This window comes from Miscanthus floridulus, chromosome 10, assembly GCF_019320115.1.
Source record: "Miscanthus floridulus cultivar M001 chromosome 10, ASM1932011v1, whole genome shotgun sequence".
In the NCBI taxonomy this organism is placed as follows: domain Eukaryota; kingdom Viridiplantae; phylum Streptophyta; class Magnoliopsida; order Poales; family Poaceae; genus Miscanthus; species Miscanthus floridulus.
The window spans coordinates 125893211-126014717 of NC_089589.1; the positions used below are offsets into that span (position 1 = coordinate 125893211).

The following is a 121507-nucleotide window of genomic DNA, read 5'->3' on the forward strand; positions in this document are numbered from 1 at the left end:
CAAAAAAGACAAATGGCTAAGGTACCGGATAACCTAAATAAAACACAGAAAATAGAAAAAAAGGAAAAGAATAAAAATCTCCAATAAACTCGATCTGGGGGGCGACGTCCCACGGGTATTTTATTAAGAAGAAGATCTTTTCACACAAATCAAAAAAAAATTCAGAACTCTAGCCCCACCCATATACAGTGGCACCACATCCCCGTGAGACAGGACGACCATAAACCTGTACTTAGCGTGGGACCGATGAGGGGATTTTTTTTACCCATAGGCCTGAAATTCGTCCTCGAGGGGGTTCGAACTCACCGGCCTAAAATTCGCCCCGGGTTCGAATTCATGACCTGAGGGGTGCCGCGGGAAGCGACAACCAACTTATCTAGCTTCCATCGGCAAAAAAAAAAAAAAAAAAAAAAAAAAAAAAAAAAAAAAAACTCCAATAAACAACTCATGTATTCATCTCGCGACCTTCCTTCCGGTTGGTTACATACAAACTTTGATTTGGTTCCAAAAGAACCTGAACCTACTAAATAAAGATTAAAAAAACATATATCTCTTCAACTGATTGATGGAGCTCTGGCCACTAAACCAAAGAACACACTGCCTCGTCAGTCTTCACCCACCAAAAAGCCAAGTGAGAAAAGAACAAGAATTATTGTATTTTATTTTTTTGGACAGAGATCGTGCAAGCGAGAACTGCGAGCTGACGAGTGGACGCGGGACGTCAGCAGCCACGCCCGCAACACCAAAGCATGACTGTTGACCGACCCCAGGTCTTTCTTGTTTTCAATTTTTTCCCCGAATATATAAGTGCTTATAATATATATACAGTACCATGCTTCGTAGCTAAGTTTCGATAGTTCCCGTGCTTTTTTAATCGATCGAAATCGAATCAATTGTTGGCCTGCTGACGTCACCGAGGGGGCATCAAAAATCAAATCCCTATATTATTACCATTTTATTATTCAATAATTTGATAAAAAGCGGCTTTTAGAAATGTCCGTCCGGTTAATTAGGACACGGGATGGCAATCGACCGTGGCTACTGCCTAGGATTAGTCCAAAGCGCTCGCCAAGAATCCACTGCGCTGGCCTAGTGCAGCCCGGGGCGGCGGCGGCGGCGTGGCATGGCATCAGGCGGCGGCGGCGGTGTCGTTGTGTGCAACAAGAGATACCGACGATCGGACGGCGACGAAGGCGAGACGAGCGGCCGCAACAAGAGATGCGGCGTCGGCCCAAGCTCTGGGGCCAACGCCGACGGCGAGAGCGGTTCTTACATGGACGACGGGGCCAAAACGGCTGACGACGCCGCCGCCGCCGGCGAGGACTACACGTACGGGTACCATGACTTCTACGACGACGACAAGGAAGCCGATGAGCAATCAGAGGGCGACGCCGCCGCCTTGGCACGCGACACGGAGGAGAGGTACGTGGTGCTCACCGAGTCCGACCTCCGCGCGCGGCAGGAGGCGGACACGGCGAAGGTCGCGGAGGTCCTCTCCATCCCGGCGGGCTTCGCGGCGGTCCTGCTGCGCCACTTCAAGTGGCGCGTGGGGCGGGTACAGGAGGAGTGGTTCACGGACGAGCGGCGCGTCCGCGGCGCCGTCGGCCTGCCGGCACCGGACGACGGCGGCGGCGGCGAGGTGATCCTAGTCCCCTGTGCGCGCAGCCCGCGGGCGCTGGTCTGCAGCATCTGCTTCGATCCGTACCCCGCCTGGCGGACGCGGTCGGCGGGGTGCGGACACTACTACTGCGACGGCTGCTGGGGCGGGTACGTCGCCGCGGCGGTGGCCGACGGCGCGCGGTGCCTGTCGCTGCGGTGCCCGGACCCGTCCTGCTCGGCGCCCGTCGTCCGGGAGCTCGTCGACGCGGTGGCGGCGGGCGCCAAGGACAGGGCCCGGTACGCGGGGGTTCTGGCTCCGGTCGTACGTGGAGGAGAGCGGCGGGCGGATCAAGTGGTGCGGCGGCGCCGGGTGCACCCGCTCCGTGGAGTTCCTGGACGACGCCGCCGGCGACGCGGCGGCGACGGACGTGTTCTGCGGCTCTGGGTGTAGGCACGGCTTCTGCTGGGGCTGCGGCGAGGAGGCGCACCGGCCGGTGTCGTGTGGCACGGTACGCGCGTGGCTGGCCAAGAACGCCTCCGACTCGGAGACGGCCAAATGGGTGGTGGCGCACACCAAGCGCTGCCCCAAGTGCGCGCGGCCCATCGAGAAGAACCACGGCTGCAACCACATGACGTGCGGCGCGCCCTGCCGCCACCAGTTCTGCTGGCTCTGCTTCGACCCCTGGGACAACCACCGAGGCTGCACGCGCTACGACTCCCGCCGCCAGCGGCAGGAGGTGGAGGCCGCCGCCGCCGCTGCCGCGGACGAGGAGGAGGAGGCGCGGCGGAGGCACGCCAAGGCGTCGCTCGACAGGTACCTCTACCACTACGAGCGGTGGGAGGGCAACGGCAAGTCTCTGCAGAAGGCGCTCGCGGACGCGGACGAGCTGGAGCGCTCGGAGCTCGAGAGGATGGCTAGGATGGTGGACGTTCCGGCGATGGAGCTCGGGTTCGTGACGGAGGCGTACCGACAGATCGCCGACGGCCGGCGCGTGCTGCGGTGGGCGCACGCCTACGCCTACTTCCTGTTCCTGGACCCGGAGCGCGACGCGGCCAAGCGCGACCTGTTCGACGACCTGCAGAGCCAGGCCAACCGCTGGCTCGAGTGCCTGCACAGCTGCGCCGAGCTGGAGAGGAAGGAGCTCTTCGGTGGTGGTGCCGACGGTGGTGACGGCGAGTCCACCACCGTCGCCGTCGAGGCGTTCAGGGCATACAAGGAGAAGGTCGCGAACCTCACCGGAGTGACGCGGAAATTCATGGGGAACCTTGTGAAAGCGTTCAAGACCAACCTGCCGGAAGTCGTGGTGACGCCGGCATGCGATTTCGATCACATAGGTAAATGCAATGGATTGCTCTTGTGCATATGAAATTCTTGCTGAGTGGTTTGCATCATTTGTTCCATGGAACAAACAACAGAGTTTTGTTACAGTAGTATATTCTAAAGTTGCTGCCTACCTTGACATTGACATGCTGATTCCTGACAAATTCCACACTCGAATGTTCCAGTGAATGGACCAACGATGGGCAGCCAAACAGCTGGTGTTGGAGGCACTATTTCTAGTGTAACTCGTATACTCAACTGGTATACCCAAGCACATATTGCAAATGCTAGTGTGCAAGAACACAGCCCTATAAGAAACCCTGTTCAGCATCCAGTTCGTCCTGGTGGTCATGGCGGCCTCCTCAGCAATCCGTCACAGTTTCCACCAATGAACTCATCTTTTCTCGGAGAAGCTACAACCTCGATGGGACCACCAAATATAGGGCCAATAACACCATTACAGGTCCACATGTCAAACATTGTATCAAGTGGCACGACATCGACACCCTCTGTCACCTTCTCTATGTCTGGATCTGGACAACCAATTGGTACTGAACTGATGATGGTACAGAGCACAGCTCTTGGCTCCTTTGGCTCAAACACTTCTACTGCATGGGACAATTCAGACATTGCTGAATCATCCTCTCAGCCTAACAGCATGGGCATGAATCGACAATCAGGAATCAATCCCCTCAGTTCGGCCATGAATGTGCCTTTTGGGCTGCATCACAATGCCCAACAACCGCCACCAAAATATGTCAAAATTTGGGAGGTAAAGAGTTCTCTGTATTTAGCATTTACATGTACATCCCAAACTCTCCAGTGACACGGAAATGTTAAGTGCAGTGCAGAGCACTTCACTCACATATAGGAGCCTTATTAGGCCCTGCTGTGCCCATATGTTTCTGTGCAGTACAAAATTTGGCCCTCTTCTGGTTTATTGGAAGGACACATAACTTTGTTCAGTACAGCAGCCTGTACTTGTGTTAATATCAGACAAGCATAGGATCTATGATAATAGTTAATTCTGCTAGTTTTTATGATATATTTCAGTATACCATATTGCTATCTTAAATGTTGTATGCGCTGTATCAGTTGTCATGCATTTCATTCCATATCAGTCAATACATTGTAGCATATATCAACACTGCATAAACTCTCCTTGGCCTCCAGATTCCACTGTCAGTTTTTGTAAAACTGACCCATTATGTAAATTCTGATTTATATTGCACATATTATCTTGTATGCTTGCCAAGTTGCCATAGAGGTTTCAACAACTGATGTTTGCCGTCTATTTATATTACAGGGAACCTTATCCGGGCAAAGACAAGGACAGCCTGTATTTATTTGTAAACTCGAAGTATGTCTCTATTTGCATTATTTTACTTCCGAACATTATGTGTTATTTTCTTAAAAAACAATAAAGATTTCAGTATCTTTTTGAATTTGTAGTATTACTAGCTGAATGATTGCTTCCTGAGACATGGTGACACTTTTATGCTCTTTGTAGGTCTGTATGAAATCTAAAGGAAAAATATCTTTTTTTCCATGAAAAGCTTGTTCAAATGAATCTTGTGTTATCTTTGACCAACTTTCTTGCTAAAACTAGTTTGGAATAAATTCCTGAATGTATTATTCTGATTGCTTATGCTTCTAGTAAATTTAAGCCCCTTAAAAATGGACTGATTAGTAGCTGTCAAGCTCATTTTCAGCCACAGGTTGTGTTCACCTTCAATCCTGGGATCTTTAGCCCATCTGCTTTTAGGGTCTTGCAATCTTGCTATGTTTTTCTTTTACTATTTATTTATATAGTATCATACATTTATTCGTGCAACTCATAATTCTCACTCACTAATTTCTGACAGAGTTGGAGTGGAACAGTGTCCAAAACGTAAGTGTTCATTTTCTTGCAGCTCTATGCCATTAGTGTTTTATGTTTATTACAGTGGTTGAGAACAATACTCCTAGTTAGTTGATGTTATTGTTGCCCTTGTCTTATCAGGAATGAGTTTGCATTAGAATTGTTCATTTTTCTTAGTAGTATGTACGTGCTGATGCTTATGTAACACACAGTGTCATGCCCGGTGTGCATAATGCAAAGAGAAATCCCCCCACCCGCTTGAGTGGAACCATTTTCTGCTATTTTTTGTTTTGCTTCCAGACTAAGTATAGGAAACTGAAACCACTGTTTTCCATATGCAGAGTTGCAGCGGACTGGCCAGAAACTGTGCAGATTGTTCGCCTCATAGCGCAGGAGCATATGAACAACAAGTTTGTTTCTCAACTCATTCTCATTCTTTTCAATGTCAGACTTATTGCATTATCACATTTTCTTATAATGTGTTGGTGATATCTTTCCTTGGATATTCTGAACCCTGAAGACAATATGTTGGAAAGGCAGACGTTCTAATATTTCGGACTTTAAATCAGCATGGGTTTCTTAGACAACTACAAGAGAAGAAGCTGGTTAGTGCCTGATTCTAGTCTTTTAGTACCTTCAATATTCGAGTGTGGTTCATCTATAGTCTTCTCATACACTTAACTTTTTAGAAATCATTTCATATGGTTCTAATCTTTGACTACCATCAATTCAGTGTGCTGTGATACAATTACCATCACAAACTCTACTACTTTCAATGTCTGACAAAGCAGACCGTATGATTGGCATGCTCTTCCCTAAGGTAATCTTAATTGTAATCAAATGTATACAAACTTATATGCATTTACTGAAATATTGCTATTTTCCCTAGAACATGGTGATGTTCAAACCAGAGGTCTTAACTCAGCCATCACCGGTGCAGCAGGAAAAGCTACAGCAACAACAAGAACTTCTACACCACCAACAGCAACAGCTACATCTTCAACAACAGCAGCAAAACTTACAGCGTCTTCGACAACAAATCCTACAGCAGCAACAGATGCAACAAATGCAGCATCAGCAGCAATATATGCAGGTAATCTTAATTATAGTCAATAAGTATATACTTATACATGCTCGTTTCCATTTGTTGAAATATTGCCCTTTTTACTTGGAACTTGATGGTGTTCAAATCACAAGTCTCAACTCAAAATCTGCCAATGCAGCAACAGAAGCTACGCCAGCAACAACTTCAACACCAAGAACCGCTACTTTTATTTACGCCAGAAGAACAACGACAGCTGTTGCAACAAATACAACAACAACAACCTCGATATCAGCAACAACTACAGCAACAAATGCAACATCAACAACAACCGAGGCAACAAATACAACCTCAGAAGAATCAGCAGCAACATATGCAGCCCCAGCAACAACCGCTGCCTCAGATGGTCGGTACAGAATTAGGCAGTGATGATGATGCAAGGGAAGATTGGGTCACAGGGGCTGGGCAGCATGCCTAGAGAAGTAGGGAGGGCTAATGAGGGCATACACTGACCTGATGATTAGGACGTTTCCTAAATCATTAATTTGATAATTTTAAAGAATGGTCATTTGTATAGTGTTACGGGATGGATTTAGAGTTTAAATAACCACACTATGTTATCTAGTAGTCAATATATTGTATTGAGTTTGGAGCTACAAATGTTTTCAAATTCCCCAAGTTTCTTCACCAAAATCTTTAATCGCCCATCAAAGATTTGGAATCTAGTTCTATGTAGAAGCACTAGCTGAGTTGCTAGTTCAGGACACGCTTAACGCACACCACCTTCTTGGAAGTTGCAGATGAGCTACGAAAATGTGCAGGTTGTTGGTGTTGGCCCCACTTCTCTTTTTATAACTTTATATTTCCTTTTTCCCTATTCTATAGAAAATTAATTCTTATAACAATATTCTAGAAAGTTATTAATAGAACGTTCTTAAGAAAAAAGTAAATAAAGAAAGCATATGAGCACGAGTAAAGGCGACATTAAACTGCATCAAGGAGATCCAATTTCAACTCGGCTTAATTGTCCATCACTCCAATTGCACCTCCACCCACTACTTTGCATCTCCGCAAGCTCAATGCAAAGGTGTGTGGTGTGTCAGGCCGAGGAGGCACGAGGAGCTTGCCGGGCCTAGGAGCGGTCAAACAGTAGCCAAGGTGTAGAGAGGTGGTCGGCCTAGGTGTGGAGAGACAGCGGCCTAGGCGCCAGGTGACAATAGCCGGGACGCGGAGAGGCATCAGACATACTCACACAAGCACGACTGCCGACCACACTGGAGTTGAGTCAGACATTCATGTTAATTATAAGAAATAAACATGAGCTAATTATAAAACTAATTACATAAATGAAGACTAATTTGCGAGATAAATTTATTAAGCCTAATTAATCCATCATTAGCATTAGGCTTAATACATTCGTCTCACAAATTAGTCTCTATCTCAGTAATTAGTTTTGTAATTATTAGTCTATTTTAATACTTTAAATTAGTGTCAAACATCCTATGTCATAGGGACTGTTTAAGAAGGGGTATCCAAACATCCCCTGAGTTGAGCCCTCTCCCTCCCTCAATCTCTCCTAGGTTCTCCCCTCTCAATCTCCCTCACAACCTCTCCCTCACAGATCTTCATGGGGCAAATCCAGGGTGTGGCACGGTCCAGTGAGGGTCGCACGAGCAGCAGAGACGACACGTTGATGGGCTCAACGGGCCTTGTCGACGGGCTTTTTGTTTTTATTTATTTATTAACAGAGATGGGTATATTGGATCGCCTCTTAAATTTTGATTAACACTGACCCCGAACTAGAGACAGGGTTTTATATTTGTCTGTCTCTGTTGATACTTTTTAACCGACTGAAAATGATTATTACAGTAGCGTTAATTTCTTAAGGATGCGAATACCGTTCTGTCGTTTCTTATAACAAGATAATAATAGCATTTGAATGCTAGTATCACTCGGATATCTGCTATTTCTGCTGTGGTAACCCGTAATCCCCACTACACAGTGATAAACGTGCCATGCCATCGAGACAGAATCGACGTCGAGCTGACATCTCGCTACCAAACCAAACAATCGTCACGCTCGTGAACTAATTCAGCACTGACAACTGACAAGCTAGTACAAAGTACTACGGAGTACGGAGTACATACATGATCCACATGATGAAACCGCCCGATCAACGTCGATCTCTCACTTGCTCCTCTCATCTCAGCAGTTTGCCTATGCAATGCCATACTGCTCTGCACAAACACTCCATGTCGTTTCTGTGAGAGAGAAATAAAAAAGGGCCCGCCACCTTTCGTCCTCCCCGCTCCCGCTCCATCCTTCTCAGCGAACTTGACCAGCCACCTAGCATAGAGAAGCCCACCGAGGCACCCCTGCTGATCGTCCTTGGTCATCGCTTTGCTAATGCCGCCGACTAGCGAGAAGCCCACGCCTAAGGTTGCCGCCGCTGCCGCTGCCGCTGCTGCGGCCAAGTCCACCACCACCGGCACTGCAGCGGCAACCAAGGTCAGCCCGTCATCGTCCGCGCGCGTCGCCGTGCCTCTTCTCGCTGCGAGACGGCAAGCTCACCGTCAGCAGCGACGGCAAGGCCCACAGCGCTCCTGACGGGCGTGCCGCGCTCACCCCGTTCGCTGAGGCCTTGGAGCCTACCAAGGAGTCGGACGCGTCGGGAGCTAGCCACGCAGGCCGCGTCGAACGCTCGCCGCGGCGCGTTCCTAGGCTTCACGTTGGCCGCGGTTCGCCACGCTGCGTGCGGCGGCGGCGGTTCCTCTTCCTGCTCCGGTTCAAGGACGTGCTGGACCACGGCGCGCGTGGGACCTGCGGATGGAGAGGCAGATGCAGTGGGTGAAAGCTACCCCGATTATCACCGTCGGATCTTAGGCAGAGCTGACGGTAAAAAACACTTTTCACCACCCGTCCAATTGGCCACTATGCGATACCGGCTCTGGAAGTGACGATAAAAAAACGTTCTTTGCCAGTAATGTAAAATCTAGCCACGATAGAAGTGCATAGGTAATGGGTTGATCATTATACTGTAATAGTGAGCATGATATTTCTAACTTAATATGCAGATAAAAAATTATAGCATGTAATAAAATCAAAGTACGAATAAAAATCTATTCGTGATATCACTAGACATGGCCGGTAGCAATAGCTAGTATAAATGTATAATTTAAGCTAAAGTTTTGACTTCGAGATTAAAAAAAGCTTCATTATTCATAGAGGATGTGAATAATAGATCTGGACAAAAAACCTGTAACTCGCTAGATCGCTCGACTTGCTCGTCAGTGGCTCGACTCGAGCTCGGCTCGTTTGAATTTTTAATTAACGAGCCAGCTCGTGCTAGATCGGTTAATTAACAAGTTAGCTCGAGCCAGCTCGTGAACCGCTCGCGAGTCAAAACGAGTCAACGTAATTCAATTGATAACAACCGCAATTAGCTCATATATCCCTCGGTCCAACCCAATACAACTTTAAGTAGTCTATATATCCCTTCGTCTATGGCCCAACGCGATTAAACACTAAAACCCTAGACCAATAGACCCCATGACCACACCCAGTCACCCTATCGACGTACCCCACAACATCATGTTCACGTGAGACAAGTTCAAAATCCATATATATTTAGTTTATTTCATTTTAAATATGTATATGATGTGTTTATTGTTAACTTACGGTTATAGTCTCTATGTAACCATAAACGAGCCGAGCTATAACAAGCCGAGCTGGCTTCGATATCCGGCGTCTGTCTGAAAGACACAACGAGTACGTGGTATAGCTAAGGTACTCCATGGCACTATGAGCTGGCGTCACGTCACGACCAGCGACATGCCACAGGCCCACAAACGCTGATAACAGGTGTTAGAAACGATAGGCAATATAAACGACAAATAACAGTAGATCAAGCATAGGGGACACGAGATTTTAACGTGAAAAACCCTTCCAAGGTGGAAGGGAAAAAACCACGGGCACCAGCCAGCAAATCTTCACTATATCGGGTGAGGTTACAAACGTCGGAGATTTACAACTTGGGGATACCCTAACCTGGGGGCCTTCCCGTATAGAAGTCTATGATACATCTTTTTCATGAGAGAGGTGGTCCGTATATATAGGTAGAAAAAACCTCACACCCTCATCTATTAGCAATATGGAACTAATAGATGGTGTAGTCCCTCTTAACGCTAATAGGCCGTTTCGCTTTGGCCCAAGCTTGAATTTGGATCATAGCTCAACAAACTCCACCTTGAGACAAATTCCTTCTTATAGCATAAAATGAACCTTCACCCTAAAACAACAAAGAAATATTTCCGGTGCCAAATAGCCTCTTGGGTTAAACAGTTATACCAACTAAGCTTGACCAAAGCTCAAACTTAGCAACAGGAACTGGCTTTGTCAACATATCAGTAGGATTATCATGTGTGCTTATCTTGCATACCTTCAGCTTATCTTGCACGACCACATCGCGAACATAATGGTATTTGACATCAATGTGCTTCGTTCTCTCATGGAACATCTGATCTTTAGTGAGACATATAGCACTTTGACTGTCACAAAATAAATCAATGCAAGAATCATCTCCACAAAGCTCAGTAAACAAACCTTTCAACCAAACTGATTCTTTACATGCTTCAGCAATAGCCATGTATTCTGCTTCAGTGGTAGACAGGGCAACAATGGGCTGCAATGTTGCCCTCCAACTCACAGCAGAACCACCAATAGTGAACACATAACCTGTGAGAGATCTCCTCTTATCCAAATCAGCAGCAAAATCTGAATCCACGTAGCCAGTGAGTCCCTTATCAGTCATGTCAAACTTCAAACAAGCAGTTGTTGTGTCATGAAGGTACCTGAAAATCCACTGAACAACCTTCCCATGTTCTTTACCAGGATTAGCCATGTATCTACTAACCAAACTCATAGCATATGATAAATCAGGACGAGAGCAAACGATGACATACATCAAAGAACCAACAACACTAGAATATGGAACTCTGACATGTACTCAAAATCCTCATCCGTACTAGCACATTGTAAAGCTGATAATTTGAAATGAGAAGCAATAGGAGTACTAACAGACTTTGCATCATGCATGTTGAAACGATGAAGAACTTTCTTAATGTAACTTTGCTGACTAAGAAATAACAAACCAGAATTTCTGTCTTTTGTAATTTTCATACCTAGAATCTTCTTAGCAGCACCAAGATCCTTCATCTCAATCTCACTACTCAACAATTTCTTCAATGTAGTGATTTCTTTCTTGCTCTTGACAGCAATCAACATATCATCAACATATAACAGCAAATATATAGGTGATCCATCAACAAATTTAATGTACACACAGCTATCAAATTCAGACCTCTTAAAACCATGTGACATCATAAAAGAATCAAACATTTTATACCATTGTTGAGGAGACTGTTTCAAACCATATAAGGACCTCTTTAATTTGCAAACATAATCCTCCTTACAAGGTACTATGAACCCTTCTGGCTGGTCCATGTATATCTCCTCCTCGAGCTCTCCATGTAGAAACACAGTCTTTACATCTAACTGCTCAAGCTCAAAATCTTGCATAGCAACAATACCAAAAAATATACGAATTGAACTATGCTTTACAATTGGAGAGAACACATCATTATAATCAACGCTAGGAATCTGACTGAAACCTTTTTCTACTAACCCTGCCTTAAATCTTGGAGGCTCACTAGGAGACAAACCCTCCTTTCTTTTGAAGATCTATTTGCAACGAACGACCTTCTTTTGTTTAGGCAAGCACACATCCCATGTGCCATTTTTCTCGAGTGACTGAATCTCCTCTTGCATAGCAGAAATCCACTTTTCGCGGTCACTAGAAACAACAGCTTCAATGTACGTAGCCAACTCATGAATGTTCTCCACCTGTTCAGCATAACTAAAGGCATAATGAATAATATCACATTCCTCAATTAAACATGGATGAGGTCCACAACTCCTCTTTGTTCTGCGATTTGCAATAGACTGATTTTGAGGCTGCAAAACAGGAGGTGAGTGCTGAACAATATCATGAACATTGTTATCAACAATTTCAGTTTCCTAATCATCTACATGCTCCACCTGCACGCTAACATGTTCCTGCTCCTCATCAGAACCAACTGGTGAAACATCTGTGGACAAGCTGTCATTAAACATAACAGATTCATTGAAAACAACGTTCCTGCTTATGAATGTCTTTTTAGTTTCAGGATTCCATAACTTATATCCTTTAACTCCAGAACCATAACCAAGAAACAAACACTTAATGGCTCTAGGTTCTAGCTTTCCATTATCAACATGAGTATAAGCAGTGCAACCGAAAACTCTCAACTGTGAATAATCAGCTGGCATACCAGACCATACCTCAATGGGAGTTTTCTTATTAAGTGGGATAGAAGGTGACCGGTTGATCAAGTAACAGGTGGTGTTAGCAGCCTCAGCCCAAAAACGCCTGTTCATACGAGCATTGGACAGCATGCAACGAGCCCTCGAGATGATGGTTCGGTTCATGTGCTCGGCCACACCATTCTGCTGAGAAGTATACGGGATGGTGTGGTGCCTAACAATGCCTTCTTCCCTGCAGTAATCATTAAAAGCATCCGAACAGAATTCACCGCCATTGTCAGTACGAAGCAATTTTACCTTCTTTTCAGTTTGCCTTTCTATCATAACTTTGCACTCTTTAAAAGCAGCAAAAGTATCGTCTTTATTTTTTAGAAAGTAAGGCCACACTTTTCTAGAGTAATCATCAATAATGGTAAGCATGTAACGAGCACCACCATAAGAGGGCTTACCAGACGGCCCCCATAAATCAGCATGTACATAATCAAGTGTACCTTTGGTGGTATGAACAGATGCATTGAATTTTACCCTCTTGTGCTTACCGAAAACACAGTGCTCACATAACTTCATCTTACCCACAGTGCAGCCACCCAGCAGGTCTCTCTTGATCAATTCTGTCATACCAAGTTCACTCATATGCCCAAGACGCATATGCCAGAGATTAGTTTTACTTGGTTCATCATTAGAAATAGTAGCAGCAGTGACGGAACCATGTAAAGTACTTCCTCTAAGAACATATAACTTTACAGAATTCATATCACCTATCATATGAATGAGAGAGCCTTTTGATACCTTACACACTCCACCTGAACCGGAGTGTCTGTACCCCTCGGCATCAAGTGTGCTGAGGGAGATGAGCCTTTTGATACCTTACAGAAATCTCATCTTTTAACGTGGAAAACCCTCCCAAAGTGGAAGGAAAAAAACCACGGACACCAACCAGCAAATCTTCACTATATCGCGTGAGGTTACAAACGTCGGAGATTTATAACTTGGGGATACCCTAACATGGGGGGCCTTCCCATATAGAAGTCTATGCTACATCTTTTCCATGAGGGAGGTGGTCCGTATATATAGGTAGAAAAAATTCCACACCCTCGTCTATTAGCAATACAGAACTAATAGATTGTGTAGTCCATCTTAACGCTAATGGTCCGCTTCGCTTTGGCCCAGTCTTAAATTTGGATCATAGCTCAACAACAGGGAGTCACGTACGGCTTTTGGCACCAGGGAACGCACTATTGAATATTGATGGCCTGAAACATCGCCTGAACGGATAAGAAAAAACAGACGACCGAGTTATAAACGTGCCACGTCATCAAGACATAATCGACGTCGAGAGCGTGACAATAATCACACCAATAAACCAATGCAACATACCAAACAAATCCATATATGACGTGTAGGTTCTGCATTCTCTAAACTCCTCTGACACTGCTCACCAATCTGGAAACGACGGGCCTGTTCGCTTGAACTTATTAGCCGGTTTATCAGTTAGAATCTATAGTATTTTTCTCTCACAATAAAATAGTCGTAGCCAGCTTATCAACCGGCTTTAATACCAGCCAAACAGGAGGATGCTGTCCTTGCAACAGGACGCTACAAAGCAATCATCACACTAATAAACCAATGCAACAGTGACAAGCTAGTACCATGCCGCTGATGAGCCGAACCATGCCGGATGAAAAACTACTCGTAGCTACTGCAGCATGTGGATATGTACAACCGCTTCTCAGCCAAGCTAAGCCAGATACTTAGAGAGAGAAACGACTTATTCCTTGTTTTTCTTCCTGCTCTAGTGGAGTGGTGGGGCCTATAAATCGAACGCCACGATGTGTGCACCGCATCTTCTGCCACTACAGTAAAAATTGCAGTGCAACATCGATTTTCACACTGGAGCTGCCCTTACCGTTACCATCCAATGAGCCTGCCCTGCATAGAGCGATCAACACGGGTCGATCTCTCATTTGCTCATCTCATCCGAGGTTTGCTCATCTCATCCGAGGCCCTGCATAGTGTACAACCAGTAGTGCCTGATTTTTTTTTGATACACGTAGACTCACTGGAACTGGCATTATCAAGCCACAGTGTGCGAGCATCACTCATGGGTCCACAAACAAAATAAAGCATCCATATAAAATACTACGAGCGTGTTCGGCTGGCTTGTTTTTCCTCTCACAGAATCACTGTTCACGTCCTGCCAGAACAGTATTTTTCTCTCACAACAATCAGCTAGAACAGTATTTTTCAGTCCTGCCGAACAGGCCCTACATCACTGGAATTGGCATCATCCTGCTTTGATTATTTTATTCACAAGGCAGAAGCAGACATACGTGCTCCGCTCCAGAAATTTGAGGCATCAGCATCGGTTGCTGCAGTGTACATAGTGGTGCTCACATCTCCTCTCTCTTCTTTTGGCACCACTTAGGCCTTCTCTGAAAGCTCAGATCCCCCTGGATATTTCAGCCCTTTCCTCGGGTGGGAAGCCCCGCGTGGAATTGCGCCAGAGGCCAGAATCCCATGCATTTGGAAGCCCACATGGAGGGGGAGCTCGACCCGAACCCTGGCTTTTCCCCGGGGCGGCTCCTCCCACATGCTCGGGTCCGCGTTTCCCTGAGCGAGGCGACGCGCGAGACGAAGAAAGCACCCCACTGTCGCCGTCGACATGTGACCTTCGTCATTGCCATCTCAGCTTCAAGATCTACTCCAGGGGAGATCCAAGATCCTGTGCAAGTTCCTCTCCTAGATCCACTGATTCTTACCTGAGGCTATGGATTAATGTCCTCTGTGCAAATATGTATCACAAAAGCGTAGCTTAGTTACTCTACCTGTTCTTCAGATCATCAAAATGGCTGTGTTGTTCCAAATTCCAGTCAAGAGGCTGGATTACTGGAAAGTGAAGTAGGAGTACACGAACACCAGAGCATTGCAGGCTGCAGCAGCTAGCGTTTATCTTATGGTTGGGACGTCATTGGGCACTAGTAGTACAAGTTGTACTAGCGAGTGAGAGGATGATGCCAGCTAGCAGGAGTACTAGAAATAAGTACTAATCTGTAGTAGTTCTTGTTTATTAATGCGATTCTTTGACAGGAAGAAATGGAATAGTTTGTTTAATGATCTATCAGCTGATGATTGGGTTGGGTAGGCATAGGCTTAATGAGGTCGAGTGTTTTTTTAGCGGTGCATCAATGGTCGAGTATTTTTTAGCGGAGCAATAATGTGTACCTCCTAATGATCGATTCGATCATCATGATTCAAGAGGCTTGAGTTCAGTTACTATCTTAGTATTACTAATTGGAGACCTCAACGAAGCCTTCACGTTAATTCTCACCAGACGCGCTATAAAAAAAGATAATTGCTAGAAATTCTCACATTAATCAGAAACTTCTAGGCATTGAATCTACAGGCTCTCACGATCTGAAACCATTAGATCTATTTTATTTTCAAAAAAATTACCCATCTCTGCCATTATTATAGATAAAAAAGGAATAAAAAGATAATTCATTATTTTAAAATCTACGTCAATCTGGTGTTTGTCGTTTGTTTTGTGAGAACCCATCTAATATAATCTAGGCCATCGCTTTGAGCAAATTTCTCCCGTTCCTCTCCCTGGCGCGTTCCCTCCTACCAGCGTCCAGCGGCGCATGACATGCATACCATTCAAAGATGGCTTCGTGATTATATAGCTGCAAGCTACGTTGCGGATGGTGAAGCTGTTCTGATAGCTAGGACGACAAGGTGGACGTTGTACGTGCGGGCAAGATTGTCGATCGGTGGCTCTGTGCATCAGAATCCTGCCAGAGTTTGAGGATCGATGTGGAAACACAAGCAGGATCGGATGGGGGCACCAAACACTAACCTGTATGTGACACCTCTAACTAAAGTTCAAAGTGCGAGAAGCAGCCGGTTGGCACCGGCGAGTTTGCGATGCCTGCGGCCGCCATGGTCTATCGTCTCTATCTGTGCGCAGTGAGGCCTGACCGGCATCGTCATCCGCAATTCCACATGAGGCTGGCCATTGCAATTAACAGGCGCAAAGATACGATCTGTCCTGTGTGCCTGCGCTGGGAGGCCACACACCGCCATGGACTCATCATAGTCCGCCAGAAGAAATCTATCTCATGGGTGGTGGCAAGGTCCCCCAACTGCAAGGTGCAGGAGAAAGCAGATCCTAATTGGGTACATGTGTGTACATCTCTGCATGGTGGCATGCGGTGGCTCCTGGATGAATCATTTTCCATGCATTGCCTCCTCGCGGTTGATCGTTACTGCAGAAACTAAGATGCTGAAGATTGCAACCCTGGCTATGTATCGACCTGACGTCTGACGACCTCCAAGATCAGCAAGATGTACCACACTACTAGAAAACAGACCTTTTATTTCGCCTCTATTTTTGCCTTTAGTCCTGGTATTTTTGTGTTCGGGACTAAAGGGACTATTAGTCCCAGTTGTATCCTCAAACAAGGATAAAAAGTTCCTGCTCCAAGTGTGTGGCGACGACAGACAACAATTAGTCCCGGTTATAGCCTAGAGCCGGGACTAAAAGTTATCCTTTAGTCCCGGCTGGACCTTCCAACCGGGAATAAATCTTTACTCCCGGCTTGAGGCTTCAGCCGGGACTAAAGGATGATCTTTAGTCCTGGCTCTGGGCTATAACCGGGATAAAATCTTTCTTGATAAAATAATATAGTCGCGCTGGACAAAAAAATGGGGCAGCCAGGCATTGAACCCATGACCTCATAGCCAAGGTCCAAACCGCAACGCACTAGCTAGCCATCTGAACTAAGTCACTTTCTCAACAAGAAAGCACCCAAACATTTATTTAATAAGAGAAAAGACCATTTAATTGATTATATTCTTTTGTTAACTATACTTTGAATTTTCTGGTCCATGTGCTTTCTAGTGCCTGATTGATCTCATAATTTTTATCAAGGTTTCAAATGCCCAGTGTGAAGCCACCACCAAGTTCGAGATTTTTCTGAATTGGTTTGGTAATTTTTTCACTTTAATTGAATTTCCACACGATTTCACCGATTAATTATACGTTGAACTGAGTCCACCCCCGAAAAGATCCAGAATGGTGCCAAACTTTGCCAAATGGTCTCTTGTGCCCTAGGAGACAAATATTTATGGAGGTTGATGCAAAATTATATTGTTTTGAATATGTAATTCGCCGTATTTCGTCTCACACGGCACAAAGAAAAATGTAATAATAAAAATAATTATCAGAAAAACCTAAGATCTTGTGTGGGGCCATATTTTGGGTGTAAATGACTGCCAAAAAAATTTTAAGTCATTTCGACATATGCGGAGTCGACGTGCTTCACAGAGGTATATAGAACCTTTCGTCGAACCCTATCTATACACCTAGGTCCTCTGAGATTCTGAGGTCCATGTGCTTTCTAGTGCCGGATTGGGCTGAAACTTTTTCTCAAGACTTCAAATGCTTTATGTGTAGCTGCCACCAAGTTTGAGATTTTTCTGAGGTGGTTTGGTACTTTTTTCACTTTAATTGAATTTTCGAGCGAATTCACCGATTAATTATACATTGAACTGGGTCCACCCCCTAAATGATCCGGAATGGTGCCAAGCTTTACCAAATGGTCTATTGTGCCCTAGGAGACAAATATTTGTGGAGGTTGATGCAAAATTATATTGTTTTCAATATGTAATTCACCGTATTTCGTCTCACGCGGCACAAAGAAAAATGTAATAATAAAAATAATTATCAGAAAAATCTAAGATCTTGTGTGGGGCCATATTTTGGGTGTAAATGACTGCATAAAAAATTTCAAGCCATTTGGACATAGGCGAAGTCGACGTGCTTCACAGAGGTATATAGAACCTTTTGTCGAACCCTATCTATACACCTAGGTTCTCTGGGACTCTGAAGTCCATTTGCTTTCCAGTGCCAGATTGGTCTCAAACTTTTTCTCAAGACTACAAATGCCCTGTGTGTAGCCACCATCAAGTTTGAGATTTTTCTGAGGTGGTTTGGTACTTTTTTAACTTTAATTGAATTTCCGCCCGAACTCACCGATTAATTATACAATGATTAATGAAGAACCTAAAGATTTACGTTACAATTACGTGAAAACTAATTTCCTATCGAAAACCAATAAATTTAATAATTTTAATTAAAGTCTACATTTTTGCATTAACGAAAATAGTGAGTATTAGTTGCATTATGTTCAACATTTATAATAAAAAACATAATAGTTTAGATCACATATTTTTTTTGTGCAGTAAATGAAAATAAAGTTTATTACTTTTTCTAAAAAAATTTATGCCTAGTATTGAATTTACTGCGCAAATAATAAGACTTAAACATTTAAATACAAAACATATATAAAATAAACTGATCTGCTTAAAAGTTGGCGGGAAATGAAAATGTAGCCCACCTTTAGTCCCGACTCCTGCCACCAGCTAGGACTAAAGGTGGGCTGCATTTGGCGGCCCGCCAAAAAATCCTTTAGTCCCGGCTCCTTCCAACAGTCGGGACTAAAGGTCCCTCTTTAGTCTTGGCTGGTGGCAGGAGCCGGGACTAAAGGTGCTTTAGTCCCGGGCGGTGGATGGAGCCGGGACTAAAGGTCCCTCTCCTATATATCGCCGCCTCCCTTCTCTCTTTCTCCTCATCGATCGTCTTCGTCTTCAGCGCGTCCCCAGAGCTCCGCCGCCGCCGATTCGCCTCCCCAGCCACCCCCGACGCCGCCTTCCTCACCAGAGGGCACCCCGAGGCTTGCCCACCTCGCCGGAGTAGCCCCGACGCTGCGCCCCTCACCGAGGAGCCCCCGGCCGCCCCCAACGCCGCGCGCGCGCCACGCCGCCGCCGATTTCGCCTTCCCGGCCACCCCCGACGCCGCCTTCCTCACAGGAGGGCACCCCGACGCCCGCCCTCCTCGCCGGAGTAGCCCCGACGCCGTGCCTCTCAAGGAGGAGCCCCTGGCTGCCCCCGACGCTACGCGCGCCACGCCGCCGCCAATTTCGCTTTCCTGGGCCACTCCGGCCCGACGCCGTGCCTTCTTCCTCACCGAAGGGCATCCCGACGCCCACCCACACCTCGCCGGAGTAGCCCCAACGACGCCGCGCCCGGCCAGGAGCCCCCGTGCCTCGATCCAGAGCCGCTGTCCACCACCGCCCGTCGCCAACACTCCATTAATTCTAAACCGCCGGTATATATATATATATTATATATTATATTTATTATATTTTTGAATTGTATTGATGAAATGTGTATTAGTTTATATATGTATGAAATTATATATGTATGAAATGTGTGTATATATATATATCAATTAATGTATATATGTATGAAATTAATGTGTGTGTGTGTGTGTGTGTGTGTGTGTGTGTATATATATATATATATATATATATATATATATATATATATATATATATATATATATATATATATATATATATATATATATATATATATATATATATCCACCGGAACTCTCTCGATAAGACTCTCATCAGCTGCTATTGTCTGTAAGTAATTCTTTCTACTAATTAATAATAAGTCGCTACGTACGTACATGTCTGTGTTTATTATCCTCACTCTATATATATGATGCAGGTTTGAGATGGGAGAGTGCAAAAAGAGAGGGTGTACTGATATTGGTTTCATTGATCCACATATCGTATTCAAAAACTCTAAACCCCAACCAACATGGAAAGCAGAAACGGATGCCAATATCAAGATGTTCTTAGAGAAGCAACGTGACAAGAAATGTATACTATTCCCCTACAACTTCAGGTAAGTGTTTATAATGTCGACGATCGTGTATCCATATATATATATGTTCACTGTACTTGTTAGCTAATTAATGAGTGTTAATGGACATGGCAGTGAACACTGGATATTGATGGAACTCGATCTGGAGAAAGGTCTTCTAGGCATCTGGGACTCGATGAGAAAAGAGCAAAAAGAGTTCCAAGAGATGATAAATATTATTCAGAGGTAATTGCAGTCTCACTAGCAAAACTATTCCAGTCTCTCTGCATGCAAATTAATGGTCCAAATATTTTTTATGTTATTTGGTAGTTATTGGGAAAAGGTCTGTCAGGAACACCATATGAAACGCAAAGTGCCACTGAAAGTAGTACTATACAAAGTAAGTACTATATACCTACCTTAGTTCAATTTCCCTATGCTCGGATGATGACGAATCTTTTTCTCGTAAAGTGGGTTCTGCTGCAGCCCCATGGGACCAATCTCTGTGGATACTATGTTTACGAGTTCATGAGAGTGTGCTAAAAAAGAACTAGTCTAGAGCAAAAAAGGGTAAGTGCACACATATATATTCTTCATACATATATTTATATATATATATATATATATTCGTGATAGATACAATTTATTTATCATTATTCTTGATACATACATACATACATACATACATACATACATACATATATATATATATATATATATATATATATATATATATATATATATATATATATATACTAAAATACTTTTTCTTTATCTCATATCTCAAATTGAAGACTCGTTGGTTGAAGGAAAAAACCCTGGACACACACCATCTCAAAGCAATCCAAGAGACAATAGGTGGATTTCTGAATGATCAGGTCTTAACTCCCGGCGGCGAGTTTTACTATGACCCAAATATGTGATGATGAAAGCCAAATTTCATATTGATCCAAAGAACATGTGATGATGAAATGTACAATTAATGCAAACTTTACATGTGACGATGAAATGTAATATTATGTTTTAGTTTACTTTTACTTGTGTTGCTTGCGTGCATTGATCGAGCGAAAACTTTACAGTATGCGCGCGTATACGTATATTACTTTGCAGCGAATAATGCGTATTCGAAAACCAAATTAAAACAAAAAAGAATCATCAATTGAAATAAGCAGGAAAAGAAAAAAAGACCCTTTAGTCCCGATTGATAATACCAACCGGGAATAAAGGGGTCATCCCAGGCGCTGGCGTGGCTACCTTTTTAGTCCCGGTTGGTATCACCAACCGGGACTAAAGGTCCACTTCTATTTCCGACTACTAACCCTTTATTTCTGAACTCCTATTTCTGGCTGCGTAACCGGGAATAAAGGGGGTTGGCAGCCAGAAATAGAAGCCCTTTTTTTACTAGTGCCAATAGCACATTGCGACCAAGGTTAGACTGAGACATGAGTGTACAACTACAAGGCGCCTGTCATCAAGCAGGTACGTAATAATGCATCCATGCATCTCTATGTCAACAATGTAAGTATTCAATTTCCTACTTATTTAGTTTTGGGGAAAAGAAAAAGGCCATACCTATAAGTTATCCGTAAAGTTAATATATAATCACTTACAATTAGGCCACCTAGGAAGAAAGTGCTTTCTGATTCGCCGGCGAACCAGTAGTCCAAGCCAGTCGTAGAACCAAGAGAGTAGGTAGGCCATCTCCAAGAGTTTTCTATACCTAAAATCAAAACTTAGTCCAAGCCAGTCCTGGAACCAAGAGAGCAGGTAAGGCATCTCCAAGAGTTTCCTATCGAACCTAAAGTCAAAATTAAGGTCTATGTCATTGAAAACACACTGATCTCCAACCGTTCCTCTATCTAACATCCTATATTTAGTGGTAAACTAATCCTCCCCCTCCCCTAAATTTAGGGTGACATTGTCCATACACATAATAATCTAAAAAAAGTAAGTCTCCCATAGATTATAGGATTATTGTAATATGGTATGTCCATCCATAAACTAGCTATTTGGATCACAATTGATTCTTTTAGCTAGTTACTGTTATCACAATGGATCCAAACCGACCTTATCCTATTTTATTAATGGCTTCAAATTACAACAACATGAATGAACTAAATCACTTTATGAAATTCACAAAGCATATATTCCCTCTGTTCCAGATTTTATGTCGTTCTGACTTTTTTAGATACATAGTTTGTACTATGACATAATGTATATCTAGGTAAGCTATGTACCTAGAAAAGTCAGAATGACTTATATTTTGCAATGGAGGGAGTAGTTATTATTGTGTTATTTTGTCTCCGAGATTATGAATGGACATGGTATAACATGGGCCACTACATGTTTTTTTTTTAAATTGTAACAAATGATATGTTACAAAATTACTTTTTAAAAAAATCAGAACAAGTCCAGTACTACTATATGCATATGATTAACCGTCCAATTATTTGGCCATATATATATTGTAGTTAAAGTTACAAACCTTTGGTTGCTCGCTTACTTGAGTGTCTATATATTTATGACTCTATGAGCGTGCTTATACTACTACAATGAAAATCTGGCCATCTCAAGCGTGATTAAAAATGTTTCTACTGCAGACGTTCATGCTTGAGCAAATTCATTGTGATGTGACATCAACATTATTTTTCCCAACCCCTATCCCATCAAAGTCAGGGCTTCCAGCTGGTGACGGGAAGCCTGAGGGGACTGTGCCCTGGTGGGTAACAAAAATAGCGCCTTGAGTTGGGCGAAATTTAAGAATTTGGTCACGGTAGCACTTTCGTTTTTATTTGACAATTAGTATTTAATTATGGACTAATTAGCCTCAAAACATTTGTCTCATGATTTCCAACCAAACTGTACAATTAGTTTTTTTCGTCTACATTTAATGCTCTATACACGTATCCCAAGATTCGATGTGATGGCTACTGTAGCACTTTTTTAGAAAACTTTTTGGAACTAAACAAGGCCAATCTCTATCAAATACCAAACCAGGTGACAATTTCTATCAAGCACGTGAGTTTATGCATGGAACAAGACAGCATCCGGCCATGCACCGAGGGGACGGAAGGACGGGCATGTGCCATCATCACGAGGCTGAAAGGACAGGCATGAGCAGGTGTTTGTTAAAGTCGCGGCCATCTACTTCATCCACATCCAGAGGAGAATCAGCATCTTCGGCTGGTGCTAATATGATCGTATATGATCGTGGATTATTATTACTGATTGATTTGGTGGAAGAGAAAAATATTGTTCTAGCTAAAAATTTACGATCGTTTACGATCAAGCGAACATGCTGAATTGCGGGAGGCCAACTCAACACGGTGCCGGTGGCTCATCACGTCAAGCAAGGAAAAGAGACTGGTAGCATGGAAACACGCAGGGCGCCGGTGCCACGACGTCTAGCGTCCACGTCATCTACATCAACACTAGCAACATCATCTACATCAACGCTAGCACCGGACACCCCAGCAGACTAATTAAAGGTGTGACCATGCATCTTGCTAGATCCAATAATTACAATTTGATTTGTCTCCTCCGTGCTTCTTTTTTATACTGTTTTGGTGTTGTTAGTAATACTTTAGGTGAGATTAGACTAGGAAAAGAATTGTGAAAAAAATCAAAGCAAGAGTCACTAGAGTATGCGAACAAATAATTAATGAATATGATATGATCCTTATTGACCATTAGGTATAATTTTCATTTTAATTTTAATGCCCTGGATTACTTCAAACAAATAAGTCTTCATTTAATCCTTATTGACCATTAGGTATATTTTTTTGTTCACTTTAATAATAATGTCATTAGATTACTTCGAGTTTACATGTTAATGATGCTGAGAAATTAGGAGACCATGATCCATGGAGTTATCAATAAAGCCTATATGGAAAAACTCAAACCTCCACAATTACAAAATATAATTAAACTGATCCCATAATGCTTTTTTTTATAAATTATCCACCTCTATCACTACGAAAGATAATGCTTTGAGCCCCATGATTGCATTCAAATTACCCATACCTGGCATTATGAAATATAATGTAATGTAATGTATACCAATATAATTTGTACCTAAATTATCCATCTCAACCGTTATAAAATTTAACAAAAAATATATCAAATCTACATGTAAATGCTAATATAAGCTATTATGAAAAATAATTCAACATTCATAAGTACAATATATCCACAAAGCTATTTGAAATAAACACTTCAGCTAATATTCAGTTAAAACTATGCACAAAGCTATCTTCCACTGCATAGACTATACATTAGGATAAATATTTATTTTATAAGCTTATCGAGTGTGGAAAATATCCTTAGCAAACCACAAAGTAATGACACTTACAGTTCACTTTAAGTTATATTAATACTCATGATAATAAACTTTGTAAGTCATTATCTTGAAAAAGTTTAAACAATTTGATTGAAACATTATATCTTATGAATATTAATAATTTAATTTCAAGCATTACTATTTGATAATACAATATAATAAATTCAAAATCTTGATTGCCGTGGTGCATGCTCAAACAACTATTTATTCCATTGTAAGAACTAAGATGGTAGCCTAGGACCTAGAATATTCTTTTCAAAAAAATAAAAATGGAAATTTTGAATAAACGATACAATAAGCATAAGAATTTCAAATTAACACGTGAATAAGATATTATTACAACAACTAGATCAAAAGCCAAAAGTTAAATATAGAATTTTGTGATATCACAATATGGGACAAAATAAGAGTTTATATACTTTAATTTTATGTTTCAACGAAATACATATCCTGCTAAAAAAGATTAATCCTGCAAATTATGACTCATGAAACCGCTAGAAATAAAAAAGATAGTTCCTAAAATTCTTACAAAAATCTAAACATTTTGCCATCAAATTGGTAGACCATAATCACCATTGCGAATAATAGTTGTTGTATCAATTAATAAGCTCAAAATTTGGGAAAATAGTCGAAATTTAGGTGCTATGTAAAGCAAAAAAAACGATAGATAGATGATAAATACACTAAAATTAATAATTAATAGATTATCACAACTGATATAGACTATAGAGTACCTATTGTGGCTATTATTTTAAAATATTAGTAAAGAGGAAAAATATAATATATTAGTAATTTTTATTAGTTGGTGTCTCCTAAGATTCTAACCCGTGTGAGAGCACGGGTTGGTGAACTAGTATTTCTAATGACAGTTCTAGGACAAGTGTGCATAATATTTGATGCCTTCGATTTAAGTTCAGTTTGGCAAACAATCTAATATCTAAAAAAATAATGGGCCCAATGAGGCGAAATGCAGATCATGATGATCATTACTGGCACGCTTATGCAAGGGTCCAAATTTTCCTTTATGATTTATCTCATTTTTAATTTGTTCTTATGAATGGGGCCAAAATTTCCTTGTAGTTTAAGTTTGGCTTGTGCACTTTGGGCCTGCATGGAGTTGGTGTCTTGTGAAACTATAAAGCACCCACACTTTTCTTGTAGTATTTGCTTGCCTTTCCTTTACAATTTCTCTCTCATCCTTACTTGGTTTAGGTGGTGGACACACGGGAACTGTTGTGTCCTGAAGAAGAGTAATTATTTTCCTAAATCATATAGTTTCTAAACTTTCAGAAGAAAATTGCATTTTGCATGAAAAGCTGGAGCTTTTTGTGTGGTATTAGGCATGCATGGCAAAGTTTCATAAAGAATTTGGTCCCCTCTAGCAGCCGATCTAGCAATTCGTTCGCCAAATCCAAATTTGATAGCACAAGGAGGACATTTACTAAGTGATAATTCTGCTTTTTTAACCTACTGACAACCTGCTATGTTTGAATTGGGCAGTTTGGGGATAGATAGAAAGCATGCTGAAGTTGTCTTGTACACCATCCGGAACCTGTGGAAAGAGCATCATAGAAGAGTTTTCGACAACAAAGAGTAAATCCCCGCACAGATAACAAGTTTATCCAGCAAGACATCCTCTATGAAACGGCGCATGGGAAATATCATGTAAATAACTAGCATGTATATACAGGATTGGCCATGGCTGCAATCACCTGCAGCTAACACGGCCACTAGTTTCCCTAACTTTTTCATTTCCATATGATTCTTAGCCAACTTGTAAAGCAGTACTGTTTTTTTTTTCCATCTCTACTTCATTAATCATTCTAGCTTATGCATGGTGTTTATGCAGTAGCACATGCATATAATACTAGATTCATGTTCAGTCTTGTGATACATCCAACTTAGCATCATTATATGAAGCTAATGCTTTCTTCTCGCTTCTTTTTTAAAATCTGATATATATATATATATATATATATATATATATATATATATATATATATATATATATATATATATATATATATATATATATATATATATATATATATATATAGGTTGATGTTAGCTTCTTTCAAGTCAGGACTGCTTTATTTCTTGCTAGCTCCCTTGTGCAGTAAGTAGGTTTGGCATTTGATTAGTGCTTCATGCTTACATGATTATTTATGTGTGAGAGTGTAAGAGCAAGTATAATAGCAGGTTGTAAGCAGGCTAAATGCTGACGTGGAGAAGAGAAGACAGGAGAGAGAGGAGAAACGGGTTGTAAGCTTACAACTAGCTTAGACATGAAATGACCTAGGATGCAGACTAGAGGAGGGGTGAATAGGCGTTTCTAAAAATTAACACCTCTAAATGCGGAAACAATTAGAAAAGGGAGTTTCCAAAATATAAACTCCAACTTCAGAGTGATACCACCCCTCACAAGTTAGCCACAGAGTAAACAAGGTATAAATAATATATCTAGAAGCTACAACCCTGCAACACAAAGTTAGAACAGAGAATAAATATTTTTAGTACTGAGCTTTAATACCGGACGTGTCCGGTATACACGATTTCTGCAGATCAGCCCCGAACTTGCTCCTTTCAATTTCTATCTTCCAACCAAACTGCAGGCACCTACTAGAGATGACAATATACACAGAGAGCCTGCACAAAAGCTGGAGCGACACAAATATCAAATAAAATGTGAATTAAGACACGATATTTGTTTTACCGAAGTTCGGACTCGTTCGAGTCCTACTCTCCGTTGAGGGGGCTGCGGGCGACCCAGCGAAGGTCAGCCCTAGAGGGTACCACGAAGGTCACTCTAGTCGGGGTCTTTTTTCAACTCCTTTTTCTCCTTCCACTAGTTGATTCCGAGGCGGCGGAATCGACCGTTACAAACTTTTTGAGGTACACCACAATCTCTCGGGTGCTCTCCGACGACGCCTAGCCGTCTAGGACCGAAGAGTCCAAGAGTAACAAATGTGAATCATGAAATAGGCAATATGCACAAGTGCTCAAGTGGTGACTATCTCTCTTTTTCAAATTCTCTCTTAACCCATAAATGGATTTTGCTATTTGGATCACACACTCATTAAGAGAGTGTTTGGAAGAGTTAGCAAGGCTAAAAAATATGTACAGAAACCAGCAGAATCAGCAGCCTCCAAAGGTGAAGGCTTGGGGGTATTTATAGCCCCCTTGGAAAAACTAGCCGTTTTATAGTCGTTGCCATACCGGACACGTGCATACCGGACACGTCCGGTATGACTTATACTGCACCAACGGTAACTAAGTTACAGTGACAATGTGAGACGTCGGAACTCCCGATGAATGCCAGAACTCCCGACCGTCGGAACTCCTGACTTACGTTAGAAATCCTGACTCTCAAGGCATTTGAAAACTAGCCGTTGGTCTCTGATCGTCCATACCGGACATGTCCGATGTGACCACCACAGTGAACTCTCCAAGTCAGTTAAAGCGCGGGACGTCGGAACTCCCGACTATTGCCGGAACTCCCGACGAACCAACCCGAGAACAACAATTTTACCATTGCTGTGCAAATACCGGACACGTCCGGTATTGCCAGACCAGCAAAAAATTAGTTAGCTCTTTTATCTCTCAAATACTCAAAACTCACATGGGTTGGCTTAAGCACTTATAAAACATTATCTATCAACATGATGCATCCCTCTTAATAGTACATCATACCTATTAAACTCAAGATTAAAGGAAAATGAATTTATACCGCTTGAGTTGACCTCTTTTGAATTAATGCCGTCTCTTTCAATCTTCATCAAGTAAGGGTGCCAACATGTTGATATTGGCCCTGTTCGGCTTACCCCATATTCGGCTTGTTCGACTTCTTTTTTCAGCCGAAACAGTATTTTTCTCTCACAACAATTCAGTCGGAACAATGTTTTTTAGCCAGTTTCAGCCAAGTTTCAGACCAGCGAACGGGGCCATTGATCTTGTCACTTGAGCATAGCTATCTTGAGCACATGACTTGATTCCATTCATCAAATATGAATAACTCCAAATGCATCAAGACACTTCAAACACTTTGTCCAATATAGATTTGATCCTCCACATCAATATGACCATCGTAGCTTGATTAGTACCTCAACTAAATGCAAGTACTTCCTTTTTCACCCTAGCTAGGTTCTTCGGCCGCTAAGCCGTCGCTTGCTCTTCACCCTTGCTTAGTACCTCGAAGCCTTTCCTTGCTATCTTCACCATCTCAAGCCATCACGTCACATCTTGTGTTGAATCAACCATTCATTTGTATTGTTATCTTTTTCATTTCAATTTAGCAAGCTTCAAATATGAGACCATTCCATATGCAATCCCTCATGTCTCATTAATTAATTCTTACGAGCTTGCTTTCACACAGTACATGGAAATCTCATAATAAATAAGCATTTGCATGAATTCCATTTGCATTGTTGTCTTGTGCTTGAACTAGATTATTTATACAATAACACATCATTTTGGCTTTCATTAAGTACCTGTGAGATAACCTATTACCTGTCCATACTTAGCAAATGGGTTAGACCTTTAATCATGTTGTCATTTAATCATCCAAAACCCACTCAAGGGCAAGATGCACTTTCAATCTCCTCTTTTTTGGTGATTGATGACAACTTGATTAAAACTTACAAAAGAATATAAACATTTAATCTTTTGGGTTCAAAGATTTATGAGAGGCTTCCCTTAATATGTGCTTATGATTAGAATTCACAAAATGATCTCAAATGTCAATTGCACATACTAAAACATATAGGAGACTCCCCCTAAATCATTGCATCCGTGGGGTGCATGTGTGTGTGATAAGTAAAACCGTGATGCATATGACAAGATATATCACACAAGAATAAATATAAAGGCATCACATCAAATATTTTCATTCTAGCATGCATGGTCCTTATAAAAATAAATACAACACATGTATGTCACACATAGCACTCATTTCACATTTTCTCAAGTTCACAAGCCACTAATATATAAATAAAGATTATGTCTCAAGAGATACATAGATAAAGCATAAGTAAGTCTTATCTCTCACATGATACAATCTATCTCAAACTCCAGATACATCAATAAAGCTCAAAAACTAAAATGAAGCTCAAGAAACTACAACCTACAGTACATGTCTTTAGGTACAAAGATAAGCAAATGAAACAAGTATCCCTGAAGCTTTAATTAGTCTCTCTCCCCCTTTGTCATCTATCACCACAAAGGTCCAACAATGACATACTAAGGACAAAGGGGTTGCAAGCTGTCTCTGACAGCTGTGATCACTCATCATCTTCATCTCTACCAACATCCTCATCATCTGAGCGTGTAGCACCGACTGGACGAGAACCACCTGCACCAGACGGGTCATAGAAACTACCCGTGAGGTCACTCTACCAGTCTGAAGCATGCTCGTCTGCTACATTGGGACATGGCTGAGAGTGAGTAGGCACACGAGCCTGTAGTGGTAAAGTGTTAGGGTGCTCTGGTGCCTACTGCTGCTGTCGCTGAAGGAACTCAGCAAACTCTACGTCATACCTGCCCTGCTGCTGCACCTCAGTCTCAGGCTCACTAGCTACCTCATCTAATAGTGGAGACCTAGGAGGATCAAGCTCAAGTCTAGAAGTAATCTGCTTCAAAGTCTGAGTATCCTTCCTCCTAGCCTCCCTCTCCTTCTGCTGATAGGTCCGTATGTCCTTGCACATCCCAAAGATAGCACTAAACATCTTGTGAATAGGAGAAGGAGGACTGCGGTGATGTGGAGAAGAACATGAAGGAGCATGTGGTAGAGGAGAAGCTCGTCTTGCTGCACCACCACCTACAGGAGCATCTACCTCTAGTGCTGCTGCTGCTCCTCCTGGTCCTACTAGAGGTACCCCAACCTCAGTCAAATCTGCAACAATCTTTAGGGCCTTATGTACCTTGTCATACTCAAAGGTATGCCCTATGACCTGCTCAATCATGTGCATGATGTAGGGAGCAAAACCATAGCCCTTGAGGGGCCTCTCACTGACACTCCTGATCTTGCACCATATAAAATCAAAGACGCTAAAAGGTCGTGCATCAGGTGCCATCCTGTGGAGCAGGTTCCTAGAGTAATCTGCAATGTTTCCCTTATCTCCACCCTTGCAATCAATGGTCTTCCTGAACATCCTGTCCTGGTATCTATAAGTAGGGTGAAGACCTAGAGCCTTCCCCACTGCTCCTCTCTCACCCCCTGGTGGGTACATGTAGGCAAGCTACTCTAGAGGCAACACCTGCTCTGTGTGGATCCTATCTTTCTGAAGATCATCATCTGAGCAGCCAAGTAGAGCTGCAAAAGCATCATAATCAACATTATACCACTGGCCCTCAAGCATCCAGTGCATATGCCTCTCATCCTCCTCAACATACAGGGTGGCGTAGAACTAAGCTACCACCTCTGTGCTCCAGTTATGCTGGAACTCCATAATCTCATAAACCCCTGTATGCTCACAAATGGCAATAGCATGATCAATGGAGTCCTTCTACAAATCTCTAACGTACTGCCAATCAATCCATTGAGATCGGGCAATCACTGGGTTCCTAGCGAGGATCACACTAGTGTAGAAGTCCATATGAAATGCTGTCTAAAATCGATGATCAAACTAAATCCTCGACAAGCCCCTTGGATCAATTCTTCTTTCATCTCTGGCCCTTCTGGTCATGTATTTTCCTCGATAGTCAACTCTAGAAACATAAGAGGGTACACTAGGTGGATGTGGCTCAAGTAAACCATAGTACATACCCTGACCTGGCTGGTGCTGAGCTAGAGGTACTGCCTGCTCCTCCTCAATCTCTTGCTCATCATCTGAGCTGCCACCATCTGAACCTCTGTCAGTGCTCTTCCTTTTTCTTGTACTAGGCTCCACTCTATATTCCTCTATATCTGTGTTAAAGGAAGAACTGATGTCTCCCTCTTTGTATTGTGGAGCACCTCTAGTAGCCCTGGAGAGTCCTCTGCTGCTCCCCTGCTCCTGCTAACTATATCTAGGATGCATTTCCTGTCTTGTCTTCTTGTATTTCTCCAAAGCTGGATCATGCCTATGCTTGGACATAGGCTCCTGCCTTCCACTCATAGTTGTTGTCCTGTATCCAAATATTTGTAAGGAATTTTAGATACATGCCAAAACGATAGCTTATTTTAATTGATATATAGAAATAAGAATAATTGTCCCATGCTTTGTAATCACCTCAACCAAACTAGGTCAAAAGGTCCACAAAACACAATAGATAATTAAACTTAGTCCTAAGAATCAACCACTGAGAAGATTGAAACAAGGGAGCAAAATTTGCTCTATTGTCCCATACCGGGCACGTCCGGTATGAGCGGACAGCAACCCTAACCGGGGTCCTTGGCTCAATCTTCAATCAATCCAATTTAAACTCTGGGCATTGCTTCTAGACAGGTAATGTAGCATCTCTACCGAAGGGATTTCAAAATCATGCCCTAATCGCTTAGATCAGATGAGGTCTGGGATTAGGGTACCTTGAGAGAGTGAATGAAGATACGTTTGGAAATCCAAGTCCCGGAGCCTTCGATCTTGATGCAAATCTCCTTCGATCCAATCTCCCTCTCTTCCTTTTCACGGTGAAAACTTGAAATCACCAATGAAGGTCGAGGCGAGGCGGTTGGGTTGGCTGGAAGATGAAAAACCTAACTTGGCCGAAGGGGCACCGGCTGTTTTTATAATCCCGCTTGCATACCGGACACGTCCGGTATTTGCGGGATGGCTGTTCTTTTTCCAAATTTTATTCACTTAATTCCAATCCCCTTCTCTATGATTTCTTGATCCAAAAACATGTATGTCCTTGATCCAAATAAGGTGTAAATAGTTTTCTTATCCAAATGCCATGAGTATCACTTCTCTTTTCCAAATATTTGGCATATATAGATTTTGATTACTTGAGACAGATATTGTGAGACATAGTAGATTGTGGACTTAAGAAAGCCATGTCATGTGTAATTAGCCAATCAAACAATCAAGGAGAGCTATAATTATCACATGACAAGGCTAAGTCACAAAGACCAAGATTCAAATAGTTTTTCAAATTCACACCACCTACACAGACTAGTAATGAGTTTTGAAAAATATCTCTCCTATGTCACACAAATGCACATTCTAATATATAAAGGGCTTTAGATGCACTTACAATGCATGTATGTAAAGACATACATTTGCCTTGAGCACACAAGAATACCACTAAGAAGATACATAGCATAATAATCTTGATGTTGACCTTAATTGCCAAATAATCATGCTAGATACATTTTCATTCAAAGGACTACAAAGAATGCTAGATAAATTTGTTAGTCTACAAAGGTGCAAAATAGAAATTGAGCTCCCCCTAAATAAGTGCTTTAAGTAATTTGAATGACTTTCAACTAGCACTTTATTCTATTAAGAATATGGGAGTCAATTTTCTATTTTGAACCATAACCAAATAATTTGTCATATTTAAATTTGAGTTCAAGAGATGCTCATAATCCACTTAGATTTGATAAACCACAAGCTTCTGAGTAAATTGAGGATATATGAAAATATATGGATCAAAGACTCAGTTGTAATCCTATTAGTGTTCTGGTTCCTGTAATACCGGATACGTCCGGTAGGTATACCGAACACGTCCAGAATACGCAAAATAGAAACACTTGTGTTTCTATCCCTGTCCATACCAGACATGTCCGATAGTAATACCGGACACGTCCGATAGGTGCAGGACAAAAGCAAATAACCCGCTGCTTGTGATTCTTCATTTTAGCGATAATATTTATTTTATGTCCTGCATCTCAACAAATAAATTGCTCCACTAGAGAGCCATTAAAAGCATCATATGGCAAAATAAAATACTTTTCAATTAGCCACTTTCAATGTTTAATAAATATGCCTATTTGTGAACTATTGAACACAAAACGAACAAGGTGGCTATCCTATAAGGTTTAGGTACTTGTTACCAATGGTGAGGATGAAATATATGATATATTCATTGAATTATCTTTGGGTCAACCATATAAGAGATTATGATAAGAATTAGTTGATAGATTGAGTGAATATTATCAAATTGCTTGCTCAACCACCCCGAAGCCTTCATCTCATCACCAAGTACCTACATCATTAACCTAAGCATACTTTGGTACCCAACTCTTGTTGGGTCCTTTTGAGTTAGTCAACAAGTGCTTAGGCACCCAAATGGCTTTAGCACTAGTTTATGGTGAACACATCACCTTGCTAGTGCTAACTCCATTTGTGGTCTTCCTAAGCTTATCATTATAAACAAATGTGTTCGGCTTAGGAGCGTTACCATTTGGGCATTCATAGCTTAGATGCCCCTTTCTTCTACAAGCATAGCATATGCGACCTTTGTTTGCTCTATGCTTACTTTGCTTGTATGGACATCTATCAACCTTGTGACCAATCTCATTGCATCCATAGCATCTTCTTGTTGTAACTTGGGATTCCTTTCTTGCCTCTTTGTACATTGGACATTTTTTGGTAGGATGTCCCAATTTCTTGCTCATGAGACAAGTGCTTTGAACATCACTTTTCTTTTGGTTGACCAACTTGTTTGAGGCCTTTTGTTCGGCCACTTCACACTTGTCGGCCCAACTCTTATGTGGACACATGGCCCACTCATGTCCATATAATCCACAACCGTAGCATAACCTTTTTCCATGTTTCTTGCTCTTGGTTGTGTTGGCCTTACTTGAAATGTGATTCTTTTGTTGGGTTTTGGAGGAAGCAAGATTTGAACCCTTCTCAAGCCTCTTCACCATGTTATCACGGTTATCTTGAGAAGGTTGTGCTTTCTCCTTACCCTTCAACCGAATCACATCTTTCTTTAATCTTTTCACCTCTTCTTTGAGCTCTATGTTTTCTATGAGATTTAGCTCAATCGAAGATTGGCTTGCTTGAGGAGCACACTCATTAGTACAAGAAATATTTAATTGAGATGGTGTACTAGTGAGTGAATGTGTAAGAGGCTGAGAAAATTTTACCGATGTCATCACAACCTCTTGAGCTACCTCAAGCATGATGCTTGATTCTACTACTTCCTCATGAGAGCACTTTAGATGAATATAGTTTGCTTATAGCACATTATACTTGCTTAATAGTTCATCTAGCCTTGCCTTGAGCTCAAAGTTTTTCTTCTCTAGTTGTGAAACACTAGAAGAGGAGTTAGTAACTAAAGAATGCTCAATTGATAATTTTTCATAACTTTTACTTAGAGCCTTTAGTTCTTCCATCTTAGAGATGAGAAACAATTCTTGCTTTTGAAGTGATTGCTCTTGCTTCTCAATCTCTTCTTCAAGCTCATCATTCTTTTTAACTATCTTCATGATGATGAACTTGTCTTTGCGGTTGAGATGATCAAGGTTGTAGTTGTCTTCAACTTCAACATCACTCTCATCTTGATCATCTACTTGTGCTTTCTCCTTTTCTTGATCTTTCTTATTACTCCTTTTCTTGCTTTTCTTGGCCATGAGACACAAGTGATGAGTATCATGAGATACTAAGGTTGACTCATCACTTGGTCACCACCGGGCTTGAGCATCGTTGCAAACAACTGCTTGCTGTTCTGCTGCCTCAACCATACCGGACATGTCCAGTAGGCATACCGGACATGTCCGATATGTGCAGGCAGATGGCAAGTCATGTGTTGCTTGCACTTCTTGCTCTGGCTCGGTGCTCTTGAGGTCTTGTGAGGCTTCTTCGCTGCATGAAGACACAATGGACATGCTTTTCATTGACTCAATCTCAAGTGCATCATCACATTTGGATTTTCCGTATAAATCAAAAAGTCTAGTCCAAATGAGATGAGCACTCTTCGGAGGTGGTTGTTCATTGAATATTGCCTCATCTTGAACCTCTACACTTAATGTACTCAAAATGACATTAATAGCTTGAGCATTGAGTTGCACACATATCTCTTCCTCTTTTGACAAATTTTTGTAGTTGCTCCAATCAACTATAGAAAGAGTTATGCTTGCATCCACAATATGCTCAACAAGAGGACTAATATCCCTAAAAGCATTGAGTACATGAATTGACCAAGGTAGAAAGTTTAAACCATCATTTTGGAGAAGCACCGGCTCCAACTCGATAGGCATCGACATCATTTTCTCATAGCGGTGAAGCTTTAGGTGAGAACCCTGCTCTGATACTAATTGAAAGGACCTAGGATGCCGACTAGAGGGGGGTGAATAGGCGTTTCTAAAAATTAACACCTTTAAATGCGGAAACAATTAGAAAAGGGAGTTTTCAAAATGGAAACTCCAAATTAAGAGTAATATCACCCCTCACAAGTTAACCACAGAGTAAACAAGGTATAAATAATATATCTAGAGGTTATAACCCTGCAACACAAAGTTAGAACAGAGAATAAATATTTTCAGTACAGAGCTTTAATACTGGACGTGTTCGGTATACACGATTTCTGTAGATCAGCCCCCAAATTTGCTCCTTTCAATTTATATCTTCAAACCAAACTGCAGGCACCTACTAGAGATGACAATATACACAGAGAGCCTGCACAAGAGCTGGAGCAACACAAATATCAAATGAAATGCGAATTAAGACACAATATCACAGTTCGGACTCATTCGAGTCCTACTCTCCGTTGAGGGGACTGCGGGCGACCCAGCGAAGGTTAGCCCTAGAGGGTACCACGAAGGTCACTCTAGCTGGAGTCTTTTCCAACTCCTTTTCCTCCTTCCACTAGTTGATTTCAAGGCGGCGGAATTGACCGTTACAAACTTTCCGAGGCACACCATAATCTCTCGGGTGCTCTCCGGCGACGCCTAGCCATCTAGGACCGAAGAGTCCAAGAGTAACAAATGCGAATCACGAAATAGATAATATGCACAAGTGCTCAAGTGGTGGCTATCTCTCTTTTTCAAATTCTCTCTTAACCCATAAATAGATTTTGCTATTTGGATCACACACTCACTAAGAGAGGGTTTGGGAGAGTTGGCAAGGCTAAAAAATGTGTATAGAAACCAGTAGAATCAGCAGCCTCCAAAGGTGGAGGCTTGGGGGTATTTATAGCACCCTTGGAAAAACTAGCCGTTTTATAGCCGTTGCCATACCGGACACGTTCGGTATGACTTATACTGCCCCAACGGTAACCTAGTTACAATAACAATGTGAGGCGTCGGAACTCCTGATGAATGCCGGAACTCCCGACTCTCAAGGCATTTGAAAACTAGCCGTTGGCCTCTGGTCGTCCATACCGGATACGTCCGGTATGACCACCACAGTGAACTCTCCAAGACAGTTAAAGCACGAGATGTCGGAACTCCCGACCATTGCCGAAACTCCCGACTTATGTTGAAACTCCCGACGAACCAACCCGAGAACAATAATTTTACCATTGCTGGGCAAATACCGGACACGTCCGGTATTGCTAGACCAGCAAGAAATCAGTTAGCTCTTTTGTCTCTCAAATACTCAAAACTCACATGGGTTGGCTTAAGCACTTATGAAACATTATCTATCAATATGATGCATCCCTCTTAATAGTACGGCATACCTATTAAACTCAAGATTAAAGGAAAAACGAATTTATACCACTTGAGTTGACCTCTTTTGAATTAATGTCGTCTCTTTCAATCTTTGGCAAGTAAGGGTGCCAACATGTTGATATTGATCTTGTCACTTGAGCATAGCCATCTTGAGCACATGACTTGATTCCATTCATCAAATATGAATAACTCCAAATGCATCAAGTTACTTTAAACACTTTGTCCAATATAGATTTGATCCTCCACATCAATATGACCATCGTAGCTTGATTAGTACCTCAACTAAATGCAAGTACTTCCTTCTTCACCCTAGCTAGGTTCTTCGGCCGCCAAGCCGTTGCTTGCCCTTCACCCTTGCTTAGTACCTCGAAGCCTTTTCTTGCTATCATCACCATCTCAAGCCATCAAGTCACATCTTGTGTTGAATCAACTATTCATTTGTATTGTTATCTTTTTTATTTCAATTTAGCAAGCTTCAAATATGAGACCATTCCATATGTAATCCCTCATGTCTCATTAATTAATTCTTACGAGCTTGCTTTCATACAGTACATGGAAATCCCACAATAAATAAGTCTTTGCATGAATTCCATTTGCATTGTTGTCTTGTGCTTGAACTAGATTGTTTATACAACAACACATCATTTTGGCTTTCGTTAAGTACCTGTGAGATAACTTATTACTTGTCCACACTTAGCAAACGGGTTAGACCTTTAATCACGTTGTTATTCAATCATTCAAAACCCACTCAAAGGCTAGATGCACTTTCAAGACAGAAGAACTGAAAAACTATGTAAAAGAAACATGTGGGCCATGTATTAATACTGAAAAGATAAGCTACTATATGGGTGGGCTGAGAGATAGGCTGTAAGGATCCTTGCAGCCAGCAGCCGGCTGTATTATTAACCTTGCTCTGAAGATGGAGAGAGGCTTATGTATTAGTGCCATAGAGTAACTTGGATGTATGATACCTTGTACCTTGTACTTTTTGCATGATTTGACTTGTTTAATTTCAAGTATATATTTGTCTGTAGAGATAATGAATTTGTTCCTTTGTCTTTCATCTTCCTGGGCAAAAAGAGATAAGTTTCCTCGCAATAATGATGTGATATAGAATATGTTCCTGGCTTTACTGTGATACTTAGTTTTCCATAATCTGCACTAACAAATTTACTATTTTATTGTTCTTCCTAAATTTCGGTTGATTTTTCCTCAATTTTTCCTTTTTTCTAATTTCTGAGTTTGCTTTCATTGCTGCCGTGAACATCTCTTTCTTTTGTTTATTTGAACTCGAAAGCATAGTGTTCTTATATTAAAACCCAACGTTCAAGTTCAGAAAATTCAGGCATCTCATGATTGCATTTCAGCAGACAGCAGCCAAACACCCTGGGATAATCTGGCCCTTCCTCCAAACAGCAACGGGGGAGGGGGAACGCCACCCTGGGAATCGATCCTCCACAAAAATCCCCCTCGGGGCTGCTGTCCCGTGGGCTGGGCTGCCCCTTCCTCCCAAAGGAAGCCTTCCTGACGTCTTCCAGATGCAATGCCAAAATGCTCTGCAAACACTGTCGCCTACCAGCTACCGAACGTACACGACGACGCACAAATCAAAGAACCACCGTCGTCCGCATCTACTCATCCACGACGCTACAGCGGCCCGCCGGCCGCGCCTATAATGGCACCTGCCCGCGGCTAGCATAGAGAACAGCCAGCCATACACCGCCCGAGCGACCCTATTATCGTCCTTGGTCGTCGTCGCTTTGCCAATGGCGCCGCCTAACGAGCCGAAGCCCACGCCCAACACGGCATCGTCATCGGCGTCGCCGTGCCTCTTCTCGCTGCGGGACGGCGAGCTCACCGTCGGCGGCGGTGGCAACGACGGCAGCAAGGCCGCCGCCGCGCTCCTCACGGGCATGCCGGGGAACGTCACGCTCACCCCGTTCGACGAGGCCTTCGAACCGACCACCAAGGAGGCGTCGGACGCGCCGGAGGAGCTGGCAAGGCAGGCCGCGTCGAGCGCGCACCGCGGCGCGTTCCTGGGCTTCGCGCTGCCCGCGGCGGCGAGCCGCGCTCCGTGCCGCGTGGGGCGCCTGCCCGGCCCGCGGCGGTTCCTCAGCGTGTTCCGGTTCAAGACGTGCTGGAGCACGGCGTTGGCGGGGCGGCGCGGCCGGGACAGCCAGATGGAGACGCAGTGAGTGCTCCTCGAGGTGCAAGAGCTCGCCAGCGCCGCCGGCGCGGGGTACGTGTTCGTTCTCCCACTCGTGCAGGGGAGCTTCCGGTCGGCCATCTTCCCTGAGGAGGACGACGGCGTCGTCATCTGCGCCGAGAGCGGGTCTGCCTCCGTGACAGCCACGGACTTCCGCCGCATCGCCTACGTGCACGCCGGCGACGACCCCTACAGGGTCATGCAGGAAGCCTACCTCGCGGCCAGGGTGCACCTCGGCCCGTTCAGGTTGCTACGTGCTAGTACAAAATTTCGGGCCCTTGATTTCACGATCGGACGGTTGCGATTAACTCTGGATCTGGAACGCGCGCCACACCGCACCGCAGGTTAATCCAGGAGAAGGCGTTGCCGCCGATGGCCGACCGGTTCAGGTGGTGCACGTGGGACGCCTTCTACCTCACCGTCGACCCGGCGGGAGTCTGGCAGGGCCTGTCAGAGTTCGCCGACGCCGGCGTGCCCCCGCGGTTCCTCGTCATCGACGACGGATGGCAGAGCCTGAACCGCGACGACGACCCGCCGCACCAGGACGCGCCGGGACTCGTGCTCGGCGGCGAACAGATGACCGCGCGCCTGTACCGCTTCGACGAGTGCCCGCGCTTCCGCGGGTACAGGGAGGGCGCCCTGATCCGCCGCCCGCCGGAACTGTTCTACGACGCGAGCATGCCCAAGGCCATCGTGCGTAAGGCCAGGGAGATCGAACGCCGGGAAGGCGAAGAAGAAGGCGGCGCAGGGTGGAGCCACCGATCTCTCCAGCTTTGACGCCAAGATCGCGCAGCTGCCTTCGAGCTCGATCAGCTGCTCGTGCAAAAGGACGCTGTCATCGCGAAGCTCTGCGACGACGACGGCAGCGCCTGCGACGGCCACGGCGAGTTGGGGTTGAAGGCGTTCCTGAATGACATGAGGCGCAGGTTCCCCGGGCTGGACGACGTGTACATGTGGCAGGCGCTGTGCGGCGCGTGGGGCGGGGTGCGCCCCGCCGCGACGCACCTGGACGCGCGAGTCGTGCCGGCGCGGCCGTCGCCGGGGCTGGCAGGCACCATGGACGACCTCGCCGTGGACCGCATCCTCGAGGGCGGGATCGGGCTGGTGCGCCCGGACCAGGCCGGCGACCTCTACGAGTCAATGCACTCGTACCTCGCCAGCGCGGGCGTCACCGGCGTCAAAGTCGACGTCGTGCAGATGCTGGAGTACGTCTGCGAGGAGCACAGCGGGCGCGTTGAGGTCGCCAAAGCCTACTACGACGACCTGTCCAGGTCCGTCGCCAAGAACTTCGCCGGCACGGGCATCATCGCCAGCATGCAGCATTGCAACGACTTCTTCTTCCTCGGCACGCGGCAGGTGTCCATGGCCCTCGCCGGCGACGACTTCTGGTTCGAGGACCCCAACGGTGACCGCATGGGCATGTTCTGGCTGCAGGGCGCGCACATGGTGAACTGTGCCTACAACAGCCTGTAGATGGGGCAGTTCATCCGCCCGGACTGGGACATGTTCCAGTCCGACCACGCCTGCGCCGCCTTCCACGCCGCGTCCAGGGCCATCTGCGGCGGCCCCGTCTACGTCAGCGACTTCCTCAGCAGCCACGACTTCGCCTTGCTCAGGCGGCTCGTCTTCCCCGACCGCACCGTGCCCAGGTGCCTGCACTATGCTCTCCCCACCAGAGACTGCCTCTTCAAAAATCCGCTCTTTGATCAGCAGGCTGTCCTCAAGATTTGGAACCTGAACAAGGTCAGCTTTTCTTAATGTACCATACCATTTCTTACTGTATGCTGCCACCTCAAATTGACTTAAGTAAGATATTTGATTAATTTTATAAAACTTAAATATCTCCTGCAGCCCTTGAATTGTTGCTCTTGACAAGTAGGATTCCAAGTGGCATGTAGTGCCCAGAGTTCTGAAACTGTCCAAATTTTGCAGTTTGGAGGGGTCATTGGGGCATTCAACTGCCAGGGAGCAGGGTGGGACCCGGTGGAGCACCGTGTCCGAGGCTACTCACACTGCTACAAGCCAGTCTCCGGCAATGTCCAGCCTGCCGACGTTGAGTGGGGCCAGAGGGAAGACACGTCGGCCATGGTAAAAGCTGCATCATACGCAGTCTACCGATGCCAAACCGAGGAGTTCCTCCTGATGACACCAGGTTCAGAAGCCATCCAGATCACCCTCCAGCCATCGTCCTTTGAGCTCTTCACGTTTGCTCCGGTCACAACCATCGTCGGTGGTGCCGCCAAAGCATGCTTTGCGCCGATCGGGCTGGTTGACTTGCTAAACTGTGGAGGCGCCATCATTGATGTTGAGCACAGCAGTGGAAGCGAGGTGAGGATGAAGGTGAAGGGGGGAGGACGGCTGCTGGTGTACTCTGATGTGGAACCAAAGAAGAGCCTGGTGGATGGCTGTGAGGCTGAATTTGAATGGGAAAATGGCGGGAAGCTGTTGGTCGATGTGACGTGGAAGCAGGAGAAGTAGGATGAAAACGGATCGGATACGGACGGATATCACCGATATTACATTTGTTTTCATATTTCTGTTCGAATACGGATAGTGTCAACTATGTCGGATAGGATACGATTGGATATCGACATCATAAATATGCGATTTGAGTATTCGGATATGGATACGGTATCGGATGTTGGATATCCGGACTCGGATACGGACAGATCTCAACCCCTCTAAACGGATTCAGTTTCGAATACGGTTGGAAAATATCCGTACCGTTTTCATCCCTGGAGAAGGATGGTGTCTCTGATGTAGTCTTCTGTTTCTAGAAGAAGAGAGATGCCATGCTGTTATGCTCATGGAGACATGGAAGCAACAATACTTTGAAAGTTGCAGCTGTTAATTCTCCCAGCGCCCCTTTTCTGTTTTCTACTTATGAGTTATGATACATATATGGTGTGACAAACTTATTACTTTACTATTTGTGTTGTGTGGAATTTGTATTGTTCCAAAATCAGGGGAAGGATGGTGTCTGATGTGCTCTTCTGTTTCTAGGAGGAGAGATGTGCGCTGCTATGCTCATAAGAGCAACAATGGTTGCAACTATTAATTCTTTTCACCCTTTTTTATTCTGATACATATGGTGTGACAAATGTATTTGTTTTTTTTTTGTATTGTGTGAAATTTGTATTGTTTCAAAAGAAGTGAGTTTAATTTGAAAATTTTTTGTAGTGCCTTGTTTTTCAGTAGAAAAAACCAAGCAAATTCTATCCGGCTTTTGTAATTAGCTGTTGTAGAGGATAGCCTAATACTTTGGATAGCTCTCATAATGGTAGTGGTCAAAGAAATCAAGCAGATAACCGTGGTTTGTAATTTTAGTTTGTTATTGTTTGGTTTCATTTACTAGTAAAGAAATTTTGCTCTAAAATCATTAATGGAAGATAACTGTAATACAGGGCACATTAGGAGGTTGTAGTAGTTGTGTAGTTTGCCCATATAGCTCAAGTGTGGTTTTAGTTGTAGTTAGATTTATTATGACAATGGAAGTTTAGGAAGGTGAGACAGTGAGAGCTAGAATGTAATCCTTGTCATCGTAAACAAAGCAACTCTAGGTTAATATTTTTTGACAAAGTGAGGACTGAAATACAAGTGATGTGTTATACGTATAAGGGTTCATTCCTCGTAAGGACCTGAGCTGTAACTATACTTTGCACACATGGTCTCATTGAACCCTTAGCTACACATGTAAGAATCCTATAGCACCTTAAGGCAGGTGAAAGTAAAAACCTATGCCCATGTGTGGTATAGTTGGCTTGTTGGTTTAGTACCATCCGAAAAAATTATCCTGGCGTTCGGCTGGTATGTTTTTGGCTGATTTCGGATGATTTCGGATGATTCAATAGTATTCTGTGAGAGAAAATAAGCTGAAACAAGCTGAAACAAGCGGAGAACCTACCAGCCGAATATATGGCTCACTACGGGAAACAGTATATACGCCGAGTGTCAGCTGGTTTACCGAGTGCATTCCTTCGGGCACTCGGCAAACAATATCTTTACCGAGTGCCTACAGATAAACACTCGGCAAAATAATTGCACTGGGCAAAAAACTTATTTGCCAAGTGCAGGAAATAAAACACTCAACAAATAACAAGACACTCGGCAAAGAATAGACACTCGGTAAAAGACCGCCACGTGTGCCGGCCGTCAACCAGGATGCCGGCCGTTAGAACTTTGCCGAGTGTTTTTATCTGGCACTCGGCAAATAGGTTTGTTTGCCGAGTGTTTTATTTTGGCACTCGGCAAATTAAAAAGTTTTTTCCTCCCCTAACCTTGAAACTTTTTCTACTCTCCACATACAACATGTGGTACTCCATGTTAAGATTTGGTATATTTCTGGATCCGTTTGCTATATTTAATTAATTTATTGCCTTTAAAGAAATTGTTTGGTATAAGTCAAATTTGAACTGCAAGTGATTCAAATAATATAATAAAATGAGTAGAAAAATTATATTCATGTTATTGAGTCCCATGTGAGGCCTTATTCGGGAAATGAAAGGAAATTTTAAACATCTTGTTCACGAAACCCGACAACGAACGTGTGGCCGAATGGTTTTTAAATTCTTAAAAAACAAACAAAGTCTGAAAATCATGAGATTTGTCAAGATCTTGTGATATCATATGTGGAGGCCATGGTAAAAATTGAGAAGGTTTCACACAATCTGTCATGTACGATGTTTACAAACCGAAGTATCTCAGAAGAAGAATCGTAGCGTTGAGAAGGATTCGGTAAGATTTGGAGTCCAAGTGACGGTTGAATTGGGGTTTGACTTCAAAACTTTTTGTATAGGCAATAGAGAACATAGATTGATTCATGTGTAATTTTGGTAAATTTTTTGATCCGTTTGATAATTTTAATTTATTAAGTGCAATTATAGAATTTTCATTGATATACATTGAATTTGAGCTACAACTGGATGGGATAATAAGTTTTTTTCCTCCCCTGACCTTGAAACTTTTTCTACTCTCCACATACAACATGTGGTACTCTATGTTAAGATTTGGTATATTTCTGGATCCATTTGCTATATTTTATTAATTTATTGCCTTTAAAGGAATTTTTTGGTATAAGTCAAATTTGAACTGCAAGTGATTTAAATAATATAATAAAATGAGTAGAAAAATGATATTCATGTTATTGAGTCCCGTGTGAGGCCTTATTCGGGGAATGAAAGGAAATTTTGAACATCTTGTTCACGAAACCCGACCACGAACGTGTGGCCGAATGATTTTTAAATTCTTAAATAAACAAACAAAGTCTGAAAATCATGAGATTTGTCAAGATCTCGTGATATCATTCATGAAGGCCATGATATCTAGCACTTGGCAAACAGCTTCATGGACCCCACACACGTGCAGTAGTTTAGGATCTAGAAATGGGAAAAATAAAACGGGTTTGCCGAGTGCCCGCGATCTAGCATAGTTTGTCGAGTGTTAGAACTAGGACACTTGGCAAACAGCTTTACAGGCCCCACACACGTGCAGTAGTTTAGGATTTGTAAATGAAAAAAAAATAAAATGTGTTTGCCGAGTGCCAGCGATATACCACTCGGCAAACCTGTAGTTTGCCGAGTGTTAGAACTGGGACACTGAAAGCTCTAGTTTGGTTTTGGTGAATTGATGAAACCCTAAGTGCTAACCTAGTTTATCAAGTGATCATGACATAGGTAGCACACTTCAAGTAGAAGAAGCTAATGAAGATCATAGCATGATAATGATGATGGCATGGCGATGATCAAGGGCTTAAACTTGAAATGAAGAAAGAGAAAAACAAAAAGCTCAAGGCAAAGGTATAAATCATAGGAGCTATTTTGTTTTGGTGATCAAGACACTTAGAGAGTGTGATCACATTTAGGTTTGATAGCCGTACTATTAAGAGGGGTGAAACTCGTATCGGAATGCGGTTATCAAAGTGCCACTAGATGCTCTAACTCATTGCATATGCATTTAGGATCTAGTGGAGTGCTAACACCCTTAAAAATATTTGTGAAAATATGCTAACACATGTGCACAAGGTGTTTGCAGGGTTGGAATGTCTATTTTCTATTGCGCCGGATGCAAAATTCTTGGTGATTGGCACATTTGAGTAAGGGTGAAGAAGTTAGAGTTGAAATGGAGTTGGTCGAAATGATGCTGGCGTCGGTCTACTGACCGGACGCTGGGTCACTCAGCGACCGGACGCTGAAAGGCTGCGTCCGGTCAAGCTGTCAGACGGCACAGTAGGCTAGGGTTGAGCACCGGACGCTGGCTGCGTCCGGTCAAGGTGGACCGGACGCGTCCGGTCGAAAAAACATGCCTCGGGGAGCTTACTGGAAACGACCGGACGCTGGGGCTTCAGCGTCCGGTCAGTTTTACCGGAGCGTCCGGTCAGCTTCGTAGCCATTTGAATCTGACGAACAGCGTTTGAAGGCGATGACACGTGGCGTCCATCGGGCGACCGGACGCTGAGGGCCAGCGTCCGGTCAGTATGACCGGAGCGTCCGGTCAGAGCGTGTTTTGCCCAGTGAAGGGGTATAACGGCTCTATTTGATTGGGGCTCTATTTATAGCCCCATGGTCGGCTATGGCTCACATCTTTGGCCATTTTCATTGACATAGCAACCTTGTGAGCTAAGCCAAAGCCCTCCCACTCATCTATATCATTGATTCATCATCATAGTGAGATTGGGAGTGCTCCAAGTGCATTGCTTGAGTGATTGCATCTAGAGGCACTTAGTGATCGTGTTTCGCTGCGGATTTCGCTTGTTACTCTTGGTGGTTGCCGCCACCTAGACGGCTTAGAGCAGCGAGGATCATCGAGCGGAGGTGGTGATTGTCTCCGGCTCCGATCGTGGTGATTGTGAGGGGTTCTTGACCTTTCCCCGGCGGAGCGCCAAAAGATACTCTAGTGGATTGCTCGTGGCTTGTGTGATCCTCATCTTGTGTTGGTTGTGCGGCACCCTATTGAGGGTTTGGCGTGTGAAGCCAATTAGCGCGTGAACCTCCAAGTGAGTGAATCGCCACAACGAGGACTAGCTTGCCGGCAAGCAAGTGAACCTCGGTAAAAATCATTGTCTTCATCATTGATTCCGAGGTGATTGGTCATCATTGTTATTCATCTTCATGATTGATTGGTTCATTCATCTACACGGCGGTATAACCCTCTTGATCACTCTCTTTACTTTACCGCAAACTAGTTGATAAGCTCTTTAGTGTAGCTAGTTGTGAGAGCTTGCATGCTTGGTTGGTGTGGCTCTTTAGTTAGCCTTTGAGAGCACACTAACATAGGGTAGTGTCATTGCTCTTGTGTGAATTGACACTATCTAAACTAGAATTGTGGTAGGTGGCTTGCATTTTGAGTAGGCTAGCGCAACACTCGCTTCGCCTCATAATTGTCTAACCATTTGGTTAAGTGTTGTTGTAGAAATTTTTATTAGGCTATTCACCCCCCCCTCTAGCCATTAGGACCTTTTAGACACTCAGCAAACAACTTTATGGGCCCCACACACGCGCAGTCGTTTAGGTTTTGAAAATGAAAAAAAAATAAAACGGGGTTTGCCGAGTGATAGATCATGGGCACTCGACAAACCTCCCTCGTAACCACCCTAAGTCCCACACCCGGCCTCACACACTAAAACACTTTGCCGCGCCTAAACTAGACCCCGCCGCCGGTCCCGCACCTGCGCCCACCCACACTAGCCCCCGACACTCGGTGTCCCGCACCCGGCGCCCGCCCCCGTGCACCGACGATGTAGGCTCCCGGCGCCCCGCGCCCGACCCCCATCGCCCACCCCCGTGCGCCGACGACGTAGGCTCCCGGCGCCGCGCGCCCGGCCCCCGACCCTTTGCGCTGACGACACTAGCACCGGCGCCCGGCCTCCCGTGCCGTCCCTGGCCCCCGTGCGTCGCACGGGCGAGCTCAACCCCGCCTACCACAAGCCGCACAGGTGATCTCCGCCCCTGCCTCCGCCTGGTGATTCTTGCTAGCTTTGCCTTGCGAGTCGGCTCAATAGCTTGTGTGTTAATCTAGTAGAACTGCTCGGTCATCAAGCTGTTAGCTCTGGTTTGATGCTACTTCACTCAAGGCTATGGTGAAAATGATTTGCGAAAACCATGAAGCTGTTTGATCTTGCATGATCTGTTCTTAGTAATTTTGCCTACTAGATGTCATTCTAAAGTAGTAGATGCAATAAGAGAATACAGGGAGTTCATTAGAAACTTCCTAACTCCTATGAGTGTGCTCTTCTGCAGTTCTACTTGCCTAAGATGTTTCAAATTTGGATTTGTGAGCTCCAGAATTCCTTTGGATGAGTAAATTCAAATGGCAGCTTTGCCATATAAAAGTTGCTTATGTTACCTGTCGATGTCAACCAGGTTTTTACACCTTTTACCAAATGAACAGTTGCCTGATTAATCTAGCTACTTCTAGATTGAAAACAGTTGCCTGATTAATCTAGATAATTTAGCAACATTTGTGGGGAGTAAGATGCCATCTAGTCTGGGGCTTATGAAACTCCAGCTTTGTGGAACAGAGAGTGAAAGTGAAATACTCATGTGCTACTTAATTTAAGTATGTAGCTAGATTGGTGAATGCATATTAGCTGGAAAATTTATGGTTCAAGTATCGTGTCTATTTCACTTCTTTCCAAATCGGATATAATTCCTTGTGCTGCTACTTGGGTAACCATATATAGTACTTGATTGGTTTGCATAGTGTCTAAATTTGCTTTATGTCAACATTGCCAGTAACACGGGATGTCAAAATATGTCTAATCTAGTAGAACTGCTCGGTCATCAAGTCTATGGTAATGATGAAATGGGAGCAATGCAATGCACCTTATTTTTTAGGTTTGAGTCATGATTAGTTCCAAGGCTCTGGGATGCTCGCACTTTCATGTAAACTCTGTTAGCTCTGCAACAAGTTGTTTCAGCATTATTTCATGGACTCTATATGTGGTTGTCGGCTATCGTGCCGTTAGTTTGTTGCATGTTTTGGTTACCTCACCGTGCAGGGGAGGTGCTACCAAAATTTACAATTGACACTATTATATTTGTTTGTTGCAGGAGAGGCTATTGCAAGGATCATTCCCCACCGTCCTTGACTCGTCACTTTGCATGACAGCAAGGTGAGGCATCCTACACCCCTCTTTCCATATCATGTTCGTATATCATGTAACCTAGCTAGGCGTCTCCCGTTCGAAAGAGATACGGTTGGAAATATGCATATCTATAACCGTATCTGTTTCGAATTATCCACGTTTTTTGGACAGCCCGAGGATGTGTAGATGGAGTTAGTTTCCATGCTCTACTCAGATTCGAGACAGAGTTTCAGCAGCATCTTCCTGTTGTTCTCCGGATACACAATCTCCCAGCCAGGACGTGTATTTGGAGAACAACAGAGAGGTGTTGTCAAAATTCTATCTCGGATAGGAGTAGAGCATGGAAACTAACCCCATCTATACATCCTCGGGTGGGATTAGGACCTATCTTCACCTATTAGACAATATAGGAACCTATAGATGCAATTGATTTTTATATTACTTGCTGATATGTTAGAGGATGGATGACTATGAGTGGATGTACATGGGACGCTCTAGTCATGGTTCATTGACCGATGAATGGATTGAGAAGACCGATGCTTTCTTGGAACTAGCATTTGCAAGGGTTAAAGGAGCGCGTGCCACTTGGTGTCCCTGCAGCATTTGTGAAAACACGCATCTACAAACAAAGGTGGTCATGGGTAAACATCTTTGCAAGAATGGATTTACGACGAACTATACCCGGTGGATCTACCATGGTGAATCCAATCGTGTGAGAGAAGAGGTCGTGAGACAACGCATCGAGGATTATGATGCTGATGTCGGGGTAGGAGACATGTTAAATGACTATCATGAAGCGCACTTCGATGAAGGACGTAGGGAGGAGGAGCCAGAGCCAACCACAAAGGTGTATTACGATATGTTGTCTGTGGCACAGCAACCCCTTCACGGGCATGCCAAGGTTTCTCAACTGGATGCCATTGTACGCCTAATGGCCGTAAAGTCCCAATTTAGCTTGAGTCGAGAAGCCTTCGATGTTCATGCTGATAGTTGTTGGTAGCCTGCTCCTGGATGGTCACATCCTGCCAAAGAGCATGTATGAGGCACAAAAACTCCTTTGTGCACTTAAGATGCCATATGAGCAGATACATGCTTGTCCGAAGGGATGCATCTTATTTAGGAAAGAACATGCGGAAGCAAAGTACTGTGTGAAGTGTAAATCATCTAGGTTCCTAGAGGTACACTCTGATGATGGTCAGAAGAGGCAGCTTGTCGTCCCCGTGAAGATCCTACGATACCTTCCATTCATACCAAGGATCCAACGGCTTTATATGACTGAGGAATCCACAAAATAGATGACATGGCACAAATATGGACGTTGATACAATCCTAAGAAGCTAGTGCATCCATCTGATGGTGAAGCATGGACAAAGTTTGATATGATTCATCATGAGAAAGCTCTAGAGGCTCGTAATGTACATGAGATGGGTTCAATCCTTATGGAATGGTGGCTGCCTCATACACTTGTTGGCCCATGTTTGTTATCCCTCTCAATCTCCCCCCTGGCATACTCTTTCAACGACAAAACATATTCTTGTCGTTGATAATTCCTAAACACCTGGGGAATAATATGAGTGTGTACATGGAGTCTCTGATTGATTATTTGATCCATGCTTAGAGGAAGGGGTATGGACATATGACCAAGCTATAAAGACAAACTTCAAAATGCATGTTTGGTACCAGTACTCCCTGTATGACTTTTCGGCGTATGGGATATTCTGTGGCTGGTGTGTTCACAGGAAGTTCTCATACCCAGTATGCAAGGCATCTCTGATGTTCATTTGGTTGACGAAGGGTGGCAAGTATTCTTCGTTCGACAAACATCAACAATTCCTCCCTCTTGACCATCCATTCAGACGAGACATCAAGAACTTTACGAAAGATGTAGTAGTTGAAGGCCCTGCACCCTAGATGATGATTGGTGCAACAGTTCGTGCTTAGTTAGATGCTCTCGAGGTCAATGACCAAGGAGATCATTTTCTGGGATATGGTGAGCAACATGCATGGACTCACAAGTCGTGTTTGTGGAACCTCCCCTATTTTGATGACCTTCTACTTCCACATAACATTGATGTAATGCACACTAAAAAATGTCATCGAGGCAATTTTTGGTACAATCATGGATATTCTTGATAAGACAAAGGATAATGTTAAGGCTAGAGTTAGGGATGAAAATGGATCGGATATGGATGGATATCACCGATATTATATTTGTTTTCATATTTCTATCCGGATTCGGATTTGAATACGGATAGTGTCAACTATGTCGGATAGGATACGATTGGATATCGACATCATAAATATGCGATTTGAGTATTCGGATATGGATACGGTATCGGATGTTGGATATCCAGACTCAGATACGGATAGATCTCAACCCCTCTAAACGGATTCGGTTTCGAATACGATCAAAAAATATCCGTACCATTTTCATCCCTAGCTAGAGTGGATCAAGCGAGGTTATGCAATAGACCAAAGCTAGATATGGCACCTCCCGGAGGCAGGAAGTCATAGAGAAAGCTTAAGGCCGCTTTTGTTCTGACGAGGGCCTAAAGGAGGGAAGTATTAGAATGGTTCCAAACGTTAATGTTCCCTGATAGGTATGCAACGAATCTAAAGAGGGGAGTGAACTTAGCTACTTTGCGAATCAACGGGCTCAAGAGTCATGACTACCACATATGGCTTGAGCGGCTACTGCCAGTGATGGTTCAAGACTATGTCCCTGAGCATGTCTGGATAGTGCTGGCAGAGTTGAGCAATTTCTTCCGCCAGCTTTGTGCTAAGGAGTTATCTCGTGCTGTGGTTGCAGACATGGAAAGAATGGTGCATGTGTTGCTCTGCGGGTTGGAGAAGATCTTTCCACCTGGCTTCTTCAATCCGATGTAGCATTTGATTTTGCACCTCCCGTATGAGGCACGAATCGGGGCCTGTGCAGGGCCATTGGTGCTATTCAATTAAGAGATTTCAAAAGGTTCTTCGAACTAAATGTAAAAATAAATGCAAAATTGAAGCATCCATAGAGAGGCATATATTCTGGAGGAGGTGTCAAACTTCACAATAAAATACTATGCTGACAACCTTCCTAGCGAATCCACCCCCTCGTTACAATGCTGGCGAAGATGAATCGAACCTTAGCATTTTCTGAGGGCAACTAGGAAGTGCAAGTGGTGCGACTAACAAGACCTTGAAACAAGAAGAGTGGCGCACTATTATGCTATATGTGTTGACCAACCTATCCAAAGTGGAGCCGTACATGCTATAAATTCTCAACAAACTTTTTCTCAAGTAGTCACAATTCTATGTCCAACTCCCTTGTTTCTTGTTGGTACAGGGAATTTCATGAACAATTCTGGCGTGAATCAAGGGAACCTACCTCGTAGGAAACTTGAACCCTTCTTAGAGAGGGTACGGGAAATGGAATGTCTGATTTCATTTATTGGTTCAAACAGAAGGTACTGTCCAATTTGGCTCGTACTTAGTTTGACATTACAAGTTGCTCGTACGTGCGACTAATATAACGAACTACCTTGCTTGAACTTGTAGGGACAAACCGATGTGTCTATGAGTGCCGAGTTGAGATAGGTTACCGATGGTTGTGCCTATAGGGTTAGGTCATTTACCGGTTGTGACGTGAATGGATATCACTTTCACACAACAAGCTATGAGTAGAGTCGGCCCAATCGAAGAACCACAAATACTGGAGTTTTTATGCAAGGCTTAGATGGGGTTGAGTATTACGGAAGAATTGAAGAAATATACGAACTCATGTTTCATGGTTGCAAACCTCTTTATCCTGTTATACTCAAATGACATTGGTCTGATCCTAAAGTAATGAGGCGGACCCCTAATCTTGGGCTAGTCGAAATTTGACAATCATCCGTCTTACCAGGAGACAATGTCTACATTATGGCTCAATAGGCCACGCAAGTTTATTATCTCTCGTACCCATGCCAAACTATAGACCGTCTTAAGGGTTGGGATGTTGTGTACAAGGTATCGCCACACGGTAAACTACCTGTCCCAAACAATCAAGATTACAACACAGACCCCAACACATATGACGAAGAGTTCTTTCAAGAAGATGGGCTCGAAGGGAGTTTTGAGATAGACTTAACCGAAGCTCTAGGTATGGAAGTAGACAATGAAAGTGGTGCTGACGAGGACGCTAGAGACGAGGTTCAGAATGTGAAGGACTTAGAATTACTTCAGCGATTACATCTAAGCAATGACGGTGATGATGACATTCCTCCTTTAGAGTACGAGGATGATTATATCGACATGCGTGATAGTGATGATGAGACTTATGATCTAGCTAATCCCGATGATGATTATTATTTCTAATACATGTATGATCCGTGCTAATTGATTTATTATTTGTCATATCATGTTATTTTCTAAGTATGTTTTATTTATTTTGCATCTATTTTGATGTATTATCTGTGCTAATCGGTTTACTCTTTTTAATTGTAGGTGTTTGAACAATGGTGGGCGGTATGAGGAGGATAACGTCGCTTTACTCAAAAGTGATAGCTACGTGTAAAGGGTCTGATGCAGCTGAGGGGTCTGAGAAGAGACCTCAGGGTAGACCCAAGGGTCGAGCGAAGGGTGGAGGCAAGACGAGGCCACCATCACCTATACCTTCGCCGCCGTCTGAGCTACCTTCCGCTCACTCATCCTCTAAGGAGGAGGAGGTATAGGTGGAGGAGGAGGTACAGGTGGAGGAGGAGGTAGGGGTGGAGGAGGAGGAGGCAGGGGTGGAGGAGGAGGAGGCAGGGGTGGAGGAGGAGGTAGGGATGGAGGAGGAGATAGGGGTACCTCTTCCTCTACTTCATCGCATGTGTGGTTGCGAGGTCCCTTGACCCTCCCGAGGCGACCGATACCTCTTGAGAGACGCCCGCTGATTCGACCCGATGGAGACAAGTAAGTAACTTTAGATGTTATCACTAATTTTTCGTTTGATATATTCAAAATTACAATAGAAACTAATAATTTATCTTAATCACTTGGGCAGGGGTTGGAGGAAGGTCAGTGGGGGTGATCATGCACGCCATGTGAACGGAATCCTTGGTCTTTTAATCAAGGAAAAGTTCCATGGCCTGGTGCAGTTCAACGGAACTATCGAGCCAGCCTACACGTGGGCCCACTATGTCGCTGTCCCCGACACCCCTGATTGGGATGGCAAGGTATTCGCCGACAAGGCACGGCGTGTCAAGGCCAAGCTTTGGGTAAGTCTTTCTCGCACTACATTGCTCAATACATCGCATTGATTGGACATTCTTGAAATAATGATTGGATACATCGCGTCTATATGTAGGATTTCTTTATATGCGATGAGGGGTACGAGGCTAAGGTGGATGTTGTGGTTGACAAAGCCACCAAGAAACTCGTCAAGGACATGCACTATGAGGCACGCATCTAGGCCATGATCCAATACCACGTGGAAATTCTTAGAGAGAGGATCCCTAAAAGGGCGGCAAGAACCATGAGCCTGACCCAGGAACAATACCTGAAGGTAAATATAGAACATTAATACTTATTTTTTCTGAGATTAATTACGCTTAATTTCATCTTCTTATATGTCATATACTTGATGACGTAGGTGCCTCCATGGTGGTGCGCCTACGATCTGCAATGCTGGGCCTGGATGGTGGATAGGCTGCAATGCTGGGCCCGGATGGTGGACAGGTGGTGTGACCCCACATGGGAGGAGAATCACAACGCTTATCGAGAGCGACGTTTGCTGATGCTGGGTGCACCACACCATCAAAGCAACCTCAACCTCTCAGAATACGTGGCTAGATGGGTACATGAATTCATTTATTTATTCTAACACTCAACTCTGCATAATTTCTAATCATATTGTTTTTTTGTAGTCGGAGGCACATGGCGGCGAGCCTTGCTCCTAGTTCATGGCATATGCTTTGGCCCACAAGGGCAAGGCGACGTCCGACGTCGCCTACAACCCGGAGGACCCGCCCTCGGCATACAGCAACGAGCCCATCCATAGCGGCCTCGATGGATACACATTGATGGCAAGGGTGGTCCATGGCCCAGAGTACAATCTGAGCACCCATGACCTTGATGGAGAAGTGGTCATGAGGGCGGGAGGAGGCAAGAAGCACAGTCGGTTCTAGATTGGCGACGGCAAAATCAACACGGCCAGTACTCCCACTCTCTCCTAGATTCGAGCATGGAGCACCGGTTCTAGTCCGGCGATACACCCACGGCCGGACTCTACATAGTTCTAGATGAACGCACTCTAGGTTATTTCTATTTTATCCATCGTTCATTGATTTTAACATACTTTTGCATTGCATTATAACATTAGGATAAAATATTGTAAGCTCAGCTAGAACAAGAAACGAGGCACCGGGAGGAGCTAGAGGCGAGGATCACTACACCACGACACACATTTGCCTACACTTATCTGTTGGCAAATGATTGGTTTTGCCAACACACTATGTGTTGGTAATTGTACAACCTTTTTAAAGTCACGTAAACTGTCGGCAATGATGTTGTATGGCTATAGGTTAACTGTCGGCATTTCTCTTAGGACAATAAAACTGTCGACAAATATTTTTAGACAGAATAAGTGTCGCTGTTTCCTAAACAAGCCAACTATGTAAGTGTCGGCGAAAGGATATCCGATTTTAGATCTTTTCACCTCTAATGCATGCGCGGAGTCCTTTTGGGACAGAGTCTATAGCCCACGCGAAACCCAATCCAACCCTGCTCTCTCTCTTGCCCCTCGCATGTGCCGCCGCCTCCCACGCCAGCGTCCGCTGCCACCTCCCACGTCAGTGCCAGCGCCCGTGGCCGCCGCTTCCCATGCCAGTGCACGCCGCCCTACACAGCATCGCCACCCGCCGAAACCCTAACCACGCCAGCCCCTACCGGCTACCCCCACGCCAACCCCTTCTGCACTGGTGAAGAAAGCTGCATTCGTGGCCACCCACCGAGGAGGGGCGCATGGATCCGCCAACTACTACTGCATCTCTAGGGAGGGGCGCATAGATTCAGCCTCCCGGTCCTTGACGGCTTTGGCGCGGGCGGGCCCAACATGGGTCGCGGGCGACGGTGCCTCCCTCCCCCACGACTGGCGCACAACGGAGCAGCAACTCCAGTGTAGGCACCATGCTTTCCCCCCTCCCCCGTCTGCAGCGCACGCAGCTGCGGTGCGACGCTCCTGCCGACCTCGCTTGCCTCCCATAGGGCCACGCTGTCGCCCTAGGCCGCTACAGCCGCGAGCCACCCGTCGTGCCCTAGGCCCCATCCCCGATGGTGCCTGCTCTACTGAGTCACCTTTTGCCCCAGTACGGGCGACACCGGCCGACCCATCGGCCCTGCATGGTCGCCTCTTCATCTGCCCTATCTGCGGTTCCGCTTGGCACCTCGCCCTGCCCGTGGCACGTCGCCTCTTCCTCTCTGTTGTGGCCAGATCTGGTGAGACCTCACCCTCTACTCCTCTATTCCATGACTGCTCCCCCAGGTCCTGCATCCCTCCGTGTTCTCCTTCATGCAGGTGACTGGCTGATGCGGCAGAGTGCGCTACCTCGCCCTCTACAGGTAATAACCCTGCTTTTTGTTACTTAGCTAACGATGACCGTGTAATGGCATAGCTATTTTGAGATTAAGATGCATATTTTACTAAATCAAGAAGGTAGATCGCTCCATCTAAGGTATATACACTGACTATAGTACATTGCATTTCTTTTTTTGTTTCTTAAAGAGAATTATTCCAGTTATTTTTTTTCTTAAAGTGCTTTCAAACTGATTAGGGCAATCACATTTAAGCCATAAACTATTCTTGAAGTGATTTCAAACTGATTAGGATCCTTCCATCTACATTCTCAGCACTACGTGTAATGGCTATATTCCTTGCAGAAAACCTTTTTCTTTGTTAGTACATGTACATAAAGTTTTCTTCCATTTATGGCCTTTTTCTTTGTTAGAGGCCATAAAGAAGTTGTTTGGGATATAAGCAGCCAGATTCTGTACCATGTATGGAATACGTGGACCATCCCGGAGGTCTAGACATACTAATGTACTCAAATGAGTCTTATGATTTTGCTGAGCAACCTTTTTCATGATGTTTTTAGTGGCATGGACTTAATCTTTGAGTGTTTATGTTCTAGGGCACAAGTTGTTGGATGGCCGCCAGTTAGGAGTTACCGAAAGAATACACTAGCTGCAAGTGCCACAAAGACAAAGGGGGGAGATGAAGGTAGGAGTGAGGCGGGATGCTGTTATGTTAAGGTCAGCATGGATGGAGCCCCATACCTAAGGAAGGTGGACCTCAAGACCTATTCAAGCTATGAGGATCTCTCGCTTGGTCTGGAGAAAATGTTCAGCTGCTTCATCACTGGTAAGTTTTCTGTTAGTTTTTTCTGCCACAATTACCAATTTACTTGTTCCCCATCTGGTTATTTACTCCTGTTATTATGATGTAATGAGTTATTGTGTCACCAGTACATGTACAATTAGGTATAATGTTTTCTGCATAAAGTCTTGAGGAGTCAACTGACAATTACAATGCATAGTTAATATATAATTAGTTACACTAGTTGAACAATGGCCTCTGCACTATTTTGATTATCAATCTCGGTCAACAATTTAAATTTGTTTACAGGAACTAGGTAGAATGTCCTTTCAAAAGAAAAAGAGGTGTCATTGCTTGATTGCTAACTAAGGTTCTAAAAACCTTCTTCCCTGCATATATATAGCAGAGAGAGAGAGAGGGAGGGAAGGTGGGAGAGACTAGTAGTTTGAACTAGCTGAAAATCAGTGCCCATTCTATTTTGACTAGTCAACAACATTGCATCATCAAATAAGTATTTTCCAGCATTATATGGAATGTCCTCTTTAAAAGAATAATGATATAAATCGAACTTGCAACTAAAGGTCTTATCCTCCTACTCTTCATAGCAAACTAATGGAAAATGACAGTAAACATTATTGTCAATCAATACCTTTAAGGAGGAGAGCAAAAAGAAATGATGTATGCTTACCTGTGTTTCATAATTCTCTGGATCTGTTACTCTGAAATTTAAGAAGTATTGTCCATTGTGTCTGTAAAGGTATATTTGTCTACATGAAACATTTCTAGCTCCTCTTTTTGTGGGAATATTTCTGTTTGTACTTTAGGACCAAGGCCTTCCTTTGTTCTGTAAATATAGATGTTTTTCAAATAAATACACATGTCTAAACTAGTGATGTTTGCAGGCCAAAGCAGTTCACGCAAGACATCAAGAAGGGAGAGGCTTACTGATGGTTCTAGAGCTGATGCCCTTCAGGACCAAGAATATGTCCTTACTTACGAAGATAAAGATGTTGATTGGATGCTCGTTGGTGATCTGCCCTGGGAGTGAGTTCCTAACTTACCGTGGTTTGCAATATTTATCCATATGACAGTGTTCCTTTTCTGTTTATATGCAAATGATAGAGTTCTTTTTCTTGAAACTAATGGAAGTCGATATGGTTTTGGTTGAGCAGTCTAGAGCCTAGAGTCGAGAGTAGGTGCAATTCATTAGAAAACACTTGCGTTTAAGATGTGGCAACTAAAAAATTAGGAAATGGTTCCAGTAAAGAGACTGTAATTTGATAGAATGTTTAGATCCACTTGTGTGTGAAATTGGCTATTCTATTTTTACTAACTTCTTTGAAATGTTTAGTTTTGCACTTTTTTTAGATCAGAGGATTCAGATTAGCTAATGCATGGATTTCTATGAATACACCTTTGTAGCAGAAATTTTTTTCCCTATACTCCATTCCAAATAGTTTACTTTGGCTTTGTCCTACCTCAAATTTCTAGAACTACCAAGGTTTTACAAAAATATACTAACATATGTGTATGCACTAGCATATGTGTTACTAATCTTTTGGCACATTTGGTATTCTGCCAGAAACATTTCTGATCTAGATTCTCCTTGGAAATGTGTTAGTACATGTACATAAAGTTTTCTTCCATTTTCTAAGGTTGTTACATTCAGAGATGCTGCAGTTCTTTTGCTGCATTATGTTCATGGAATCCGATCACAAGGTTATAAGTTGGAGTACAGCTATTTCAAAATTAAGATGCATGTTTGACTGAATGGAGAGGTACATCCCGAAGATACGTAATAGCATGAGAGAGATCAATAGCAATTTCCAAATCAGTTAAAATTCCAATATTTTACCATTTATACTTGCATATACCTATCCTGTTGAGTGCAGATACAAAGAAACCTGGTGGAGCAGCCAAGGAAATAGAGACTTACTTTGGTTGTTTAGCCTCAAATCTTGTGATGGTAGGAGTTTAATTATGAGCTATTTACTCATAACATGTACAAGTTTTCTAACTTAAATTTGTCACTGCTCCAGGTTGGTGACTGATACTTCACTGACGTGGTATACTTAAATTTGTCACTGCTCCATTAAATGTTTCTGATGAATCTTATTATCCAAATCAGATTATATGGTAGTAAATACCAAGTCTCTTGGATGCTCTGTGTTTGTGTGAATGTTACTATATTGAGGCCATTATCTGCTTTCAGTACGCCATTCGGTCTTGTATAGCCATCTGTTAGTTGGTATCTATCCCATTATTCTGAATTTTAATTTTACATGCCATGGCCTGAAAGTTGGGACAAATACCTTTGTAATAATGTAGCACAATTATCTCTGTTCTGCTAGTTTGTGAAGCTACAACTGCAATGTTGTGCCATTGGGTTTGTAAGCTGTCATTCCCAGCACAATGTTTAAACTCACATTTGCTTTCAATATAAATTAGTTCCTGATTTGATCATTAATTCATTTTTGTTATTTGAAATTCATTGTAGTCTGTTTCGTCTGAGTCTCATGTCCTGAACTGATTAACAGTAATCTGTTGAGGACTTGGTGGGATCCTCATTTATAGTGGTAAATTGGAGGAGCTAGTAAAATTCAAGCCCAACATCTACATTTTCAAATATCAACAAATACCAGTACACGGTTCTAAGAGTTTCATTTCGTTTAATGCATTTATGCCCTAGGCAGTGTCAAACATAAGTATTTGAACACATTATCAATTTTGTATAAGCCTTTGATTATATGATTATATTTGTTTCGTCCAGTAGTAATAGGTTTCTGTACCTACTATTACGATGACCTATTGATAGTGCCTCTAGTTTGAAACCTCAAAATTCTTTCATTTAGTCCAATTACTAGTGTATAGTATAGCTACTGTAGATGAGCTTCAGCCTTACTCTATTTTACTTGTTGTTGGACTTGGAATGTTCTCCCATGCATGCCTTTCATCATTAGTTTTTTTGGTAAAATATGTTTGCAGAAAGATATATCCTCATGCAAATAACAGTGCAAATATTGTTGAAACTTACTTGGAGAGTTTGACTTATATGTGATATAACAGTGTGAATTGCATGGCACAAATTTAAAGCATAGAGCATATTACGCTGATAGTTCAACTTTTTTCCATGTTAGGTACTTCAGCTATGAGGTGTTGCAAGTATTTTGGGTTGGCAAACCTTTCATGGAACAAGCAAGCAACTACTCCAAGTGTTTTGGAGTGGCAGCCCTTCCAGCCATAACCATTTAGCTCAAAGACCGATAGCTAATGCATCAGTCCATAGCATAGTGTTGCTCAACACTTCTGCCTTTGATTTGAATAATTACACTACAGCTTGTAATAATTTAGTATAAGTCTATGTTTGCGAATAACTCATCTATATTTTGGACATGTATTTGGCTATATGCCTATGACCAGTATGTATAGAAGATTTAATATACTAGTATGGGAGATCTAATATATTATTTATACAAAAATCAAGTGAATTTGTTCAATGTGATGCCTTCTATATGAGCAAAAGTGGATTTGTCAAATTATTTTAATTATAATTATATCTATGCAGTTTTGCCGACAGTTTTTTTGGGTAGGGTATGGTTTGTAAAATACCTTGAAAATAGTTTGGCCAACATACAAACTGTCGGGAAAGGTCTTAACTGTCGGCGTAGGTCTTAACTGTCGGTAAAGGGTTAACTGTCGGCAAAGGTTTCAACTGTCGGCGTAGGTAGACCGTTTGCCTACACATAAAGTGTCGGGGATTCTGTTAACTGTCGGCAAAAGTTTCGCCGATGGCTTCTAGCGCAACTATTTCTAAATTATCGGCAAAACTTTTCGCGGGAGGTTATCTGTCGGCAAAGGTGCCCTTTGCCTACAATAGAAAGTGTCGACAAAAGTATGTTATGTTATAGTGGATGGAGGTAGAGCGGTATATGGTGGAGGCAAAGCGGCAGAGGATGGAGGCAGAGCGGCAGAGGATGGAGCTGCAGATGTTTGAATATATGTGGGGTGTTTACGCTGCAATCGGTCAACCTCCGCCGCCGATGCCAGTCCCTCCTCCTCAACCTGCTCCAAATACTATTTCAGGCACTATGAGTCACTTTACAACCTTATAATCACCATTTCTAGTTTATGCAGAATCAATCTTACAAAGATGCCTAGACACTAGAAACTTAGTGACTAATGCTATATGTTTGTTACAAACTAGTACTTAAGCAATCATACTAGAGCACAATGTAACTGAGAAGATATTGTTTATAGTTACAAGGGTTATACTAGTTAGGCAGCTGAGAGATCATATGTGTTGTTCAATCTTGTCTCACACATGCAATCTCTTCTCCTTTGTGCAGCATCAATCGGCGGCATCGAATGAGCCTCATGACCCAGCGTGGTCGTAGTGGAACTCGTGGCCTAAGTGACTACTTGTGATTTTATTTGCATTTGCATTTGCATTTGTGGATTACCTATGACTACTTGTGACTATTTGTGGTTGTGAATGAACCTACTAGTGATTATGAAGTTTATTTGAATTTATGTGTTGTCGTTATATCTATATGAACTGCCTGTGATGCCTATTGTGAACTATCTATGATGGATGTGATGTTTATTTGAATGTGGTACGTGGTTGTGACCGAACCAAATAAACTAATTATATGTGGCAGCTTTACTGAGTGTTACAATCGGCAAAAGGGCTATTTGCCAAGTGCCATGAAAAATACACTCTGCAAAGCGAGACACGTGGCAAAAATCTGTGCATTCTGGGACTAAAATGGCTTTTTTGCCGAGTGTCTGCGCTTGACACTCGGCAAAGAAGCCAACATTTGTACGTTCTGGGCCAGTGTTTGCTGAGTGTCCAGTATTTGACACTCGGCAAATATGGCAGGTTTACCGAGTGTCAAGTATTTGACACTCGGCAAAGAAGGTAGGTTTGCTGAGTGTCCCAGAGTTGACACTCGGCAAAGAAGGCAGCTTTGCCGAGTGTCTGGTGTTTGACACTCGACAAATCAGGCAGGTTTGCCGAGTGTCAGGTCCGGGACACTCAGCAAACGCGTCGTGACCGTCTCTGCGCCGTCACGTTACTTTTTTCGCCGAGCGTCGGTTTCAGTTCTCGGTAAAGTATTTGCCGAGTGCCCAATAGAAAACACTCGACAAAGAGATGTTTGCCGACACTGTAGATGCCATGTGTTGTTTGCCGAGTGTTACAGTCGGCAAATTCTTTGCCGGGTGTTTTTTGGTCTTTGCCGAGTGCCTGTGGCACACGGCAAAGTCACTATTTCCGGTAGTGGCTGAGGATATGGGAGTACTAATGTATTATAGATAATATTTAGAGCATGAAATGACATAACATAATATGGACTTTATTTGAAATGAAATGCCATGAGAATGCTATATCCTTCACTTTATTTTAGAGATATTGACGGTAAGATTTAGGGTTTAGTGACCATCAACAAAGTGCGAGTAGAGAGCTTGGCATGAATGGTCTAAGCAATGGTGAAAAGTGAGTAAGGCTTTAGGTTGATGGACTCGGAAGGCCATATAAAGCTATGAAGTGATTCATGTCGTTCATAGGAAGGAGCCAAAGAGTTGATACCATGGATGGATGTCGAGTGGCTAGAATGAGTAAGATTGAAAGATCATCAAGTGTTGGCAACAATCAAGTGATGTGGCTTAGATGGACTTCATTCATATGTGAATAACCAGTGGATATCAGAATGAACTGGATGATATGGAAAATGTATGCTTGCGGGCATTGACTTAGAGTTAGAATGGACTTGCGCAAGTCAAAGGTGTCAAGTATAGGACATTTCATTTCACTGGCCTAGGTGTTTAGAGAAGTGCATTGCCTAGGTTTAGGCAAGATATATAGTTGTACTATCAAGAGGAGAAGAAGTGTTTTACATAATAGTTATCTAGTGCCACTCATGTGGTCTAACTTGCATTCCATTTAGATCCAAGCGACAGTTTGAGACATGGGTGAAAACCCTTTGAAAAAATGTTTTAAAATGCAAAATCAGTGTTAAAGGTGTTGGTAATCCTTTGGAAGACCCTAAGGTGTTATCCATTTGAAAAAGGTTTGATAGGAGTCCTTGGTGGAGTGTTTTTACGCTCACCTGAATACATCCACAGGAGTTTAGAGCACATGGCCCTACATAGTGGTGTACAGTGAGTGTTTTGTGTGAGCTCTGAGTCTCTGACTCCTTGTGGGCACCGGAGTGCAACCATTGGAGTTTAGGCTCTAATAATGTTGAGACACATGTCAGTGATCTGAGGAAGAATTTTCAAAAGAGATCATCGGAGCTCTTCGGTGAGGTGCACTGGAGAGTAAAGGTAAGGTTTTAACCCTTATGCAGAGAGCTTCAGGGCTCAATAGATCTCTCCGATGAGGGGCACGGGAGAGTACCGATGGCCTAAGAGGCTACTACAGAGCTCTTTGGAGCACACAAGAAACTCTGGTGGTATACAGTTTAGTTCCAAAGAGGGTGTTTAACTATGCGCATGGGAACATACAACGCACTATAGCTCTCTGGTGCTCACCATAGAGGAGCACTGGAGCTTTGAGAACATCAATGGCTAGTTTCTGATAGTTGTCAGTGACCATTGGGAGTGTCGAAAGATTTAGCTCCGGCAATACCTTACAGCATATTCGCGTACAGGGAATCAAATGGATCGAACACAAGACATAGGGATTATACTGGTTTAGGCACGTGGTGCCCTACGTCCGCTTCTCTTTGTATTCGTATGCTCGGTGACAGAGGGTTGTTGCCTATAGCTATGCGCTAGAATGTAGAAGATGGGGATCCTGATTGGGAGGCCCCTACCCCTCCTTACATAGTTCGGGGTGTAGGATTACAGTAGGTCTGATCGGCTAACAGATGTGTTTCCTAGTTTGTTACATGAAAAGTGCAACAAAATGATTTTACCCTATCGCCTAGATATGATGACACTGGATATCCTCGGAATGAGTTGATCTCCAAGCTTGTGGTTTCGCCTAACCCACGTGGGCCCATCCCTCATCTTTAGCCCTGTAGACAGGCATGGATCGTGTATACGGGCGGTGAAGGTACCCCGAGCCCATATATCTGACAGGAAGAACTTTGGTGGTAAGCTCCAGTAGTACTACCACCGGAGATCTCTAGTGGATATGCTTTTTGATAAAATTAGAATAATAAGGTTAAATTTGGACAGGATGTAAGTCACAAGGAATGCGGTTTTTTGAACTCACATCTACTGGGTTTATGATTATTTGGGACCATAATTTTGCTAGAGTGAAGGAAACTGAGCCATACAAAATTACAAACCAAATTTATCTGTTTGGTTTCTTTGACCACTCCTAGTTTTATTCTAGAATAAGGAGAAACTTCCGGCACTGACCACTACAACTATGAGCAATATCCAGGTAGAGTAGAAGGTTCCCATTGCAGGGCAAGCCGTTACAGAATTTCTTCAAATTAATTCACTTCTTTTTGGAACAGTACAAAATTCCACACAACACAAATAATAAACTAAGTTTATCACACCATACAAAATCAGAAAAAAAAAGTGGAAAAGAATTAACAGCTGCAACTTGCAAGTATTGTTGCTTCCATGAGCATAACAGCACGACATCTCACTCTTAGAAACAGAAGACCACATCAGAGACACCATCCTTCTCCTGGTTCCACGTCACATCGGCCATCAGCTTGCCGCCATTTTCCCATTCAAATCCAGCCTCACAGCCATCCACCAGGCTCTTCTTCGGTGCCACGTCAGAGTACACCAGTAGCCGTCCTTCCCCCTTCACCTTCATCATCACCTCGCCTCCACTGCCGTGCTGAACATCAACGATGGCGCCGCCACAGTTCAGCAAGTCAACCAGCCCGATCAGCGCGAAGCGCACTTTGGCGGCACCGCCACCGATGGTTGTGACCGGAGCAAACGTGAAGAGCTCAAAGGACGATGGCTGGAGGGTGAACTGGATGGGTTCTGAATCTGGTGTCATTAGGAGGAGCTCCTCGGTTTGGCATCGGTAGACTGCGTATGATGCAGCTTTCGCCATGGCCGACGTGTCTTCCCGCTGGCCCCACTCAACGTCGGCAGGTCGGACATCGCCGGAGACCAGCTTGTAGCAGTGCGAGTAGCCTCGGACGCGGTGCTCCACGGGGTCCCACCCTGCTCCCTGGCAGTTGAATGCCCCAATGACCCCTCCAAACTGCAAAAATTAATTTGGACAGTTTCAGAATTCTGATGGTATTACATGCCACATGGGATCCTAGTTGTCAAGACCAACAATTCAAGAACTGAAAGCATCCATGCACCCTCCCTGATGCCGCCGTCGCTAGTAGATTTTAAGAGTGGGCAACAAATCTATGAAATGCAATAAAAGTTGATGACTCCATGAAAGCAGTAGGATACCACCCCCATGGAACTGTACTGTTCATCGCAATTAGTAACTGATCCAGATATTTGGAAAAAAATTTGATCAACTATCAGCGATTGTGTCTGTGCCTTGTTCAGGTTCCAAATCTGAACAAAGAGCATTGTGTAAGAAATGGTATGGTACATTAAAAAAAACTGACCTTGTTCAGGTTCCAAATCTTGAGGACGGTCTGCTGATCAAAGAGCGGATTTTTGAAGAGGCAGTCTCTGGTGGGGAGAGCATAGTGCAGGCACCTGGGCACGGTGCCGTCGGGGAAGACGAGGCTCCTGAGCAGGGCGAAGTCGTGGCCGCCGAGGGAGTCGCTGACGTAGACAGGGCCGCCGCAGATGGCCCTGGACGCGGCGTGGAAGGCGGCGCAGGCGTGGTCGGACTGGAACATGTCCCAGTCCGGGCGGATGAACTGCCCCATCCACAGGCTGTTGTAGGCGCAGTTCACCATGTGAGCGCCCTGCAGCCAGAACACGCCCATGGGGTCGCCGTTGGGGTCCTCGAACCAGAAGTCGTCGCCGGCGCGGCCCATGGCCACCTGCCGCGTGCCCAGGAAGAAGAAGTCGTTGCACTGCTGCATGCTGGCGATGATGCCCGTGCCGGCGAAGTTCTTGGCGATGGACTTGGAGAGCCCGTCGTAGTAGGCCTTGGCGAGCTCCACGCGCCCGCCGTGCTCCTCGCACACGTACTCCAGCGTGTGCACGACGTCGACTTTGACACCGGTGACGCCCGCGCCGGCGAGGTACGAGTGCATGGACTCGTAGAGGTCGCCGGCCTGGTCGGGGCGCACCAGCCCGATCCCGCCCTCGATGATGCGGTCCACGGCGAGGTCCTCCATTGTGCCGGCCAGCCCCGGGGACGGCCGCGACGGCACGACGCGCGCGTCCAGGTGCGTCGCGCCGGGGCGCACCCCACCCCACCCGCCGCACAGCGCCTGCCACACGTACACGTCGTCTAGCCCCGGGAACCTGCGCCTCATGTCCTTCAGGAACGCCTTCAGCCCCACCTCGCCGTCGCCGTCGTTGTCGCCGAGCTTCGCCAGCATGGCGTCCCTCTGCACGAGCAGCTGGTCGAGCTCTCGCCGCATCTGCGCGACTTTTGCGTCAAAGCTCGAGAGGTCGGTGGCGCCACCCTGCGCCGCCTTCTTCTTCGCCTTCCCGGCGTTCTCGATCTCCGCGGCCTTGCGCACGACGGTCTTGGACATGCTCTTATCGTAGAACACCTCCGGCGGACGGCGGATCAGGGCGCCCTCCCTGTACCCGCGGAAGCGCGCGCACTCGTCGAAGCGGTAGAGGCGCGCGGTCATCTGGTCGCCGCCGAGCACGAGGCCCCGCGCGTCCTCTTGCGGCGGGTCGTCGTCGCGGTTCACGCTCTGCCAGCCGTCGTCGATGATGAGGAACCGCGGGGGCACGCCGGCGTCGGCGAACTCCGACACGCCCTGCCAGACCCCCGCCGGGTCGACGGTGAGGTAGAAGGCGTCCCACGTGCACCACCCGAACCGGTCCGCCATCGGCGGCAATGCCTTCTCCTGGATCAACCTGCGGCGAGGTTTGGCGCGCGTTCCAGTTCTAGAGTTAATCACAGCCGTCCGATCGTGAAATCAAGGGTCGAGACTGACACAGGTCACATCACAAAGGAATGAACGAAATTTTGTACCAGCAACAAACTACGAACCTGAACGTGCCGAGGTGCACCCTGGCGGCGAGGTAAGCCTCCTGCATGACCCTGTATGGGTCATCGCCGGCGTGCACACGTAAGCGATGCGTCGGAAATCGGTGCCCGTGACGGCGGCAGACCCGCTCTCGGCGCAGACGACGACGCCGTCGTCCTCTTCAGGGAAGGCGGCGGACCGAAAGCTCCCCTGCACGAGCGGGAGGACGAACACGTACCCCGCGCCGGCGCCGGCGAGCTCGGGCACCTCGAGGAGCACCCACTGCGTCTCCATCTGCAGGTCCCGCCCGCGCCGCCCGGCCCACGCCGTGCTCCACCACGTCTTGAACCGGAACACGCTCAGGAACCGCCGCGGGGCGGGCAGGCGCCCCACGCGGCACGGCGCGCGGCTCGCTGGCGACGGCAACGTGAAGCCCAGGAACGCGCCCCGGCTCGCTTTCGCGGCGGCTTGACTGGCCAGCTCCTCCGGCGCGTCCGACGACGCCTTGGTGGTGGAGTCGAAGGCCTCGGCGAACGGGTACAGCGTGACGTTCCCCGGCACGCCCGTGAGGAGCGCGACGGCCGCGGCCTTGCCGGTCCCGCCGCCGACGGTGAGCGCGCCGTCCTGCAGCGAGAAGAGGCACGGCGGCGCAGACGACGACGGGGTGGCGGCCTTGGATGCAACCGCGGTGCTGCCGGTTGTGGTGAGCTTGGGCGCCGCGGCGGCGGCAGTGGCGGCGACCTTGGGTGTCGGCTTCGACTCGTTAGAAGGCGCCATTGGCAGCGCGATGGTCAAGAACGAGCAGAGGGTCGCTCTCGCTCGGATGGTGTATGGCTGGCTGCTGTTCTCTATGCTAGCTGGGCGCTGGCTGGCCAAGGTCGCTGAGAAGGACGGAGCGGGTTCCATGGCGGTATATAGGCGCGGGAGCGGGAGCGATGAGGACGAAGGTGGCGGGCCCTTTTTCTTTTTTGAAACACAGAAGCGTCTGGAGCATGATGGTGTCGTCGTGTACGTGCGGTAGGCGACATGCAAGTGTCTGCACTCTGCAGAGGTTCGAGACGTGGTGGAGCACGGCCTGGGCGGCTGGGCGAATGATGTATGCAGCGGCTGCCACTGTACAAAAATGCAGGGCCTGAGTGGTGCGGTGCGGCGCGGGCACCACGCTACTGACGTTACGTGCATCACAGAAGTGTAGGAAAATGCACGTACACGAGCGAATGATGTATGCAGCTTGTCGCTGTTGCATTGGTTAGGGTCTGTTTAGATTCCACCCAAAATCTAAAAATTTTCAAGATTCTTCGTCACATCAAATCTTACAGCACAGAGCATTAAATGTAGGTAAAAAGAATAACTAATTGCACAGTTTGTCTGTAATTGGCGAGACGAATCTTTTAAGTCTAAATAGTCCATAATTGAACAATTTTTGTCAAATACAAACGAAAGTGCTACAGTAGCCAAAAGCTAAAAATTTTCGCATCTAAACAGGGCCTTAGTGTGATGATTGTTTTGTAGCGAGACGTCACGCGCGACATCGTTGACTCTTACTCGATGACATGGCACGTTTATAACTGTACTAGGTTACCAGATGAAACAGCAAATACAAAGCATCTTCGCTTGTTGGTTTCAGTCAGGGCTTATCAATCAGTCAACAGTATTTTTCTCTCACAATAAATCAGCACCGAACAGACTTATCAGCTCAGAAACTAACCAGTGAATAGGCCGATATTCGAGTGGTACTTGCATTTACATGGTACTATTATCTTGTTCTAACAAACGACAGAATGGCATTCCCATCCTATGCAAATTAAGATTTTTTTGAATATTCAAGTCGGAACTTTATAGCTTAAGTCATACTAGCTATAGTCTAGTGACGCGACACGATTAGATTTTTTTTGTTATATTATTAGTTGCTATAAGTTTTTATCCGCATATTAAGTTCCAAATCTTGTGTTTATTGCATTTTTATTTAAAATTATTCATTTGTATTTTCTTCAAATTAATGATATTATCAGGTCTAAGGTTCCACTCTGTTAATTACTAGAATGATGTTAAAATTACTGTCTAAATATCAATTTAACTTTAAATGAATAGTTAGTGACATTGTATATGAAACATTAAGGGAGCATTTTTTTCATTTGTTGAAATATAGAAATCTATATTATTACTCATGCAAAACAACTACACTTGATCTACATCACGACGCAAACATTTATAATAAAATATGTTGGTAATTTAGATTATAGAAGAGAGAAATATGCGGACCTAATTTTTTAATTTAAACGTTCCATAATAAAACATGTTGGTAATTTAGATGTAATTTGAGAGAATATTTTAGTTTATTCTTTTAATAAAGACATAAGGGAGTAATTTAGATGCAAATCTAAGGGATTACTTTATATTACGGTTCATATTAGCAGAGATAGGTGGTTAGATTCATATTTACTGGGGGTTGTTTCGTGTTTTTTTCATAATGATAAATCTATTATCTATTATTATTAATGGTAATTAGAGTATACCACATTGGCAGCAAGATATTTTTATTTATTTCAAGAATTCCTATAATTTGTCTTATTTTAGTGTATCTCACAAAAATCAGCGTGGAGGCTCCAATAAGATTTCTAATTAATTAATAATAGTAAGAATAAGATACCAGGTATATTCTGCGCGTTGGTGTTTTTTTTCACATATTTTTGCGTTGCGAATGCTCATTTTTTTCTCACTCAAAAACTAAACGTAATCATTTTCTTTCCTAAACATAACAAAATAATTATACACCACCGAAGATGCATATAAGGCGAATAAAATTGGAGACCGCGCAGGGGTTGTTCATGCACTGTTCGTTACTGTTTGTGGCACGACATAACAAACGAGACATCATCTTTTTGCAAAGAAGAAGATAGCAGTACACTCGAATCAGAGCATCATTGATCGTGAAATGAAAAGCTCTTAGCAAAACAAAGTTAAAAGGCTCACTAGGTATGTATATAATAATATAAGCAGACTTCTGTTTGTGCACGAAAGTAGCACGAATGAATGAATCTCAAAGTAGTGTTCCAAGTGCATCTAGATCCGTCCCACACAGACCTGAATTTCTCTGAACCTCCACCATGAAATATTTAAGTTCAGATAAACCTTCAATCTGCTGGCGCTCCTTTACGTATGAGTTGACCCTGTTGTTATCAGGAGTGTCTAGAACGTAGTAGGAGCACATACACAGCGTCGAAATGCATTGCAGGGGCCCTCAACCTCTGCAAAACTGTATGTGCACTGCCGTCTCCTGCCTGCATACACATTCCATCATGGGCCCCAACTCGCCTACAATTGCATCTCTTTTTGCCAAGACTTGCTGCTGAATTCTGTGATCCATCTCTGAATGTAGGGCAGGGCAAACGTTTGACGTTAGCTCAATTATTGGTTGGTTGCAATGGTTGCTGAATCACAGGGAGTTGTACAGCATTTTGCTGTTGCAGATTCAATGTGGGCCCAGGAGGGTGATGAGTCAGCATGAACTAATCCTACTCACTGCATTTTGATAGTAGTACAAATGTACAATATAATAATATAGGAGATCATCGAAGGAGCTGGAAATGATAGAGACCACCCATCCCAACCATTCACATTTCAGTTTTTATATCAGCTTCAGAGAATGCCTATCTGAGACACAGCCGTAGCTGCTCTCATTCCAGTGGGCAGTGGGCTCTAGAGTACTCGCCTGTAACAAAGTGTGGCAAATTGCAGGCGATAATGCAAAAATGATCTTGCTCATTTCTACGTCAAACATTGCGCAAAGGATGCTCCTGAACAAGCGCGTGTTCTCGAGAGAACGAACGTACATGACATGATTCTTTAAAGCCAAACTGCATTAAGTGGGGCCATGCATCCACTGATTAGGAACTTAGGAGAAGGTTAAAGGCACTAGCTGCTGCTGATGTGCTAATCAGAAAGGTACTAACGAAGCCCAGTTTTTACTTGTTGGTTCGTATACTCTTTTTTGAAACTTTACTTCAGGGCTTGTCATCTTTTTCTCCTTCATTTTTACAGTGTCAGACACCAGATCTGACATACAAGAGACTCTTCTAAAGATCTAATAATTAATGCCTTTTCCCATTATCTTTGTTTTTCTAAGAGCTACATGTTTTGGAATTCAAGCTAAGTACATATACAATATTAAAATGCAAGAAGCACTCAGTTAGAGAGCATGGATGGCCCTACTTAGGTTGAACCGTTGAAGGTAAGATCAGTGGTGGATCTAGAAACATGGTAATAGAGGAGTTAGGCACACTACGTCAGATATGGTTTTTAGGGGCGGCTAATAAGTATTTGTAGGGGCGGTTCGACCAGCCGCCCCTACTATACCGTCTCTATAAATCATGCATATGTAGGGGCGGTTCCCAGACCGCCCCTACAAATTGATTTGTAGGGGCGGTTGGTACTGTAGCCGCCCCTACAAATCGATTTATAGGGGCGGTTTGAGAACACCAGCCGCCCTTACAGATCGATTTGTAGGGGCGGCTACAGTACCAACCGCCCCTACAAATCATTTTTCTGCCAAAAAAATTTAAAATTTACAATTCAAATTTGACTAGAACATATATTTTTCATGCACAACTCCATCATGACTTATCTTCTTCTACGATTGTACTGAAACTCAATGATAATACACAAGCATGGAATGGAATTCACTTGGAAGATAATCAAAAGTCTAAGACATGCCTAAGAACAATAAAAGCCATTTGAAAGTGTTTGCCGATGCCTATCCACTTCCTTAAAAGGCACACATGAAGCACGGCTGATTCACATATCATTGCCCAGTAAAATATGTGTCTTGAATCTTGAGAGTGTAGTGCTTAACAATGGACTATATACTAAAAATTCCACCTGTTCTAGAGATCTCCTCTTAGCAATTCTGATATCCAAACAGAAAGTACGAGAGTCATTTCTCGATAGAGAAATCTTGTTAGGTCCCTCCTTAAAGTAATCTGTTAACTGGGAACATAGAAATGTCAAGGTCAAAAGGAGATATACAATAGAAAACTGTAGCTGATGAATGCAGGAAGATGATGTAAAAAATGTCCACTGCCTTAGCAAAAAAGTAAACAGAATAGCAAATTTTGGAACAAAAAATACTTACTAGTAGACCATCGTCTCTACCATTGGCCCCTAACTTTTGGGTGGGTTGCCTGTTAACCACCCTAACATAAATACCTGACAAAGTAAGAATTACCAACATGAATAGTTCAGATATAGTGTAATTGAACTTACTGTTAGAATAGCTGCCAAAACCTATATCATAACTACAGCTAGAAGGATGTAAAATACTATTTTTGCTAAACTGCAGGTATAAATACAAGTACAAGCACAAGTCATAAAGCATAGACTGAGGTGCATATACAAATCAACCCATAATAAGCCCCCCAAGAAAAGGAGAAAAGCATCACTAGACTTAATTTGATTCTGACTGGGGTGTTTGGTTCTGTGTTTTCCTTTTGTTATACAGAAAATAGCACTTGGCATCCAATAAAGCAACACAGCTGCCAGAATCGTAGGTTCAAGCTCAAGCGTCCAAGTAGTGGCAACATAATAAAACCAACCAGGTGTTATACAAGTGTCCAGGTATTCAACAATTTACACAACATATCAACTCATAAAGAAGAATAAAAAATAAAGAGTATCTTCCATTCTTCCTTGTACATAGGGATGAAAATGGTACGGATATTTTCTGACCGTATTCGAGACCAAATCCGTTTAAAGGGGTTCAGATCTGTTCGTATCCGAGTCCGGATATTCAACATCCAATACCGTATCCTTATCCGAATACTCAAATCGCATATTTATGATGTCGATATCCAATTGTATCCTATCCGTATTCGAATCCAAATCCAGACAGAAATATGAAAACAAATGTAATATCAGTGATATCCGTTCGTATCCGATCCGTTTTCATCCCTACTTGTACACATTGTGAAAAATCAAACAGGTAGCACTTAACTAAGTTTTTTAACTCAATAAACATGTACCAAAATCCTATCATAAAATATGACTCATTATACATAATAAACCACTGCATATACCATTAACTTGCATGATGATCCTAAACAAACCTAATGGTTCAAGGAGAATGAAAAAAAGGAAATGGAATTGACCTGAATATCGCATTCAGCTTGCTGTAGCATTTCTTTATTAGCTCTTGAAAGCTGAAAGCTTTTTGCGGTATACCGTACAGTATATGACCTGGACATAAGCAGGAATCACAAGAGGCTATGCATATTCCTACTTAACTTTTATAACAAAATGAAGTAATTTGTTCAACCATTTTGTTGCTCAGGACTCATATATCAACATTGTCATCCAAAGTACAATTATCTCATGTTTCTTCCTATAAATAACATAAGGAGTAAAGATGACTACAGAAATCATTTAAGCCACAGCAGCAACACATAATGGAGGAGGTTGTTCATTCTATGCCATCCAGCAAACAAAAGTAAAGCTCACATCATTCGCATGTATTCATGCATTTAGGTCTGGCTTGTTGGGGAAAGAGTACTCAGAGGTCAAAGCAAAGAATATTGCCACAAAAAACAGAAGATAAAGCAAATGATTAACAATAAGATCTGATGATGACTCGATAAAAGATGTTTTCTAAAAATATTCAATGATTTTCATAGCATTGCCATCCTGACTAGAATATGGATATCCATTTCTAAAATTCTTAAAAGAATTAAGTTGCAATTATAGAAAAATGCCCAATCATGATACAATACCTTTTTCATGCTGTATCAAAGTAAATTTATCCAAGGAAGTTATTTTACTTATTAGAAAATTAGACAACATGGGGGTCTAGCAGAGATGTTAACGATCAAAAAGGTTTCAACAGATAATTCAGAGGACAAAAAAACAGAACTGATTGTACCATCCAAAAATATCAATAAGTGTGCTTTGTACCATCCAAAGATACAGAAGAAGCTGGGTTACCTTGCTGCCCTGGATGGAGTAGCCTCCGATCCTTTGCGTTGCTGGTACAGAAGGCGGCCTGGAAAGGAGAAAGGAGATGTCAGTTGAGGAGGATCTGGGCGGGCGTCCGGGAAAACAAACAAAGCAGCGGCAAGGCGGCGTAGATCCGGCCATAAGATTCAAAACCACATCTACCGATTGACTGGCGTGCGACCAAAATCGATGGCGGATTCGGCCAGCCAAAACCACATCAGCGACAAGGCGGCGTAGATCCAGACTTGTTTCAAGTGGTGAAATGATACAGATAAAATAAAGGTAAAATCAGAAATGTTTTAACATGACAATAGTTTGGCAAATTGAAACTGATGCTGCTGCACCACGCTGCCGACCTCTCGACTAGCTGCTACTGCTGCTCCAGTGAGGGATCAAATCGAGAAATCGAGGGAGAGAGTAAGTAGGACGAAATCACCATTACCGAGGGAGAGAAAGAGATGGAACCTCAACAGATCCCGAGTGCTCCTTGACCTCGCCGAGGGGACGGTGGTGGCCGCCATGGAGGCACGGGACGGACCAGCCTCGCTGGATCTGCCGGCCACTCGCTGGGACACGGGTGGATGCTAGGGCGCCATCGACAATGGAGATCTGGTGTGGGATCCCCGCCGCCGCAACCTCGTCGTCCATCTCCCTCCCTCTAGATCTCTCCCGTGGAGGGCCACGCCCAGCGCTCGCTCTCCAGATTGCCTGCGTCCTCACCAGATATGGCCTCCGTGGAGCCGTTGTGGTTGGGGGGAGGGGGAGGCGTGGTGGCAGCGGCGAGGAGGAAGAGATGTGGCGATGACGGCGGAGGGAAAGGAAGAGGGCTGCAGATTCGACCGGATTCGCTACCCGTGTACCGAAGCGGAGGGAGAGGAAGAGGCGACGACGACGGAGGGAGAGGAGAGGAAGAGAGGTGGCAATGACGGCGGGGAGAGAGAGGAAGAGGAGAGAGGACAGGGCAGGAGAGAGGAGAGAGGATGGGGCTTGGATAAGTGCGGACCTGACCTCTTCGGTTCACCGGATTAGATATTTTTTTCAAGTCCGCGCTCGTTTAGCACCCACGCATTTGCAGGGGCGGCTCGTATTACCAGCTGCCCTACTATTCCATTTGTAGGGGTGGTTCAATCACCAGCCGCCCCTACAAATAGCAACACCGGAGGCGGCTGTTGAGTGAGTCGCCCCTACAAATCCTACCCATTTGTAGGGGTGGCTCGTATCACCAGTCGCCCCTGCTGTTCCATTTATAGGGGCCGCTGGTCTCGTGGATCCCGAACACGTCACTGTAGGGGCGGCTCTATCACCGGCCGTCCCTAAAAAAATTTGACCCGTTACTCCAAACCGTTTTTCACATAGTGGCATTACGACATCTAGGGTTGCCGGTTGGCCTGAACCTTCTAGGCCAGAGTTTCCGTGGACTATTGAGGCAGAAAAATTAGTGCGTGCTGTGACGTTGTACTGTATTTCTCGAAAAAAAAGTAAAGGAGACACATAAAAAACACATAATAAAAACAATAAGCTTATACAAAAGAGAAAAAGGGAAGATTTGTCACGTTTACTCATGGGCCGTGCGCGCTGGATGTGGACGGTGGGCTGTGTTTAGGCGGATAAACTCCCAATTTCTTTCCTTCTTCCAACTCGCACTCCATTCCAGCCACTATTTATGGGCCTCATGAGCTGACCATCAATGGGCACACAAAATTTGCAGAAAAAGTCCATTTAACTTGCTTCAACTATTGCCTAAAATCGGATTTTTAGACTCCATTAAACCGTTTGATTTAGCTCTCTAAACGGTTTTGGAAACGATTTTAGGTGAGATGGCTCCACGTCAGACACGAGCGTGGTAAATCAGACCTTTGCAATAGTTTAGGACGTCAACTAGATTTTAAAAATTAATTTAGAAATATGTTTTCAAATATCCAAATATTTTTCAAGAATAAATATTTATTTAAAATACTATTTTTCGAGAAATACTGAAATCTAATTTATAACGGGACAGCTAGCACCCGGACGTCTGGCCCAAGGCCCGCGTCCAGATGCCCGCGTTCGCACAAGCAATCCACGCCTGCGCTCGCACACAAAAAAACCGGCACGACCCCGCCTGCGCTTGGGTTTCACGTGTCCATGCGGGCCCCGCACCGCCCGGACGCCACCCACGCAGCCAGTCCGCGCGTGGGGACCGCTCTCGTCCTCTCCGCTTCTCACGCGCATTGCAACATGTGCAACACCCGATCTACTTTTTAAACATTCAGATACAACACTTGCAATGTACGTCTGAAGACAAATGAAACATTTGAAACACGCTTCTGAAACACTTCCAAAAACACATGAAAACAACTTGAAAACCGTTGCAAACATACGCAATATCCAGATAAAACATTTACAGCATATGTGTGAAACGTATGCAACATTCAGATAAATACACTTGAAACAATACGTCCAAAATCATAGATGAAACACTGAGAATAGACCTTTTGTAACATACGTATAAAACCATTGCAACATATGCAACATTCTAATATACTTTTGCAACATTCATCTGAAACAATTGCAAAATACCTCAGAAACATCTGGAACACTTGAAACATACGCTTGCAATATGCGTTTTCGGCACATCGCAGCATCTCCTTGCTGCTTGCGAAATGGAGGCTCGCCGGCCTGTGGAGTTCATCGGAGGCAGCTGCACCGTCGCCACCATCGACCAGATGGACTCCGCTCACTATGAGGCCAGCGGGGACCCCTTCGTGGCCGCTGGTATCGTGGACTTGACACGCAGTCCCTCGCAACCCCTATAGCCTGCGCCACAGTCCCCACCACCATTGGATATCTCGCGTGCAGTGGATCTAGTGAATCTGGTGGAAGGAGCAGCGAGACAGAGCGGGGTGAAGACATACGCGCTATGCGGGTGAGTGGCCACCCCGCCGGGGGACGGGGGTGCTGCGTGCGCACGGCTGGAGGACCGCTGAGCCAATAAAACTTTCTTCCAATTTCTTTTCTTCTCTCAACTCTCACACCCTTCCGGCCCACTATTTATCGGCCTCGTGGGCTTACCAATCAATCCGTACAGATTAATCTGCTGGGCTCCTCTCTCTCTCTCTAAAAAAACGAGAAGAATAATCTGCTGGGCTCGTGTTGACCGTTCAAAGCTGCAGGTGCCAGCCGAACGGACCTCGCCATCTCGCCGCCCGGTGAGCAGCCACCGTGCAAGCAGTTCCCTGGGTCTCGCCGCACTGAACTGATCCAGGACGTGCTAGCTCGCCAGTTAGGCAGCCGCGACGAGGTCCCGCGATGGGATCGGACCATTCCGGGAACCACGGAAAGGAGGTAGAGCGGAGGACCGGAGGTGTCCGGGCCGTGGCGCGCTGCTCTGACTCTGTGAGACTGACTAAGTTGTTCGTGGAAATGCTGGGAAGCGTGCCGTCTCTTCTCCGGTAATGGATCGGCGTCGGCGTCGGCGTCGTCACGGCACCTGGAGGGTTGAGCAGGACGTGTCAGCCAGCTGTCAGGCGTGGACTCCTCTAGCCGTCGCCGCGGATCTCGTTCTCCACGGAAATCAAGAAAAGGGGACATTTTATGTCATGGCGTTCCGCTGTCTGTAGCGAACCCAACTATCTGATCCTGAACATTTTGTGGGGTTTTCCGGCGGTGTTCATCAGCTCATCAAAATCATCCGTTTGCGTGCAGGGCGAGCACAAGGTGTTCGTGGAAATGCCACGCAGCCTTGGTTCAGAAAGGACGGTTCACGCAGCAAGGATCAAAGGCTAAAAACCGTCCAACATGTAAGAGGATCAAAGACAAGGTCTCTCAGGTATCAAATGTCCGAATTGCATTGCATGTAAGATATTCAGGTAGTTGCACCATCATTGATGAGTCAAAACACACTTTCGAGTGCAGTATCAATCAGCACTCCCACCACTGATCTATCCATGGTTTATATACTAGTTCCAAAAGGGTCACTGTAGTAGTATGGAAGTTGGAAATCTTGCCAATGTGGGACCCCTTGTCGACAACTTCTGCTACGCGTATGACAACTGCTGCTTCTCTTTGTCTTTCATTGTGGACTAGTTCACCATTAGTCATTAGACGATTGTTGTTACCATCTACCTTGCTTCCTCAGAGCTTGTTTCATCCACCTAGTTGGCCAGAGCTTGTTTGCAAAAGATTGTTCTTGTTCTATTTGGATGATAACTCTGTAGCAGCAGCAGTCCAATTTCATCACTTGTACCGCAGGCAACCAATAAAGCAGAGAGAAAATGGACATCGCGAAGCTTGCAGGGGTTGATGCTGTCAAGCTTGTCGTGATGATTGTGCAGGCAGCTCAGACTGTTCGCCATAACAAGAAGACCTGCCAGCAGCTAGTCCACCATGTGCAGATAATCAGTGACCTCCTGAAAAAGCTGCAGACTCCAGAGATGATGGAACATCCAGAGACTAGGAACGGTCTTAACAATCTTGAAGAGATTCTTCGTGAGGCTTACATGCTTGTCACATCCTGCCAAAACAACAACTATGTATACCACCTCTTCACAGGGAAGAAGCAGGCAGATCAGTTCCATATTCTGCAGAATAGGATGAACTCGTGTCTCCAAGTTTTCCCACTCATCAGCCACATCGACACCACAGACCGCTTGGACAAAATTCTTGAAATCATACGGCCTCCATGCTCACAGGTATGGTAATTGGTAAGATAAAAAGAAATTTGTTATAATTGCATCAATCATAAGTAGTTAGAAATAGTCTGGTTAATTTGCTCCATGAAGGTCTTGTGTTGAAATTAAATATGGAGCACCTCTAAATTGGTATTGGTTAATAAGAAATAAGAATTGTAAACTGGTCGTGTGCAAGCTTGGCGACAATGAAAGCTTCTTTAAGCTGTTTTTTCTCCAAAAATATGCTTCAGACATTGTTGAAACTTGAATCTTGTGAACCTAATTGGCTCTGTGATTCCTGTTCACCCAAAAAAAACTGATGGTCTTTGTTATTTCTAGATAATAGTGAATATGAGAAACAAAGTGCACTTGGGGGAATACAAATTTGTATAAATATGGCATGACCACATTTACATGGTAATTTTTTCTCATATTTGTAGACTTCCTATGAAGCATCATGCAGTAGTATAGTAGGATTCAAATTATCCATGTCACAAATTAATTTATTTTGAGAAACATCCTCTTTCCAGATTCTTGGTGCTCAGACACCTATTTTATTATTTCAGGTTGTAAGAAATGTGCCAAGACTGCTTGCAGGTTGCTCATCTTGTGACACCAGGTTAGAATGTGCAATTATTTAAGTGTGCCCATACTTTTTTGGCTAGCTCGAACGTGACCTGAGCCTGATGTCAGGAAAAAAAGAGAGATTTGAGTCTCATTTCAATTTTTAGACAATGATGTCAATCTATGTGTATATGCTAAAAATACATAACGGATAAGTTCCATAAATGTTAACAACATATTTCCCTGCCTAATTTTTGTTGCACATTCTGGAGACTTCACTAAATAACCCCATTAGTTGGCTTGACATTTGGGCTCCCTTGTGCTTTCATCATTCATAGTTCAATAACTAACATTTAGTAAGCTGTGGTTTTGCTATTAGTTTGCATCTGGGATTTCTTGTATTGGCATTTTTCTCAATGAGATGTGGGATTCCTTGAATTGGCCGCGGTTATGGTACTTTGCATCCTCAATGATATTGAGAGTCTTGAGATTCTTTAGTTATTTGATTATGTTCTTGCACACTACCAGAAGAATCAAGTCTGTCTACATGGTTTTGTTAAGCGGTTTTCTACTTTAGAGAGAGAGAGAGTTTCGTGAAAGTCCTATACACAATCTAGAATTTTGAACCTTTTTTATACTGATATGTAAGATTCAAGGATAACATTTTTTCTTCTACCTTAGATAGCATGATAGAATTTACTCACCTTGTTAGTTGCAGGACTGAAGTGTATGGTGAAGTTAAAAGGTGCTCCCTCCAATTGAATTGCGCAGGTATGGCCCATTAAATAGAGAAATGGTTCATGAGAGCTAAATAGTTTTTTTGACAAAGTCTTCAGAGCTCCCTTGAGAGTTGAGTTGAGACCGATCTAAATCTTTGGTTCATGAGAGCTAAATAGTTTTTTGAGGTCAACGACGGGGAGGATCAAAATGATCCTCACCTGAATTGCATTCCACAGATGCCAGCGTGGCCGGTTGGTGGAAGGGGTCAAGCCCCTAAGTACAAATATGATTATAGGAATTTGCTAAAGAAGTGGAGGAGATTACATATCAAATGAATTACTCCATCTAGCAGCAAGGGAAGCATTCCGTCTAGGGATCCGGCATGCCAATGAGCGAGCGGATTCTTTGCACGCTGCAACCAGGCGATCGACGTTCGGCTGTAGTCCTCTGAAAACCACCTCGTTCCTGTGTTTCCAAATTTCCCAGCAGCATAGGAGGATGACGGCGTGAGCAACATCTTCATGGATTCTGGGCGGGGTTTGGGTTTGCCAGAGCTCCGTGACTGGAGCAATTCCCTCCAGGTTCCAACCAATTCTGTGCCAGAAGTCACGAACAAAGTTGTAGGCTGAGAAGATGTGATCGGCTGATTCATCTGCGTCCCCACAAATCTCACAAACCGCGTTCTAGAGGATGTTCTTGAGCACCAAGGCTGTTCTGCAGTTGATTCTGTTCTTGGTTAGTAGCCATCCGAAGAACTTAACCCTTAGCGGAGCAAAGTTGCGCCAGACAAATTTGAAGGAGGGGCATGGCTGTTCTTCTCTCGTTGATGCCCGGTAGATGACGCCGGACATCAGTTTGCCATTTCCATCTTGGTAGAAGCTTGTGCGCTGGTCCACTGTGCCGTCGAGGCTGACATCATCTAGGAGTGAGTTGAGTTGTTGCAGCTCGTCTGCAGCCTGGGCAGTGAGGCGTTGCTAGAGGAGGTTGTGAACCCCGGCGCCCAGGATGTCGCTCACTGTTGTCAGCCGACCGATGAAGTGGCTGAATAATGCAGGCATCTTCTGGGCAAGCGGACCATCCAAGAGCCAAGTGTCGTGCCAGAAGGCGGTGTCTCTGCCGTTCCCCACTGACACGGTCGTGATTCGCTGATATTCTGGCAGCAGGACTCTCAGCGCGGCCCAGTGTGTCCCAGCTAGTTCGCTGCCGAGGTCCGAGAGGCTGATTTGGTCGTGCACCCAATGCGCCCAGGCTGACCCTTGCGGTGTTAGTCGCTGAATTCTCACTCTTGGTAGTAGCAGAATTCTTACTCTCATCGAGAGAGGATGACACTAGGAGTTGGGACAATTTTCTGATTTATTTCTCAATGCCATGCCAACTTGAGGGGTTGGGGGTACATATTTATAGGCTGCTAGCCAGCCAAGCATATGCTAAGATGCTAGTCTAAGATGCTAGTCTAAGATGCTATCCTAGATGCTAAAATGTTATCCTCTAAGATGCTGTCCTCTAGTCTAAGATGATGTCCTAAAAACAGACCATGCAGCCACAAGGACCATGTGACCAGCACAGCCCCAGAAAGACCAGCCCACACATGAGACTTATCCCATCATTCTCCCCCTAAGTCTTGTGCGTCGTCCTGTGGGAAAGTTGAACCATCCCGGTCCAGGAGCAGAGCTCAATGAACTTGATCCTCCCAAGGGGCTTGGTGAGCAGGTCCGCAAGCTGGTCCTTGGTATTGATGTAGCTCGCCTTGATGCTCCCTTCCTCCAAACAGCCTCGGATGAAGTAGTACCTCACCCGGATGTGCTTGCTGCGTTCATGGAACATGGGGTTCTTTGCCAGGGCCAGAGCGGACTTGCTGTCCACCCTGAGCTCCACCGCTCTAGTGTCTCTGCCGAGGAGATCATCGAGCAGTCGAGCGAGCCAGAGCGCCTGAGTCGAAGCGGTGGAGGCCGCTATGTACTTGGCCTCGTAGCTGGACAGGGCCACCACCTGCTGCTTGACCGACTGCCAGCTAACGAGGTACTTGCTGAGGAAGAAGAGGATCCTGCTCGTGCTCTTGCTGGTGTCGATGTCGCCGGCGTGGTCGCTGTCGCTGTACCCGATGAAGTGTGCCACCCCAGGGCACCTAGGTTAGTAGAGGCCGTGATCGAGAGTCCCCGCAATGTAGCGGATGATCCTCTTCACAGCCTGCTGATGCTCCGTTGTCAATCGCTGCATGAACCGACTAACGTAGCCGACGGAGAATGCCAAGTCCGGCCGTGTGTGGGCGAGGTAGCGAAGGCTCCCCACAAGACGTCGGTACTGCGTAGCGTCCACCTCCTCCATCGTGCTGTCGCGGCTCAGCTTCAGCCTCTCCTCCATCGGAGTGAGAGCTGGGTTGCAGTCGGTGAGCCCAGCTAGCTCAACGACGCGCTTGGCGTAGGCGGTCTATCGAAGCGTGATCCCGGAGTCATCCTGGTGCACCTCGATTCCCAGGTAGAAGGAGAGAGGCCCCAGGTCACTCATCTGAAAGGTGGCCTTCATCTCTTCCTTGAATGCCGCCACCTCCGCATCCTTGGTGCCGGTGATCACCAAGTCGTCGATGTAGACACCCACCAGCAGAGCATTTCCTCCACTGCCCCGTCGGTAGATGGCCGCCTCGTGCGGACTTTGCTTGAAGCCCATCCCCTTTAGCGTGGAATCCAACTTGGCATTCCACACCCTCGGTGCCTGCCGCAAGCCATAGAGGGCCTTGCGCAGGCGGAGCACCTTGCCCTCCTCGCCGGGGATCGCAAATCCCGGCGGCTGGTGCACGTAGACCTCCTCCTTCAAGTCGTCGTTAAGGAACGCCGACTTGACGTTCATGTGATAAACACGCCAGCCCTCCTAGGCAGCTAGCGCAAGGAGGAGTCGCACGGACTCCATCCGTGCCATGGGAGCAAAAGCGTCGTCGAAGTCGACCCCCTCCTGCTGCACGAAACCTCGTGCCACCAAGTGAGCCTTGTGCTTGACGATAGCGTCGGCTTCATCCCTCTTCCGCTTGTACACCCACTTAAGGGTGATTGCGCGGTGACCACGAGGAAGGTCAGCAAGCTCCCAAGTGCGGTTCTTCTCGACCGCATCCATCTCCAACTGCATCGCGGCGCGTCATGCCGCGTGTCTTTCGGCCTCTGCAAACGACTGAGGCTCGCTATCGTCACACACAAGGTGCAACTGCGCCTCCAGGTCATGAGGCACCGGTCTCGGCACCGGCTGGTCACCGAGAAGGTTCTCCATCGTACGGTACTGCAACGGCTCGCCGTCATGGTACGCATTGATGCGCTCCTCGTCGTGAGAGAGCGGAGTAGCGAGCTCAACCGGGTTGTGCTCGACACGAGCTGGTGTTGGAGTAGACGTGCCCAGAGAGGTGCCTGTCGGTGCTGGAGTGCGTGGCGGTGCCGGCTGTGGTGGAGCCGGCAAAGGACTCATCGTAGCATAGGTCCTGGCTGGAGAGCGTGGTGCTGTCGGAGTAGCAGGCGTCGGGGTCGGTGGAGGCTCGGGACTGGGGTAGACGCGCTCGCCGAACAAGAGCTGCCTACTCCCCCAGTTCCCTCGAAGTGGACGTACTCGATAGTGAAGTCGTCATACGTCAGAGCCGAGCCATCGTCCACCGCCTTGTCCCACGCCCATCCTCGCTCTTCGTCGAACACAACGTCGCGTGCCGTGCGCACACGTTGTGTCTTCGGGTCGAGGATGCGGTAGGCCTTCGAGCCCTCCGCGTAGCCGATGAACACTCCCGGAGTGCTCCTGTCGTCGAGCTTGCTGATGTGGCCAAGCTCCTTAGCAAACGCGAGGCAACCAAAGACCCGCAAGTGGGAGACCGCCGGCCTGCGCCCATGCCAAGCCTCGAACGGTGTCTTACCGTCGAGCGCCTTGGTAGGCGAGCGGTTGAGGATGTAGACGGCCGCCACCACCGCCTCTCCCCAGAAGACAGCCGGCATCCCCCTCTGCTTGAGAAGGGCCCGAGCCATCCCCACAACCGTCTGGTTGCGCCGCTCGACGACACCGTTCTGCTGCGGGCTGTACGACGTGGAGTAGTGGTGCTGAATGCCCTCATCAGCGCAGTACGACGCGAATTCAGCCGCCGTAAATTCGCCGCCGTTGTCGGTGCGCAGCACGCGCAGCTTGTGGCCGCACTCCGCCTCCGCAGCAGCCTGCGAGCGCCTGATGGCGTCCGCAGCATCTCCCTTGCTGCCGAGGACCATCACCCACATGTAGCGGGAGAGGTCGTCGACGAGCAGTAGGAAGTAGCGTTGTCCTCCCGGTGTGGCCGATGTCACCGGGCCACACAAGTCCCCGTACACAAGCTCGAGCCTCTCCTTGGCTCGAAAGCTCGCTCGCTAGGGAAAGGGGAGTCGCCTCTGCTTCGTCAACACGTAGACGTCGCAGAGCTGCTCCACATGGTCGAGGCACGGCAGGCCTCGCACCATCTCCGTGGCACTGAGCCGCTTCAGGGCCTCGAAGTGAAGGTGCCTGAAGCGCTCGTGCCACTGCCACGCCTCGTCATCCCGACTAGCAGCGAGACAGAGGGGTTGTGCCACCTGCACATTAAGGACATAGAGTCGATTTGCGCTTCTGGATACCTTGGCGAGAAGGCGGTGACGACGATCCCAAATCCTCATGACTCCATCCTCAACCACCACGCGTGAACTGTTCTCATCCAGCTGTCCCAAGCTGATGATGGAGTTCCTCAACACAGAGATGTAGTAGACTCTGGTGAGCAGCCTGTGCTCACCAGACATGGCGGTGAAGATGACGGAGCCGACGCCCTTGATCTCCACGCCGAAGGCATCCCTAAACTTGACAGAGCCTCGGACGCTAGAGTCAAGCTCGGTGAAGAACTCCCGTCGACCGGTCATGTGATCGGTGGCACAGGTGTCGAGACACCACCCGTCAGTCTTGTCATTGCCGGAGCCGTCTCCCCACGTAGATGAGTTGCTGCTCATCTCCCCCTGCTGCGTGGGGAGAGGGCTGCTTCAGATGAGCTGTTGCTCGTCTTCGCAGAGGGAGAGGAGTGGGCTGGAGCGGCCGGAGCTGCTGCTGCTCCTAGCTGGGGCTGTTGTGCGGCTGAGAAAGGAGATGAGCAGGAGATGCTCAGGCTACATAATAGTACGGCTCTGATACCAGTTGTTAGTCGCTGAATTCTCACTCTTGGTAGTAGTAAAATTCTTACTCTCATCGAGAGAGGATGACACTAGGAGTCTGGACAATTTTCTGGTTTATTTCTCAATGCCATGCCAACCTGAGGGGTTGGGGGTACATATTTATAGGCTGCTAGCCAGCCAAGCATATGCCAAGATGCTAGTCTAAGATGCTGTCCTAGATGCTAAGATGTTGTCCTCTAGTCTAAGATACTGTCCTAAAAACAGGCCATGCAGCCACAAAGACCATGTGATCAGCACAGCCCCACAAAGACCAGCCCACACATGAGACTTATCCCATCATGCGGATGATGAAGGCGATGAACAAGTTTCAGAAGCAGGCAGGCATTCTGAGTGTCCAGCCGCCTGATGCCGAGACCATCCTCCTTTGCTCGGCACACCCTCTCCCAGGCCACCAAACATCTAGCTCCTGAGGCGTTCTCCGACCCTGTCCATAGGAAAGCCCTGCGACGCACATCAATGGCAGCGATGACACCAGGTAGTAACAGCATCGCGTCCATGGCATAGGTTGGGACACCAGAGAGCACTGCGTTAATAAGAACGATGCGGCCCGCTGTGGACAGCAGCAGCGCCTGCCAGCTTGCCAGGTACTTGTCCACTTTAGCAATGAGGGGGGCGACGGCAGATAGTTGAAGCTTGACGTTTGACAGTGGAAGTCCCAAGTAGGTCTGAGGGAGAGAGCTAAATAGTATTTCTCAAGTTTTTTTTTCCTGAATGGGCAGCGATAGCATGTCAGTCTGCTGGGCTCGTCCTGACCGTTCATAGCGGCCAGCCGGCCGGAACTCGCAGTCTCGCTGCCTGCCAGGCAGCCACCGTGCAAGCAGTTGTCTGGGTCTCATCATAAATGGAATTTCACACACGGAATCGGTGAGAGCTCCGTGCAACATGTAAGAGGCTCAAAGACAAGGTCTCTCAAGTGTCAAACATTCACATTGCATTAGTTAGTTGCAGGTGAGGAGAAATTCAGGCAGTAGAAATTGTTATAACTTTGGAATTCAGTATCACACCCATCCCATGTCCTTTCTTCTTCCCTACCGGCCGGCTGGCGGCTGGCCTCCCTGGTCGACCGGTCATCCCTGTACCTGCCTGCCTTCCAAGAAAAAGCAAACGCTGGGGGTGGCCTTGTAGCAGCTGCCAGAGCAGTGGAAGCGGTCCGGCGCCGTGACCCAGCCGCTGTCAGTGGCAGAGCTACCATCCTCCATCATATGCCGGCACCGGCAGCTCTCGCTGCAGAACGCCCTGTCGCCTCTGTTACATAACCGTACACGATCATCAGAAACCAGATTTTTCCCGCCATACTACTACACGACATCATAACTGAAACTTGTATGGCGAACTGAACTGACCTGTACATGTAGATGTCCATGCCCTCGGTGAGCTCCCTCTGGCAGAGGAAGCAACGCTGCAGGAACGAGCAGCTCGGGATACTCGGAACCAACATGGGAGCAAGATACAGCTTTGGACTCATGTACGCTCGTCTTATCACTGGAGACGGTGTTCTGCTTGCTGGTACTTCTGTGCGTCGCAGCAGCTGTTGCTTCTGCTGCGCGGTCGTCGTCCTTGCCTCAAGGACGCCTAACCTGGCCATGGATGCCGTGTGTTGTGCAGCTACAAAATTGTTGCTGTGATTATTAGCACTCAGGCTATGGATTCTTCTCGAGGCCAAATTAAGGTTGCCTTCAACTTCATCTTTGTGAGCTCCATTCCTCAACAAAACTACTATTCAAGATTTCAAGTTTCCCAAATGTTCAGTTCATTGGCCCTCTTGTAAATTCTAAGTTGTTTATGATCCTATAGTTTCTCTTGCGGATTCAGTTGCCTTATTATGCCATGTGCTATGGAGCCACTAATGCCTCAAGTAGACACTAATCCATTTTGTATGTCGACGTGAAGAGCGTGAAGAAACAGGTATACATGATCCGATGGAAGAGTTCGTTGTATCTCTTCTTAGATGCAGATTTCTATAATAGGTGGATCTAAATAATTATAACTTTGAGTCCAGAACAATATCAATCATATTTTTATTGGCTGTTCTGTTAAATCTAGACCATTAAATGATCATTAACATCAACGGTGTATATTATTTCTCTCAATTAACCTTGTAATTTCTTGGTTCTTTAGACGAATATGGTAACTCCTTTTAACACTGTTGTATATTAATATAAAATATCTAGCACTAGTATGTGTATTTGATATGTGAGATGATATTTGTTTGATGTTTAATTTGTTGACAGACTGAAGCCGGAATGAGTTTTGATTTGTGTTATTTATTTGAGCTTTGGAGCATGGCTCCTGTCACAGTGCTAGTAATGACCACATCCTTAGAAGAAAATTCACAATAGTTACCCTACTAAACGACCATTTAATATATTTGTAGGGAACAAGCTAGAAATTAAATAACAAAATCCTGTGAATACAAGTGCTGTACCAGGTAGGATACTCATGCATGGGGCACTTCTGGCCGTTAGATGAGAAATTTGATGTGGTATATAAGCCTGTTGTTGCTGAAGAAATAACGACCAGATGGCAAACGAAGTTAGTTAAATTTATACTATGTCCTGGAGGTAAATAATTAAAGCAATGTGATCCACCTTCTTAATCTTTAAGCATGTTCCTCTACAATTAGGTTCATTTGTGTACATCAAAACCTTTGCAAATTAACCTTGTGTTATGGTCTAGTCATGTTTTTTCCCCCAAGATACAAAACTTGTCATAGTTTTCTTTAGTTAGTATAACTTACAATGGCTTCAGTGACACTGTTTCTTGGAACTGTAGTGTTGCTGCAGCTGGATTAAATCCTAAAAATGACCAGGAAACATTAAGGATACCCATCATAGGCAATACAGAGTGGAAAAAAGGGGGTAGCTGATCTATGGATACCTTGTGTAGGCCCATCTTTTGCATGCAACTCTGCAAACACTCAAACGACAACAATATCGATAATTTTTCCGCAAAAGGTTGTCATTTGAAAAATTAAACATATGAAACACGAATGCACACACATATGTTATGTATGTTTGAATACATACATCTGTTGCAGATCATCTGGAATATATTTCAGTCTTCAAGATTGTGAGTTAAGTGACTAATTTTGAAGATCTATAAAATTCCATGTTAAGTTATATATGTAGGCATGCTTTTTTTCTCTTTTACAAAATAAAGAACAGATAAAAAAGAGTACCTTTGACACGGTTATCCATCACCCGGAATGGTTCTGATATGCCTTCTTGAACTCTGTCATCTTGGGTGCTGGCCAGCATTACACCCATCTTGAACATTCCAGTTCTAGCACAAATGGATGTTCTCTGAAAAAAGGCATCACTGAGACATGCCTCTCCATCAGCAAGAACTAAGATGAGATCACCTCCTAAGACTGAGACTGGTGATGCTTCTTTTCCAGGTGGTGGACACGCTATAGAGTCATTGAATTCCTCTGAAGTCCAGTAATCCTGACCAGCATTGACATTGAAGTCACCGTGGAGAGCTACGACCTCAACAAAAGCTGAAGACAGGGGACCGGATGTGATCTTGATGTTGTTCTGATCGTACAAAGCAACCTTAACAAGGCTCCCGTCATCCGCTTTTATTTGATCCCATGTGTAGTATGCCTTGCACACCTTATTCACAAATCGCAATCGGTATTTGTTGCGCAACTTCCTCTTTAGTGGTCGCCTAACAAAAATGATGACAAATGAGTAAATGCTAGCAGCGTATATAGTTATTTAATTGAAACAAAATAGGCGCAAATGCATGTCTGAGCTATTGATTCTATCTACATATATAGTTGTATATATCTAAATGAGGAAGGATCAATGAGGAACGCACTCTTCATCTGAATCGTCAGGTTCAAGTGGTTCGATGAACACGTTCCTCCAACGAGTCTGCACGACTTCCTTTGGTATGACGGTTCGTGAGCCAAAGTGCTCTTGCATAAGGTGCATAGGTAAACCGCACCTATTAAAATTATATAGTGGCGTGAGCTTTTCAAGAAGGTCCCAGTGATGCTTGCTCGGCTCCACATTAGGCCTATCCCATACAAGGTGCACTGGAAGTGCTATTTGGCTTGTATTAAATTGCGTACCTGCAGGATAACGCACCATAAGGTTTTGTATGGCTGCACACAAATCCATCCCAAACCACGTGGATTGGAGTGGATTTGTGTGCAGCCAAACAAGCCCTAAGACAGATCATTGTTTTACTACTGTACTCTGTCATCAATCCATCTGGATTTAAGTAGAAGAATTGAGCTGAGGGGTAAAGTAACCATGTTTTTCCCATCAATCGTTGCGAGTTAAGATAAGAAGTAATGTATATATTGTGTTGACTAGTATGCTTTTTTTTTATAATGGATATGTTCAGGGTTCAAACCTCTTCAAAGTAAAGATATAGGTATGGAAGAATGAAATAAAAAGATGCTTAAAGTTATCATAAACATTATTTGGTGTGTTTTGAGAGCACGTTAGATGGACTTGTATTTAGAGTGCCATAGAGTAGAAACATTGATCAACTAAGTCAAATCCTCAGCATTTATGGGTGTAGTGAAAATGTAAGTGGCCGAACATGGTGCCTAGCAAAAAAATGTTTGGCAATGAGCTTGAAACCCTAATTTAACTTAAAAACTCCACCTTAACAACTATAAAAATGAACTAACCTAGTTTCGCAAAATGTGCGGCCATATACTAATACAGATTTTGTTTTTTTAACTTGTCTTTGAATATAACCTACAATGGCTTGTTTTTTTGGTACTAACAACAAGATTGTGCTTCTTTGATAGCTCTTTTGTATCATTCTATAGGTTTATAATTTAGACCAGAAAAAAACAATTTTTGGATGTTTCTATCCGCATCCTATTAATGGGATGAATTCTAGGCATTGAGTAAAGTCAGTGGTTAATATTTAGTCTTATTTTAGTAGTACAATATATACATAGACTATTAATTCAGACATGAACATATGGTCAACGGTCTACTTATTAAAATTTGAGTAAAATGTATGGTCGGTCCTCAACCTTCTCTGGATATGTATGTACCTTCTCTGGATATGTCTGTCCCGTACCTATAAATTGCATCATTTCAATCTTTAATCTCTATTCGGATCTCAAAGGTCAACCAAATGGATCTGGGCCACATTTCAGCTCCATTTCTCCCCTCTCTCTCTCTCTCTCTCTCTCTCTCTCTCTCTCTCTCTCTCTCTCTCATCGCTCTCATGGCCATGGCTGGCTAGCTTGCGTGCTGCCTGTCGTTGCCGCCCTCCCGATGATGACGACTGCCCTAAATCTATTACTTGTAGTGATAAAAAATAGGAACACCATCCAATCCAATAAATAGAAATCTCATACCAGTTTGGTTGTTCGTAGCTTGGGAAAGTATCGGCCAATGATGAATATGATATTGTTGCATCGAAACATGTTGATCTAGCTGAACAAATAACAAGTGGTAAATAAAATTAGTGTGTCACATTATGAAGTAGAAGTAAAATAAACCCTTGCATCTATCTTCTTAAGCATGCTCTCCTTTGCACCTAGTGAAAATTTGGGGTAGGATTAATATTGCTATCAAAACCTTGTGTTATTATCAGGGACGAAGCTAGGATTCACATTTGGGGGGGGGGGGGGGGGGGGGGGAGCAGCTCAACAAATGACGAAAAAAGTTATATGATATCACCACCAGATCTTGATGTCGGCTTAAAAAATATTGACTTTGACGTTGACTAAAAAATTATAATAAATCAAATTTAATCTTGTCATCTTAAGTAATGCTAAATGTATAAATTAAAGATAAAAAGGGATTGTCTCGCAAAAAAAGATAAAAAGGGACTCATATCATATTTAATTTAGTCACTTAACATTGGACAATCAAGAGCTGTATTTGAGAAAAACAATCTACATTTGATTGAGAAGATTTATCTACTTTAATTTTTGTAATCGGTGAGAACTAATGATATGTACTAATAAAGATTATGCAAAGTTAGGGGGGTGCAGACCCCCTTCCCGCCCTCCTTGTTGCCTCCGCCACTGGTTATTATAAAGTCAGGTTGTGTTCCCTAAATCTTGTTAGTCAATTAACCCCCGCAACGACATACTTCCTTCTAATCTCTACCAATGGAAGCAACAATTGAATCTACTGAGTATAAATCATGGCTTAATTTTTTCTATTACTTACACTGGTAGATGATTCTGTAGAAGGCATAGTAGTGTTTCCTAGAAATGAAAGCTGTGGTTGTCCTCCATGGATATTTAATCCTGAAGAAGGCACAGTGGTGTATTCTACAAACGGAAGCTGTGGTTGTCCTCCAGTTGTATTCAATCCTGAAATGAGGAGGCAACATTACCAACCGCATCAGCCAGAATTGTTATAATGTTCACTAATTTTGAAGTGTAGATATGCACAGTAGAACTTGCACTCTTAAAATGAAGAGTGAGAAAAAGAAAAGAGCTTCAAGCCTTAACTCATTCCCCCAGCTGCAGTTGGATTTGGCCATGATGGGTTTTGCATGTTAGGAATTGGGCCATTTTGTTCTTGATAACCATTGTCAACCAGGGCTTGTCCTACAAAAATGTTACTGATTACAGCAATCTAGATTTGTATCATAGAAGAAAAATAACACACAAAGTGTATCAAACTTTTGCGCCAAAAGTAGCTCACCAAAACGGTAGTGTTACTATAATTGAAATGTACTACTCTTGGATATTCTCTTATTTTATATGTTCCAGCAAGAAAAACGAGATTGCATTTCTCAATAATATTATTTTTGTAGAAATTAAGAAATGATCCTCCTTTTCTATTATATTTTATGCTAAAGAAGTATATCAGATCAAACACCCCAAATTCTGAACAATAGTATATATGATTAAACTAACAAAATTGGATATATATTATAAATAGAATTTCTTATCAGTAAAACATTATAACACTAATTTCTTATGGGAAGTTCTGGTGAAAAATACAACATTTTTAGGCAACTGCTTAACAAAATTACACTTTTCATTTATGTTCCAATAAGAAATGTAGGTTTGTAAAATTTTAGGAGCAGTTGCAGTGTGGTGTTTCTAAATTCTAACAATTGTGACACTGAGAAGTACCAATAAATGAAAGACGGCAAAGTTTTAAGTACAGGACAACTCATAAATTTAACATAGAATCTGGGAAATAATAGGCCTTACTTTGTGTGTTTGAACTGTTATGGCGTATGTTATTTTGTCTTGCTGGCCTGTCATGGCCCCGCACAAAGAAAGGATTTGATAATCCTTCTAGAACTCGTGCTTCCATTGGCGACACTACCATCACCCCAAGCCTAACCTTCCTGTTACTGGAGTTACTGAATATTGTAGAACCACTGTGAAGTTTAGCTCCACGAACAAGGTTAAATCGGCCGTTACTCACTATTGATTTTACTGACTGATCCACATCTCCCATTGCTGATGAATTTCCTTGTTGCGCTTTCTTTATTATGTTTCTCTCGAAATCTTCTCTGGACCAATTGTATTCATTTTCATGTTGGTTGAACTCTGCATTCACGACAACCAGCTCAACTGTTGCAGAAGCAAGGGGTCCGTTTTCTACAGTTTGGCCATTATTACCATCAACTAGAGCTACACTTATCTCCACAATTTTCCCCTTTTCAATTCTGTCAATCTCCCCAGATGTGAATGCTAGTCGGTATCTCGGTGGCTGCACTTTCAGTTGTGACCTGCTAAAGAAGAAGAAGAAAAACCAGGCCACTAATGAAGCCATAATTAAAACAACAGACCGAAGCTATAATAGAGTATTGTTTCTTTCCATTCCGAGTACGTATGTATGAGTAACAAATTCTAATCTCTTGGTACCACGATGAAAACAAATGATATGATTGTATGTAGCAAACAACAACACCTTGGAGCAGCAGAATCATCAGGACTTTTGCCATCAGTATGAAGCTCCATTTGATTGCATAGACCATTGAGACTTTCAGTAAGCTTCTCCAACTTTTTGGTTTGATCATTGTGACTTTCAGTGAGCTTCTCCAACTGTTTGCGCATTTCACTGGTCTCATCCTTGCTTCCAGCAAGCTGCTTTGATTGTTTGTGCATCTCCTTGTGGAGCTCTGACAGCATCATTATGGTTACTTTGTCCTGTGAGCATATTAGCTGTTGGTACCATTATTATTGTGGTAGTATAATGGGTATCTAAAATTCTATCCAGAGAGAAATTTATGATGATATGATAAGAAGAATCCAAACATGATATTCAGTTTGCTAGTCCATCAACCCGTGCTCTTGCATGGGCTAGAATTTTAGAAGATATAAGTATTATATACTGTTTAATAATCTTTTCATTTCAAATTATGAGGTTTTGACTTTTTTAGATATATTATTTTTACTATGTATCTAGACAGTACATCTAAGTGTATAGCAAAAGCTATGTATTTAAAAAATCCAAACGTCTTATAATTTGGAATGGAGAGAGTACATCTAACTATTAAAAAAATTACTTATACTAAATTGTAAGTTTTTTCTTTGTTTATTTTCTAACATAATAAATATAATAGATACTTTGTAGTCTACTTCTAGTTATCATAAACTCATACTATTTTTTCAAGGAACTTTCATAATTTTTTCTTTGCATGACACCTCTATATATTTTAAATATGAAATTACTTTGAAACCTTACCATTAATCATGGTGGCTCTTGTTGCATCATGTATATTATGAAGTCGTGAATGTAAATTTTGATTTTTCAAATTTTATTCTTATTGATTGCTATGAATTTTTTCTCTCTCCTCAAGTTAAGTTGAAACTCTTGTGCTTATTGTATCTTTCATTAACTCTCCTTTTTGCACTTCTTTAAAATAAGGATTTTAGGTCATAGAGTGTATTCTTAAGTACTTCAATAGCATAAGCCATTATTTGAAGCATGCACCATATCGCTTAAGATAAGTCATAGAACTTAAAGTGAGATTTAGTGCTAACCTCAAGAGAATTTTAATACTTAAACAAATAATGCTTGATTTTTTACTCTAAAGTATTTTTAAAGGGCCAAAAAAATATAACCAGCAGTGGTCTCCCACATTGCTCAAGATGGTTGAATTTTCCTATCAAGGAATTATATTTGTAGTTATGGTTATACTATCAATACAAACATATCAAACATTTTAGTTAAAATACATAAATATATCTAAAGTAACAATCTATATAAATTATATGTTGTAGTTACTAATATGGTTCTAAATAATTTGTTAGTATCATTAGTATATGAGTTGTTAATTAAGAAAATAGTTTTTAAGTGATGAGATATAACATATGTATTTTATTGCTCATACATGCATGACCCGTATGTTTTCTTTAATTAAATCTTACTATATTAATATTGATAGAGGTTGGGTAACTTAGAAACATATATTGCTCTTGTTATCTAAAGAAATTGTTGTAATAGGAAATGTCGATAATTTAGATGTAGATTTGAGGTGGTATTTAATTTTTCTAATAATGAGATGAAAACTGAGTTATGTAATCAATCATATTATGAGGACGCCATATAAATGCAAATTTAGGTCTACTTTAGATCATGTTTCTTAATGACATGCGGGTAATATAAATTAGAGTCATAAGTTAGCTTATATTGTTTTACATAATAGCAGAAGTGGATAGTTATTTAGAAAATAGAATAGATCCAGTAGCTATTGATATGATCAATGGTGATTAGGTTATACATAATTGATGGTAAAATGCTTCTAATTTTTATGAAAATTTCTAGGATCTATCTTTTGTTTTCCTATCAAGTCTTGAGAGGATTAACATGCAGGCTCCAATAGGGACCTCTAGTTAGAATTTCTAGTATTTATCTTTTTTTGATAGTGTGATAGGAGTATGTATTTAGTTGAAATCTAGTCTTAAGATATATAAACTCTTGATACAATCCTTTTTTGATTTCATAAATCTAAAGTTTATCTTTTAACTTTAAGTTGTTGCAATTTTTTCACATGTTAATTAGAAATTCTAGTATTCTCTATCTTTTATACAAAAAATATTTTTTATTAAAAAGAGTATAGGTCCTAGTAGTATTGTTTTTCATATAAATTGAAACTCGGCTTGCATTTCGACACTAAACATGTTGAATTTGTTATATCACATGAATATGTGTAGTATTATTTATTTATTTATTTATTTATTATAGAGTGCATAAAATTTAATTGATAATATTGATATGGCATGCTGTTTTACTAAAGACGTATACACTTATTTAAAATAATAACTTATAAAATTTATTATCATGGAGTATTAATATAAAGTGTTATTGCTACGTGGTTTGTTAAGTGAACATTTTTTCATGTTTCATAAGTTGTTAAAATAAATACTTGTTCTAATATATACATGATTATTTGATATACATGGTGGAACATAGCATTATAATTATTTTATTTCACAATTATAGAAGTATTTAGAAATATATATGTATCGTACTTTATTGATATTGATTTACTTTTTGTAATAACATATTACTATTTATGTGTAGATTTTAGATATTTTTTATAGTGGCTATGGTACATACAAATATAAAGGTAATACCTTATATTATCTTTGACAACGACATGTATGAATATATTAAATGCAAACTTAAAATATTGTTTTGCATTATCTTTCATAATAATAAAGGTGGATCATTTATAAATTCATTAGGAGGTAGTTTAAATTATCTTTCATAATGGTAGACGTGGGTAACGTTTTTTGAGCCTAGACGTGGCTAATTTAGATACAAAGTTAGAGAATTCTTTTAAATTATCATTAATAATGACCAAGCTGGTTGATTTGGACACAATGCTTGGGGGTTATTTTAGATTATATTTTATAATGGCTAACGTGGGTAATTTAGATGCAAATTTAGGGGGATATTTTGAATTATTTTCATAATGACATATGTGGGTAATTTATATACAAATATAGGGGGTTATTTTGAATTATATTTTATAATGGCAAATGTGGTAATTTACATGTAAAATTAAGGGGTTACTTTATGTATTTTTCATAATGGTTGTGGTGGGTAATTTTCTTAATAAATTACAATAGATCCTATGGTTATTATCGGTGATGATGATAGAGTCTAGGAAATCAAAGGCCAGATGTTTCTGATTATTGTGAGAATTTCTAGGATTTATCTTTTTTCTTAGCACGTCTGGTGAGAATTAACGTGATGCCTCCGTTAAGGCCTCTAATTAGTAATAGTAAGATTGTTACGAGTTTCAAATTCCACAGTGGGGCTCAAATTTTGGAACACAAAACTTTACCACAATGAATGTTATGAACATACTAAGTACTCTCTCCATTCCAAATTATAAGACGTTTTGGCTTTTCTAGATACGTAGCTTTTGCTATGTACTTAAATATATACTATGTCTAGATACATAATAAAATTAATGTATTTAGAGAATTCAAAATGTCTTATAATTTAGAATAGAGGGAGTACTTCATATTTTCTTAATGCCTAGTTTTCACATTTTTCTTGTCATTTCTTTCTAAGTCACAAAAGTAGCCAGTATTTTACTGCAGGCCCAAGCACACTCCAGACTAACACCCCTAATTCGTATGCCAAGAATGTAAAATACTCCCTCTGTCATGTGAATGTAAGGCCTATTTTGTTTTACTATATAACTTGTGTGATACTTCCTCGTCTCAAAGGAAACATTAATATGAAAGATTAAGAGATATGAAATGACCATAGATGACCCTATTAATTAAGGGTTGCTTTACTTTTCAAGGACCATGGAGGCTAGTGTTGGACATGTGAGAGGGTTGATTTTATATACATGGTCTCACTGAGTGTCTAAGTTATAAAATGACATGTTTTGTAGGATAAATTTGAATCCTAGAATGTTAAATTTTTTGGGACGGAGGTAGTACAAAATTTGTATGCTCCGATCCTTCTTCGACGAGATCTTCCTAATTGGATTTGCCGAGTGCGTGTAGGTACAAGGAGAAACGGTAGAACTAGCTCGAAGCTTTTTGCCACCGCTGTGGTTGGCCTACAAGAGGGGTTTGCGAGCTCAATGATGGGGTGGCCAGATCCATGGCGGTGGATCTCCGTGATACTAGCATGACAGGCACGTGAGTGGGTTTAGGGGTGGACCCCATGGCAATAGTGGGGTGTTTTTTTTCTCTCTGATTAACAGAAGTGGGCGCTATATAGCACCCTGGTGAATTCTGTTATTTACAAAGACAATGAGATAGAGTCAGACACTACTGTGCCTCTAAAATTAGATTTTGTATGTCTCTTGAAGTTCTATTTTCTAATAGCCCATTACGATCTCTAAGTGCAAATGTTGAAGTCCACTAGTACAGAACCATGCAATTTTTTAAATAGATTACAAGCCTATTGGGATTCGAACCATAGTCATAAAGTTCTCAGAATGATTGGATCGTGGAAGGAGGATCGAGGAATATGGTACGCTCCTTGAGAAAGGGTTTTGCACCGTCGGACGAAACTGATCCCATGTTTCATAGACATGGAACGTGGCACTACTGGATTAAGGCGCTTTGCCGGATGCCGAATGCACCCGGCAAAGGCTACTTTGCACTCGGCAAAGCCTTTGCCGGGTGCAGCACTCGGCAAAGAGCATCCGGCAAAAAATTAGTCGGCAAAGATTTCTTTGCCAGGTGCTTTTTATCGGGCACTCGGCAAAGACTTTGCCGAGTGCAAACCCGGCACCCGGCAAAGAAAAGTGGTCGTTACGGCACCGGCTCCGTCATCCCTTGCTTTGCCGAGTGCCATGTCAGAGGCACCCGGCAAAGATTTTTTTAATTTTTTTTTCAAATTTTCTTTGCCGGGTGCCGTGCCGGGAGGCACCCGGCAAAGAATTTTTTATTTTTTTTAATAATTTCTTTGCCGGGTGTCGCACCGCGGGGGCACCCGGCAAAGAGTTTTTTTATTTTTTTCGTAATTTCTTTGCCGGGTGCCAGATCATGGGGCACCCGGCAAAGAATTTTTTTTTTGAAAAAACTTTGTCGGGTGCCCTGGCCCTGGCACTCGGCAAAGCTGGGAATTCCTTTCAGAGAATTCCCAGCTTTGCCGAGTGCCAGGGCCAGGGCACCCGGCAAAGCCTCAAAAATTAATTTTTTTTATTTTGTTTTTTGATTCTATAATCACAAACACAGCATATAAAAGATATATATCACATCTGAAGCATCACAAAGACAATATAACATATATATATCACATCCATCTCATCACAAACTCAATACCACACATATATATCACATCGCGAATACAATACCTCACATACACGACATCACAAACATAATAGGTCCAATTACCATCGAAACGAGTCGATAGTGGATCACAGTGCATCACATGTCCATCAAGCGGTGAAAAAGAAATACAAACTAAAGGTGGGGAGGAAACTGAGTGCCTGGTGAAGGAAACTCGGCACCGCCTGCTTGCGCCTGAGATGGGTCATTCGAACCCGCCGACAGAGGCTGCATAAAGGACAAGATATTCAGGCGCTTACAGTGGGTCATCTAATGAAAGCACTAGTCAAAGCAATATGGATTCATACTCACTGGACTAGCTACAACTGGCGGCGGCGCTGGAGCGAACATCGGCACAGGTACACCGTTCACTTGCCCAAAGTTCTGCAGGAACATCGTAATCTCCGCCAGCTGCTTGGCCTGTCTCTCTCGCTTGGCCCGCTCGGCTTGTCTTTCCCGCTCGGCCACCTCAGTCCTCGCCGCCAGGTCCCGCAGCTCCTGAGCCATCCTTTCGTTATCGGCCTACAACATTTCAATCGAATGTTTTAGTAATGTAAAGGTAACTAAGTTATGTAAAGATCAATGTACGAAGAGTTAAACTGGACTAACCTAGAGTGCGTCGACCCGCTGCTGTGAAGGGGACGGCCGTTGGCGTATGGCCGGGCCTCCGCTCGGGGTACTTGCTCGGATCTAGGAGAGGGAGGGAACAGAGCCAGACTCGAGGGTGCCATCGCCAAGCCAGTACCGCCCATGCTTCTTGCCCTGTCTGATCCTCATGACAGTCGTGCCATCAATGTCGTCGGTGCTCGGATCCCAGTCTGGCCCCTGGACCGACCTTGCGTCCGATGCGTAGGAGCTGATGCGGGTGTGGGCGCTCGGGTTGCTGTATGACTCGGGTGGGTCATCCGGGCTGAAGGTGACAGCGGAAGTCGCCTTTCCCTTACGGGCCAGTCCATACGCCATGAACGTGGACAAAGGCTGGCCACCATGCGACGCCGACTGCGAGAAAGACAACAAGATGATTAGAAGTAACATGCAGAATGGAGCGTCAGAATACTAAAAATGAATTCACGTACCCAAGCTTGCTTGTACGCACCGAGGCTGCGGCTGCCTTGGTGGTGTGTGGGGCCTGTCGCCTGCAAAGCCCGCTCCTGGTGGGCTTCGTGTTCCTGGATATAACCCTCTGTGAACCACCTGTCCACGATCATCTCCCAGCAGTCGGCAAAGGACTCGCACCACCATGGAATCATCTACATGTCATAAAGAATTTGAGATGTAAGATGACCAAATGAAAGCTACTTAATCTCAAAACGAATTAGTATTATTCTTCTTCATTTACCTCAATGTACTGTTCCCGGGTCAGAGGCATCTGTCTTGCCTGTGTCTTGCTGACTTTCTGACCAAGTCGCGTGGTGTAGTACTTGATGATGCAAGTGAGGCGCTCCTCGTAGTGCATGTCGCTGATGCATTTCCTGACACTTTTCACCAAGTTCTTCTCCGCCCTCTCCTCCTGTCCCTCTTCACACCTGAAAAAAGTCTGCAGACAGACACAATGTATCAATTCATTATGTCAAAAAGTGCCAAATGAATGCGATGTATTGATCAAAGTTGTGCGAATGAGACTTACCCAGAACTCTCTCCTGACCCGCTCCTGCTTGTCTTCATAATCTGCGTCGGGGGCAGATTTGTAGTGGTCCCACGATTTGGCCGGCCCCACAGTCCCCTTGTGCGTGACAATGCCAGGGTAATAGTGCCTGCACAGAAGCCCCAAGATGTGATTGGGGTTGCGTGAGTCACTAGGCGACACAACCTCCCAGTGCCTGCACAAGTCATTAACAAACATTATTAGTTTCTCTGACAATTTTCAACAGGTTATATGAAGTAGCTGTGATTAAATCTAAAGTTAGTTACCTGTCCCCCTGGGGGCGGATCACTGGGCGTAGGGGAGGAAGCGGAGGCCCAGGGAGTTTTGAGGGACCTCGCAAGTAGGGGCTAGCCGCAGCAGAGGCAGTGGAACTACTTCTGGCCTCACCGCCCTCCTATGCCTCTCCCTCGCTGTCCGTCGCCCGAACCTCGTCCGTCGCTAGAACCTGCTCGTCCTCCGAGGAGTCCGTGGTACGGCGCTCCTCCGACACGTCACGCGGCCTGACTAGAGGAGACCGGCCCCTCCTGCTGCCGCTCCCACTGCCGCTGCTCCTGGCCCTCTACCTCCTCCCGTCCGATGCGTTCTCTCCGGCATCTGCGTCCTGACATGCTCTCTGGTACCTCGAGTTCACGTTCCTTGGCCCACTACCGCCCACCATCTTTGTTCAATCACCTACAATTAAAAAGAAACAAACAAGACATCATTACATGTATTATAAATAGATGCTAAGTAAATAAACAAAACACGATTACAAAATAACATAGTATTACATGTATTAGAAGTAATCATCATTATTGGGATTATCTGGATCATATGTCTCGTCATCACTATCAAAATTGTCCAAATAAACAAGACTGTCCGAAGGTTCAATGTTGCCTTCATCATCATCATCTAAATGTAATCGCTAAAGCATTTCTATGTCCTTGGCATTTTGCACCTCATCTCCTTCCTCGTCATCAACCCTTTCATTGTCTACTTCCATTCCAATCGCCTCGGTTAAGTCTATCACCAACCTCCCTTGTAGCCTATCTTTTTGATAGAACTCTCCATCATATGTGTTTGGGTTGAAGTTGTAATCTTCATCGTTTGGGACAACTAGTCTACCATGTGGCGATACCTGGTGCACAATAGACCAACCCTGAAGAGCCTTGTTACCTTGGCATGCGTATGACAAATAATAAACCTGCACGGCCTGATCCGCCACAATAAAGACATCTTTTCCTTGATAGATGGAATCGTGTTGAATCTCGACTTGACCAATATTAGGGCTCCGTTTCGTTAGTCGAGGATTGAACCAGTGGCATTTGAACATGACGAGACGAAGAGGTTTCGAACCATAAAATTCAAGTTCATAGATATCTTCAATTATGCCATGATACTCGAGGCCATCAGTGCCGGGAGTACAAACTCCGTTGTTTGTGGTTTTTTGATGGGGCCGAGCTCGCTCGTAGCTTCTTGTGTGAAAGCGATATCCATTCACATCATAACCTGAATAAGCTTTCACCTTACTGTCGAAGCCATTTGCAACCTGTCTCAACTCCTTACTCATAGTTGCATCAGTTTGGGCCTGCAAGCGCAAGAAGGAAAGATTGCCGGACTAAGTACGCGAAACTCGGAATCTCAAACTAGGTACGAGGTAAATTGGACAATACCTTTGTTTTGAACCAAGAAATGAAATCAGGCCTCCCTGCTCCCGGACCCTGTGAAAGAAGGGTGTCGGTTTGCCGTGGGGTAGGATCCCTTGGTTGATGCCAGGATACACGAATAAATTCCCTGTGCAAACGAGAAAGAATCAGTTGGATGCAGAATAGTGACAACGTATTTAAACAAGTTCTTTGAGAACTTACTCAATGAACGACTTCACCTTGGGTAGGTTGTGGAACACATATAGCATGATCATGCGCCACTCTTCATTTTCCAACCTCTTATTGGTCGATCCACTTGACCTGCCGAGTTGCCCTTGGAAAAGGCTAAGGTTGGATTCATTCTCGTCAACATTGTAGCGAGGGAGTGGATTATGCACGCTAGGAAGGTTCTCAGTGTAGTATAGCTGTGTGAAGTTTGTCACCTCCTCCAGAATGGAAGCCTCTGCAATGGAAGCCTCAATTTTGGCTTTATTTCTACATTTTTTTGCGAACGGCCTTCAGACATCTCTCGATTGGGTAGCACCAACAGGCCTGCATGGGCCCCCCCATACGTGCCTCATAAGGGAGGTTCACAATCAAATGCTGCATCGACAAGAAGAAGCCGGGTGGAAAGATCTTCTCCAACTTACAAAGCAACTCAGGTGCCACTTTCTCCAAGTTTGCAACCACGGTCCGAGATAGCTCCTTGGCACAAAGCTGGTGGAAGAAATAGCTCAACTCTGCTAGCACTAGCCAGAGATGCTCAGGAACATAGCCTCGTACCATCGCCGGAAGAAGCCGCTCAATCCATACGTGGTAGTCATGACTCTTCATGCCGTTGACTCGCATAATGCCTAAGTTCACTCCCCTACTCAGGTTCGCTGCATACCCATCAGGGAACATTAATGCCTTGATCCATCATAGTACTTCCCTCCTTTGTTCGGGTTTCAAGATGAAATCGGCCTTAGGCCTTTTCCAGTTCTTGCCGTTTGTAGGAGGCCGCATCACTTGCTGTGGTCTATCGCACAACGTCGCCAGGTCCACTCTAGCCTTAGGGTTGTCCTTAGACTTGTCAGTGTCCATGAGTGTTGCCCAAAGTGCCTCAGCGATATTCTTTTCAGTGTGCATTACATCAATGTTATGGGGCAGTAGAAGGTCATCGAAATAGGGGAGCCTCGTCAAGCCGGACTTATGAGTCCACATGTGTTGCTCACCATATCCCACAAAACCACCTTCTTCATTGGGCAAGAGAGCATCTATCTGAGCATGAACCTCGGCACCAGTCTTCAAGTGCGGTCTAGGGTCCATGACTACGACACCTTTCCTGAAGTTCTTGGTGTCCTGTCGGAATGGATGGTTGGAATCTAGGAATTGATGATGTTGATCGAACGACGAATACTTACCACCCTTCTTCAACCAAATGAACCTCACAGCTTCCTGGTATATTGGGCACGGGAACTTCCCGTGAACACACCAGGCACTGAATAACCCATACGCCAGGAAGTCATGCATGGAGTACTGGTACCAGACATACATTTTGAAGCTTTCCTTTGTAGCTCGGTCGTATGTCCATACCCCTTCATTCCAAGCTTTGATCAACTCATCAATCATAGGCTCCATGAACACACCCATCTTACTCCCTGGGTGCCCGGGAATTATCAACGTCAAGATCACGTTATGTCGTTGAAAGGCGACGCTAGGGGGGAGATTGAGGGGGATAACAAACATGGGCCAACATGTGTAAGGGGCAGACATCATGCCATAAGGATTGAACCCATCTGTTGCCAGCGCGACACGTACATTACGAGCCTCATTGGATTTCAAACGATGCTTGTCATTAAAGCTGGTCCATGCTTCACCATCAGATGGATGCACCATCTTGTCAGGATGGTAGCGTTTGCCATTCTTGTGCCACATCATCTGTTTTGCGGTTTCCTCGGTCATGAATAGCCTTTGAATCCTCGGCATGAAGGGAAGGTGCCGTAGGACTCGGGCGGGTATCTTAAGCTGGGTCTTCTGGCCACCACCGTCACCAGACTCTACCTCTAGGAACCTAGAGGCTTTACACTTTGGACAGTACTTTGCCTCCTTGAGTTCTTCCTGAAATAGGACACACCCATTCGGACAAGCATGTATCTGCTCATATGGCATCTTTAGTGCTTTAAGGAGCTTGTGTGCCTCGTACATGGTCTTCGGCAACACATGGTTTTTTGGAAGCAGGGTGCCAACCACGGCCAACACCTTATCGAAGCCTTCTCGACTCCAGTTTAAATCGGACTTCAACCCCATCAAGCGACTTATGGCATCCAGCTGGGAGACCTCAGAATGAGAGTGAAGGGGTTTTTGTGCCGAGTCCATCATGTACTTGAACGCATCTACGGCTGCCTGCATCTCCGCCTCCTCACGTCCTTCAGCAAACTGTGCTTGGTGAACGTCATCTACCATGTCTGCTACCCCAGCATCAGCATCGAAAGCCTCGACGCGTTGTCTCACCACCTCCTCTCTCATACGATCGGCTTCACCATGGTGGACCCACCGGGTGTAGTTCGGCGTAAACCCATTCTTGTGCAGATGTGTACCCATGAGTTCCTTGTCTAGCATTCTCTTGTTACCACACTTGTTGCAGGGACACAAAGCCATTTTTGGGAATTTTGCGGCCTTGCCAAATGCACGATTCAAGAAACGATCGGTCTTCTGCATCCATTCATAGCTAGCATCACCCTGACTTGTCCGGCCCGTGTACATCCACTGACGGTCCTCCATCCTCTAGCATATATAACATCACCACAGGTGACCATCAATTGCATCTACGCGGTGTCCCTACTCTCTAATAGGTGAGGATAGGTCCTAATCCCACCCACGGATGCGTAGATGAGGTTAGTTTCCATGCTCCGCTCCTTTCTGAGACAGAATTTCGGCAGCACCTCCCCGCCGTTCTCCTGATACACGTCCTGCAAGGGAGAGTGTGTATCCGGAGAACAATGGAGAGGTGATGCCGAAACACCGTCTCGAACCGGAGTGGAGCATGAAAACTAACCTCAACTACGCATTCGTGGGCTGTCCAAAAAGCGTGGACAATCCGAAATAGATACGGTCGCAGATATGCAAAGGTCCGCATATCTCCGACCGTATCTCTTTTGAACGGGAGACACCTAACTAGGTTACGCGACCAAAAACCACATACGGATAGAGGGGTTATACCTAGGGTGGCGGTGAGGTCTGGGTAGCGGGGCGGTGGAGAGTCGGTGCAGTGGCGAGTCAATGCGGTGCAGGAAGACCCGCAGCACCGACGAAGACGATCGGGGTCGCCGAGTCCCTCCCACAGGTCCTCCTGCAAAAAAGGGCAAAAATGGTTAGTGTCGACTCAAAATTTCGGCAGCACCTCCCCTGCACGGGGAGGTTCCCAAAACCTGCAAAAAACATGACACGAAGGCCAACAACCACATATATACCAAACATGGCACGAAGGCCAACAACCACATATATACCAAACATGGACACAAAGGCCAACAACCACCAATATATCAAGAGGAGCCATGTACTTTAGTTCTCTTTCCATGCACATGAAAGTATTGAAGTAGTACAACAACAATTACTACTAACCCTACAACTACTACTAACACTACTACTAACAACTACTTAACTACTAACAATGCTAATAGTAAGAACTACTTAACTATTAACAACTACTACTACTAACCACTACTACTTACTAACTACTACTATTTACTAACCCTACAACTAACACTACTAACTACTACAACTAACACTACAACTAAAACTACTAACTACTACTACTAACACTACAACTAACTACTACTAACACTACTAACTACTACTACTACTAACACTATAAGGGTAGGGCTTACCTTGGCGGCAAGAACGGCAAGAGCGAGGGCCGGCGACGACGGCGGGGATGATCGCAGCAGCGCGAGGATCAACGGCCGGTCCGAACGCCGTGGGGATCGACGGGCGGTCGGGTCGGCACCTTCCTCTTCTTCCTCCTCCCCTTCTCTTTTTTCCTCTTCCTCCTCCCCTTTTTTTCTTCTTCTTCCTTCCTCCTCCCTTCTTCCACCTACCTCCTCTACTGCTGGCCGGCGGCGGGAGGAGCCCGGCGGCCAGACCACGGGCAGCCGGCCTCGTCGGGGACGGCCGGGTGAGGTGGGGCCGCGTGGCCGCCGCGGCCGGCGAGGCTAGGGCGACTGGGGGCCAGGCAGGAGCGCGGCCGAGCGCCGGCCGGGCCGAGCGCCGCCGGGGTCGTTGGGGCGGAGCAAGGCACGCGGGGCCGGCCGGATCCGGGCTGGAGCGCCGGCCGGCCCGCTGGGGCGAGCGCCGCCGGGCGTGGGCGCGGCTCGCAGTGGGCGCTGAGCCACCGGTGCCGGCGCCGCGTGGTCGCCGGGACTGGGCGGCAGAGCAGCGAGGCGCGGGAGAGGCGCGGGCGTGGCGGGCGCGGCGGAGCGCGGGCGCGGCGAGGGCGCCGGCGCGCGGAGCGCGAGGGCGGCGGCGGCGGCCGCGGACAGCAGGCGCGGGGTCGGTCTGCTGGAATAGAATAGGGTTGGGACGGGCCGGCCTTTTTAGTCATGCGCCTTTGCCGGGTGCTAGGTGACGACGGCACCCGGCAAAGAATTTTTTTAATTTTTTTTTAAAATTTCTTTGCCGGGTGCCACGCCGTTAGGCACCCGGCAAAGAATTTTTTTTTAATTTTTTTTTAAATTTCTTTGCCGGGTGCCCCATGACCTGGCACCCGGCAAAGGCTTCTTTCCCGGGTGCCCTGGGTGGCACCCGGCAAATTATTTTTTTTTGTTTTTTTTACCCCATTTTTTTGTGGGGACTTGCTACAGTAAATATATCCCTGTTTCAAAATTTGGGACAATTATGAGTTCTTTAACAATATTTCCTTAATTTTCTCCGTTGCATTGAATTTTTTCGACTATTCCAAATTTGAACTGCAGGTACATGAAATAATGGAATTTCGTCATTCAAAAAATAGTATTCATGATATTTAGGCTATGTTGAGGCCGTATGCAGGAAGTGGCATGAAATGTCGCGCATCATGTTGTCGTAACATGACGATGTACTCGCGGGGGAAGTTTATTTAAATTATATAAAATCCAAACGATGTCCGAAAATCACGAAACTTGTCGATGTGTCTTGTTATCACATGTGGAGGCCCTGGTTAAAAATTGAGAAAGTTTCGAGCAAGTTGCGACGTCGGCTGCCTAAAACCCAGACATCTCCACTTGCTCGAAACTTTCTCAATTTTTAACCAGGGCCTCCACATGTGATAACAAGACACATTGACAAGTTTCGTGATTTTCGGGCATCGTTTGGATTTTATATAATTTAAATAAACTTCCCCCGCGAGTACATCGTCATGTTACGACAACATGATGCGCGACATTTCATGCCACTTCCTGCATACGGCCTCAACATAGCCTAAATATCATGAATACTATTTTTTGAATGACGAAATTCCATTATTTCATGTACCTGCAGTTCAAATTTGGAATAGTCGAAAAAATTCAATGCAACGGAAAAAATTAAGGAAATATTGTTAAAGAACTCATAATTGTCCCAAATTTTGAAACAGGGATATATTTACTGTAGCAAGTCCCCACAAAAAATGGGATCAAAAAAACAAAAAAATAATAATAATTTGCCGGGTGCCAGGTCATGGGGCACCCGGCAAAGAAATTTAAAAAGAAATTTAAAAAAATAAAAAAATTCTTTGCCGGGTGCCTAACAGCGTGGCACCCGGCAAAGGCTGACGGCCGCTGGCCGCCGTCAAGCCGGCCACCTTTGCCGGCGGCCATATTTTGCCGAGTGGCCGACACCCGGCAAAGACCAATTTTTGCCGACGGCTGGAATTTGCCGAGTGCCCGGCTCGCGGCAAAGGCTGATTTGCCGGAGGCGTTTCTTTGCCGGGTGTCTCCAGGCCTGGCACCCGGCAAAGAATTCCTTTGCCGGGTGCCCGATAAAAAGCACCCGGCAAATTTTTTTGCTCCCGGCAAATCAGCCGTTTCCTGTAGTGATCGTACCACGTTCTAGGTGGCTGTGATTTGAACAACACTACAACGTCCACAATGGCCTAATGAAGCTAACCATTTCTGAAGCCTATGTCGGTGGCCCGAAGTAGAGGTCTAGGCTAACAAGTTACATGAGCCTCCATGACTACATAAATCACGGAGTAAAATACACCTGAGGTCCTTTAACTTTTGAGGGGTTGTAACCTAGGTCCATCAACTCTCAAAATACATTTTTGGGTCTCTAAACTTGGTTCACCGAGGTCCATAGCCCTTCGCTTGGCAATTAGATCTGACATAGCAGGTTCATCCAGCACTAGCGTGGCAAATATATCGAGTTAGCCCTTCTCTTTTGCCCTCTCTCCTATCCAGCCTCTTTCTTCTTCCTCCAACCATCCGCCACCGTGTCTCATTCCGTGGTGGAATGCATCACACGCGTAGCCCTACCTCCTTAGCTGTGCCCCAGGCCACCACACCGAATGTGCATGCTCGTGCTGCCTCGCAGGCTACGCACGCTTGCCCATATCACCGGCTACATGCACTTCTCTCCTGACTCATTACCGAGAGTCCTTACTTATGTGGTTAGTATAGGACTAGTTGGCTGGAAAGACAGAGAGGGGATTTGTTAAACATTGCCTGCACTTTGGGGAGTCCGGTGGAGCTCCCTCGGATGTTCCGGACGACTGCATTGTCAGGCGTGTGGGATGTTCATCGCAGTCTCCTGCTCTTTTCCTCCTTTGGGGTGAACGCCGTCCCTTGCCATCGAAATACTACTGCTCGACGCTCGCTGCACAAGGCGGTGGAGCCCTCAAGAACAAAGCACGGCCGGAGCCTGCGGGGGAGGTCCTGAGACATCCATCTCAAGTCAGTGCTCCCCCCAACAAGTTTGGGGTGGAGTTTCTGAGGTGCCGCAGCAGTGAAGCACAAGGCCTCCGCAGCACGAACCAGAGGTACTCCTGTACTCGCATGGCGCCACTGGGTAACTCATACTAAAACCGTCCTGACCTTGGAAGCGAGCCCAACTCTTCTCGAGGCACACTTCAACCGTAGGAAGAAACGAATCTACATATATACGTACAGAGCCTGCCGGCGTGCATTATTGCAAATTTGCCATCATATCGATCGAGACATGCATCCTTGCATTGCTTTCATCATCTTGCTATAGCTACTAGCAGGTTCCCTCATATATACCTTGTGCACTCGACCACCACCAGCAGGTTCACTCATATCCTGAGATATCCATTTCGTACAGGAAATGGCAGCGTTTTGGGACATCGTCGGAAAGGCGGCCAACCTGCTTCAGCTGTTCGGAGTGGACGCCATCACCATCGTCGCCATCGCGGCAAGTTTTCTGCAGTTCCATGAGATGAACAAGGAATGCAGGAAGCTGGAGGAGCGCGTGCGGATGCTCCGCGCGCTCCTGCACTCACCAGCCGGCTGCTGGATCATTCCACAGCACGTGGAGTTAGGGCATCTACTGACCAGTGCACTCAGGGAAGCCGACGACCTCGTGGAGTCCTACAACGGGAGCACGCTGTTTGCGCGTCTCCGGAGAGGCAGGGCCATGGCCACGCGGTTGCGTGATCTGCGAAGTAGCATCAACTCCTACTGTGACCTCATCGTCTCCATCAACGCCTTCATCCTCGTCGCGGAGGTGGGCGAGCCTCCGTTGCTTGGGTGGCTAGGGTAAAAATACATACATATATAGTGTGCATGTAATGTAACTCGATGTAAGTTGCTTAGTGCGCTGTCTTTTAACATTGTACAGGCTGGTAAAGAATAATTCAGATCTGTAACTAGATCATACCACAGAGGCGCTCCTGGTACTCTTTTGGTTTATGATATAATATAATGAATGTCAGAGAAGTAACTTTTCTAAAATGGCATAATTGGATAAACTTTTTGATATAATTTTGAGGGGGAGGTGTTCTTGATGCTAAAAGAGACAGAGGAAGATATATTTTTACTTTTTAGTGTCCAAGGATTAGCAGACAAAGCATTTTTCTAGAAACTAGAAATTCTCTGATAGTGAAATGCCATTTGCCCATCAGGAAACTTGTCCTGCTCCCCAAAACATTTTGCTTGCTTGTGATATGTATCTTGCTACTGCCACATGATTATGATCTCATACATCTTTTGTTAAATTTGCAGTCTTGCGGAATCTGCCAAGTAACCCGGTTTCAGTTTATTTATGTCAGGTGTTTATAGACTATGTAAATCATTACATTATTTACTGTTTTCGGTCATTGAGCACTCACGAATTCTGTCCGTTTGCATGTGTAAATAAGATACCTCGATGAATTGTTTGGTATGATATAATTTTTCTTATTCGAATATGTCATATGTGGCAGCGGCGGATCCAGGAATAATTTTAGGGGGGACTGAACAACACATACATTCGACTGTTGCTTGATCTTAAGCCTCAGCCCCTCCTACACTATAGAACTTTGCCTAAAAATTTATGGACGCTCCACAGGGGGTTTCACTGGTCCTCTAGCGGTACGGGGGGAGGGGGCTTGAGCCCCGCCCGCCCCACCGCTAGATCGCGCGCTGATATGTGGGTACTCCGTGTTTCGGCAAATATGCGTCTTGCATAGCTAGGGAAGCTGGGAAGGAGGTATCATAACACTTCTCTCCTTGGTGCTAATTAAATCCCATGATCAAATATAATGGTATTCCATGACATCCACGAATCTGTACAGAGCTGTGGGTGTAAAGCAACCTCACAATAATTTGTGACTATGCACAGGTTAAAATAATTGTCAGAAAGGAATCACTTGGGGACGCGACTTCACTAGACCTGTATGCATTGTTGCCAAAACTGGAGTTGGACAATATCAACCACTAGTTAGCATCTTAGTTGTCCTGTCTGTTGTTTGACATTTACTTCGATGAGATCTCAAAGATATACTTACATGTAGTTTCTTTTCTATACTCTTTTGCGTAGAAAAAATCAAGGCTCTCCCATAGCAACGCACGGGCATATCCTAGTTTAACTATATCAAACAATGCTTGCTCCGGCCGGAACGAATCTACATATCGTGGACAACCACAAGTGTGCTATACTGCTATGGAAATTGGGCTTTGCCAATATATTTTTAGACATTTATGTATTTAGCAAACAAATCGTCTTCCACGTCTGTCTCTTGAAATTTTGAACCTATTTATGTGACACCGAGTTAAATTTGCCGTCTATCTGGTGCATCCATCCGTTAGCCGACTCTATTGACCATATCAGCTTTCTTTCAGAAGAACCAAAATGCCCTTGTGTATAGCACGCGCCTTGTCTCCTACCAATGCTGGCGACACGTGGAGTCGCAGTTTGGCGCACACCTCCCCTTCTCCCCCGACGCTTCCTTTTCTTCTAAACCTAGATCTATGGATGCTGGAGGAGACAAGGATGGGCGGGGGAGGCATCGGTCAACGACATCCTGGAGCTCGCGGACGCCTCTTGCGGCGGACATGGCGCGGCCTCGCCCAAAGATGACCGATCGTGGCGCGTGGGACACGGCGGGGCGGCCTCGCCCGCCAGCATTAGCGCTCGCTCGCGGTGCGGCCGTCACGGCAGGGTGGCCTCGAACGGAGGTGGCAGCGAGACACCTAGAGACGGCCTTGCTCGCCATCACTGGTGCCCAGCTGCGGCGTGGGGGACACAGTGGTGCGGGCTCGCCCGCCAGTGCTCCGGCTATGCCGCGACGCGACGGGGCTTCGGCCAGCCTGCGCTGCCCGCGCGCACAGGCCGCAGCCTCACATGTCCGGCCCGAAACAAGGGCATTCATGTCATTTTGCCAGCCACTTGACACCGTTACTGGTCTGAATGGACGGCAGTGCTATTTACGAAAGAAAATTTTAACTCTGTGCTAGATAAAAAAGTTTAAATTTTCTAATGCCAAATAAGAAAGACTGATTTGCTCAATTATTATAGTATGCGTGGTCAATCTATTTAAATATTGGTCATCAATACTGCGTTATCAGGATGAGTAAGCAAAAACGAAATGCTTGCAGAGTTGTAAGTGGTCACAGGTGGTTTCACTAGAAAGAACGACTCCAAGTTTCAAATAAAAGGAACGACTTCACGACTCACGAGAAGACGTTGGTTCACGGCATCAAAAAAAGAAGACGACGACGTTGGCTCACTCCAGCACGACAGCTCTTTTTTTTTTTGAGCAGAACTCCAGCACGACAGTCAACAGATCATTCGGTGCCGGGTTCCTTCTTGGGCCTGGAGCCCTGGACTGCATTCCTTGGTCGTCGGTTAAGTTAGGCCCAACCAAAGAGTCGAACACTTCCGGCCCAAGCGGTTCATCGAACGGACTATATATACCGACGCAACACTGCTCCGTAACCCTAACCTAAACTAAACCACCATTCCATTCCTCTCAGCCGCCGCCGCCGACAGCTGTCTAAGCGGTGGTCCAGGTCCAGGTCCCGTATGCATGTCCCGCCGCGATAGCGAGCGACGCCTCACGCCCGCGACCGATGCTCCCGGAGCTGGCCTGTCCTGGAAGCAATTCGTCGAACAGCTGCAGCGCGAGAGGGTGGTAGGCCTCGGCCTCGACACGCGCACGCGAGCTGTTTGGCGAATTGCTCCCATGCCAGGCCCTGCCTCGGTTATACTTGTACAGTTGTACCACCTTCAACCAGCTAGCTTCTTCACAAACTAAATTTACTGACCATCTTCTTCTTGTGACATGTAATTTTGTTTGAGTGATTATATCCGTCTCCTGGTGTATCTGATTTATTACTGGCCATGATATTCGGTCTGCTTTGATTAAACTTCGAAGAAACTTTCTAGACAAATTGTTTGTACTTTGAAGAAAACTATCTGACAAATTCTGTCCTGTTAGTGTGTACTTGAGCGGCAAATTTAATACCAGGTAAAATTATCTGTGTTCAGTATTCCCGTTCATTAATTTTAGTCATGTAGTGCATATGTATGCGGCACATGCTGGCTGGATTTGCTCAATTGTAAAACTCATAAACTTCTATTATCTGCACTAGCACATGCCTGTTGCTTTCTTCTAGTATTGTGGGTTTTTTTTTCCAATTCATTGCGATAATAAGATATCTGTGAGACCCCGCTAATGGGCCAAAGTTGGGCCGGTCTGATGATGGGCCGGGCCGAACTACTGTAGGTCAGGTTGTTGGTACTGTAGCCGCAGAAAGTACTGTAGTTTGGATAGGTTGGTTCGGTACTCGACGAGCACGTCCATCCTCAAGGGTGGGTGTATGTGAGACCCCGCTAATGGGCTAAAGCTGGGCCGGTCTGATGATGGGCTAGGCCGAACACTGTAGTTTGGGTTGTCGGTTACTATTGCCGCGGAAGGTACTGTAGCAGACTTAGTACCACCTCGGAAGCAGAGGAAGGGCTGAACCAACTTAAAAGCTTGAGCTTTAGAGGCTATTAACTCCGGTTCGATCATTTTACGTGAAGCAAGGACGAAAGCGCAAGAGAGTTAATTAGTAAATGTGATTAGGGATCTACAAATTGTTTATTATGTTCAGGTGTTCTTGCTTCCAACAGGAAGAGTGTAAAATTTGTATGTTAAATAGTTTGAAGGCAAGGCTCTTCACTAGAATTGGTCCTAGAGTCGTCATAGATTTGAAGCAATCAAAATGTTTACCTCCAAATTAAAAGGCATACCTGGCGCTGCGCATGCCGGAGCTTGACTCCTCTGTCCACCGCTTCATTTTCTTGGACATGGCCGCCCCCTCCTCCTCCTCCCGCTCCGGTCACGCGTTCTTGGGATTGATCGAATTGCAGACAATAAGCATAAGCAGTACTTACTTATATGGTTAGTATAGGGGATTTGTTAAACATTGCCTGCACTTTGGGGAGTCCGGTGGAGCTCCCTCGGATGATCCGGACAACTGCATTGTCAGGCGTGTGGGATGTTCATCGCAGTGCGTGTTTGCACTATGTCTGTGTACCCCGACAGTTATCCTGTCTTTTCCTCCTTTGGGGTGAACGCCGTCCCTTGCCATCGAAATACTACTGCTCGACGCTCGCTGCACAAGGCGGCGGAGCCCTCAAGAACAAAGCACGGCCGGAGCCTGCGGGGGAGGTCCGGTGGGAGTTCCTGAGACATCCATCTCAAGTCAGTGCTCCCCCCAATAAGTCTGGGGTGGAGTTTCTGAGGTGCCGCAGCAGTGAAGCACAAGGCCTCCGCAGCATGAACCAGGGGTACTCCTGTACTCGCATGGCGCCACTGGGGCCTGTGTTAGTTTTCCTCCAAAACACCCAATTTTTTAAGATTTTTCGTCACATCGAATCTTTGGACGCATGCATAAAGCATTAGATATAAATGAAAAATAAAACTAATTATACAGTTTAGATGAAATCTATGAGACGAATCTTTTAAGCCTAATTAGACTATGATTGAACACTAATTGTCATGCTACAGTGTTGCTTTGACAAAATTTTCGGCAAGCCTGGATAACTCATACTGAAACCGTCCTGACCATGGAAGCTAGCCCAACTCTTCTCGAGGCACACTACTTTGTCTGTGTACCCCGACAGTTTCCTGTCTTTTCCTCCTTTGGGGTGAACTTGACCACCACCTTGCCATCCAAATACTACTGCTCGACGCCACCTTGTGCATATATACCTTGTGCACTCCACCACCACCACCACCTTGTGTCCATCTGCAACAAGTGGGAATAAAACCCTGAGTACGAGAAGGTACTCAGCTAAACTTACCCGACATAACCAAAAATAAAGTGACACCAAGGATTATGAAGGGCTTTATAGTAGGGTGGCTGACTCATTTGCAAAAAGAGACATTTTTAGTATTTCAAGAATATTTCCAAAAGCATTATTGTCAAGTTAATTATTATTAACCTGTCGACTAGATTTGCACCTATACTAGAGCAAACATGTGATTAAGCAAATAATGATAACCCATGATCATCAACCACTTCCATAATGTCATATTCATTATAATTGTCCAAGTGTTCCATTAACATTACTACGATGAAGTAACTCAAGTTAAGTGCTCACTATCCAGGAGCGATGGCGATTCGAATCGATTTCTAACCAGCTGGTGATTTATTCCTTACACAAATCTCACTCACCCGCTAAAGTGAGGTATCGGTCACCCAGTTAACTATCCAGGAATCTCGAGTTTACCAGGAACCACATGTACCCGGAGGCCGACCGACTGCACTTTGGTCTTATCATCTTGCCCCCGTGTCCTACCACACCTGCTCCGGCATAGTGCGCTGCGGGCAATCTACCCGGCCCGAATAATCTCCCAGCTTCGCGGTCGAAAGGTACTTTATTCGGTCAGCTAAATGTAAGGCATGCGTTCAACATGACTCGAAGCCCAACAACGGTCGGTCCTTAATTGACACAGACGGAAATAACTATAGTTCAAGACTCTGTAAGTCTCCGTCCGGTCTCAACTTCATTTAACACTTAGTTATACCATGACTACATAGTTATCCAAGCAGATCCAGGTAACCACCTATAGCTCACAGGTGACAGGAAATCACTCGACTTCTACCGGTCTAAGCCAGCTAAGCATTGACTCGACTGTGGATACCAGGGTAACAAGGATATAGTATAACAAAGGTAGACAAGGTATAATATAGCAACGGTTGCAAACAACTCCTGAACGTAATGCATCAATTAAAGTAAAGCATTTAATTAACAATTGCAAACCGGGAAGAAAATGCTTCGGGGCTTGCCTCTCTCGAAGGAGCTCGGGCGGTGATCGGGGCACTCCGGAAGTTCCTCAACGTCCTCCTCGTCGGCTTCGGGCACTTCCTGCGACTGCACCTCGAGCTGCTCCTCGGGCTCCTCGGGTATGACGACTGGGTTCTCGGTTTGTGATCCTATATGATGCATGTGCGTAAGTGCTTATGCAAAAAGTGCATCGGATGAAATGAATACAATGGATATGCTTGAATGCAAGGTAGTCAACATCATCCAAAAACATATACTACAAGCACATGTCATCTACTGTATTCTCTTCTACTACTAATATGCTAAGTCAACACATCTCATTAAATGCTTCAAAGATACACCAAAGCTTCACTAATTTCTTAATCACACATAAAGCAACACTTGATTAAACCCTAATTAATAATAGGTTTGAATAGCAACATCTATTTTTATTGCTTAGAAAAATCTTAGAAAATTCCCATAGCACAGTACTACCCTAAGTAGTCTACCATCAGATTTTTATGGTATTTGAATGAGTGGATTAGCCTACACAAAAATAACAAGCTATGACATGATTATGAACATGAAAATACTTTGCACAATGAAAAGTGTCAAACAACAGATGAAATATTTTTCCTATATTCTACACAACAAATAATCACTGTACAAAAATTATCACATGCATGTTTTATACAAATTTTGCTCTCTAGCAAAAATAACAAAAATCAGCCATTAAAGGCACTTGAACTACACCTCATAATTTTTCTACAGTACATGCATGACACATATTTTTCCTAGGAAGTACATTACACAAGAAGAGTAACAAACTTAGAATCATATTTTTCTGATACATATAGGATTTACTAACCATTTTACAAGATATCAGCAATATCAAGAATTAATTAAAGCTCTATAGAAAAGTATCTCAAAAATGACATGCAATATTTCTATCATGTAGATCTGGTGACAAGGAACCTAGCAAAATTTGTTTTAACAAATTGGGAGCCAAAATGAGTACACAAACATTTTGCAAAGCATTTAACAGAAATCTGAAAAGCATTTCTTAAATCCCTTTTAAAATCAGCCGACACAATTGCTGGGTGCACCCGGTGCTGTGCACCCGGAACCTTCACCAGCCACTGCGGCTGGGCCCTGCGGCCCCATGGGTCAGCAACCCGAGAGCAGGGGAGGAGCTCCGCCGACCGGTGCTCACCAGCGGCGAGCCCTTCCGGTGGCGCGGGCGGTGCCAGCGTGCACACCACGCCGAGCCGCACCGGCTGGGAGGGTGGCGTTGGCCTGGCGGCATGACAGACCACACGGTCACGGCAGCGTGCTCGCCGGAGAGGAAGGAGGTGGCCAAGCTCGGCCCTTACCTCGACGACGGCGGCCGCTAGCGAGCGCAGGCGAGGCAGGGACCCAAGGCGGAGCTGCTGGCGGCGGGAATCGAAGAATGGAGGCTTGGAAGGAGGGTATGTCGCCGGCGGGGCAGCGGCGGCGTTCGGTGGTGAGAGCGGGCACGCGCTGCTGCTGTCGCTACGTCTGAGAGAGCGGGAGGGCGAAGTGGGGAGCGCAGCGGCTTCAGCAGATGAAGGCGAGTGCGTGGAAGCGGAGGCAGGCCGTGGCTACCGCGCGGCGTGCGTCGCCGGTGCATGGCCGCCACGCGGCGGTCGCACTCTAGCGCTGGTCGGGACACAGCGCGCGGGAACGGCGTGGCGCAACGCGGAGGCAGGCCGAGCGCGCGAGGTGGGCTGGGCCGCAACGAAGGCGTTGCTGGGCTAGACGCGGGGCGGGCGAGCGGCGGGCTAGGTGGCAGGCCGAGCCGGCTTCGTCCGTAGGCCGAGAAGCGGGGCGATGGCCTGTTAAGCGAAAATGAAATAATTTTCTTTTTATTTCTCAAATAAACAGAACTCAAATTCCATTTTGAGCCATTTAAAAGCATTTTCACAATTTGGTGTAAAAATGAAATTTGTTCCATTTTTCAATATCTACAACTTTGCTTTTATGACCAAAGTCAAATTCCAAATAGATTTTGATTACCAAATTAAACTCAATATTAATTCAAAACCCTAATTTTGAAGAATTATTTTTAAAGCAAAATTTGGCAATATTTTAAATACAAACTTTGCTCCAAAAATTGTGCTAAATAATTCTAGATGATTTACAATCATAGCCAAACATGTTTTACTAACCTAGCAAGCATAATTTGGGCAAAAACAACTCTAAACAAGTGTATGCAACATTCATGTTTCACGAGCATGTTTCATATGTTTCGAAGCAGGGTTTCAGTTATTATTTACATGATTAGGCATGTATGATTAGGATGCTTGATGATGCATAATATGCATGATTTGCAGTGCCTAAATGATGGCATAACACTGGGGTGTTATAGCCCTCCCCCCTTATAAAAATCTCGTCCCGAGATTTGGGTTACGAACCATTTGTTATAAAAATCTTCATAATCTTTTTGTAGATATTCTCCCATTTCCCAAGTTGCATCTCCCTCATCATGATGATTCTACTGTATCTTGTATGTTTTCACCACACTATTCCGAGTAGCACGTTCTTTAGTGTCTAACACATGGACCGGTTGCTCATGATACACCAAATCTAATTTGAGTTGGATGCCTTGAGGTTGTATTCTTTCCTCCGGAACATGCAAACACTTCTTGAGATGTGATACATGGAAAACTGGGAAGACGTTACTCATTGTCTCAGGTAACTCTAACTTGTAAGCTACTGGACCTCTTCTTTCCAAGATCTTGTATGGTCCTACGAATCTAGCGGCAAGCTTTCTTCAAACTCCAAACATTTTCTTCTTCATTGGCGTGACCTTCAGATAAACATAGTCACCAACTTCAAACACAAGAGGTCTCCTTCTTCTGTCTGCATAACGTTTCAGACGCGATTGGGCCGCCTTCATATTTTGTTGAATAATATGAACTTTCTTCTCGGCTTCTTCTATAAAGTCAATGCCATAATACCTTCTATCTCTAGGCTCGACCCAATTCAATGGTGTTCTACATTTTCTGCCATACAAAGCTTCGAATGGAGCCATCTGGATGCTTTCTTGATAATTGTTATTATAAGCAAACTCAGCTAATGGTAACCATGACTCCCATGATCCCTTAGAAGACAACACACAGGCTCTTAACATATCCTCCAAAACAGTATTCACTCGTTCAGTCTGACCATCTGTCTGAGGATGATAAGCGGTACTACGAATCAAACTAGTTCCTAAGCCTTTGTGTAAATGTTCCCAAAAGTGAGTCGTGAACTGTGGCCCTCTATCAGATACTATAGTCTTTGGTATACCATGCAACCTCATAATTTCTGCGATATACTTCTTGGCATATTAAGGTGGTCGATATTCTGTCTTGACAGGCAAGAAATGAGCGGTCTTAGTAAGACGGTCCACAATCACCCAAATCGAATCATGTCCCTTTTGAGTAGTGGGCAAACCCAAGATAAAATCCATACTTATATCATCCCACTTCCAACTAGGTATGGACAAAGGTTGCAACAAACCAGCAGGTTTCATATGAATAGCTTTCACTCTACAACATGTGTCACATCTGGCAACATATGCTGTAACTTCTTTCTTCATTTTGGTCCACCAATAACGAGGTCTTAGTTCTTGATACATCTTACTACTTCCTGGATGGATAGATAGCTTAGAAAGGTGAGCTTCGTCCATGAGTTTATTCCTAAGCTCTCGATCCTTGGGAACCACAACACGCCCTGTTCATCCACTCTAAAGTGCTTAGACGGCTTTTCTTTTATTTTCTCTTTGATGTGGAATATCCCCTTGTTGGTTTTCTGGCCTTCTATTATCTTACTCTCCAAAGAACAACTAATATGAATACTATATAACACAGCAGGATGCATCAGATCGAACCCATCTTCAAGTAATGGCTGCACATTCAAGAAATGCAACTTTCTACTCAAAGCGTCTGCCACCACGTTGGCCTTTCCAGGATGATATTGCACATTCAAGTTGTAATCTTGTCACACCCAATTTTAAGAATAAAATTGAATGCACAAAACTCGTGTGTGCCTAGGAATCAATCACACACACAAGCTGACAAATTACATATAGTATCATCATGGTGTCTCATACATCAGGGTTATAATAAAACTTAGTCTTATACATCACAGCGGAATAATGAAAAGATAATAAAACTCTCGTGGCCATCATCATAGGGAAGGTCAACTGGTTGACCACAAGCCTAATAATCCTCCGGGAAATCCTCATACCCGTTGTCATCTGTTACCCATCTGGGATTTTTATCCAAGTAAAGAAAGTAAACAAGTGTAAGTACATTCCGTACTTAGCAAGCTAACATGGGGTTATGAAGCTCAAAGAGGATAGACTCTGGTTTACTGCAGTTAGCATTTTTAATAGGTCAAGCTTTTATTCTCAATTATTATCAAGTTATGCGTAAGCTCCCATTTAATTCCCATAAGAACAAATATCAGGGTCAGGTGTACCATATATCATCATTGAACAACTTTAAATGATCATCAACAATTAACCAGTTATTCTGTGAGTTTTTCGGGCCGCTCGTAACCGTGAGCATGGCTGTTATAACAGTTTGTTACCCTCTGCAGAGATGGTGCACATTCACCGCGAGTCGTGATCCCCATATGCCCGGGTTAATTACTCCCATGTCACTACCAAGGTGAGCGGGCAGGGTACACTATGAAGCCATTTCATAGGTTTCCCTAACAAGTTAGGGCCGTTAGGTTTCCTTGGCAGGTAGATGTAGGGACCCCCCTTTCCTATGGCACAAATCCATCGCGGCTATACTCATAGGAACAGAGGCAGCCCTATACCCAAAGTGGCAAGCCCCATTTGCGCCAAAAAGGTAACCTCTAACTAGTTAGGAAAGATCCTATTACTAAGCTAAAGTCAGAGCCATATGACTCTCCCGGTTGCACTGTCAGTCCCAGCTTTTGCCGACAGATAAGTCCTTATGGAGGGCCGGGAGCAACCTGAACAAAGGTTATTTGCACTTTCGCCCTATGGAACAGTTGTTATAAATCATGTTACTCACTTTGTTCCATAGTACCATTCATCAACATGTATGTCAAGTTCAGTTAGAGCACTAGCAATCTACCCATATGCATTTAACCCATAGGAGACAAGGAACAGGATAAACAATCACTAGGATGTCCTTACGGGTATCAAAATTAGACACATGCAAATGAGTAATTGATTAAAGTGAAATAGGACATCAAGGAAGGCCCATGTTATACTTGCCTTGGTTCACAAACTTGTGTTGGTCCTACTGGTCGTCGAAGAGTTCTTGGTCTCCCACGTTTTCCTCACCGTCTGAACGCGATCAAAACAGCAACATACAACATTCCAAAGCATTCATGCAAAGCAAACATTCCTATCATTAGAACAGTACACCAACAGCATTGAAATCAGGATAAAATGTTTGTAAAACTAATCTACGTCTCGCTATGATCACGTCAACGCGAAGTTCACGAAAAACGGAGCTAAAATGCAAAAGTTATGATTTAAACGGGTTTTCCTATAGCCGTATATTTAATTAAATCTAATCATGAAATTAAAAAGTTCCAAACTTGACTAATAGTAGCTCCAACATGTAGCTTATGAAATTACGAAGCTAACGCGATTTGAATGGATCAATTCGGAGCTAAAACGATAATTTTATAAGCGAAACAGTTCAAATGGCATTTCTGTAAATACTGAAAGCGTACTTTTGACTTAAGCCGTGGAGTTTACGCTTTCTAATCGAGATTGCGCATTCGAGGAAATACGTTTTGGACTGCGGGTTAGGACTTAGAAAAGTCCAGGGACTCTTTAGCAAAATTACCCGCGAAGGGGTAACTTCTAATCCTGGCCGTTGATCTCGCGATGGGCGGCTAGGATCGGCCTGGAGGGGGTCGGCCGGCCGGAACAGTAACACCGGCGGCCAGGCGCCATGGCCGGCGGCAATGGACCCGCCGGAGCGCGCGGTTAGGGCCTACGGTTCACCAAATGGACCACCGAGGGCACCCGTGAGCTCGGGGGGAGAAGGAGGTCGCGGCCATGCCGCTTCGGCGGCTGGAAACGGGGGCTAGCGCTATGGCCGCCATGGCCGGTGACCATGGCTCGCGGAGCTTGCGGCCAAGGCTCAAGAAGCCAACAAAACGAGAAGTGAGATGCACGGGGAGATAGAGGGGAGGACGGCAAAGCTCACTAAGGGGGAAATGGAGACGGAGGCGGCTCGGAGGAGGCTGTCCGCGCAGAGGTCCCGAGCTCGATGATGGCGGATCCCGGTGACCACGGTAGCGGCGGTTGCGGCCTTCCTCGGTGCTTGGCAAGCGCGAAAATGAGAGCGGGCGGCAGCCGGGTGCGCGCGGAGGGGTCAGGCTGCTATTTGAAGCGCCGAGGCGCGAGGAGGGGCGCTCCCACGACGCCGTTCGTGGGCGACGGTTGCGGCGCGGGGCGAGCGGGAGGTTGGGGGCGGCGCCGATAGGTGGGCTCGGGCGGTCAGCGGCTGGGCGCGGGCGGTTGCCTGGTGCGGGCGCAGGCGCGGCTGCTGGGCTAGGCGCGGCTGCTGGGCTGGTGACGCCGAGGCGCGCGGCTGGGCTGCGGTGCCGGGCTGGGCGCGGCTGCTGGGCCGAGAGCGGCGGCTAGGCTGAGCGGGGAAGGGGAGAGGAGGGTGAACGGGCCGCGCGGGAAAAAGGCCATGTGGGCCGAAAGTGAGAGAGGGGAGGAGATAATCATTTTTCCTTTTTATTTTCCAAACAAATTTTCCCAAAGGCATTTTCAAATAATTTTTGAATTCA

The 121507-nt window shown here is 44.7% G+C and overlaps 4 protein-coding genes and 2 pseudogenes across 5 annotated transcripts; 4 read left to right on the top strand and 2 right to left on the bottom strand.

Moving 5' to 3' along the window:
* The first annotated feature begins 872 nt into the window (after positions 1-872).
* LOC136487159 (uncharacterized) lies at positions 873-6695 on the top strand (annotated as a pseudogene).
* Positions 6696-8229: 1534 nt separating this feature from the next.
* Positions 8230-41458, top strand: LOC136489547 (stachyose synthase-like; annotated as a pseudogene).
* Positions 41459-53971: 12513 nt separating this feature from the next.
* LOC136489548 (auxin-responsive protein IAA19-like) lies at positions 53972-57430 on the top strand. The gene is made up of 3 exons (XM_066486146.1): positions 53972-54189; positions 56198-56427; positions 57285-57430. The coding sequence occupies exons 1-3, from the start codon at positions 53972-53974 to the stop codon at positions 57428-57430; spliced, it is 594 nt and encodes a 197-aa protein (XP_066342243.1).
* A 6346-nt stretch (positions 57431-63776) lies between these two features.
* On the bottom strand, positions 63777-67295 carry LOC136485632 (stachyose synthase-like). The gene is given in 4 exon segments (XM_066482476.1): positions 63777-64567; positions 64935-66321; positions 66458-66534; positions 66537-67295. Coding segments are annotated over 4 exon segments (2715 nt in total). The 5' UTR covers positions 67212-67295; the 3' UTR covers positions 63777-63991.
* A 9278-nt stretch (positions 67296-76573) lies between these two features.
* LOC136485633 (cell number regulator 13-like) lies at positions 76574-86221 on the top strand. 2 transcript variants are annotated; one of them, XM_066482477.1, is made up of 5 exons: positions 76574-77226; positions 77649-78088; positions 78634-78686; positions 79344-79402; positions 85890-86221. In XM_066482477.1, the coding sequence occupies exons 2-5, from the start codon at positions 77672-77674 to the stop codon at positions 86108-86110; spliced, it is 750 nt and encodes a 249-aa protein (XP_066338574.1). In that variant the 5' UTR covers positions 76574-77226; positions 77649-77671; the 3' UTR covers positions 86111-86221. The 2 variants fall into 2 exon arrangements, with proteins under 2 accessions (XP_066338574.1, XP_066338575.1); XM_066482478.1 differs by having other exon boundaries at positions 79350-79402.
* Positions 86222-105101: 18880 nt separating this feature from the next.
* Positions 105102-105599, bottom strand: LOC136489549 (actin-binding protein wsp1-like). Its single transcript, XM_066486147.1, has one exon. The coding sequence runs from the start codon at positions 105597-105599 to the stop codon at positions 105102-105104; it is 498 nt and encodes a 165-aa protein (XP_066342244.1).
* Positions 105600-121507: the final 15908 nt, after the last annotated feature.

Coding starts and splice junctions, on each gene's coding strand:
- LOC136489549 (XM_066486147.1), bottom strand. CDS start 105,599: ATGACTAAAAAGGCCGGCCCGTCCCAACCCTATTCTATTCCAGCAGAC.
- LOC136485633 (XM_066482477.1), top strand. CDS start 77,672: ATGGACATCGCGAAGCTTGCAGGGGTTGATGCTGTCAAGCTTGTCGTG. Junction 78,687..79,343: donor TGCTCATCTTGTGACACCAG/GTTAGAATGTGC, acceptor TCACCTTGTTAG/TTGCAGGACTGAAGTGTATG. Junction 79,403..85,889: donor CCTCCAATTGAATTGCGCAG/GTATGGCCCATT, acceptor CTGTACATGTAG/ATGTCCATGCCCTCGGTGAG.
- LOC136489548 (XM_066486146.1), top strand. CDS start 53,972: ATGGCATATGCTTTGGCCCACAAGGGCAAGGCGACGTCCGACGTCGCC. Junction 54,190..56,197: donor GGAGGCAAGAAGCACAGTCG/GTTCTAGATTGG, acceptor TTTATGTTCTAG/GGCACAAGTTGTTGGATGGC. Junction 56,428..57,284: donor GTTCAGCTGCTTCATCACTG/GTAAGTTTTCTG, acceptor TGATGTTTGCAG/GCCAAAGCAGTTCACGCAAG.